Source organism: Anolis sagrei, chromosome 2 (assembly GCF_037176765.1).
Source record: "Anolis sagrei isolate rAnoSag1 chromosome 2, rAnoSag1.mat, whole genome shotgun sequence".
Taxonomy (NCBI): domain Eukaryota; kingdom Metazoa; phylum Chordata; class Lepidosauria; order Squamata; family Dactyloidae; genus Anolis; species Anolis sagrei.
The window spans coordinates 40715409-40859587 of NC_090022.1; the positions used below are offsets into that span (position 1 = coordinate 40715409).

The 144179-nt window shown below is 40.0% G+C and overlaps 2 protein-coding genes across 2 annotated transcripts; both read left to right on the plus strand.

Annotated features, from left to right (window-relative positions):
- Nucleotides 1-12670: 12670 nt before the first annotated feature.
- GXYLT2 (glucoside xylosyltransferase 2) lies at nt 12671-64242 on the plus strand. Its single transcript, XM_060766343.2, has 7 exons — nt 12671-13194; nt 45208-45400; nt 45690-45821; nt 59109-59360; nt 60902-61025; nt 61895-62067; nt 63480-64242. The coding sequence occupies exons 1-7, from the start codon at nt 12899-12901 to the stop codon at nt 63660-63662; spliced, it is 1353 nt and encodes a 450-aa protein (XP_060622326.2). The 5' UTR covers nt 12671-12898; the 3' UTR covers nt 63663-64242.
- Nucleotides 64243-87935: 23693 nt separating this feature from the next.
- PPP4R2 (protein phosphatase 4 regulatory subunit 2) lies at nt 87936-123108 on the plus strand. The gene is made up of 9 exons (XM_060766341.2): nt 87936-88267; nt 91121-91202; nt 110419-110589; nt 112303-112396; nt 113704-113741; nt 116534-116608; nt 118060-118203; nt 118786-119057; nt 120870-123108. Exons 1-9 carry the CDS (start codon nt 88234-88236, stop codon nt 121181-121183), a joined length of 1224 nt encoding a protein of 407 aa, XP_060622324.2. The 5' UTR covers nt 87936-88233; the 3' UTR covers nt 121184-123108.
- Nucleotides 123109-144179: the final 21071 nt, after the last annotated feature.

Sequence of the window (144179 nt, forward strand, 5' to 3'; positions counted from 1 at the left end):
TGAACAGACAGTCATAAGGTCCATTTATAACAAGGTTTCTAGTCAATGTTACAGGGCTGCAAAGATGAAGAGCTAAATACACAGTTGCCCTTTTTGCTGGCACTCTCAAATATAGTGCCATGTCCTGACTGACCCACATTGTTACATCAACATGAAAAAGTCATCCATTTCACATTTATGCCTTTGTAGAAAGAGACTAACAACTTAATTATGAGATTAATCATCTTTATCAGCTACTTTTAAAAATGATGTATTGTAATGTTTTCACGCTGGACTGATTCCCATGTTAAGGACTTTTTCATCCTGTTTCTGATTATGATAAGATCATTAGTGTCAATTCATAACAATGCCAACATGACATCATTATGGCTGCTTTATGTTACTGGATGTGGTCCAGAAAGCAACTAAGTTAGATTAGTTTGCCCTAAAACAATTAATGTGTTTTAAAATTTGAAGATGGGTTCTTTCTGTAGACTTTTGGACTGTCTCTAATAGCCAAATTGAGAAACATTAGGAGCTCCATGCCTCTGCTGCAGACTGAATTCCTATTAAAGGCACAGAAGCGGACCAAAGCTATTTTTTAATGGTCAACTGACCATCATAATTATAAGAAAGGTCAGCCCTTTGTATCCACAAACTCTGTATCCATGGATTCAGCTACTCCATGGGTTGAATACACACACACACACACACACACACAAAGCAAGCCTTCATTTTGCTGTTTTATACAAGAGATGGCATTTTAAATAATGGGACTTGAGCATCTGGGGATTTTGGAATTTATAGGGGTTCCTGGACCAAACTCTAGTGCCATGGTTCTTAACCTGTGGGTCCCCAGGTCTTTTGGCCTACAACTTCCAGAAATCCCAGCAACTTTACCAGCTATTAGGATTTCTGGTAGTTGAAGGCTAAAACATCTGGGGACCCACAGGTTGACAACCACTGCCCTAGTGGATACCAAGGGCCCACTGTAGTGACACCAGGACTATTTAACAACTGTACACTGGGGGAGCTGGGGGAGGTGACGGCCGACAGGGAGCTCTGGCGTGGGCTGGTCCATGAGGTCACGAAGAGTTAGAAATGACTGAACGAATGAACAACAACAACACATATGTGCAAATAAACCTATCAATATATGCAACCTATGTCCTAAGATGTAATACAGAAACCAATCTCAGCACTTTAAAAAGCGTACTGCAAGGGTGCATCCAAAGGCGGCCCTAGGTAATTTTCAACAGTAAGCAAACAGTATTTTGCCCCTCCCCCCAACCAAAAAGTGATATATATTTTCTGTTCATCATGGGAGTACTGTGTGCCATATTTGGTTCAATTCCATCATTGGTGGAGTTCGGAATGCTCTTTGATTGTAGGTGAACTATACATCCCAGTAACTACAACTCGCATATGTCAAGGTCTATTTTCCCCCAAGAGCGCCTCAAGAGTGCCCCTGGGCAAAATCAACTATACTGCAAATGCTTACTTTGCGTAATGGGTTGAGCCGCCCCTGGGTGCATCTACACTATAAAATTAATGCAGTTTGTGACTAACTGCCGTGGATCAATACTGTGGAATTTGGAGTTTGGTGAGGCATCAGCACCCTTTGGCAGAGACTAAAGACCTTATAAAACTACCATTCTCATGATTCCAGAATACTGAACCATGGCAGTTAAACTAGTGTCAAACTGCATGAAGTCTACAGTGTAGATGCACAAAGTTTAGGGCTTAATAGTTAAACCTTGGACTTAGTCAGCCCCTGTCCTACACAGTTGCAGGGCTATGATTCCACTTTAACTCCCCTGCTTGCATCCTATAGAATTTTAGGATTTGAATAATTTTAGTTTTCACTCTGGGGGAAAGGTGGAATTATAAATTAAATTAAATTTGTTCTTCGATGAGGCACTAAACTTCTCTGGGAATTCTAAATGCTTCTTCCTCAACTCCACTTAAAGTGGCAGTTAAAGTGGAACCATTGCACTCTAATTGTATAGTGTGAAAAAATCCCTGGGCTCGTCAACAGTCCTTTTCCCAGTTTTAAAAGACATATTCACCTTATCACTGAAATGAGTCCAATTATTTCATGGTATAAACATGCGTGTCTAGACACAACTTTCAAATGCTACCAATTACTGTATCTAAATCATTTTTAAATTCCAAATATATGTTATGCTCTTAATTTGCCTCTGTATGCCATTAACCTTGCAGTGTTTTGCTTGTTCTATTGTGCATTGATGTTACGGATTATTGTTGCAGTCTTGTTGAGAGTAATCTTTCAGGACACAAAATTAACGGTAAGGTGCTGTACCTTAAGGCTCAAGCAAACATACATTTGTTCAGAAATGGAGCTCGGAAACAACAAGATAGAAATTACAATTATCCTTTTTTGAGGCTGGAGGGATAATGGGAATAGAATAAAACTAATGTACATCTGGCTATCTCAAAATCCTTTACAGCACTGAGATGACTGTAGTGCTTGGAAACACATTTGCACACACAATGATATGAAGCCTTGAACTGGCTATAAATATAGAAGAGCTGTATGAGTGTGTCCCTGTTATTTCCTGATTTTTCACTCTGAAATACACAGTCCTTTCTGATGCAGTTGTAACTAAATGGTCATGCATGGCTGCAGTTGGTGCCATTAATCATCTCTCAGTACTTTTCATTCTGACTTCCTGCAATTTCCCCTCTTCTTCCAAGCAAACAGTATGTTGGCTATCCGTCAGCAACCTTTTAATATTTTCTTCCTGGATCTTCCCTGGTGAGACTCACCAAAAGGCAACAGCTCTGCAAAGGGACATCCCAAACTTTGCATATACAATTCTACACCATAAATGCTTGGCTCGTGAATGTATTGGAAAATTGTGTTCTATCTTCAAATGTATGTATGATACAGTAAAGAAGTAAATTAAGAGCCAGCATTATGTCCTTGATAACAGTATTGAATGAAGGACTCTATAGCACAAACCACAACTCAATTAAAATTGAACTATTATTAAGAGTGTTAGGAGCCCCTGGTAGCAAAATGGGTTAAACCCTTGTGCTGGCAGGACTGAAGACTGACAGGTCAAAGGTTCGAATCTGGGAAGAGCATGGATGAGCTCCCTCTGTCAGTTCTAGCTCCCCATGCGGGGACATGAGAGAAGCCTCCCACAAGGATGGTAAAATATCAAAACATCCAGGAATCCCCAGGGCAATTTCCTTGCAGACAGCCAATTCTCTCACACCAGAAGTGACTTGCAGTTTCTCAGGTCACTCCTGACATGAAAAAAATTAAGAGTGTTCACTATATTTTAATCTTTATTTTATGTATTTTATTATGTGTATTTGTAACTAAGTTTAAAGAAGAAGGACTGATTTGGAATAGCAGAGGAGGAGGCTCCTGCCCTCTGATGCTACTTTCCTGCCAACATGGCAGCACAGAAGCACTAAGTTAAGTGATGGAAACATTGCAGGATTGGAAACTATTTGTTAGGGATAATGACCCTAAAATAAAACAGAGCATCCAAAAATCAAATGTTGAGCATCAGCTCATTAGCGAGCAAAGCGTGAAGTGCTGTGTGATGTGACTGTAAAGAATTAAGAGCTTAGGCAAGCAAAGATGCAGAGTCCAATCTTAAAAATCACAAAATATTTATTTACAATAATAAACAATAACTAACTGCATTTCTTCATAGTTAAAGAACTGGGTCTGAGCTACTGTAACACCCATCACTTCTAAGGTTTCAAGAGGGGGAAAAAACATCACTCACTACATCTCTCCTGACACACAAGGACAGAGAAATCTCAAAGCACACATCACATATTCCGATGTAAGAAACAGAAGTCAGGTTTAAGAAAGGGTTGCAATAGAAAAGAATCATTTCTACATAACCAATCAAAATGAGATCAGAAAGAGAGAAGAGAGAAGAAAAATATACATTCCCAACTGTCATACAGGAGACATGGGGAAAGGGAAACCCTCAAGACTATTCTAATGCTAACAAACGTCTCGTTGAGGACTTGAAACTTGAGCAGTGTGGGATTGAATTCCAATTCTATCAACAGATTTTAGCTATCAATAGTGAGGGACTGGATAATCATGAGGAGGAAAGAGATTGGCAGCAGAATGTACATAGTGTTGTGCAATAGGGACCATCACAAAATGTCTACCTGCAACGTCGGTTTTTCTGCAATAAAGTTCTAAAGCTGTCTTGACCACATAAACCCAGTGAGGTTGGGCAAGTCATACTCTTCCAGCCTCATAGAGAGGCAATGGCAAGCTGCCTTTAACAATTCTTACCAAGAAAACCCCATGACAGCTTTGCCTTAGGGTTTTGAAGCGACAACAAAAAGAGGTGATTACAAAATGATAATGGTATGTTGCTGCATTACGATAAGAAAACTGGCATGTATAATCATAATACACCATGTAAAATATTCCATATAAATAATGTTATGTTTATGCTGGGAATGAATTTTATTTCCTTTGTTTACAAAGAAGAAAACATCTGGATTTTGTTAGGTTTCCAGCCAACACTTGCCATGCATTCTTCAATCCACATGAAAACAAAAAGATGTAACTAATTTTATGCTCATTAGATGTGTGTTTCACAAGAAGATGTTGCTTCACTTGGTTTTTATAGAATCGATTACTATTAAACACAGTCCCTTTCACTTAATAAATATTAACATTTGGATAATTTTATGTCACTTCTGAGGGAATAATAGGACCTGGTAAACTGAAATCAGAGATGAGGAACCTGGCCAGATGCTAAAATCCCTATCATCCTAATCCTTGGCCATATGGATTAGGACTAATGGAGACCAGAGCTCAGCCACACTTGGAAAGTTAGCAGTTCCTATATCTAAATTTGGAACAGATTTGCACAGCATGCACTTGGGAGGCCATGGATTTCCCCCATGTTCAGGATGGTGGTTAAATCCTTGAATGTTGCATATTATGTGGTCTTGCTTGATTCCCTTGCAGGAAATGATAGGGGGAAAGCAGGGAAAAAGAACTCCTAAACAACATAAATGTTCAGAACTTTGCAAATATTTTAAGACCAGAATTTCATATACAATACAATACAATGTGCTAGTAGCTCCAAAGAAGATATTAATGCCTGCTGTTTACAGGATGTCTGCTTAGTCAGAAGAAAATTCTCCTAAGTTTACACAGATAAACATGCATTCTATTGTATTGAAGAATTTAGTTCTGGTGCAGGAAGCTTCTCATGTCACCAGCCTGCTTCTTAATAATGTTTTATTAAGTAGTGTCCCCATTCCCCATGATGCATGTATTGCTGTATGTTGACAGAACTTTTAAATATAGAGCTTCACATGAGACACATAGAGACAAATCTGTAAAAGAATAATAAAGTTAAAAGATTTAGCTCTCATTGCAGGTCACCAACCCTTACCCCTTCCGGCCTTCTTGCCTCAGTTTCCTTTTTATTCCTGATCCCCTTCTCAAGCTGATGCCTCACCCACCTCTCTTGGTTATTACCTCTATAGACAAACATTGTAGCATCCCCTACTGATTCCTTTTGGGTCTTACATGGCAAGTGGCTTCCCAGTAGCAGTGTATCCATTCATCTCAAATAGAGGATGTGCCACCTCCCTGTGCAGGGAGGTGTGGTGCTCACATTCATCTCATGAGACAAGGTGAGTAGCAATGGCACCCAGTGACATTTATGTGAATGGGGTAGTAAATTCCTTCTAGAACTTTAGAAAAATGGCTTGGGGGACACACTTTGGACTCCCTTGCTTTAGTTCAGTGGTATATAACCTGTGGCCCTCCAGATGTTTGGAACTTCAGCTTCCAGAGATCTTGACCAAGTTGGCTAGAGCTTCTAGGAGTTGAGAGTCCCAAACACCTGGAGGGCTACAGACTGTGCACCACTGCTCTAGTCACTGCTTCTTAAACTTTGAGTCCTAGCCCTAAATGGAGTCCCCTTTGCTGAATGTTAGGGTCACAAAAATGGCAACAGTAAAAGGTTTCTGAATGCCACTCTGTTCATTAGATATGCCTTATTGAGCTTCTGGGAGTTGAAGTCCAAAACATTTGGAAGACCAAAGGTTGAGAACCACTGCTCTCGGTTTTTGTTAGTCCTCTAGAGGAGCTATCCAAGGGTGAATCTTTCAAGACTGTGGGATGGATGCAGTTTGACACAATTATAATTGCCATGGCTCGATGCTAGAGGAGTTATAGCCTGATGAGGTACCAGCTTCATTTGGTAGAGGAGGTGAAAGACCTTGTAAAATTACAACAACTATGGTTCCATAGCATTGAGCCATGACAGTGAAAGTGGTGTTAAAGTATATTAATTCTACACGGTAGATGCACCTCAAGTTATTGATTCCTATTCCCCAAATCGGTTTAGCACTTCAGGATAATTCCTGGAGCAGATTTATTGCCTTGCTGAGCTTGTAATCACCAGCCCTCTTTCTGGATTGATGGACCTCCCACTAGTGACATGTGGTGCTCACATTCATCTCATGACTCCATCCCATTCCTGCTTTTGCATTGACAAAACCTTGCTAGTTGAACAGCTACACCTTCAGTGTGCTCCTATGACAGTGGTTCTCAACCTGTGGTCCCCAGATGTTTTTGGCCTTCAACTCCCAGAAATCCTAACAGCTTGTAAACTGGCTGGGATTTCTGGGAGTTGTAAGCCAAAACACCTAGGGACCCACAGGTTGAGAACCACTGTCCTATGATATCTCCTTGGCAGGTTTGGCTAACAATTTTTTCATGCTGAACTTGGAACAGTTAGTTTTTGGATTCCAACTTGCAGAATCCTTCAGCCAGTCCAATCATTGGCAATGATACTTGCGGGATTCTGGGAATACCAAAAAAATTAACTTTTGCAAGCTGTACTTGCATGTTCTTGTACATCCAATATTCCACCAGATATTTTCTCCAGTCTAAGTTTTCAACCAAACAATGCAGTCCTGAATTTGTCCACTGAAAGATATATGTCCCACTGAGTTCAATAGATAATCCTCCCAGGTAAATGCATATACTGTATGATTGTGGCCTGAAGCGGAAGCAACAAGGGTTTTGTTGCTCTTCATTCATATCTTTCATCGATCATAAATGTGCCAATTATATTCATTTTCCAAAAGTGCTTCAAGTCCAAAATAAAAAGTTAATTGATTTTCTCCAGCACAAGCTTTCAATGCCAGTATGCAGAAGCATACTTGTGCTCCTATCCTGAGTACTTTAACTTGGCATTAAATCTCAATTATCGCAGTAGAGCTTGCTTCCATGAAAGTGTGCTTTGGCTCCCTGCCTTCCATTGAGGTAAATTACATTTAACTCAATGGGACGTTTAATACAGGGTGAAATCAATTGCTTAGCTTGTGGTCTTCACTTTAACATGTTCCATTTGGCAAATCTCATCATAAGAAGAATCATGGCTTGATTTGCTCTATTTCTTCAAAGCAGCCTCCTTGGATTCGACTGTACTGCAACTTCCATCACCTTTCAACACCCACTGTTCAACCTAAAGCTGGTGGGAGTTGCAGTTGATTGACATCTGGAGGTCCATAATTACATATCATTGCTTTAAAACATAAGAAAGAGACAACAGACTGTTCATTCCTTCATTCCTATTGTCTACTGCCCCTTTATCCCTGTACCATTGAGCAGGATACAATTTGTGAGTAACAAGAAATGAATAGGGCTGTATGCACACTGCAGAATTATAGTAGTGTGGTCCCCCATTAACTGCTATGGCTCAAAACTATGAGATTTTTAGTTTTGTGAGATATTTGCCCTTAACTGTCAAAAATTCTGTTGCTATAATATAGTGGTTCCAAACCTTTTTTTGACCAGGTAGAACTTGACCAGGGACCATTTTGACCAGGGATCACTCTCCAACATTAGTACCAAAATGGTTACAGATCAGTTTTTGGCCAACTTTAGATTCGGTTTGATTATTTGGGGTGCTGATTCAAAAAAAATTGTATTAGATAGACCACATGAGCTCTAATTTCTGATACAGAACATATGCCGTCCAGTAGTCACCATCTGCCTGCCCACAGAAAACCATGTTTAATAATCTAGAGCTGATGTGGTAGTAGTACTATTTCGTGGATAGTCAGCCTCTCCCCTCCCAACATCCCCATTGCCTCGATACTATAAGAGGGTTCTGTGAGACCAGTCACTCTTGTTGCAAGAGTGAGGTTGCAGACCATATTTTTGTTCTTGCAGACCACTGGTGATCCATGGAACCACCAGTGGGAACCACTGCTATAATAGAACAACAAATCCCAATATTCCATAGAATGGTGCTATGGCAGTTAAAGTAGTGTCAAACCACTGTGGATGGTCATTAGAAAAGTGAACGATGGCATACTAGAGATGGGAATCATGCAACCTACAAATGTTGCAACTCCCAGTATTCCTCATCATTGGCCCTGCTGACAAGGACTGCTTTGAATTGCAGTCAAACAAAATCTGGAGGGTCATATGATTCTACAGAACTGGGAAAGAATGGGAAGAGAAGCTCTGCAGTTATGGTAGCTTCCACTTAAACAGTTGTTTCCACGGAGCAGGGTGAACCTACCACATATGATGAACTAGTTATCTTTGAACTCTAGATGGGTATGATTCTTATGTAGAAGTACCAACACTGAAAGAGGTGAGATAATATAGCACAAGGATCAACAATGGTAACCACCATATACTGTTGGATTTTAGCACCCTGAAGTGCTAGCCAGCATAGGCAATGGTAATAATTTGCAGAAGCTGTCCACCAAAGAAATCTCTTAAGACTACAGTTGCCCATCTGAGAAGCTGGGATGCTTCAAGTGGCATGCATTCGATCAGAGTTAGAAGGTGTGGGTCCTCAGATAAAGTTGGACTGAAGAGCCCCTCAAGATCTGGAGAAACATATGTTTTTTATTCTCTTGAGTAAAGACAGGGCTACCAGTTAGAACAGTGCTTGAGGCCATAAACCTGTTTTAAATGTGGAGAATGATATAATTGAAATTGCTAAGAACTGGAGGAGAAGTAATGGGTAGGTGACAGCATGGAAAAGTTATATTTCCGAACTACCAAAAACAGGAGTAGTAAAACAAGATATTTTATTTATTTATTTGGTAGTTTTGTATACTGGTCTTCTCACCTCCATTCGAGGGACTCGGGCCGGTTTCCAACATCAATATTACAGACCGTCATTAAGACATCATATTTCTAAATCACACTAAAACATTAAAACATTGAAACAATTAAAATGGCAAAAATACAATCACTTTCCCACCATCAGATTGCTAATCTGCCTTTCCCATGGGTTCATCTACACTGCAAAATGAATTCAGTTTGATCCCACTTGAACTGTCACGGCTCAGTAATATGGAATCATGGGAATTTCATGCTTTCTTTACCAAAAATTCCTGGTGCCTCACCAAACTACAGTTATCAGGATTTCATAGTATTGAGCCATGGCAATTAAAGTGGTTCCAAAGTATATTAATTCTGCTGTGTAGTATAGATCAGTGTAGATCAGATTAGTAGTCAAAAGTATCTTGCTTTATCAGTCCTGTGTTTGGTAACCATTTCTGGTAACTGAGAAATATAACTTTCCCAAGTGAACACCTAGCTATTACTTCTCCAGTTCTTGCCAGCCACTTAAAATTTTATTCCTCTCCATATTTAAAACCAGCCCCCCAGGGGCTCAGTCCTTCCCAGTATGCATATACAGTTGAAACAGTTCTAAATGATAAATCTATTACATAAAGGGAAGAAATCTGCTTTCTACTCTCTTTTCTGGAAAGCTGAAGCTAAATGCATCCAAACTAGATGGAATTTTTTTTTCATGGTTCATTGCAACTCACTGTTCATGTCATCTTCTTCTCATATTTCTTCCAGGAAGGATAAACGAAGCCGCTTTAACTAAGCACCCAAGGCCTTTGGGAACCAGAAAATCATACATTCAGTTCTGAGTGATGCAATGAGTCACTGGACTGAGTTCAAACAGGCTGATTCTCTGAATCTCATTTAGCCACTAGGCCAAGCGCGAAACTGGACGGGACATAGCGCTTTGATCCAAATATGTATGAGCCCAAGTTATGATTCTGGTAAATGCCAAAATGCCTTTCTCTTGCACAGCGTCCAAATCTTCCAGATGTTTTCAAGAATCAGATTTCAGGAGCATCTTGAATTAAACAAACAAGGGTGGCAGAAATGTTATTTTGCAAATGTTAACAATGTGTTAACTGGTATTGCCTTTCTCCCCATTAAGTCAAAGGCATAACATTAAACAATGAACTACAGATATAGTCTTACCTTCTGTCCATGGATGAGACAAATTGTAGTTAATATTTTAATGTGTATAGAAGTCTTGTCTTTATAAAGCATGACTATGAGCTAAGTTATCTCTCAGCGTCAACTCTTTATTTTACAAAAACCACCAAATCAAGATAACTTACTAACCTGTTTTTTTCCACAGATCCTAACACTTTATAATCACTTCATTTTTCTGGACATTTTGGAAAGTTTGATAGTTGACATTGACCCATATTTCCAAATTTTGGTCTTCCAGATATTTTGGACTCCGTGTCCCGAATTCTTGACTGTTGGTCAAGCTGGCCAGGGTTTCTGGGAGTTGAGGTCCAAAACAGCTGAGGTCCAAAACTGTATGTGTGTGTGTGTGTGGCTGGAGTTACACTTAAAAACTTGTGTATATATGGCTGCAGTTACATTTAACGGTACACAGTACCTGTTCTGACTTACTAACATCTCTCTCTACTAGCTGTACCCGCCATGTGTTGCTGTGGCCAACCTTCCCTCCCTCTTTCTTTCCTTTCTTTCTCTCCTTCCTTTCCTCCCTTTTTTCTTTCCTTCTCTCCTTCCTTCTCTTCCTCTTCCTTCCCTTCCCCACTTTTCTTTCCTTTCCTCTTTCTCCCCTTTCTCCCTTCTCCACCCATTCTAGAACTGCAACTCCCAGCAGTCCTCCTGATCTATCTATCTATCTATCTATCTATCTATCTATCTATCTATCTATCTATCTCTATCTAATCTCTCTATCTGGAAGATTGCTGGGAGTTGCAGTCCAGGAATAGAAAATTGGAAATATGCAGGGATTGGGATGCTCTCAAAGAATTCCAAAGAGAAGAAAGATTGCAGTTTGGAAGCAGTGCATTTGGATCATCCTCTTCTCTTAAAGGGTCTGGTCTACAGGATGCTGGGAGCTGTAGTCTGGAAGAGAGTGTGGATATGCTATTGTGTGTGTGTGTTTTGTTTTTTTTGTTTTTTTGCTGGGGGGAGGGAGTTGTTTTTGTGCATGTGCTGTAGCATCTTTTTGCTTTTTTGGCTAAGTGCCTTCCACTGTGTTTTTTTGAGTGATGGTCACTTGTTGGCCTAATAGGTGTATTGTGTCCAAATTTGGTGTCAATTCGTCCAGTGATTTTTGAGTTATGTCAGTCCCACAAACAAACATTACATTTTTTATTTATATAGATACTAGCCATCCCCTGCCTCGCGTTGCTGTGGCCCAGTCTGTGTATATGTGTTTTTTGTGTGTATATATATGTGTATATGTGTGTGTATATATATTTGTGTATATGTCTGTTTGCATATATATGTGTGTGTGTGTGTGTGTGTGGTTTTGCGTATGCGTTGCAATGTATTTTTTTATTTTTTGGCTTTTTAAGTCTCTTCTCCTGTGTTTTTCAGTGTTTTTATGAGTGATGGCCACTCGTTGGCCTGATAGGTGAATTGTGTCAAAATTTGGTGCCAATTTGTCCAGTGGTTTTAAGTTATGTTAATCCTACAAACAAATATTGCATTTCTATTTATATAGATGGCTGAAATTACACTTAAAAACGGGACCTGTTCTGACTTACAAACAAATTCCACTTGAGAACAAACTTGTTTGTAACTTGGAGAATTGCCTGTACTCAGGCCCGTAGCCAGGATTTTGATTCGGGGGGAGCTGAGTTTGATGGGGGGGGGGTGTCTGAGTGAAAGCGAGTCTACCCTAGCAAACCTTTTGTATCATTACCCCAATACTCCCATGCATATGAGATATATTGAGCATGGTGATCAGATCATGATATGAATAAACATAACAGTTGAAATAATGTTCCAGTAAGGCCTTCTTGCGGACCACCCTGAGAATTTCCGGGGGGGGGGGGGAACGGGACTGAAGCCCCTCAACCCCCCCCCCCCCCGCTATATGCCTGCCTGTACTGTGTTGTGAAATGATGTGTCTACCAAAAGTGTGTCACCAACATGTTATGTTTGGAAAGCTCTGCTCCACAGTACAGAAATGACTGCAGTATCCAGTGTGGGCACACTTGGGCCCTCCAGGTGTTTTGGACTTCAACTCCCACAATTCTCATAATTCCCGCCGGCTGTTAGCAATTGTGGGAGTTGAAGTCCAGAACAGCTGGAGGGCCCAAGTTTGCCCCTGCTTGTGGGGACTACATGGCTGAAGGGGTTGGGATAATGGAAGGTGGATTTCTTGGGCAGAGAGGGCTAAAGACTTTGTAAAACTACAACTCAATGACTCCACAGCATTGAGTCCTAGCAGCTTGAAGCGGTGTCAAACTGGAGTCATCCTGTACAGTGTAGAAAGGGCGGGGAAAGAGGGCGGTCCCTGGTCTTGCAAGGAGGCTCCTATAGCTTTGCAAGGAGGGGTGGGTGGGGGTCCTTGGCCTGGGAGGCTCCTCCTCCTCCTCCTCCTCTTCTCTCCCTCCAACTCCTTCCATGCCAAGGCTGGGCTTCATTTGCCATCCCGCGGCCGGGAGGATGGGAGGAAGGAGGCGGAGGAGGAGGAGAAGGACCGCGCGGGCGTCGCCCCCTCTCCCTGCTCGCCTTCCCCTCTGATGAGCCTGCCCTCTTCTTGCCTGCCTGCCTGCCTGCCCCGCTCCCCCTCCTCCTCCTCCTCCTCCTCCTCGGCCGGCCACCATGAAACTCTACTGCAAAGCGGTGGCCCTGGCGCTGGGCTTGGCGGGGCTGCTCCTGCTCTACCTCTTCGTGGGCAACGCGGCCGGCGACGGCGACGGGGACGAGCTGCCTTTGGGAACGGGCGAGAAGGAGTCCCGGGCCCCTTCTTCGGGGGCCAAAAAGGGGGCCAGGCTGCCCCCCGCCGCCCCCTTCCTGCCTTCGACTGAAAGGGCGGCTGCTCAAGTTTCCAAGCTGGAGCCACGTCTCCGCCTCCGGAAAGCGGCCGCCGGCAGGGGAAAGAAGTTGGCGCCCCCGAGGTAAAGGGGAAAGGCACCCCCTCCTCTTCTTCCTTCTCCTCTCCTCCCCCCTTCTTCTTTTTTGCAAGACTGCAGGATTCTGTCTACACTATGGAATGAATGCAGTTCGACACTACTTGAACTGCCTTGGCTCAATGCTTTGGAAGTATTAGACTTGTGGTTTTACAAGTTTGTTTCTCTCTGCTCTTTTCTTTCTCCCTCCTCCTCCTCTTCTCGCCTCCTCTCCTCTACTTCCTTTCCTCCTCCTCCTCCTCCTCTTCTTCTTCTCTTCTTCTTCCTTTCCTTCTCCTCCTCTTCTCCTTCTCTCATCCTCTTCTTTTCCTTCTCCTTCCTCCTTCTCTTCTTCCTTTTCTTCTCTTCCTCTTCTCCTCTCCTCCTCCTCTTCTTTCATCCCTTCCTCCTCCTCTTCTCCTCTTCTTCTTCCTTTCCTTCTCCTCTTCTCTCATCCTCTTCTTTTCCTTCTCTTCTTCCATTCCTTCCTCCTTCTCTTCTTCTTCCTTTTCTTCTCCTTTCTTCTTCTCTCCTCCTCCTCCTCTTCTTCCATTCCTTCCTCCTTCTCTTCTTCTCCTTCTCATTTTCTTCTTCTTCCTTTCCTTCTCCTCTTCTTCTCTCATCCTCTTCTTTTCCTTCTCCTTCATCTTTCTCTTCTCCTCTCCTTCTTCTCCCTTTTCTCCTCCTCCTCTCCTCCTTCTCTTCCTTCCCTTCCTCCTTTTCTTCTCCTCCTTCTCTTCTTTTCCTTTCCTCCTCCTCTTCTTCTTCTTTCCCCTCCTCTTCCTCTTCTTCCTTCTTCCTCGTTTTATGCTTCTTCCCACTGTTCCTCCTCCTCTTCCTTTTCTCTTCTTCTTCCTTTTTTCAAAGCTGCATCTACACTGTGGGATGAATGCAGTTCAACAGCCCTTGAACTGCCTTGGCTCAATGCTGTGGAAGCAGGCCCCTAGCCAGGATTTTGATGTTTGGGGGGGGGGGGGGGCTGAGTTTGATTGGGGAGGGGCTGAGTTTGAGTGAAAGAGTGTCTACCCTAGCAAACCTTTTGTATCATTACCCCAATACCCCCCATGCATATGGGATATATTGAGCATGGTGATCAGATCATGATATGAATAAACATAACAATTTAAATAATGTACCAGTAAGGCCTTCTCATGGACCACCATGAGAATTTGGGGGGGGGGGGCTAAAGCCCCTCAAGCCCCCTCCCCCCCCCCCCCCCGCTACATGCCTGTCTGGAAGCATTGAAATTGTGGTTTTCAAGGATTTTTTTGTCTTCTCTGTCAAGAAAGGTGTATCCCTGCAAACTTACAGCTCCTAGGATTCCCTAGCATTGAACCATGGCAGTGAAAGTGGTGTCAAACTGCATCTATTCTGCAGTTTAGATGCACCTTTGGGATGGGGAAGGCTTTGGGATAGCAGATTTGCAAAGAAGTGGTCTCAGGGCCCTTCTACACAGCCATATAACCTAGAATATCAAGGCAGAAAATCTCACAATATCTGCTTTGAACTGGTTTATCTATGTCCATGCTGCCATATATTCCAGTTCAAGCAAAAAATGTGGGATTTTATTCAGCTGTGTGGAAGGGTCTATCTGCACTGTAGAATTAATGCGGTTTTGACAGCCCTTTAACTGACATGGTTCAAAGCTATGGAATTGTAGTTTAGTGAGGCCCCACTATTAGCACATTGACAGAGGAGGTTAAACGCTTTGTGAAACTCCCAACTTTCCTGATGCTCCAGCATTGAGCCATAGCAATTAAAGTGGTACCAAACTGCATTAATTCTACAGTATAGATGTACCCAAATGCAACATTCACTTCCTTGCTTGACTGCCTGTGTCACAAGTACAAATGGTTGTTTTCATTGGTATTGGGTTTTTTTCCTTTTGCATTCACAGGTTTTTTCACAAATTGGGGTATTCTGTCATAGAAAGAGGTACTTGGGAGTGAAACTATAACTTACTACACTGGGTGACAGCAACCCAAGTTATACCACTGGGCCCTGATGCATGATCCTGATCCTCAATTCATGAGGAAATTGGGTGTCTCATTATGTATGTGATGTCGTAGCGCCAGGGCTCAGAAGATTGAATCCTTCCCCAGGGCTTTGTGATTAACAGAAACAGTTGTATCATCTGCCATCTCTTTTGTAGTCCTCTGAGTATTCTGATTTTTTGTTGCAATGCCTGATATATCTGGAAGAAAAACTCCTCTCAATAATTGCATTATTGTGAGTCCTCCCCAATAAAAACAAAAGTATTTTGGAGCAGATTGGTTTTCACTGGACAAGAGCTATTAGTTGTACCAAAGACCTGCTCTTGCTACTGCCAATGAAAACTAGATTTTATTTTGTTTTGTTTTTAAAACTATTGAGCAACAACCTGTCTGTACTTTGGATTCTTCTTGGAGGTGTATCTATAGGTCCTGACACTTCAAAATCTACCACCCCACCAATGTATAGTTCTGAAAACACATTTGCAGGCTATCGGGATCAGTATTATAATATTGAACCACATTCCCAGAACATGAATTCAGTGCAAGTTTCCTTCATTGCAAGGAGAATGACTTTGAAGTAGGGTGAGAGTTCCCAGCCTCAGGGCTTCTTCATGGACAGTATCGAATGGACCTCACAACAAGTGAAGAACATTAATATGCATCTCCATATTGCCCAGCAAGGCTGTTTTGTTCCATGAGAACAACCCAAGTTACAATACCTACAGGCTGGCAGTAACTTACTTGAGAACTGACTAAAATCGCCCAAGTGTGCCCAAGCTTTTTGCGTTTAGAAATCCAGAAGCCTTTGTTGTTGTGTGCCTTCAGGTTGTTTCCAACTTATGGCAACCGTAAGATGTGTCTATCATGGAATTTTCATGGCAAGGTTTTTAGAAAGTGTGGTTGCTTTCCTTTAGGGCAGAGTGTATGGGTTTCTATGACTGAGCAGGGATTTGAACCTTGCTTGGTCTTTAATAGGCTAATCGTACGTTTCGGCCCCTGCACCATGCTCTTTTTCAGCAAGGTATACCATATAAAAATTGAGCCAACAATGAGTGAACAATGTCATGTGGCAGCTAAAAAGCCAATGGGATTTTGGCCTGCATAAATGGGAGTATATTTTCTAGAGGGAAGTCAAGCTACCCCTCTATTCAGCCTTGGTCAGACCACACCTGGAATACTGTGTCCAATTCTGGGCACCGCAATTGAAGGAAGATGTTGACAAGCTGGAATGTGTCCAGAGGAAAGCGACTAAAATGATCAAGGGTCTGGAAAACAAGCCCTATGAGGAGTGGCCTAAAGAGCTGTTTATGTTTAGCCTGAAGAAGAGAAGACTGAGAGGCGACGTGATGGCCATGTATAAATATGTGATAGGAAGATATAGGGAGGAGGGAGCAAGCTTGTTTTCTGCTGCCCTGGAGACTAAGACACGAAAAAATGACTTCAAACTACAAAGATTCCACCTGAACATGAGGAAGAACTTCCTTACTGTGGGAGCTGTTCAGTAATGGAACTCTCTCTCTCTCTCTGCCCCAGAGTGTGGTCTTTGGAGACTTTTAAACAAAAGCTGGATGGCCATCTGTCAGGGGTGTTTAGAATGCAATTTTCCTGCTTCTTAGCAGGGGGTTGGACTGGAGGTCTTTTCCAACCTGTGATTCTAAGTAGAGAGGAGAAGAAGAAACACAGAAGATCAAGCGTTTGGTAGAATGCTGTAGTTTAACTCAGCACGCATATAGTCACTCAGTGTATATATTTATGAGTCCAATGATTTGCAACTGTAGGATAAAATATATGTTTTATGTGTACAGCAGAATCTTTATAATACAGTACCTGCTTATTTTGTCATGACTTCAGGGCCATTTTGCCATTTTGCTCTGGGTTTGCAGAGCCCGAGTTGCAATAATGACTGTATCTGCATTTTGGCATCGGCTCTAAAAGATGTGAAATATTTTTAGGAAAAGGTGCCAAGATGCTTACTGTTTATCCTTTTGTTTGGCCAGGAATCACAGCCATATGTCCTTCACACAATTGCCTCAAGGCAATTTGTGCTGTGGGTTTGCACCTAAGTATGTGCTGTCAAGTGAGAAACAACCAGGAGAGCTCAGCACATAGAGCCTAAAAAACTGACTTGGGTGATAGCTGTAATCTGTTGCTTCAGCCTATAATATGAAAAGCAAACACCTGAGCATCTTGGCTCAAGGCTGAGTCCAGAAAAGAACCCAAACTGAAAATCTGTGTCTTCAAGGGGTGCGTAAGCTGATCTAACATAGTCTTAAGTACCTGTTCCCTGATGTGTCTTTTAGCTGATCATGGGGTTTGTCTGGATTCAGCTTCTTTGTTTACTTTCAAACAGTCCTTTTTTAGATTGTTGTGTGTTTTCCGGGCTGTACGGCCATGTTCCAGAAGCATTCTCTCCTGACATTTCACCTGCATCTATGGCTGGCAGCCTCAGAGGTTGATAACCTCTGAGGATGCCTACCATAGATACAGGTGAAATGTCAGGAGAGAATACTTCTGAAACATGGCCATACAGCCCGGAAAACACACAACAACCCAGTGATTTTGGCCATGAAAGCCTTTGACAATACACAGTCCATTATTAGCTTAGAACTGTGATGGGTTGAAGTAGAACAGTGTCAAGCATATATTGATGGTTCAAGATCCCAAAATCCTCTCCAGGATTTCATCTATATCACAGGGAGAACATTGCTAACCCCATTGGATCCCACAGGCCAATGTTTAAGGGATCAAGCAGCACCACTTTGATGGTTTGTAAAAAATGCCTCCAAAGCCCACCCCTGCAATGCTTTCAAAAGGATACTGTGGTCACACTTCCCCTGTGCAGCTTCCGGCGTACCACTAAGGCAACCAAAGCTGTCTCTGTCCTATAACCTAGACTGAAATTAAATTAAAATGGATCTAAATAATTCATTTCATCCCAAAACCTCCAGAGCAGTCTGGCCATTCTCTGGTAATCTCCTGTTGTGAAATGTTAGCACCCTATCCTTCCCAGCGTTGTCCGAGACTTGACTGTTTTGCTACATACAGATAAATAAGTAAAGTGCAGTATTCATTGTGTTGGGAAGTGTATGTTATCTTTCTGACCATATGTTTGGCTGAAATAACTTCTGGCAAGGCATTTCACAACTGTTAAAGCTTGTAACAGTTGCTTTGGGGAGCTTTGTTGTATGGCTCCTGGCCATTTCCAACTTACGATGACCCTATTATAGGAATTTCTTCGATCAGAAGCATTTTGCCTTAGCCATCTTTTGAGACTGAGGGTGCAACTACACCAGGCATGGGCAAACTTTGGCCCTCTAGGTGTTTTGGACTTCCGCTCCCACAATTCCTAACAGCCGATTGGCTGTTCGGAATTATGGGAGCTGAAGTCCAAAATATCTGGAGGGCCGAAGTTTGCACATGACTGATGAATGAATGCAGTTTGACAGCGGTTTGACTGCTATAGCTCAATTATATATATATATATATATATATATATATATATATATGTGTGTGTGTGTGTGTGTGTGTGTGTGTGTGTGTGTGTGTATATAGTCGTGTCAGGAGTGACTCCTGGTGTGAGAGAATTGGCCGTCTGCAAGGACGTTGCCCAGGGGCCGCCTGGATGATTTGATGTTTTTATCATCCTTGTGGGAGGCTTCTCTCATGTCCTCGCATGAGGAGCTGGAGCTGATAGAGGGAGTTCATCCACCTCTCCCCAGATTCGAACCTGCGACCTGTTGGTCTTCAGTAATGCCGGCACAGGGCTTTAACCCACTGCGCCACTGGGGGCTCCGCTCAATGATATGGAATCCTGGGAGTGGTAGTTTTATAAGGACTTTAATCTTTTCTGCCAAGGGCTTCTAGCACCTCATTTAACTACAACTCCCAGGAGCATTGAGACATAGCAGTTAAGTTGTGTAAAACAGCATTCATTCTACAGTAGTATAGATGTACCTGACTTGCTCAAAGTCACATTGGGGGTGAGAGTTCCCAAAATATTCTAGCCAGTACCGTATTATCAAAAGAGTAACTTTTCCAAACTCTGTAGGCAATACACATGTTTTGTAATGTCATGTATTGAGTGATGGACCTTTCATTTCCAAGACAGTTTCTTCCTGAGACCTGTCAGCAGTTCAGACCATCCTTTCCTCTGAGGAAAAAAATCTCTAGGGTGGTAATGCAGAAGTATTGTAAATGGAAATTCCCATTTCCGTGTCTTACCCTTGATTTTATGGGTTTCCATATTCACGTCTATCTCTATTTTTGCTCTTGAGCCGAGTGAGTGAGTGAATTGATAGCTCTTTAAAGATAAGCTTCGGGCAGAATTTTAAAGAGACTTTAAAAAAAGTCTCCTTGACTGACTTTTCTTTTTAAACAGCCATGGCTACGTTTATATTAATAGTAGCACAAGAACATCCTGAACTCTAAAGATGTTTAAGATTTTTCATCTGGCCTGTTTCATTGTAAAGGCTTCAAAACTTACTTTGACCATGGATTAGCAATTCAAGACAACGAATTGGATGACGATTTTAACTATGAGATGTCCCGATCTGTATTGGTGGCCCAATACTGCGTATGTTTTTTGTATGTATTCTTAATTTTAATTTTTATATGCTTAAGTGAATTTGTATTTTTTAACATTGTATATTTTAACATGTTGTAAACCGCAATGAGTCGCCGCACAGGCTGAGATATTAGCGGTATACAAGCATACCAAATAAATAAATAAATAAATAAATAATAAAATATAATTAAAATGAAATGAAGCTGTCACGTCTGGCTCACAGTTGAAAGGCTTGTAGGTGACAGGGGAGCTTCCCTGTTTCAGGGTCCTTGAAGTCTGAAATAAATGTGACATTGAAGACTCCTGTTCTGGATTGCCCCATCTCTTTCTCTCTCCCAGGGCCCTTCCACCCAGAATATCAAAGCAGAAAATCCCATTATATCTGCTTTGAACTGGGTTATCTGAGTCCACACTGCCGTATATCCCAGTTCAAAGCAGATTATGTGGGATTTTATCAAGTTGTGTGGAAGGGGCCTCTTTCTCTCTCTCTCTCTCTCTTGAAAGATGTGGCTAGACCAATGATTTGGATCAGGTCTGAACCCCTGGAATCCTCCAGTTAGCAATTCTTGTAGGTACTGCAATCCAAAAAGTAACTTTTCCCAGATCTGGTTCTAACAGGAAGGAACAAATCACACCCATTTCCCTAACGACCTCATCACATTGAGGTAAGAAAACACAGGTGACCATCCTTTGAGCTTAAAGAATAGCCCCTCTTATATTATCTGCAGTCCCGTTTCAAGTTTGCCTCCCTGTTACACTCACACGTGGAAACTTAAGAGCTGGCAATACATTCATCACATAGTCAGTATTTTTTTTAATCAGGAGAAACAACAATATCTAAAAGCCAACAGATCCCTTGCCCTGCCCAATGCCCTTACATTGCCCTGCCCAACGCCCTTACATAAAGACTGACACCAGTTTAAATCCATTTCTTTCCATGCGATAAAACTTATTTATTTATTTATTTATTTATTTATGATATTTCTATCTTGCCGTTCTCAAGCCCAAAGGCAATTTAAGGCAGCTCACAAATTGGCAGCAATTAGATGCCATAACAATCCACAATATACAACTAAAACAACATTATAAAATCCATACAAAAAGCATTAAAAACCTGTAATAACCAGTGCCTTCCTATTAATCTCATTTTCCAGTAGCATCATCCAAGCCATTCCATGTTTCAATCTTACATACTGCATTTTCTGGTGTATGAGACTACTTTTTAACCCAGGAAAATCTTCTCAAAAGTCAGGAGTCATCTTATACACTAGGTTTCGTCTTATAGGGCAGGTGCTGAAACTTCCGAGCCGGACTGGAGAATCTGCGGTCATTGCATATGGTGGGGGGAGCTCAAAAATGGTGACCATATGAAAGCAGCAAGGGCGGCGCTGTACAAGTAGAAGAAAATCCACTCACCAGGATTCATGGAAAGAAGTGACTTAATGTGGTCCCAATGACGAGGTGAGGGGGGTGCCTCACGGGGAAGGTGTAAGTGAAGGACGGAGCAAGCTGCAGGTGTCCAAGATCCCTGGGGTGTGGAAAAAAGAGAGAGAGAGGCACTATGCCCAGAAAAATACTCCTCGTTCACCCGTCTGGCCCACCCTTGTATCCTATTACTGTACCTCCTTCTCAGCCTCTCAGATCTTACTCCTGAGGACTGCAGTGAAGCGGTGCAGGTGCGCATGTGCAAGATCTCTGAGAGGCAGAGAAGGAGGCACATCAATATGAAAATTACCATATGGAAATCAAATCTGATGGATTTTTTAATTTTATCTGGTATGCGTTGGAAGAAGGGTAGTCTTATACAGCGACTATATCCCAAACTCTATATTTTAACTGGAAAAGTTGGGGGTCGTCTTATACACCCAGTCGTCTTATAAGCCGGAAAATACAGTGAATTGTTCTGCCCCAAAACCCCATATGATTCAAGAGTCAGGGCTCCAGGTTAAAAACATTTCTTTCCATGGGATAATATTGTTCTGCACCAAATCCCATATTATACAAGCGTCAGTGCTCTATGCCAAAATCAGTTCTTTCCATGGGATAGTATTGTTCTGCACCAAACCCCATATGACAGTGTTCTGCACTAAACCCCATATGATAGTGGTTCTCAGGTGTTTTAGCCTACGACTCCCAGAAATCCCAGTCAGGGTACCAGCTTTTAGGATTTCTGGGAGTTGAAGGCGAAAACATCTGGGGACCTACAGATTGAGAACCACTGCCATATGATACAAGAGACTGCTGACGGTTAGGCAATGAAACAGGATGGGAAACTTTGATGGTTTACATCCCACCTGTTTTTCAGTTGGAACTATGGGAGTAAAATACAATAAGAAGTAGAAGCTCTGAACACAATTGCTGGCCCTTGTTCAGAGTTCCCTACTTTCAAGATATTTCTGCATCATTTCAACCCTGGAACATAAGATAAGCTCCATGCCTCTCCATGTTTGAAAAGAGGCTTAAGTGTACTACAAGGGGGAAATTTCTCAATGCAATGAGGTCAGATTGCTGGAGTTCCTTCCTTTCAAAACACTTCTGCCTCTTTTCAGCCAAGGAGGGCCATGCATGATGGCAGGAAATAGTTTAATTCATGTCATGAGCTCAGTGCCTCTCTATACTTGAAAATAGGCTGAAGTGTCAATGTGATAAGGTGGAAGGTTGGTGTCCATCTGCACTGTAGAATTAATGCCGTTTGACACCAGTTTAACTGCCATGGCACAGTGCAATGGAATCATGGGAGTTGTCGTTTCACAAGATCTTTATTTCTCTGTGCCAAAGAAAACTGGTGTCTCACCAAACTACAACTCCCAGGATTCTTTAGCATTGAACCATGATAGTTAAAGAGTTGGCAAACTGCATTGATTCTTCAATGTAGGGGCACTGAAAGTCTTTGTTCCATTGTGGAAAATTTATTGGCACCTAGTCTAATGTGGTACTCAGTTTTTCTCACACAGATAAAAGGTGTGTGGTAGAAACTATCTTTTGTCAAAGAGAAACCAGCCTGAAATTTTATTTATTCTAAGTGGCGCTCCTGCTTAAGTTACTCTGGCGATTTAGAATAGATCTGTCAACACTGAAAAGCTAATTTGTGTTGTCTTTTCTTCCTCCCTGCACCACAACACTCTCTCTCTCACACACACGGGTACCCAAATTAAAACAAAATGTCATGACAGGTGTGTGTGGCTTTACTAAGTAACATGGAGCCGGGTAATTAACTGAGCAGTCAACATGCCTTTAATGTAGACATTAATTAGAGCTTTTGATATAATTGCAATTAGAAAAACATACTGCAATTTGTGCCTGTTATGATCTTTCAAAAATAGGGTGAAGCTGAAATGCTGGAAAATAATAGGCTTTTAATTCAGGCAAGTATAGATAATTGCTAGGTGGTTTCTCTGGGCTGGAAATCCACTCTCCCATCCCCTTTCCAGCTCAGCGTGACCTCATCTATCAAACCAACCCTGTGTGTCTTTGATTCATGATTTCACAGAGATGTTCTGAATGAAAGACTGCCTCATTCTCCAAGATCTTATTCTTTACCCCATTAAAGCGGCTGGTTTTTTGCTGGCATTGTATCTGATTGAGACCAGGGGATGTTTACTGTGACCAGGAAGTGGATCATGGACTGAATTCAAATGGGTGTATTAAGGCAGGATTATTTTCCATTAGCAACTGTACCTCCCGGAGTCATTTTTCTTCACAGCATATCTCTTAGATTATCATGGACGTTTGGGGCAGGACTAAATAAATGAGGAGTTATTTGTGGTAGAAGCTCCCCTGAAAAGTATAAACGAGCACACAAACCTCTCATTTTATTTACACAGGATGTAGTAATAGCAAAATACCTGCTATGTAGGTGGCATTATACATCTGTCTCTACCATGCAACATTTGGCAATGCCACTTGGTAATATGTTTATTATTTATTTATTTACTATGCTTGTATACTGCTCCTCTCAGCCCGGAGGTGACTCAAGGCAGTTTACATTTGATAATCATTGCCCCACAAGATAATATGCAGTCAAAAACAACTACATATGGTACAAACCATATAAAAACAATAAACAATTAAAATCATAAAATACAGTTCTCAGCATCTCATCATTAAAATCATTTTCCATCGCATTGTCTTGTCGTTCCATGAGTCTCAATTAATCAGTTATACTGCATCTGCAAATGCCTGCTCAAACAGCCAGGTCTTAACTCTCTTTTGAAATGTCAGGAGAGAGGGGGGCAATCTAATGTCCCTAGGGAGGGCGTTCCATAGCTGGAGGGCCACAGCTGAGAAGGCCCTGTTTCTTGTTCCTGCTAATCGGATCTGCGAAGAAGGCGGGACTGAGAACAGGGCCTCTCCAGATGATCTGAAACACCTAGATGGTTCATAGGAAGAGGTGCGTTCAGACAGGTAAACTGGGCCAGAACCGTTTAGGGCTTTAAAGGCTAAAGCCAGCACTTTGAATTGTGCCCGGTAGCAAACTGGCAGTCAGTGGAGTTGGCGCAACAGAGGAGTTGTGCCCTCCCTGAGTGCCGCTCCTGTTAACAACCTGGCTGCTGTCCGTTGGACCAATTGAAGCTTCCGAATAGTCTTCAAAGGCAGCCCCACAAAGAGAGCGTTGCAGTAGTTTATATGGGATGTTGCAGTTGTCACAGTCATGTTGTCGCCCAAAGCAAAGAGCAGGATGGCTCTCCAATCCCAATTCCATGTAGTGGAATTTGCTGATAGGACAGGATCTTCCATTGTGTTGTTTCTCAGCTTCTAGCTTTCTAGGTGTTTGGAGGTCCCTGCCAACTTGGGCAATAGTCAGGGATTCTGGGTATTGAAGTTCAAAACATTTAGAGGGCCAAAGTTGGAAATCCACTGCTTTGAGAACAGTAGAACAGGTAATGGTAAAACCTTTGCTGGTGATACATCAGTGTACCTCCATCACCAGCACAACTCACTCAGCATAGCTGTCAAAATGTGGATACATACGTAGGATAGGGGAGGAGCAGCCTTATATTACATATACTGTGTCCCTTCAGAATATGACCATGTATGCAACAGTAGCAGAAGTTTACATATGCTGGTCTTACATATGCTGGTATTACATAGACCACACCTGGAATATTGTGTCCAATTCTGGGCACCACAATTCAAGAGAGATATTGACAAGCTGGAATGTGTCCAGAGGAGGGCAACTAAAATGATCAAGGGTCTGGAGAACAAGCCCTATGAGGAGCGGCTTAAGGAGCTGGGCATGTTTAGCCTGAAGTAGAGAAGGCTGAGAGGAGATATGATAGCCATGTATAAATATGTGAGAGGAAGCCACAGGGAGGAGGAAGCAAGCTTGTTTTGTGCTTCCTTGGAGACTAGGACAGACAGAGTGCGTGAAAATGTGATTTTGGTGTGTATTAAAAATGAAACTACAATCTACATATTTAAGGTGGAGAAAAGAAAACCTGCATCAAAATCTAATGTAGAATTGAGGGGAACTAACTTTAAAATGGGACCATCCTATGCTTTCCATGTTGGAAATAGCAACCTTCTACAAGCCCCCTATACTAGTTATTTGTTATGTATATGTGTGTATTGATATGCAGTTTCCCTTAACTCTATGTTGTTTGAGGTTGTGGGATGGACGGCAGACCATGTGACCAGATCTGGGACTATTCAGACTGAGACTCCATTTTAGAAGTCAGTATGTGTGTGTGTGTGTTTAGTATTGTGTTGCTTATGCATTAGACAGAAAAGAGACTGCAACAGAATGCTTTAGAGAACTTACTGTTTAAACTTTCAACTGATAAGCAATGTACCTGTATGCTGAATACATGAAGTTTGTAAGTGAACCAACTACAGTAGAGACTTGCTTATGCAACCTTCACTCATCCAGCATTCTGTATTATCCAATACAGTCTTCCTCCTACCCGGATCTACAGCTGTTTCTCTAAGCAGTCAATGTTTTCATTACATTGCGATGTTTTGGTGCTAAATTTGTAAATGCAGTAATTACTACATAACGTTACAGTGTATTGAACTGATTTTTCTATCAATTCAGTGTAAAATATGATGTTTTGGTGCTTTATTTGTAAAATCATAACATAATTTGATGTTTAGTAGGCTTTTCCTTAATCCCTCCTTATTATCTAATATTTTCGCTTATCCAGTGTTCTGCCGGCCCGTTTATGTTGGATAAGTGAGACTCTGCTGTATGTTGTTTTAAACAAAGACTTATTTTTGTCTCGTAAGAGCATGATTGAAAACCAAATATATTTTATGGGAGAGTAGATGTTTTTGGGCAACTGAAATAACACTTCTGAAGATCTGCTATATATTTTGTGCATTGGCGTAATCTAACAGTTCAAAGAGATAACCAGGTATATCAGTCGAACAACTGAGAAACCTAAATTGCCTTGCATGAATACAAGTGGATATTTACCATGAAATAGAAATTCACTCAATCGAGTTTTAAACTTCCCTGGAAGATCATATTGTACAAAAAGTTATGATTTTCCAAATGGTAGTGAATGCCAAATAATCTCCAAAAAGTCATGCTTCCAAAAGGCTTTGGAGATTCTGGTTTTTCCAAAAGGTTATGATCTCAAAGGTCACCCTTTCCCCAAAGCTTTATAGGTCTCTTCCTTCTATAGATGTTGTCCTGTATATAATTTATTTCCTTCACTTTTTTGTGTTATGTTAAAAAAAATCCATAGTTATGAGCAATGCAAGAATGCAAACTGTGTGCAGGGATGCCTATGCGCTTTTGTTTCTGGTATCTTATTTTTGGTGTAGTAATATAATGAAAATTTCTGTGGCACCAACATATCTGGTGGGTTGTATGTTGTGAGATGGGATGGGATAGGATGAAATGGTGTCTCCATTTTGGCATTTGTGTGGTGGCTCCTCTATGTCCAGCTAAGAAAAAGCTTCTATGCAACTTCATTATATCTTCTTTTCATTTTCCCCAAAACTGCCGTATGAGAAGCTGGATGTCCATCTGTCAGGAGTGCTTTGATTGTGTATTCCTGCATGGCAGAATGGGGTTGGACTGGATGGCCCTTGGGATATCTTCCAACTCTATGATTCTATCATCATCTCTGTAACATCACAGCACTCAGGTGTGTTGTCAGGGTCCACCTTTGGGTATTTTTGGAGCAGTGTTGTTTCTCCTCTTGTTCTCATTGCTCTCCCCAACTTGAGATATCAATATATCCAGTCTGGCCTATAAACATCATGTGCCTGGCACACTGCAGTGCTGCAACGAGTCTCCCACTGATATGATTCCAAATAATCTGATGTCCTAAAGTTTTGTCGTATCTGGTTTCTATTTATTTGCAGCAGCTTCAAGTACATCTTCAAGTTGACAGGCATTGTTCATCAGCGGAGAAAGCTTCAGAATAAAGATGCAGAAGTAGAGAGTTTATCTTCTTATGCTTTCACGGTCCTCCCCCTCCCCTTCTTTTTGAAAGTCCATATGGAATAGCAGTTTGGACTGCCCAAAGTTCCACTGATTAAACTATGAATAATGCCAGTGAGAAAGAACATATCCTTACATTTTATCAGATAATGTTTTAACACTGAGAGATTGAGATATTGGTTTTTAATGGAAGTCATACTTTTTGCAGAATTGAATGCTAAACTTCTATGTTATCTTAGCAATTCAGACAAGCATTAGAAACTCGCATACTGAAAGATGCAAGTTTTGGGGAGGAAGAGTAGAGGGTGATAACAAATTGGCACAGTGACTGGTTATTGGCAGATATAGTGAACCCTTGGTATGTATTAGCCCCCACCCCCCGGACACCAAATCTGCAGATGCTCAAGTCCCATTATATGCAATGGTGTAGCAGAATGGCATCCCTGATATAAAATGGCAAACAACTCAAACAAGTGCTAGAGAGAGTCTGAAGACCTGGGAAATGGCATGACATTATAGCAGGGTGTGCCCAAATATTAGCTTAATTAATGCTCGGCATGAAGCAAAATCAACCTTTGTTTTTAGGATTTTTATTCTGACTATTTTGGAAACATGGTTGCTTAAATCTGTGGCTATAGACCTTATGGATACAGAGGACAGACTGTATTTCCTTAGCACTGATATCTTATTTCTCTCTCTGCAACCAGTATAATTATCCTATAATGAGGTTCATATGAAATACGAGAACGGAAATTTTCAAATTCTTTTGTTTTGAGCTGTTCAGAGAGTGTTCAATCAGTCTGTCTTTTTTTCCTACGGGCACACATATTTGAATATGCATGTATAGCATCTTACCATTTATTTTTTATTTACAGTATTTATACCTTTTATACAGTACAGTATTTTTACAGTATTTATACCCATTATAGAGCGGCTTACAGAACAGGCATATGGCAAACATTCAATGCCAATTATAGAACTAACAAGGACAGACAACACAGAGATAAAGGCAGTTTTCCCATATTATTTCCGGGGATAGGGCATTGTTCCAAATTGGGACACACATACATACACCCAGTAAATTTGAGGGGTCAAAGGCAGAATACATTTTGCATTAAGGGGATTAACAGCTTCAGCCCTTAGTATCTTTAGCAATAGCTGGAAAACCATTTTTGAAGCTCTGGAAAGTTGCTGGTACTCGTTGTCAGGACAGTATTAGATGGAAAAATGGTCTGATTTGGTAAAAGATTACTTCCTAGATTCCTCTGAGTATGTCAGTCTGGAAAGCACACATGAAAAATAGACTGTGGGACTCCGCAATTTTTAGAAAAGGTACATGAAATAAGATTAGAAAATATAGAACTGTGATATACTTTGGTGAAAGAAATTTGTCATGATCAAGGTTCCTAAGGATTTTGTGTTGAAATCTTGACTAATCTCTAATGACCGTGGCATTCTGGTAGACCAAAAGAATAATATTTCCATCTGCTGCTAGCTTGTAATTTGCATTTTTCTGCAAATATCTGGTTATTGGCAGGATTAAAGCAATAATATAGGTGAGAAAGAAGCTGAGACAACCTGACTGACCTCGAGTAATTGCAGTGGAGTAATATTACTAGAGAAATAATACTCTGTCTCTGTTATCACTGCATCCATGCTGTATCATTGAGAATATTTCTTTTTCTTTAGATTTGAAGATCTTACAAGGCCTGAGTAGTCTGTGAGTAACTATTTGATGGGTCACTCTGATATGCAATTGTGTAGCGCAGCCAAAATTCTTCAGGTCAAATCTGGTATTTTCTGAATAGCAGGGAGTGTGATTTCATTTTTTGCCCATTTTTGGCTTACTCTGTATGTCTTTTGTGTTTTTTGCTTACATGGGAACCACCCTGAGTCCCCTAGGGGAGTTAGAGGGGTATATAAATAAAGATTATTATTATTATTATTATTATTATTATTATTATTATTACTTAGTTCACCAGTTTTACCCCGCATTACAAACTTGAAGTCTCTGGATATCGTGTGGAATGATTTATTTCTGAGCCAATGCTTGGTGTAGAATCAGTGAACAAGACCTATAATCATTGTGAAGATCTCTTAGTGCTACAAAAGCCCTAATCCTGATAGAGATAAAAGTAGTAGAAATGAATTCAGTGATTAGAAGAACTTCTATTAGAAGATCTAGATCCAGGGAAGTCGTGCTACCCCTCTATTCTGCCTTGGTTAGACCACACCTGGAATACTGTGACCAATTCTGGTGCCACAATTGAAGAGAGATATTGACAAGCTGGAAGCTGTTCAGAGGAGGGCGACTAAAATGATCAAGGGCCTGGAGAACAAGCCCTCTGAGGAGTGGTTTAAAGACCTGGCCATGTTTAGCTTGCAGAAGAGAAGGCTGAGAGGAGACATGATGGCCATGTATAAATATGTGAGGGGAAGTCATAGGGAGGACGGAGGAGGCTTGTTTATGCTGCCCTAGATACTAGGACATGGAACAGTGGCTTCAAACTACAGGAAAGGAGATTCCACCTGAACATATGGAAGAACTTCCTAACTGTGAGAGCTGTTTAGCAGTGGATCTCTCTGCCCCGGCATGTGGTGGAGGCTCCTTCTTTGGAGGCTTTTAAACAGAGGCTGGATGGCTATCTGTCGGGGGTGCATCTTGGCAGGGGTTGGACTGGATGGCCCACAAGGTCTCTTCCAATTCTATGATTTTATGAAAGAAATAGATCAAAACAGCTACCTGAATTTTTGCATTCTACATCATGATGTGAGGATTTACAACTACATCACCGTTGTGTTTGCAAGGACCTTAAGAAAACCACATCTGCTTATAATTGCACTCCACACTTCATTGCATAACAATTACCAGAAGGTCTCCAAAACTTTGTTTCAGTTGTTGCATGCTTAGGGTGTGGACACAGTTCTTTCAGCTGTTTACTTGGTGGTATAGTTTCTTGCCCATTCTTGGTTAACTGTTGCTTGCTAGGTCAAGATTTTCAATGTTTTCTTCGGTGAGTCAGTGGTTTTTTAAAGAAGTAGAGCAGATGGCTGATAGATTCATGGTCTCCTATATTGGAGTTTTCCTTATGGAATTCTTTCCAAAGGGAACTGTATTTGGGAAACTCTTTGCATGTGTTTGTAAATAGAATGAAGAACTTGCACATATTTCCTGGGCAGGCTGCAAGCGTGTGATTAACTCCACTGGAAAAAATGGTTCGTACTTAGATCAAAGATGAGTAAGATTATGCTGTGTGTACTCATAAGACCGTGGCTCATTGTTGCATTTAGATTTAACAAGGTGTGTATTGTAAAGCCTGAATTATGCCACATTTAATTCTCAGAGTACATAACTGACATACATGGCTGACAGCAGGGTGTAAAATTTCTAGGGCTGTCTCTTGACAGATAAGCACTGTTTTGTCTAGATCTGGAATTGCTCAAGAGTGATGGGATTTAAGCTGTGTAAGGATCAAGTGAAGTTTATCTAGTCTTCCAGGCAAGCCAAAGCATTGCATCATGCTTGGTCTTTGGCCACAAAGTGTACGCTAGCTTACATTAAGACGCTAAAAGATGTGGGCTCATTTGGGACTTGAAACCACTGGTGCGTCCCGTGCTGTTGCACATTTGGTGGCATGCATTGAATGATATTCTTAGCAAGTACTCTTTTAGGGCTTTTGTGCCATGTTGTTTGAAGTGCTCAGTACAGTGTGTTGCTTCGGCAAGCTGCCAATTTGTGCTTAGGAGATAGCGTGTAATAAAGAGATTCCTCAGGGTCCCACTGCTGTACTTAATTCTTGCCCACAGCCATTCAGAGCTCCCTCACCCCCAAATGTGTATGGCTCTTCTCTGTTCCAGCCCATCCCTCTCTCCTGGATAGATTCTGTTCATGGATTTCAAGCCAAAAGAGTTGAAAATATCAACAACTGTGTGTTCTAGTTTATGTAATCATGCTGCATTTGTGCTTCAAGGCTATTGTTTTGGAAAGCAATTTCAACCAGCATTCCAAAGGAGAGCAGCAGTTTCATCCTATGTTTATTCACTGAGGCTGATGCCACCTGCACTTAGCTTCCCTTCCTAGGCACACACTAAAGCAGTGGTTCTCAACCTGTGGGTCCCCAGCTGTTTTGGCCTACAACTCCCAGAAATCTCAGCCAATTTACCAGCTGTTAGGATTTCTGGGAGCTGAAAGCCAAAGCATCTGGAGACCCACAGATTGAGAACCACTGCACTAAGGTGATAGTAAATTTGGGCATTTTTTTATCACAGATGATAGTCAGAATCAGAGCTTAGAAAAGCTACTTTTGCAGACTAGAACGCCCCCCCCACCCCCCCCCCCCCAGATCTGATCATGCTGTCTAGGGTATTTTGGGAGTTATAGTACAGATATTCCTCAGTTAGCCAAGTAGACATGTTCCTTCTTTAACAGAAAAATTTGTATGAGAGGCAGAAATAACATGGGAAGAAGAAGGATAAGATCCTGCTATTACAAAACAAAAACAAAAAAAACAAGAGCTGCTCAATATATTTCAACAAATTTTTAATTCTAAACTTAACAATACAGTATCCACATTTGATGTAAAACAACTGGGTTATGTAAGCCTTGCACAGATAAAGAAAAATAATTTGAACCTTCTAAAAACTTCTTGAAGACTTCTAAAATGTATCCCGAGATTACTTTCTTTCACCACTCTCTACTTTTTTATGATTTCCATTTTGATCGCCAAACATACAAATCTATGTATTTTTCATCTGTTTGGAGTACTGATTTTGTACCAATTATGTCCACATTTTTAGTTTTTCTCTATATTCTGCTCACTTTTTTATTATTTTTTCCTTACAGCTTTGCTTTTGGTTAGGTGTAAATCTCATCTCAGTATAGTTATAGTTATAAATCTGTAGTGTTTTGTGGATTTTAGAATCTGGGATTTAGGAGAATGAAATACCCTTTGGGCCAGTCATGTTTTCTCTCTACCTCTTTTAGCTTGACCTACCTTTTGGAGTGTTGTGAAGGTAAAGTAGGAAAGAAGAAAGTCATGTACACTGCTTCTAATTTGGTGGAGGAAAGGCAGGATAGAAAAGTAACCTGTCAATAAATAGGCAATATGTACACAGCAACAACAACGACAACATGCGTACCTACATCATAAAATCCTCTGAGTAATACATTTTTCTCATTCTAATTTTCATTCTCTAGCAGTACATGGGCATTGAGAGAAATATTATTATTATTATTTGGGAATTAACTGTTTCATGTATTGTCTGTAATATGTTGAGTTAATCAGGCAGCAAATCTATAATATCAATTTGTTTCCTCATCTGTATGTATCGAATATGCCATCATGAAGGTGTGAGACAGGTAATGGAAAAAACGAAATGCTAAATATAGAATTTCTCATTAATTCTGCAGAAATCCAATTAAAAAAGCTTTAAAAACCCAGATGTTAGTACCTCTAGGTATCTATTGACCTGACTTCAGTTTGCAAAAGGCCATATGGAAGAAAACTCAGTTTCTCTGCAACCCCAACAAAGGCCCAAAATAGTGCAAATATTACTTCATTGACATCTCATAAAGACTCATCTATAAATCATCTTAAATTAGTCTGATTTACATGTCAAGAGTAGTTTATAAAAATTAAGAATAACTTGAAAATTACAAGGAAACACCAGCAACATAAAAAACCCAGAACCATGGTAAAAATCCCTTGAGATACTACAAGTCTACAAAAATAAAAGAAAACCCTAATGTGGCACTGAAAAAACATTAAAGTATGTGTCAAGCAATGTTCCATCATGAGGTCTGCAAAGAAGGGTTTCTTTTTTTTAAATCATGTCAGAAGTGAATTGAGAATATACTGCAAGTCACTTCTGGTGTGAGAGAATTAGCCGTCTGTAAGGACATTGCCCAGGGGATGCCCCGATGGATATGTTACCATCTTGTGGGAGGCTTCTCTCATGTCCCTGCATGGGAAGATGGGGTGGACAGAGGAAGCTCTCCCTGTCTTGTGGATTCGAACCACTGACCTTCAAGTCTTCAGGTCAGCGGTTCAGCCGGCAGAAGGGTTTAACCCATTGCACCGTCACGGCAAGGAAGATGCCACAACAGAAAAGGCCATATTCCCACTTTCTGCCCACCTGACAGAGCTATGTGTTGCAGACAATATGTAGATACTCTCCAAAGCCATTTCAGGGATAATTGCCTGCACCCTTTGCTGCTACGGGGGTTTGCAGCAATATTTTTTTCATTACGTAATAGGTACACCTACTTTTTTGGAACATTCATTGTTGAAAAAGTGTTGAAAAAAATGCAAAGCTTTGGGATGCTCAAAGCTTTTAATTGGTTTCTTGAATGATCATTCGGATGTTACCCCAGAAAACCTATGTGCAACAAGTCAGGAACAAGGAGAACATTTCCATCAAGATGTTAAGGACATGGAAGATATACCAAGGCTGATGGAACATATTGAAGAGGCTTATAGCTGGGGCTTCATTGTGAAAATTGGGAAGCAGGGCACAAAATAAAAGGAACAGATGCAGTTTCACTGGCAAAAGAAAAAAGGGACTACTAAGCCCTTTTAATAAGTTTCAGATGTACATAACCAAGTTTTATAGCTTCTGGAAATAAATACTATATATTCAGAACCGGCCACAAAATGGGTTTCATGTGGTAATTTTTAACTACTAATGCCATTCAGTCACATATTACAACATAAAAATGTCGAAGCAAGTTATGTAAAAAAAAAGTTATGATAGTGCAAATCTGAGATCATTTTTTGGATTTGGAAAGCTAAATCCTATAAAACCAGCATATATATATATATATATATATATAGAGAGAGAGAGAGAGAGAGAGAGAGAGAGAGAGAGAGTTTATGACCTTCAGTTTTGTAAACCTTAATTGGAAAACACCCCAATGTCCCAATGGCTATGGTTCAAATTGGAGGGAGGTCTTGAGTGGAGTGCTTTGAGTTCTATGTTACTCATCAACGTTTTTATCACTGACCTAGACGGCAAGGATAAAGGAGATCCTTATGAAGTTTGCAGAAGTCACAAAACTGAAAGGGGAAGCTAACTCATTGTAAGATAGAAACAGAATCGGAAAGGACCTGCATTAATTTATCCAAGCTAAATTGAAGGAAATTCAATAGAGACAAATGTGCAGTTCTACACTGTGTCCACAAAACCAAATGCCATAGGCATAGAATGAAGGATACTTGCCTGAGAAGTACTACGTGTGAAAAGGAACTTGTGTTTTTAGTTTATCATAAATTGAACCAAAGTCAGCAGTGTGATGCTGCAGCAAATAATGTGAATGCTGTTTTAGCCTATGTTAATAGAAGCACTTCGTCACACTAGAGAAAAAATCCACTTTAAATCCGGCTTCTGCCTCCTGCAGAATTATGGGGTTTGTATTTTAGTGAGGCTGTTAAAGGCTCCTCCCTAAACTACAAATCCCAGAATTCTGCAAAAGGCAGAAAACAGATTTTAAGTTGATTTTTTTCTCTAGTGTGAGGAGGCTAGAAAGTAATAGTTCTAATATATTCTGCATTGGTAAGGCTTCATCTCGAGTACTTAACTGACGTCTAGGTGACCCATTTTAAGAAGAATGTAAACAAGTTAGAGTGGATCCCCCGGTGGCACAGCGGGTTAAACCGCTGAGCTGCTGAACTCGCTGATCAATAGGTCGGTGAGTCAAAATCGGGGAGCAGGGTTAGCTTCCACTGTTAGCTCAAGCTTCTGCTAATCTAGTAGTTTGAAAACATTCAAACGTGAGTAGATCAATAGGTTCCGCTTCGGCAGGAAGGTAACGGCACTCCATGCAGTCATGCCGGCCACATGACCTTGGAGGTGTCTACAGATAACGCTGGCTCTTCATCTTAGAAATGGAGTTGACCCCCCCCCCCCCCCCAGAGTCGGACATGGCTAGACATAATGTCAAGGGGAAAGCTTTACCTTTTAAACAAGTTAGAAGTTAGAAGAAAAAAGTAACAAGGACGAAAAAATGGTATGGTGAAAAAATGTGAGGAAAAGCTGAAGGAGCTGGGCTTGTGTAGCGTGATGAAAAGAAGACTGAGAAGCCCACATACTTGCATTCTTTAAATACCTCTCGGGCTGCCATAATGGGGAGGGCCAGGTTTGTTCTCAGAGGATTCCTTGCCTATGATGACAAGAAATTCATGAGGTTGCCATACATTTACAGGCAACTTGAAGGAATACACTTGCATACACTAGAGGAGTGTTTTAAGTTTTACTGTTTGTTGCATGTTTTGTGCCCAACTACAGGCTATATTAATTGAACTTTGAAAAAAAGTTTACTTAACACTCTCATTTTAATTTTGGAAAAAAGTAGCTATGGGGCTGTTGCTGAAGGATTTTCTCTTTGTGTGTGAATTGATGTTCTGGCTTAAGACATCAGTTGGCTATAAATATGGTTGGTGTGTGTTGATTTCACTGTCTCAGCAAATAATTCCTGGTAGTTTCTTTACAGTTACTGCTGTTCTACTGTTTGCTGTTGTTATGTGCCTTTAAATCATTTGCAATTTATGACAAGCCTACGGCGACTCTGTCGTGGAGTTTGCTTGGCAAGATTTCTTCAGAGGAGTTTGTTTTTGTTTTCTTCTGAGGCTGAGAGAGTGCTACTTGCCCAAGGGCACACACTGCGTTTCTGTGTGGGAGTTTGACCCCTGATCTTATAGTCATCGTTTGACACTCAAAGCATTATAACATGCTTAATACATAGATGGAAAAGCAATAGTTAAGATACAGACCAAAGACTGCTGGTGTGTCTGTCTGTGTTGCTGACTGTACAGATACTGTCTGATAATCACTGTTTTTGCAATGTGCTGTTGTGATTTTCCTGAGCCTACGATGCTCAACTTACAAAAATAATTGGGGTGGAGGAATGCTCATTATGCACTTGTGTCTGAAATCCTCTGAGTTCTAGGGAATCCCCCTCCAGCCCACTCAACCTTGACAGGAGCAACGTTGGGTGCCAAGAAAGACAGCTTTGTTGGTGCTGACAATGGCAGCTTTGTGGAATAATTCAGAGCTGGGTAAAACAGCGTTGTCTTTTCTTCTGCTTCCCTTTTATCCTTCCCGAGCATCATCGCTCTACCCTCATCCACCCTTCCTCTGTCCCATACTGGTTGTTTTTCTCTTCGTGCTATTCCATCCTTCTCTATATGTCAGCCACCCGCCAGCACTCACTGTTGTAATGCTGTCCTTCCTCTTTTTAAAAACCCCAAGTCCCTTCACACTACACAATTATTGTGTTATTATTCCACTTTTACTGCTGTGGAATCCTGGGATTTGCAATTTAGGAGGCGCACTAGTCCCTCACCAAGCTACACATCCCAGGATTACATTGCCTTGCCATATCTGTCAAAGTGGAATCAGCATGCAATAATTTTCTGGTGTGAAAGGGCCTTGGGTCTTTTGCATACCTTTTCCACTCTGTTTGACCTGCACATGCATTCTCACAGTATGAACCAACTTCAGTCCCAGTCCTTTAGCAAATCATCTCAGCATCCAACCACTATCATCCTTCGGTGCTGAAGTCATCTCTTGTGCCAGCTCAGTAACACCAGAAATTCTCTGCACAAGTTTAAAAAGCAGTTCTCAGGTCACAAGTTCTCAGTATGTACATAACATGCAAAGGCTACCAGGGCAGAGTGGGGAAGCCACTTCAGGATGCAGATATGGGGTGTTATGAAAGGGCAGCTCATTCTTAGCTATTTAACACATTCCTATTTTCTTCAAGGGTTGGGGAGGAACATTTATGACATTTTCTTCCTAGTGTGCTGGAATAACTTAGTTGGTTTTAGATGCTATATACTTTGACTTGGGTAGGAAAAGGGTGCCACTTACTGCTCTTCCTCAGGCAAAATATTATCTTGAATTTCCACTCCGATTCAAGTCAGATAGAGCTGGCCAGCAGCTTGTAGGGACCTAAGGCAGATGGGATATTGGGGGTGCTGCCACTGCTACTTTTTAAAAAGGATCTAGTGCAATTTGGAGCTTCAGTTCACCAGGGCTGGTCTTTTAACTTCTCCTAGAGTTACAGGTAGAGGAAAGTTTATTTATTTATTTGCTACATTTATATACCGCTTTTCTCCCCCTAAGGGAACCCAAAGTGGTTTCCAACATTATTGTTAGGGATTCCTCATCTTCAGAAGAGGAAGGGGAGCAGGAAAGTGTTCAGGAATCAGAAGGAGAATTGGAATCAGACAATGAGGTCTTGCAAGTGCCCACATTTTTAGAAAGGCGAAAGGAAACGGAGCACAGATGGTGTTCAGCTAGAATAGCTGCTAGGAATGGTAACAAACCTGGTTCGCTGGTAACAAACGACTCTGATGCTGATGCCTTTGCTCCAATTGTACCTCCTTCGAGTCTGTTTCTAAGGATTTAGTGATCATTGTCCATCGTCTGATGTAAGACCGCTGTTTCTTTTGGACTTTTTCAGAGACCTGAGTTTTGTGTCTGCATTAAGACTTCTTTGCTTTCTTTTGTATTTTTCAACTGCATTTTCTATTCTCTTGTGTTTGCTGAAGTAAAGCATTTTCTTTTACTTTCAACGTGGTATTAAGGCTGTTCTTGAAGGGCAAATCAGGACAAATATAAAGGCAAAATACATGTAAAAACAAAAAGGTAATAGCAAGACAATAACATATAACTATAAATTAACCTAACCAAATTAAAAAGTAAACATAAAAGAAAATTAGACATAAAGCATACAAAATTAAACATCGATAATATGATAACATTTATATTAAAATCCACCAATGAACAACACAATTTAAAAACAGTTATTAAAATCACATCATCTAAAATCAAGTCCGTAGTCATTCCATTGGGCTGTTCATTAGTCCTTATTATCTTATTGCACCATGAGCTTTGCTATCTGAAACCTTGATCACATAACCACGTCTTTACTTTCTTCCTGAATTGAACTTCCCATCCTTTACTTAATACACTGATATTCCAACAGTTAAGTATTTGTCATTGTTGCTACAATGGAGAAGTGGTTATGTGTTTAATAAAATGTAATGCCAACCTTACCATCTGGTGGTTATACTTTACTACATTACACTTTACTAAACACATAAGCATTAATCTTTCGACTGTGCCACTGAAAATTACAGAAAAATACTGCCTCGTTCTCCTCATCTCTGAGGTATATAGAGGCTCACCCACTCCTTCTCTAAGCTCTCCCTCATAGCTCACACAAATCCAGTACAAGTACACACCTACACTTATGTTTGGAGCAGCCAGCCTGACAATCCCTTGGTAGCCTAAGTCACTGCTTTTTAACTGTGAGTCCCGACCTCAAATGGCTCAGTGTTGGGGTCCTGAAGAATTTTTTAAATTATTATTTTTATTAGAGTGGTTGGGGTACATCTTAGATATGCATGGAGTTTTATTAATCATAAAATTTGATAGGAAGTGATAAAACTGCAAAGGTAGTGAAGAAAGAAAGAGGGAAAGAAAAAAGAGAGAGAGAAAAGAAAAAAGAGAGAAGGGGGGGGGGGGGAGAGAAAAAGTGCAAAGATTGGGATGCGAGTGGGGTTAGTAAATTCACCACTTATCATTTCCCTGAAGAATTTGAACAATAGAAGTTTTCAGAATATCACATAATAATAATAATAATAATAATAATAATAATAACAATCATCGTCATCATCGTCATCATCATCAAGGGAAGTCAATAGTAGTAAACTGCTTAAAGTGAAAAAGACAAAGAGTGAATACCGTAAAAACACAATCCAGAGCAGAAGAGAAAACTGGCAAAAGAAGGCTCTCCATGGACAGTTCCTGGGAAAAATTGAGAGCCAAATTGACAAAGAAAAAACATGGCTGTGGCTCACAAATGGAACTTTGAAAAAGGAGACGGAGGGCCTGATTCTGGCAGCCCAAGAACAAGCCATTAGAACAAATGCCATCAAAGCCAGAAGTGAAAAGTTGACGACAGATCCCAAATGTAGACTCTGCAAGGAAGCAGATGAAACAATAGATCACATCCTCAGCTGCTGCAAGAAGATCGCGCAGACAGACTACAAGCAGAAGCATAATACCATTGCTCAGATGATTCATTGGAACCTTTGCCACAAATATCATCTGCCTGTGACAAAGAACTGGTGGGATCACAAGCCGGAAAAAGTTACAGAAAAAGAACACGTCAAACTCCTCTGGGACTTCCGAATTCAAACAGACAGAGTTTTGGAGCTCAATACTCTTGACCTCATGATCATGTTAAAAAACAAAGTATGGATTGTCGATGTTGCAATCCCAGGTGACAGCAGGATTGAAGAGAAACAACTGGAAAAGCTGACACAATATGAGGATTTAAAGATTGAAGTGGTGATCGGCACACTGGGTGCAGTGCCTAAAGACCTTGGCCTGCACTTAAACACAATTGGCACTGACAAAATTACCATCTGCCAGCTGCAGAAGGCCACCTTATTGGGATCTGCAAGCATTATTTGCTGATACATCACACAGTCCAACGTGTGATCCAATACAATAGCCAGCAAATTGATCTTGTCTGTTGTGGATTCATCTTGTTGTGTTTCTAATAATAATAATAATAATAATAATAATAATAATAATGCTTTATTTGTATCCCACCCACTCTCCTAAAAAGGACTCGGGCGGCTTACAACAAAAATACAATCTACTAGGGCTGGGCGGTTTTGTTTCGTTAATTCGTAATTCGTTAATAATTCGTTAATTTTTTCAATTACAAAACGATAACGAACCATTCTGGAGCAATTATTTAAAAAAACGAATTTTCAAAAACGTTTTGTAAATGCTTCGTATTTCGATATTGTATTCGTTTCGTTATTGTTTTGAGGTCGTTTCGTTATTATTTCCGCATGTCTGGGCCAGTTTTATGGTTTAATTAGTGAAAAAAAATTATAATATCACACCAACAGTCAACAACAGAGGGAGAGGGAAGCTTCAGAAGGTTTTGGAGGTTTTTTAGCGTATTTCGCGGTCGCGTCCGCCATTAACGAATCGATTTGTTATTGTTTCGGAAATCGATTCGTTAATGTTTTACCATTTACGAAATTTTGTAAATATCGAACTTTTTAAAAGGAAAATTTTGTAATTATTTTAAATATCGAAACAAAAAAAAACCCCAAATACAAATCGATTTTAGAAACAATTTTTTCCGTTGTTACCCAGGCCTACAATCTACATAGTAATAATCGGCAACCAAAGCAACACGGTCATTTACACTAATCTGTTGTGCATTGTTTACAGTTGACACTGCAGAAGATGCTTCAGCTATACTTCATAAAGAGAAAAATCAGCCTTTTTAACAAGGCTTGCAAATGCAGATTTATTATCTGTAAATGCTTGGTTTTTATGCCCATTTATATCCTTATATACTTGAGGTCACATACAAATTTCTCAGACCGAAAAGGGTCATGACTGGAAAAGTTTCAAGAAGCCCTGGCCTAGGTAAGGACAGTCTTCTTGCTTCTCAGACTGTATATCTTCAGTGTAGAATTGCACTCTCAATTCTCTTTTGTGTGAGCACATTCATTTATATATAAATATATTCATAGATATGCATGTATGTTTTCACATAGAATACATATATGTGCATGAGTATGATTTAGAGGCCCCCTGGTGGCGCAGCAGGTTAAACTACTGAGCTGCTGAACTTGCTGACCAAAAGGTTGATGGTTTGAATCCTGGGAGTGGAGTGAGCTCCTGCTGTTAGGCCAGCTTTTGCCAATCTAATAGTTCAAAAACATGCAAATGTGAGTAAATCAATAGATACTACCTTGGCGGGAAGGCAATGGTGCTCTGTGCAGTCATGCCGCCCACAAGACCTGGGAGGTGTCCATGGACAATGCTGGCTCTTCGGCTTAAAAATGGAGATGTGCACCACCCTCCAGAGTTGGACATGACTAGACTTAATGTCAGCGGAAAACCTTTACCTTATGTTTTAGAACCATGATTCAAAACCTCACATAAAAAAGATTTTCCTTATTTAAACAGATATAACTGTGGTAGAAAACATTTGGCCTTGATATGATAAACAGTTGCCATTCTAATCTTCTTTATGTGGATAGCATGGACAAAGAGAATTATTGAAACATTCATCTTGATTTAGGAGTACAATTAAGGGTAGGCACAGAAGAAGCGTACAAAAAAGCAGAGCTGTAAGCAAAGCGAAAAAGCATTACCCAATCCATGCAACCAACCAATTGTGCATTTTAATAATTCAGTGATTTTGCACTTAATTGGCTGGAAAGTAAATAATATTTGCATAAGTGTAGTATACCATTATTTATCTACTGCAGAAACTGGGGTTTAATTAAGACAAAAGTCCATGGACATTTAAGCAATTAATGAAATATATTGCCTTGCTGAAACCAGTCAGGTAGTGAAAGTTAGCATCCCTTAAGGCACAAGTAGATTTATGCTGTAATATAAAATAGCAGCTATTAAAGACTATATTTTAGTTTCAGGAGGTAGAGGGGCCATTTTTTTTTTTTTGCCAAGGAAGCAAAGATTTCTGAGCCAAAATAATTTATTCAGATTAATGGGTTTCATTTGCATAAACAATCTCTATGTGCATCTACTCTAAGAATTTCTGAAAAATGCCGAGTTTGTTAGTGTATTATATAACATGTCTGGTAAGACTGAAATATTAGCCCTAAAGTATCTTCCGAGGTGGGACACGAAACTAGGATGAGCTCTGAATCTGAGCAGGAAGGCAATGTAGGGAATGCTGTGGATGTAGCACATTTTGATTTCCACAATGCCTTCAACAAAGTCCCCTATGATCTTCTTGCAAACAAACTGGTCAAACATGGGCTATGCAGTGCTACTGTTAGGTGGATCTGTAATTGGTTAAGCAACCAAACCCAAAGGGTGCTCACGAATGGTTCCACTTCATTCTGGAAAAAAGTGACTAGTGGAGTGCCACAGGGTTCAGTCCTGGGCTAAGTACAGTTTAACATCTTTATTAACAACTTAGATAAAGGTTTAGAAGACATGCTTATCAAGTTTGCAGATGACAACAAATTAGGAGGGATAGCTAATACTCCAGAGAACAGGATTAGGATTCAAAATGACCATAACAAATTAGAGACCTGGGCCAAAACTAACAAAATGAATTTTAATAAGGACAAATGTACAATACTCCACTTAGGCAGAAAAAATGAAATGCAAAAATACAGATTGGGTGATGCCTGGCTCTACAACAGTCCATGAGAAAAAGATCTTGGAGTCTTTGTGGATAACAAGTTGAACATGAGCCAACAGTCTGATGCAGCAGCTAAAAAAGCCAGTGGGATTTTGGGCTACTTCAAAAGGAATGTAGTGTCTAGATCAAAGGAAGTCATGGTGTCATTGTATTCTGCTTTGGTTAGACCTCACCTGGAATACTGTGTCCAATTCTGGGCACCAAAGTTCAAAATAGATATTAACAATCTGGAAGATATCCAAAGGAGGGCAACTAAAATGATCAAAGGTCTGTAGACCAGGCCCTATGAGGAGCATTGTAAAGAACCCTTACCCTTTAGCTGCCAGAATGCAGGGCCTAGAGAAACCTGGAAGCTTAAAACAGATGGGATGTGGGCATGGTGAAGCCTCGGCGGCCATTTTAGTGTGGTTCAGAGCAGGGGGCGTGGCCTAGTCAAGAAGCCAGCAGGGAATGGCCGGGATTGGTGGAGAAAAAGGGGGCGGAGTTTAGGAGACTCTGAGAGGGAAAAAAGGAGCGTTTTAAGTTATAGAGAGTTGGAGTTCGGGGTTTGAAGAGAAAGGGAGTTGAGAAGTGTAGTGGTGTTAGAGTTAGGAAAAAGGCCTAAGTCTGGCCAGGAGTTTGCTAGCAGGGTAGCTAAAGCAAACTGACAGCTATTAGGAGAATAGCTGGGTAGTAGCAGGATAGAATCAGGCTAGATTTATCTGGGCTACTGAAGAATCTCTGGCAGAGACACAGTCCTGTTGGGATTCTTGTTTTGTTTTGGAGGGAGAGAAGAAACTCTTTTGTAACAAAGATAGAACCATTCTTGTAACCATCATGCTTTTAAGACACAACTTTCTGTAACAGACAAGATACTGAAACATTTGTACCCATTCTAAATAATAAACTTGGTTGATTATTGTTCATCAAAACCTGACTCAAGTGTGCCTCAAAGTTTGAAGATCACAAAAGCATACTTTCAAAGTAAATAAGCCTTTTAAAATTTGGGTAACCCTTGACAATTGTTGGTTGCTCTTAGTATTAATGGCAGCATTGATTAGTGATCTGAATAGATTTTTATTATAATTTGGTGGCAGCAAGTGAGATCTGATTTAAACAGGATCCTTTATAAGCATCTTAAAGAACTGGGCATGTTTAGCCTGCAGAAGAGAAGGTTGAGAGAGCCATGTATAAAAAGGCATTTTCTGCTGCCCTGGAAACTAGGACTTGGAGCAATGAGTTCAAATTACAGGAGAAGAGAGTCTATCTGAACATGAGGAAGAACTTCCTGACTGCAAGAGCTGTTCAGCAGAGGAACTTTCTGCCTCAGAGTGTGGTGGAGGCTCCTTCTTTGGAAGCTTTTAAACAGAGGCTGGATGGCCATCTGTTTGGGGTACTTCAGTTGTGCTTTTCCTGCATGGCAGGGAGTTGCACTATATGGCCCATGTGGTGTTTTCCAACTGTGTTATTCTATGATTCTAAGTTTTGTGTGACTTGCACAGAATGGACACACAAATTGTTTGGTGCTACTTCCTCAAAGATGTCCTCAAAGTCTGGCACTTTGGCAATAGCATCCGATGGGGTGGCCCAGGGCACATGAAAATGCAGTTTCGACATTTGTAGCATAGAATAGCACAAATGGTTGAGTTCAGCAGAACAATACAAGCAACGGGAAAGATATCTGCTATTGTCAAAATTGAAACCATCTGAATTCTTGTTTTTAACCAACAGAAATGCTTCTAGAGTTGAGCTGGTCCTTCACACAGCACCAAGAACATCTTTTCTCGAACCCTTTCCATATCCTTGGCTTCTCCAAACCCTTTCCAGATCTATCAATTACACTATTCCTGGCCGGTCCGAACTCTGGCAAGCCTATTTTTTACAGCTAAGCTTCTGGTTTTATTGTTGTTTATTCATTCAGTCGCTTCCAACTTTTCATGACCTCATGGACCAGCCCACGCCAGACCTCCCTGTCAGCTGTCGCCACCCCCAGCTCCTTCAAGGTCAAGCCAGTCACTTCAAGGATACCATCCATCCATCTTGCCTTTGGTTGGCCCCTCTTCCTTTTTCCTTCCATTTTCCTCCAACATCATTGTCTTCTCCAAGCTTTCCTGTCTTCTCATTATGTGGCCAAAGTACTTCATTTTTGCCTCTAATATCCTTCCCTCCAGTTAGCAACTGGGCATTATTTCCTGGAGTATGGACTGGTTTTATCTCCTTGTGAGATCTCTCTCTCTCTCTCTCTCTCTCTCTCTCTCTCTCTAACAATACTCCATAAGTGATGATTAGCTGGCTCAACCCAGGTTTTCCCAGCTTATTGTTTTACAGTTGGCAATGTGTGGTGCATAAGAGCTGATCATTACTTTAAATGTAATATAGGGGGTTTTAGAAAATAAGCATGAATGGAAGATAATGGTATATTAGAAACTCTGCCCCCAGAACAGAGGGACCTCCGGTGTTTTATCATTTGCAGAGCTAACTACCATAATCAGGAAGGCTGCTGACCAGATGTCCGATTCAGTTGTAACGTTGGCTTGCAATGTTTCCTGTAACATTTAAAGCCACCCGGACTTTAGCTGACGGCCATAAATATGTTTCCAGATTTTCCACCTTAATTGTTGTTTGAACAGCTGAACTATGTAATCCATTCTGCATAAGGAAATGATTGTGATGATAGAAGATAATTATGTTAGTACCTTAAAAGTTTGGTCGGCTGATTAAAAAGGTCTCTAGCAAATTCTTGCAGTCAGCTCCTAGTAACACATGTCTTCCTTCAAACAAAATGAAACAACCTTGTATTTGTTTGATGCCAGAATTCCAAAAAACGATAACTGTCACACTCAAGTATACACATATCTATAATTTTTAGGAGACCAAAGGACCAGAAGCCTCCTACGCCCCTGATCTCATCTCCACAGTGGATGCATTTGGCGGTTGTAGCATGTGGCGACCGGCTGGAAGAAACTCTCATCATGCTGAAGTCAGCAGTTCTGTTCAGCAACAGGAAGATCAAATTTCACATCTTTGCAGAGAACTCCCTGAAGCCTGAATTTGAAAGGAAAGTGAGTCTCCTTTAGCAATTTATTTTGGGGGGTGGGATGGGGGGTCTGCTAAGAACAGGAAGTCCAACTGCGCGTAGATCTTTGATTGTAAAGCTTTAGATTCACTTGGAAAGGCTTGGAGTGCCATATGTTAATGAGTTGATAAACACTTTCTAGAAGCAGGTCCTGGCTAAAGCTCAACTTTAGAAAGGGATTTGCCTTGATTTGTTTGTCTTTGCAACAATAGCCTTGCTACAAAAGTTTCCTTTTTGGAGAACTAATCTCTTATTTTCTTCCTTGTGCTTTACAGTTGCAAGAATGGCCTCCCTCATTCACAAAGAAGTTTGAATATCATGTCTATCCAATCTCCTTTTCTGTTGGAAATGCTCAGGAATGGAAAAAATTATTCAAGCCATGTGCTGCCCAGCGTCTCTTTCTTCCGGTAAGGTGATTGGATCCCCCTAAATATAAGTAGTCTGATCAGATTGAAATGGGTTTAGAAAATTAGTCATGTTAAATGCCTAAATACGGTAATACTAAAGATGGCCATTGCTGATGTAATCTTCCTGACTTTATACGACTTGGCTAGTTTCTGTTTCTTGGCTTTCTGTAACGTTTGGCTTCGATGAGGTCCAAGACCCTGTGCTATTATATTAGATACATGTGTTTTGGGAGGCTTCCTCTTTGAGAATTGGCTCCTTTCCCTCTTTAATTTGGACAAGACAGTTTGCTAGCCTTGTGTGTGTTTCAAGACCAAAAGAAAGAGAGAGGGGATAAGGAGGTGTTCTGTCGCCACTGGGTCCGAACAAAATGTCTTTATTCTATAGAACGCACACTTTAAACCCAGTGGGAAGCCGGGGTGCCCGAAGAGAGATTGTTAGAGACTTCCAAAAGTAATGGGCTTTAGAGTCTTTAAAAGTACAACAAAGTCTTTATTAAGGAACAAATCTTCAAACAAAACTTCACGGCTTTACTATTCAAGTCTTTAAGAGACTGGCACTAACTTGGTTTGACTGTACTAACTCATAAGGAAGAACTCTTTATAATCCCTCCCAGGCCGTCCATCACCTAGGCCTCGCTGGTCTGGGTAATACTGCCGATCCCCAAATGCGTCTGGAAACCGAGTAACCTACCAGACGAAGCTAGAAGATGTTTAGCTGGAATTCTGTGGTTCTGCAGTGATGTCCTGTGGAAACTTCAGGGCTGTTTTCCCCTCTGGTGCTGTGAGGCTGAGAGGCTGTGAGCTCTCAGCCAGAGCCTTTGGGACCTTTTCCTTCTGTTTCCCTGGAACTGGATGGTCAGTGGATGACCCCTGGATGGTCGCTGGATGGACCCCGGATGGCTGTTTCTATTTCCCCGGAAGGTTTTGAGGAATGAAGCCTTTCCTACGGGACTAGCCGATCTGCGTCCTATAGACTGGCTTCCTTGTGTGACTGACTGAAAAATGGCCCCTTCCCTCCAAACTCAAGAAGGGGCGGGACCAGGGAACCTAACTATAATTGGCAGGTGGCTTACCCTATGATTGCAGCCTATAACAGGAAGCCACCCTGCCGCAAAATCCCAACCCTGGGATTGCAAACAAACATTAAACACAGCAAATAAATCTGTAGCTCCTGGAACAGCTGTTCCAGAACACTCCTGGCCTAGATTTCTCAATGATGAGAAATCTACACTATAACAATGACAAATCAGATTTGGCAATAAACAATTACCCATTCAGTAACAACACCATATCACAAATTGGTCTGTGTAACACAGAAACATTGCCATTTTGGCACACTCTTAGTTTCACCTTCCTTACCAATCCATCCGGACTTGGCAAGGTCTCTGTAACTTTGGCCAAAGGCCACATGAAACGAGGTACGGAGTCTTTGAGCAAAACAATGTTCCCAACTTGGAGGTTGGGCTTGGAGTCTTTCCACTTCCTGCGACTCTGGAGTTGAGCCAAGTACTCTGCCTTCCAGCGTCTCCAAAACTGGTTGGCAAGAGTTTGAGTTTGCTTCCAGAGTACTTTGTAAGACCCTTCGGGGACAGGGTACATAATTTCCTGCCATTCAGAAGTCTTTTGAGTCAAAATGGACGCAGGAGTGAGAAGCTGTGGAGTATCAGAGTCTGTGGTGATGGGCACCAATAGGCGACTATTTACAATTGCTGTCACTTCCGCCATCAAAGTAACCAAAACATCATGGGTCAAATTCTTATACTTTAAAAACATAGCATTCAAAATCTTTCCATACAAACCAATCATACGTTCCCACACACCCTCCATGTGAGACGCATGAGGTACATTAAACGACTATGAAACCTTTTCTGTACTCAAATACCTATTGACACTGAGTCCTATCTGGGGACACTTTTAACTTAGGAATGGTGGCATCAGATGGAGCAGACTCGGCCCCGGCCATAACAAAACCTAAAGTGCAAGAACTAGAGCCCTTTTGTCTGGCATAAGCCACAGCTGCAATAGCTTTTTCCGAGGTGTCGCAAAAGACACGGAGTTCGGTGTGCAAGCTCTGTGAAGGGCTCCTGGCCGTGAATTGGCATGGGGTACTCAGCTGGTGTAAATCTTGAGCCTGACCGATTTGCTGTTTGGTCTTGGGATCGCGCTGTATCTTGCATCTCAAAGACTGCAGTCTCTTTTCTGCTACCTGTCTGTTGGGAGGCAGGGTAGGCCGGTCTGCTTTGAAGGGCAAAGGGGCGATCCAATTCCCTTCCTTGCTGAGAGTGACCTCGGAGTTCATGACGTTCAGGAAAGCTTGCTCATCTCGGGAGAGCGCTGTGTTCTCATCATCCCGGGACACGTCGAAGATGGAAGAGAACTCAAATGAAACTCCTTGGCAGCAAACCGAAATGTGGCTGAGGCAACTCTGCATGAGGGTGACTCTGCCACAATTGAGGGTGTTGGGCTGATCTGGACACAGAGAAGACGGAGGATGCATTCTGTCGACACATACAGGTCCCTGTATGGTCCATCCTAATGGAGTCTTCTGTGCCAAAGGTGCACCAGGAGGACCTCTCTTCTCAGCTTGGATGCTCATCAAGCTGGGGCAGTTGGATCCAATGAGCAGGACTATGTCAATGCCCGGCTCAAAGGGTGGAATGAGGTCCTGTAGTCCTTTCAGGTGAGGATGCGCTTGCATCATCTCTCTGGTAGCAATCTGGTCCTTATTGCGTGGGATGGACGCACACTCAATAAGGTCAAGCAACTGAAAACGAATGTCTTTGCCACATGGCGAAATGATAAATCCAGATGCAACGCAGCCCTGTCTTTGTTGTTTGCCTGTACAAGTAGAAATACAATAGTCAATAGTCTTTGTCTGCCCCTTAAAGATTTTGAAGAAGTCAGGGGTGACCAGGGAACCGTCGCTTTGGTTGTCAAGGGCCACGTACATTTTCTTCTTCATCCAAGGCTTGCTGGCAGGAAAAACCTCTGCCAAACAAATGGGGTGGCAAATCCTAGTCCTTTTTGGGCTGCCGCACAGCTGTGTGCAGGCCACAGAGGTTGCCTCAGTGCTCGATGAAGGTCCAGCTGAATCTCCTGGGGAAGCTTTGGGGGAGCGTGGACTTGTGGCTCCACTCTTGACCTTGGAGGGCACAAAATCCTTGTCATGCATGGCTGAGCAATGCTTTTCGGATTGGCACACCTCGCACTTCACCTTTTCTTCGCATGACTTTGACTGGTGGGGAGTTGAAGTGAAGTTCTTCTGAAATTTAGAAGGTCCATTCCAGGGGACACCTGCGGCCTCAGGAATGGGCGAAACCCTGATTTCTGGGCTGGGCTTTGGTGCCTGAGTTGGCGGCTGTGGGCTCCTGGCCCTGAATTGCTCGACCAGCCTTGGCGTGATGTCGCTGTCCGCATGCACCAGGTTGCCGTCTTGGAAACCAACGTGGGCTGGCAGAAGAGGTGTGGTTGGAGGCGTTGGCAAACGGTTGACATTTTCTTGAGACAGTTCTCCTTGCAGTGCCTTTGCCAAGATGTTGGCACGGACCTTCTTCTGTGCTGCCTCCTGCTGGATGCGCGACAACTTTAGCTTCGCCTCTAACTCGGCTTGTAACTTCTTTTGCTTCGCCTCTAATTCTAGTTGAGCCCGCTCGAAGTTCAGGCCCAAATCTGCCGCTGCTGCCTCAGCTTCCACCTCAAGAATTTTTTCTTGCAGTTTGAGACGCCTTGTTTCCATCTTGTAAAGGGCCACCATAGATGAGGAGCTGCTTCTGGAGACAGACGATCCTGACGCGGAGCCATGTCTGCTGCTATGCCTCCTGCTGGTGTGGCTGTGCTTGCTTTGGCTAGAAGCACCTCCCTGACTGCTCTGCACACTTAAAGCCTTTGGGGAACCTGAGATGCCAGCCATGACAGCAAATTGCCCACACAGTATAGAAATGCAATCACAATAACAAATAATATCAGTATATCAATATGAAAATGCAATATGCAGCAAATAACAGTAAATAGAGCAATGCAATATATCAATGCAATTATGCACACACAAATGGCTTATCACTTTGAAGCAATGCAATAATGACAAGTAAAGCAAGCAATTCAATCAATACAGTTGCAAACACACTCAAAACCTTATCACTTTACTGGCAGAATAGACACAGCATACACAGTTATTCAAATGAACATCAAACCCTTGCTGAAAGGCTGTAAAAAGCCAAAGGCGATTGCAAAAAACCCTTTCCAGAAATCTGAAAGGCAAAGCAGAATCAAAAGAGCGGGAAAGCTTGCTTCTGCTGGAAACTGTAGCAGGGCCTAGCAGACCTTGCTATGTAGATACTTTAGAAAGGACTGGAAGAATGTTGCAATTCCATGCAGACCTGCTGTGCAAAAGCTGGAGGAGAAATGTAGCAACTTGCAAACTGAGTAGATCTTCAAAATGGTGGGAAGAGAGCTGAAGCAAAGAAGGAGGCTGCCAGCCCCTCCCCTCTGGTCTTCCAAAATGGCCGAAAATGAAGAAGCACGAACAGATGGGCTCCTCTTCAAGATGGCCGAAACTCCTCAGACACACACAGATGGATGGATCCAGGTAATGAAGACTTAAAATGGCTCTGTGCAGGCTCCCTGTTCTATACTGTACTGTAGCATTTTAAAGTCCTTTTTCTTTTAATCCCGGGTGACAAAGGTCACCAGCATCATTCCTCAATGTTCTGTCGCCACTGGGTCCGAACAAAATGTCTTTATTCTATAGAACGCACACTTTAAACCCAGTGGGAAGCCGGGGTGCCCGAAGAGAGATTGTTAGAGACTTCCAAAAGTAATGGGCTTTAGAGTCTTTAAAAAGTCTTTATTAAGGAACAAATCTTCAAACAAAACTTCACGGCTTTACTATTCAAGTCTTTAAGAGACTGGCACTAACTTGGTTTGACTGTACTAACTCATAAGGAAGAACTCTTTATAATCCCTCCCAGGCCGTCCATCACCTAGGCCTCGCTGGTCTGGGTAATACTGCCGATCCCCAAATGCGTCTGGAAACCGAGTAACCTACCAGACGAAGCTAGAAGATGTTTAGCTGGAATTCTGTGGTTCTGCAGTGATGTCCTGTGGAAACTTCAGGGCTGTTTTCCCCTCTGGTGCTGTGAGGCTGAGAGGCTGTGAGCTCTCAGCCAGAGCCTTTGGGACCTTTTCCTTCTGTTTCCCTGGAACTGGATGGTCAGTGGATGACCCCTGGATGGTCGCTGGATGGACCCCGGATGGCTGTTTCTATTTCCCCGGAAGGTTTTGAGGAATGAAGCCTTTCCTACGGGACTAGCCGATCTGCGTCCTATAGACTGGCTTCCTTGTGTGACTGACTGAAAAATGGCCCCTTCCCTCCAAACTCAAGAAGGGGCGGGACCAGGGAACCTAACTATAATTGGCAGGTGGCTTACCCTATGATTGCAGCCTATAACAGGAAGCCACCCTGCCGCAAAATCCCAACCCTGGGATTGCAAACAAACATTAAACACAGCAAATAAATCTGTAGCTCCTGGAACAGCTGTTCCAGAACAGGAGGAGTCGCAATCTTTTAGATATTTGGGGGTTTTTTTGCCCAGATATTTTACCATCCTGTGGGAGGCTTCTCTCATATCCCCGCATGAGAAGCTGGAGCTGATAGACGGCAGCTCACCCTGCTCCCTGGATTTGAACCACTGACCTTTCAGCACAAGGGTTTAACCCATTGCACCACTAGGGGCTCTGTGTTATACAGCAGCCTTAGCTTCCTGAAAGGAGGTAAACATATGTTCTTCTGCTTCCAGCATCCTTTACCATGGACTAGCCAGTCCAGGGATATGCAGGCTTGGAACACAGCAACTTTTGGGGGCTGCATGATTCTCACATTCTTTTAGCTAAACATGATAATATAATATTCTTTAAATGATTTAGCACATACAGAATAACAGCTTCTGGCACCATGTTGTTTTATTTTGGAATTCCTTGGATAACTTTTTCAAAAGATTATTTAACACATTTCTTTAACCTTCTTTTTAGTTAGGAGTACCTTGGTGTCATCTTAGATCGAACACTAACATGAACACAAATCACAAAGTAGCTGCACACAGTAACATCCTGCAGAAACTTACTGGCAGCACATGGAGTGCATACCCAAAATTAATAAGAATATCAGCCCTGACCTTGTCTTACTCAACTGCTGAGTATATCTGCCCTGTTTGGCATAAGTTTGCCCACGCAAAGCAGGTGAATATAACATTGAACAAAACATGAATAATAATCACAGGATGTCTTAAACCTACAACCTGTTGATAAACTCGACAAGTTAGCTGGCCTTGCCCCCCGATGTGCTATGGGAAGTTGCTGCTAACTGTGAGAGAAAGAAGGTTGAACACTGTGAAAGCCATTCACTGCATGGCTATCAGCATCCTCCCAGTAAACTCAAATCAAGGAAAAGCTTTATGAGAGCTACCACTCCTCTTGGCCTCCCCCCAGCAACAACAAGAGTATCCCTCTGGGCAGCTAAACCAGGAAATCTCAATTGGATGCCCCCCCCCCCCCCCGAGGGTCTTCCTCTAGGGGCAAACCAAGAATGGGCATCTTGGAAGTCCCTGAACAGACTCAGAAGTGGAGTGGGCAGATCAAAAGACAATCTGACAAAATGGCACTACCTAAAAGAATCCCACACCTTGTGTGAGTGTGGAGCAGAACAGACAACTGTATGCTTGTCCACTATGCCCTGCCTCATGTACAGAGGAAGAATTGTTGGAGGCTACAGACAATGCGAATGCTGTTGCCCGTTTTTAGTCAAAAGATATTTAGCCACTTGTGCTCCTTCTATTTTTATAAGTTTTATAGTAATTTATGCAATGCTTTTGATATGAAATAAATAAAAGTTAGGAGGTTTCCCAGTGAGCGTTATATACATTCAGTAAAACAAGACAGCACCTTCCTGCAAGTTTACAGTCTCAAACATGACACTGAAAGAAAATATGATAAGAATGAATTTGTTTTTATTTGTTAATTAAAATACATTTATATCACACCCTGAATCAGTGAATTTTAGGGTATTGTACAACGAAACAAGATTAGAATGAGGAGAATTTTAAAAGGCTGAAAACATAGTGAAGCATTTAACACTTAAAATGTGGCAATTCAAAACTACTTACAACAATTTAAAACAATTGAATGCATAACACATGTGCAAATTGGAAAAAATCAATTAGGGATTAAAGTAAAACCAGAATCATTCTTTACGTTAAATGGTAGCTCTTATACTGGCCAACAGGAATGGAAAGAGTTCCAGAAAAGGAGTCCAATGGAGATGTATTTTCAACAAACTTGAAAGAGTGGGCCTGCATCCCATGCACATCTGTTCCATCTTAGATAAATTCGCCCAGAGAAACAACACATAGATGAGAGGGAATCTTCTCATTTATGTCATTTACCAGAGCCTTGAGTTACATTAGATGTCTGAGTGTTTCCAGCTTTATGGATTGAAGATTGGATTATCTTTCCTCTTTGATGCTGTGAAGCAAGGGAAGTTAAGCCTGTTGAACATCACACCTCTGGTAAAAGAGCCCACCTTTTGATCAAATCTTGGAAACCCATATTACAGGACTATATGTGTTCCAACAGAGCTACAGGCTTCTTAAATCCCCCTTGGTCAAATTTGGTTAGCTGGATATAGAAATTAACTAATAATACTGAAAACTTTCTCCTTAAATACAAATGCCTAAAGTGAAGTGCAATACTTATCCAACAATACTCAGCTAGATTCAGAGTTTGGTTCATGCTGTATGATGATAGAAAAAGCTGGTACTGAAAGTAGTAGTTTGTGCCTTCATGTCTCCTGTCGATTTATGGAGATACCATAAAATTCATAGGGTTTGCTGGGGCTATCAATACTGAAGTGGTGATTTGTCATTGGCATTGAATGTGTCACAGTAAATAACAGTACTTATCTCATTGGTAATACCCTAGATTCCAGTGCAGCCTGTGTGTGCATGCACATATTGGAAAAACTGAAAATAACTGCAAAGACCGTCCAAGTGGTGATCAGCACACTGGGTGCAGTGCCTAAAGACCTTGATCTGCACTTAAAAACAATTGCTGCAGACAAAAATACCATCTGTCAGCACCAAAAGGCCACCCTACTCGGATCTGCACACATTATTCACCGATACATCACACAGTCCTAGACACTTGGAGATGTCCGACGTGTGATTGAATACAAAAGCTAGCATAGTGATATTGTTTTCTATATAATACTCTTGTTGTATATCTAATAAAAATGATGATAATGATGACAATTTTTTTTATAATAATTACAAAATCTTAAAAATATATAATTGCACTGTAAAAAATCCAAAAATATGTAGCAAAAGTGTCACCATTTTCCTAAGAAGTGTAACACATTTTTTCTTAATTGGAGGTTTTCTAACATATGTAAAACACATCTGGATGGAATGGCAACCTATGCCACCACTAGTGCCATATGGCTAATCCTAAAAGCTGCAGGTAATAAATAGAAATGCCACTCTATGCCCCTGGAAAATAGGCTGTATTTGAAGTATTTATACAGTACAGAGTATCTGTCTATAAGAAGTGTGGTCTTGTTTATGTTAAACCCAATCTGTGTTTTCATCATTTTGGAGAGTAAGATTGTGACCACATAATGTCCCGTGCTTGGATATATTCTATTAAATTTGAGATTCAGATGTTGAGACCTTGAGGCTAGTCAAAGGACAAATCAATTTAGACGGTCAGGCAGGAATATGTTCTCTTGAATATGTCCCATGAGGGCATTTTTAATGTGGTAAATGTAACCATATATCTTAATACATGCTAGTTTTGTAGCCCGTTTCAAAGTGTACGTGGTTTTCTGATTATATTTGTATCCCTTCCTTCTTACAAGGCCCCTAGGTGGGATACAGTTGCAGGGATGCAGAAAAAGTAAGAAATATGCTCAAAAGCCATTTAGTGACATTTATGGTGTTTCAACCTGGGTTTCTCATCCAAAACTCCAACTTGCTATCCTAGCTGTGTAATATGAAAATAATCTGGGAAAGAAGACAGACATGCATGATAATAATAAAGTTGAAAAGGAAATAGGTGTTCTACTACTTTTGAAGAAATATTGAGATTTATTATACTGACTTTTAAAAAATAATGTGAAATTGTGAGTGGATATGTATGAAGCCGATGGCCACAAGAGGGCATAAGCTGAATAAAAATAGCACGACTCTCCCTTTTGCTATACAGACATTGAAATAAGTAGGAAATTCATAGACTCAGAATTGGAAGAGACCACGGTGGCATCCAATTCAACGCCTTAATTGACGATAGAGCTTATTGCAGTTTTGTCCCAACATCTCAAAAGTTGACAGGACTGAAGGAGAGCTACCATTCAGACATAGGAGTTCTTCCTGAACAGGCAGGTCTCAGGTTTAGGAGAAGAGATGGAAAGGACTTGTGCCTGAGATCTTGAAGGCCCAATTACAATTGGAGAAAAGAGCACAAAGGCCTGAATTGGTCTAACTGCATCATCATTTATTTATTTACTTACTTACAGTATTTCTGTCCCGCCTTTCTCAGCCCAAAGGCGACTCAAGGCAGCGTACAATTTGGCAGTAATTTGATGCCACAATATACACAAATACCAATTAAAAACATTTAACATAACATAGTAAAACTCCATATAAAAGCATTAAAACTATAATCATCTATGTCTTCCAGTTAAACTCATTTTCCATTAGCATCGTTTAAGTCGTTCCATGTTTGCTCTTTCATAGTTCCGTGTTTATCTATTATGCTGCATTTCCAAAAGCTTGTTCGAAGAGCCAGGTTTTTACTTTTTTCTGAAAAGTCAGGAGGGAGGGGGCTGATCTAATATCCCTAGGAAGGGAGTTCCACAGCCGAGGGGCCACCACTGAGAAGGCCCTGTCCCCACCAACCACACCTGCTAATAAAAACATTTTTGTCATATGCTAATAAAAACATTGTTGCTAATTCTTAGTATTGTTTCTCCATGTCTTGCTGTTGTTGTGTGCCTTCAAGATTTTTCCAGCTTATGGTGATTATATTAAGAACATATCACAGGAGCTTATGGGCAAGATTTCTTCAGTGGAGGGATGCTTTGCTCTGAAGATAAGAGAGTATCATTTGTCCAAGGTCACCCAGTAGATTTCTGTTACCAAGTTGGAATTCAAACTCTGGTCTACAGAGGTATAGCCAATGTTCAAACCACTGTTTCATGCTGGATCCTTTGCTACACCCCATTAATCATTCCCATGTATATAAATTTACTTGTATTCGGATTTTAAATTAAAAGTACCTATGTCAAAACTTTGTGGAGAATGGAATGAGAGTGGTTTGTGTTTATGTGTGGTTTGTGTTTATGTGTGCATATTTGGGGTGAAAGTTTCAAACCTTGATTGCTGCTAATGGATGTTTAAGAGTGACTGATTATCTAAGTCAGATGTTTTGGAGCCACTGGCTCTTGCATAATGCTGCCTATATTATCATTCTGAATAAGACAGACAGTACTAGATGTGTTTAGACAACTTGATTGCATTAGCAAACACACAGGGAGGAAGACATCTGCACATTCCTTAGATCACTCACTCATTGCATAAATAGCAAGATATATTTTCTTTGTCCTGAGGTCTATTGTCAACAGAACTCAGCAAGCGTGCATTGCTGCTTGTTAGCTCTGATAGATAAAATCTGTGCTTAACATGCCTTTTGAGATGCAAACTGGAGCTGAGATACTTCGAAGAGACTAGGGTCCATCCAGAGAGTACCTTTATCCCAGGAGCTCCCGCAGCAATCAGGAGGGTGGCCAGATGCCATTCTCTGTAAACCCATAGATAATTGCAACAAAAAAGTGCAAGATTTGCAGATGCAGGAATATCCCGGTTCTGAGCGGGAAATCCGCATCTTGGGCTGCCTGTATATCCCTGCACTTGCCCGTCTATCCCTGCACTCAGAAAGCATAGCATTTTTTATCTTAGTTTCTTCCCGGGTTCCAAATGTCTGCTCCTGATTGGTCAGTTCTGCCAGATGTCCTGCGGTGACCATCTTGGGAGCTGCAAAATCCCAGGTCAAAGCAGGAAGTATGGACTATGGAGTCAGACATCACAGAACCAACAGGTCTGTGTGCAGACCTGCTTGCAGATCCTGGGTTTTTTTGTTCCTAATGAAAGTACACTGTTAGGTGCCGCCTTGAGAATGGCAATGAGGCTGAAACTTTTAGTTAATGTTCTCCTTCAGAACTTCAGTTGACATTGTGGATTCTAGCCAACCAGCAAGAATCTTACTTAGTTATTAGGCCTGGGTAACAACGGAAAAATGTGTTTCTAAAATCAATTCGTTTTTTGGGGGTTTTTGCGTTTCGATATTTAAAAGAATTCCGAAATTTTCCTTTTAAAAAGTTTGATATTTACAAAATTTCGTTAATATTAACGAATCAATTCGTTAAAATGGCGGACGCGGTTGCGCAACGTGAAAATAATAGTTTTAAATAATAGTTTTAACCTCGGAGAAGGAAAGAGGGGGGAAAGAGAGAGAGAGGAGGGGTGAGATCTCTATTCTGGTTTGACAATGCTTCTCAATAATAATAATAATAATAATAATAATAATAATAATAACAAACCACTTTCTGCCTTCGTGCTTGTAAGGCACAGTCAAAGCACTACTGAAAGATGGCCATCCATTCTTAATAATAATAATAATAATAATAATAATAAATATAATAAATATAATAGTTTTAACCTGGAGAAGGAAAGAGGGGGGAAAGAGAGAGAGAGGAGGGGTGAGATCTCTATTCTGGTTTGATAATGCTTCTCAATAATAATAATAATAATAATAATAATAATAACAAACCACTTTCTGCCTTCGTGCTTGTAAGGCACAGTCAAAGCACTACTGAAAGATGGCCATCCATTCTTAATAATAATAATAATAATAATAATAATAATAATAATAATAATAAATATAATAGTTTTAACCTGGAGAAGGAAAGAGGGGGGAAAGAGAGAGAGAGGAGGGGTGAGATCTCTATTCTGGTTTGACAATGCTTCTCAATAATAATAATAATAATAATAATAATAAACCACTTTCTGCCTTCGTGCATGTAAGGCACAGTCAAAGCACTACTGAAAGATGGCCATCCATTCTTAATAATAATAATAATAATAATAATAATAATAATAATAATAAATATAATAGTTTTAACCTGGAGAAGGAAAGAGGTTAGGCAGGCAACAGGCAGGTCTCTGAGTGCTGCACTGCTGTGTCTCTTTGCCCAATGCACGCAGGCCAGAGTGAGGAACGAGGTGAGGTGACGACAGGAGGAGAGGAGAATTTGATCCACTTAAGCAGAGGCCAGGGACCCGGAAGTGGGGTAAATGCCGACCGCTTGCAACCAGGGAGAGGGGAGGGAAACAACTATAAAACTTGCACCAGACATACGGAAATAATAACGAAACAATTACAAAACAATTACGAAATAGCTTTAAAAATTCGTTTCGTTTTTTAGTTGCTCCTGAATGGTTTGTTATCGCTTCGTTATCAAGAAAAATAACGAATTATTAACGAATTACGAAATTAACGAACGAAACCGCCCAGCCCTATTAGTTATAATTAATTCTTAGGACTAGATTACCAGTAGTTGAGGAAAGACCACAGTTATAAGAAGGCCCTCTCAATATTTGAAAGTGTCTGTTACATTGTCTCTTTCCACATGATGACCTTATGTGAACAATTGATGACATAATCACTGTAAGATGAGGCACTTGCTTAATTATATGAGTTGAGCCCATATTACTTTGTTGTTGTTGTTATTGTTATTATTATTATTATTGATCTTGTTCTTCAAATTTTTACTTCTAAAACTCATTTATAGTTTCTTTTTATTTTATTAATTTTCCATTTGTTGCTTTTCTTTTGGGGGCACAATTTCAACAGCACGATATGATTACATTAAAGAAAAATAATGAACATTTCTGCGGGCATACCGCTTTTTGGTTCTTTCTTTCTCATTACCTCCCCTTGACAACTTTTTGGATGCTACAGTGTTGTTAGTTTCCTTTTTTCTTATTGAGTATGAGGTATGTACATTATACATCTTCTGATATAGAATATACTGGGCTACAGGTTATATGAAAGAATATGCCTGGGTGTTGTCTTGCTCTAATTTTTCAACTTTGGTTTTCCTGTCTCTCTTTGTGCATGTTACTATGAATACATTCTGTGTTTCCCACCCCACATCCACACTTTTCTATTCCATCTCCAAAGATGATTTTAAAAGATGTGGACTCCCTTCTGTATGTGGATACAGATGTCCTCTTCTTACGACCCATTGATGACATCTGGAGATTTCTGACAGCATTCAATTCTACACAGCTGGCTGCAATGGCACCAGAACATGAAATACCAAAGATTGGCTGGTACAGTCGCTTTGCTCGCCACCCATATTATGGAACAACTGGAGTAAATTCCGGTGTCATGCTGATGAATTTAACCCGTATAAGAAATGCCCAGTTTAAGGTAAGACGTGATTTTTTGGAAGAAATAAAAACTTCAGGATCATTTTTTGCTCCTTTCTTTTTGCATGCCCATATAGAACTTGGTCAGTCCAAATGCTTTGGTTTATTTTTATATAGCTGACCATGTATGGCTAGAACTCCCAGCCCAACCTTTGTGCTTTTGTCACTCCCCATTGCTGTGTTACTTTCAGTGTCTGTCCTTTAGTTTGGTGTTTGGGCTTTTAAGTGATCCCTTTTGTGGTGAAATGTGTTGATCAGTAGGTTCATTGTAATAAAGCATGATCGGTTGTCCTTTATCACTTATTAAAATAATAGTTTTAGAGTGATACATAAAATCAAACTGTTTTTGTTGTTGTTATCATGATTTATTTATATAGCTTTATCAAGAGTACAAGCAAAAATGTATTATATTACAATTAGGTTAAATTCCCTGAACTTTTTTCCTCATTAAGAGTTCCCCAAACCTTTTAAGATCTTATCAATTCCCATTTTCCTAATCTGTCTCTCACCAGCCTAACTCATTCTCAGAGAATCCTTTAGCTTGTGGCCTTTGCCCCTCATAGGCCTCCCTTCACAACTTGAGCTGTGTGATAGTCTGGTTCTACCCAGGCTTACCCAGCCTCTAACTTCATACCATGAGACATTCCAAAAGTTTTGTCAAAGGCTTTCATGGCTGGAATCACTGGGTTGCTGTGAGTTTCCGGGCTGTATGGGTATGTTCCAGAAGAGGTCTATCCTGGTGTTTCACCAACATGTATGGCTGGCATCTTCAGAGGTTGTGAGGTCTGCTGGAAACTAGGCAAGTAAGGTTTACATATCTGTGGAATGTCCATGGTGGGAGAAAGAGCTCTTGTCTGTTTGAGGCAAGTTTGAATGTTGCAATTGGCCACCTTGATTAGCACTGAATGGCCCTTGCATTGAATGGCCAGCCAGCATTGAATTGCCAGTGGCTATTGAAGGTGGCCAATTGCACCACTCACACTTGCCTCAAACAGACAAAAGTTCTTTCTCCCACCACGGAGATTCCACAGATATATAATCTTTACTTGCCTAGTTTCCAGCAGACCTTACCACCTCTGAAGGTGCCTGCCATACATGTTGGTGAAACGTCAGGAGAGACTGGCCATACAGCCCGAAAAACTCACAGCAACATAATTCAGAAAGTGCTCTTCTAATAAATGTATATTTTTTACTGAGATGAATAAATTTTCTAATAGGACTTAGAACATTATAGATAAGTTGACAATGAATGACCGTGCTTTGGGGTGAAAGATTTGTCATTTTAGGTTTCAAGTGCTGCTACAAGTGAGAATATGGTTTGTGTAACTTTGTGGTCATGATGGATTTTTGCAGACCTGAGAAAGAAGAGGAACTACTCCTCAGACAGTATTTCTGCTAATTCTTGTCCCACCCCCCAAAATGCTTCAAATGTAAACATTGTACTAAGATATATATGGCAGTGGTTCCTATTGCTACATTTTTTCCTGTTGTGATTTAAACTATTTATAATAAATTAAGTACATTTTAAAAATTTCATTTCAGAACAGTATGATACCAACAGGCCTGACATGGGAGGAAATGTTATACCCTTTATACCAAAAGTACAAAAACTACATTACTTGGGGAGACCAGGACTTGCTCAATATTATTTTTTCCTTTAACCCAGGTACATGCTGCATTAACTGTATTTGTATATATTACAGACTTTTGTGCATATATAGATTCAAAATGTCATTTGAATGTGTGAAAGTCGTCTGTAGATTTTTCTTTCTCTTTTGAATCTACTGTTTGAATTGCTAGCACTGAAGATGAGAACAGATTCAACATTTTAAGTGTTTGCCCCCTCAAATTGTTCTCCATGGCCATAGCTGTGTGGGGAGCACTTAGTTGCTATGTTACGGGAAGCCACAGACAGAAAAGTGGGAAACAGCCTCTCTTTCTGTGTGGCTAGAGCAGGCATGGATAAACTTTGGGCAAACTTTGTCCCTCTAGGTGTTTTGGACTTCAACTCCCACAATTCTCACAGCTATTAGGAATTATGGGACTTGAAGTCCAAAACACCTGGAGGGCCCAAGTTTGCCTATGCCTGGGCTAGAGCCAAGAACCAAACAGTCTGACCCACCAAGTCAGCTTAGACATAGTTTGTTTATCTAAGCCATGCTTTTAGGGGAATGGCATTTTTTAATATTAAAGTTTCTGTGCTATGAAATTTTTATGCTCCTGGATGTAGCTGTGCCAGAAGAAAGCAAGGGTGAAAATGTATTGGCCTTTAGGTGTGTTCATGGAGCATTAGATTATGGTCCAGTATTGAATCTAAACAATTTGTCTGCATTCTTGTAAGTCTCCTATTCCTCCTGTCTCTAAATTAGCTAAATTGCATAAGCAGAAAAATGATAATAATTAATGTATGTCTGTCTCAGCTGTAGTTTTTGCATGGCAGTATTCAGATATAGATGTTCAGATGTAGATTTGTTGCTATATGTTAAGACTCCCTCCCCCTCCATTTTCCATCTGTTCTCCAAATGCGTTTTCCAGAATGTCTCTACCTGTTTCCTTGCCAATGGAACTATCGGCCAGACCACTGTATGTATGGTAGTAACTGTAAAGGAGCAGAGGAGGAAGGCATTTCCATTCTCCATGGGAACAGGGGTGTCTACCATGATGATAAACAGCCTACTTTCAAAGCACTCTTTGAAGTCATACGTGATGTAAGTTTTTGTTTATTTCTTTTCAAGCTGTTGTGCTCTACTGCTAAAGTGATACAGTGGCAAGGAAGGCCTTAGAATACATTGAAGAAATGTCACTTTACCTCTAAAGCTGTAGAGCAGGAAGGCAGCCCACTGGGGAGTGTTGAAAGAAAATCACTCAAGTCCAATTAAAGACAGTGATACAGTGGGGAAACTTGTGTCCTAAATACCCTAAATTTATTTATTTACAGTATTTATTTTCCACCCTTCTCACCCCACAGGGGACTCCGGGCAGATTACAATGCACACATACATGGAAAACATTTAATGCCATTTAGACATACAACATATATAGACAGACACAGAGCCAATTTAACATTCCAGCTTTCTGGCTTCATGAGGGTATGCTTGATTCTGGCTACAGGGGGGAGCTGCTGCTTCACTGTCCACTTGTGACTCTGAGTCCTTGATGGAATACTTCCACATCCCTACGTGCACGTTGCTGGAAGGTTTTATGGTGTTGTAAATTAGTTAAATTAGCCTCCCCGCATAAAGTGGTACCTAGACTTCCTACTTGATAGATGCAACTGTCTTTCAGGATGCACAGTTCGACAGCAATGGTCAGGAGCTCACTCTGACCCAGCCTGGCTTCGAACTTATGACCTCTTGGTCAGTAGTGATTTAATGCAGCTGGCTAATAACTAGCTGCGCCACAGCCCGGTCCATGGACAAAGCAGGCATGGAAAAACTTCAGCCTACCAGCTATTAGGAATTGTGAGAGTTGAAGTCCAAAACACCTGGAGGGCTGAAGTTTGCCTATGTTTGCCATAAAGGCACCAAGTCCCATCTGGTCTTGGAAGCTAAGCAGAGCCAGTTTTGTTTAGTACTCGAATGGGATACTGCCCAGGTGTACCTGGCGCTGTAGTCACCAGAAGAAGGATCAGGTAAACCCATTCCTGAGTATTCCTTGCCTAAGAAAACCCTATGAAATTCTTGGGATTGGCATAAATTGGTAGGCAACTTGAAGACACATACACAGGTTGTGCAAAAGCAACAACAGTGTTTCCGCAAATAGCTAAATAAAGATAAGAGTAAGAGTTAGGTAAGAGTATAGAGGTGGTCCTGGTAAGCCATCTCAAACTAATCCCCTGTGTGGCCAAGTTATAGCATGAACGATAGCTGCATTCACAGGGCAAAAATCTGAAATGTGAAAGACAGCATTACAATCTCAGTAGCTTAGTGTATAAGCTGTGCACTTCTCGGAAGAATGAGCGACTAATGTGAAGATGCAGCTAGACTGGAAAGAGGAAATCATGCTGGAAATAAATATGTCTGAGGGAAAGACCATAATTCAGTGAAAGAGGGTGTTTTTTTTTTAAAAAAGGAATGCAATGAAAAATGTAACACATCTTTTCTGTCTTTTTCATTTTTAGTTTTCCTTTGAAGACAATCTCTTCCAATCAATGTACTACCCACTCCAGACTAAATTCCTTGATACTGTGCACACTTTATGTGGGCGAATTCCACAGGTGTTTTTGAAACAAATTGAGAGGACTATGAAGAAAGTGTATGAAAGTCGAGTGATTGTCAACATTGGGGCCAACTTCAGGTTGTAATTGTGGATTTTGATGTGATTTTCATAGTTTTATGCAACCTGCTTGAAGCATCTGAATTAACTGGATTATGATTTTTAAAGATACAATCTTATACATCTACTTCTGAGTAGACAGGTATAGGGTTGCATTGAGGCAGACAGTTGTCACTTAAAACTGTCAAGGTGTTCTTAAGGTTTAGTTTTAATGAGGTTGGCGATAATGAACATTGACATATCTGGAAAAAGTCTCAGAATTTCAACAGAAAACTTGGAAAATATGGACAAAGATAATATGACTTTTTTAAAAGATTGACAATTCCAAAGCCCTGATAATGGGCAACTCCAATGGAAGTAAATGACCTTTCAGCATGAAGAAAATATGATCACCATTTAATACAGTGGTGGGACCAATTCCCTCCATAAACGTTCCTACAGACCAGTGGTTATCAAGCTGTGGTCTGTGAATCACCAGTGGTCCACAAGAACAAAAAAAATGGTCCGCGGCACTGTTACTACACCTTTGCAACGAGAGCAGCTGGTCTTGTGAAACCCTCTTATAGTGCCGAGGCTTATTAAATAAGGTTTTCTTTGGGCAAGCAGAAGGCGACTACTGGATGGGATATGTTCTGTATCAAAAACTAGAGCTGATGTGGTCTATCCAATGCAATTTTCTGAATCAGCACCCCAAATAACCAAACCGAATCTAAAGTTGACCAAAAACTGATTCGTAACCCTTTTGGTAATAATGTTGGAGAATGGTCCCTGGTTAAAGTGATCCCTGGTCAAAGAAAGGTTGGGAAGCACTGCTGCAGACCATTCACTCCCCACAGGAAGCCTTCCAACAGGAAGTATGGAGCCCTTGTGCATTTTCATGTGTTTTCATGCATTGAGAGACCCTTTCTGCATGGTTTGAGAGCAAAAATTGCCTAAAAGTATTGTTGAGTTCTAAAAAAAGCAAATTGGAGGCTGGGGCAGGGGATTTGTGGGAATGGTGTGGTTTTCCGGATACAAAAGTTGGTCCATACCACTCAATTTGCTCATTCCTGATTTAGTGTATTAACAGGGCTAGTCTATAGTGTATTAACAGGGCTATTCTATACATATTTACTCATACATGAGCCTCATTTACAGTGGGAATGAGATGTGTATAGGGCTGTTGCTTGCCTTATTAAGTCTCAACTGCCCAGGAAAATGAACAGCCTGAAGAAGGATGATATAAATATTGGCTGAACACTGAATTTTTCTGTTCAGTTATGTAAGCCTTTAAAGTCATTACCTAGTATGTAAAAGTAATTACACACACTATACTTACAGGGACCACTTAAAATTTTATGGCAGAGGACAGGAATGAATGCATTCTAACTGACTACACTTTTTTTTCTTAGACATTATAGCATTTTGGATTTGGTCACTTCTCACATGAGACTTTGTCCTCCACTGGAACTACCACATTTAATCAAACAATTGGCCACGTGGTTCACAACCATATGGATAACCCACGGGGGGGGGGGGGGGGGGGACGACGCTTTGCAGTAACAGTCATGCCAGAATAGTAATTGATTATTAATTAAAGTATGAGTGTGACACATATAAAATGAAGGAAACATTATTGTTACAGCATGCTTGCCTTATAATGCCAATTTAGACAAGAGGATTTTGACCCTTTTGGTGGCAAAAAAGGTGACAGTGACTACAGCATGAATGCATTAGAAGCAAAATCTACCAAAAATGGTACCAAAAGTTAAAAATAGAGATGTAAGCAGTCCAAGCCCTTCAAGGTCCCCATGGAGCCAATGTGCCTCCTCCCAGCACATGCAAATATAGTAACTTGGACTTCTGATGTTGGCAACATCTTTCTTCCTTGTAGCATAATACAAGGATGAAAGTAAAAATTTTCAAGAGCTTGGACAGATCTGAGGATGTTAAGCTAGCGGTATTTAGGGGTTCATGTATGCAACTGTGTTTAAAATAATGCTAGCGTTAAGGCTTGCTTGTTTAAATACAGAGAGCTGGGTATGTTTATCTTGGAGCAGGTTAAGAGGAGATACTTTAGCCATGTTTAAATGTTTGAAAGACTGTCAAGAGAGACAGCTTGAAGAGAGAACAAGCTTGTTTTCTGCTGCTCTAGAGATTAAAACATTGTGCAATGGATTCAAACTACAGAAAAACAGATTTCACCTAAACATTAGGAAGAACTTCCTGACAGTAAGAGCTATTCAACAGTGGGATATGCTGCCTTGGAGTATGGTGAAGTGTCCTTCTCTGAAGGTTTTAAAACACAGGCTGAGTGGCCATTTGTTGAAAGTGTTTTGATTGTTTATTCCTGCATGGTAGAATGGGGTTGACCTTTGTGGCCCCTTCTAATTCTATGATTCCATATTATCATTGCCAAATAAAATTTTTAGTTCCAGCTCCAAAGGCACTCAAATAACACCAAGGGTAAAAGAACAAGCAGCAGTGGTGTGCAATGCACGGCAATAACTAACTACCAGTGATTCATCTACATAGTGTCATCTCATGTAATTTAATATCTCATGGGCAGGTGGGGGTGGGGGGTGGGATAAGGAAGATTTATCTCTGCAAGTGTTTACAAAGCAAATGACAAGAGTGCCGTTGGTGCCATTTCCTTTCCAAGGATGGGTAGGATTATGTGTAAAGGGCCAAGTAGGCTCTTCTTCCTTATGAAGACCTATTAGTCAGTTGTTATGGTGACATGAGACTCTGCGGTTATGATGCAACATGGAGTTAAGTGTCCTTAAATCCATTAATCTCAACAGGTTTAAAGTGTGCTTACATCTGTGAATGATTGCACCCTTTGTCATCTCTGTTGACAGGTTAACACAGCTGTTCTTCTGAAATTTGCCCTATATAGGTATTAGGGAGCGGGGAAAGGCTTCAGATTGCAATCTTTTATGGAAATACAGAGATCTGTGTTTGGAAATTTTTGAAAAGATTAAATCAGTTATCTTATTGCAGTGAAAAAAATCAAGAATATTATGATAACTTTAAAAATGAACACATTTAATATGATGTAGGCCTTTATGGCTACATAGGCCACTGCTTCAAATGCATTAAAATTATTCAGATTTTCAGATAAACACAATGAGCTCAGAGGGCAATCAAATGAAAAAAAAATACTACTTTCATAATGACACTATTAACCCTGCCAATTAACAAAATAGTTGTTGCATATAACACAACTGCTTTGTGGTGATTGCCACGGTCAGTACTTTTTGCATGTAATTGCTCTCTGACCTTACAGTTTGACTTGGAAATATAGCTGAAATTCTGGACAACATTTAATGTGTCCGATGGCAATGGGTTGTTTTTTGCAAAGCCCTAGGAGCCCGCATTGTGCCTGTGGAATCCAAGGGACTGCAACATCTGCTGGAACTTGTTTTGAAATGATAAAAATGCCAACAAGACAGGTCTTTTTTGCCTTTAATATCTTTATAACTGGAAGAAATGGATGCTGCATCTCATTACCATACACTCCTTGCAGGAAATGCTGCATCCTCAAGAAAATTACATTCCTGCATTAGTCTGGTAGCTCTACTTTCAATATTTATTTTGGAGGAAAATACTGCTTGAAATGTCATACAGAAATACAAAGGACCCTACAGAGTTCTTAGCTGCCAGGGTTCTCCAAAGGTAGAATATCACTTCAATGATAATCTAGGTGGCAACTGCATATGTTTTATCCAATGGTGGAAACCACAATTGAGCCAGAAGGAGGTATGTGGTGCATTGGCTAAGAGAGATAGAATAGGTGAAACAAAGCCTGTAAGTACGCACAGTGTTGACAATAATACCAAAACAAAACCCCACACTAACCAAATGTGTAAGTATCATAATATGAATAAGGTTGATTGACATATAGTCCTGGAAGAGCATTAAATTTGTGGCAGGCAATGATCCCTGAGCTTATTTTTTTTAAAAATTCAATTGTGGTTTAGTGACCTCCTTGTTTAGTCTGGTTCTATGCAGGATTTAAGCTATTCTTCAAAATGCATAAAAATGTAATGGAAGTATGCTGGTTTCTTTGGGCAATTTATGGTGTGTTGTTAGGTTCCACAACTGTGGAGTCCCCCCCCCCCCCCCCAAAAAAAACTTGTTGATACTAAGACTTGACAAGATGTTTGAAAAACTACCTTCAAACATTGGGTATGGGCACAATGAGAAACACCATCTGAAAACAACCCATTTTAGTCACCTTCCTTTCCTTTACAAATACGATCTGTAATCCATTCTGTGTATTCCAACTTCTTGTTCAAAACCATGCAGTGGTTCTCAATGTGTGGGGTCCCCAGATGTTTTGGCCTTCAACTCCCAGAAATCCTAACAGCTGGTAAACTGGCTGGGCTTTCTGTGAATTGTAGGCCAAAACACATGGGGATCCACAGGTTGAGAACCACTGCACTACAGGAACAAAACAGGGTTGGTTACTACATAAGAAAAGAACCAAGAGACTTGACTTTGTTGAAGTATTTTTATATTGTTTCATTTGTTTACAGATGTTCGTGTTTTTCATTTTTATAAGAAACCTTTTAATTTGATATATGAAGGAGTTAAACATAAAAACCTTTTTGCATAGTATCAATGGAATCATGCAAGAAAAATATTTTTGTTATGCGTTGTTATTGTGCATGTGCTTGACTGCAACTGTGGGAATGTTTTGAAACAATTGTATGCTTTTAAAATGTTTACTCATTTAATCATAATAATTTATACTTAACTTCCAGCACTATATCACATTTCAGTTTTAATTGCTACTTGCTATTGTATTAATATTTCATACCTATTGCTGATTTCTTTAAAACAGCTATCACTTTTTCTAAATAACTGAATATATATTTATATATGTCTTTCTGTCATTTTCCTCAGCCATATACATTACGATATTCTGGCCTAGCACAAATTTATAGGAAGGACATTTTCTATCTATTGTGACTAAGAAGGAAGAGAAATACAAACCAATATAAAACAAAGTCACAAGATGGAAGCACGTGGGTTAAATACTGTATATGTTTCTAGCTAAAGTTTATTTTATAGCAATCCTGTGGTAAAGCCACAGTGTTGATCACCTACTTGCCAATTAGCCATCTGTACTATAAGAAGCTCATGATGCATTAAATGTAATCAGTGAGTTATACATCAGTGCTGCTTAAGCATCCAATACAGAGGACTGCCAATAAAGCAGGGACTGGCACCCTATTTGTGCCCATTGACCACAACCATTCCATCTTTCCTACAGACCTGAGGTGTACCATCACCAGTCCACAAATGAACACTTTGTGTAGCACTGTTGTATAGCATTCCAATGCTCATATTCAGGGCGATACGTCATGCGTGTCTGTATTAATTGCAGACTTCTCTAACTGAAAGGATCTTTGTGACATCTTAAAGCAGCAGTGTCCATTACAGACAGTATTGGGCTGTATTGATTGCTGTTATAAATCCACAAATAATTGCACATCTTTGGTTACAGAAAAAATGAAACTGAACCATATGACCACCTGTATTACAGATAACACAAACTGGCCATTACTTTTTTTAGTCATGCTAAAAGGAAATCCTTTCGGAATCAGTGCCCCATTTCCCCAAAAATAAGACATACCCATAAAATAAGTCGTCGCAGGATTTCTAAGCATTTGTGCAATTCAAGCCATAACTCCCCCCCCCCCCCCAAGAAACAGTGATAGATCTGGCTATGCAGTGTACAAGGTCGCCTCCCCCTGTCAGGTCCCAATTGTTCGGTGTGTGCTGCAAGCTGAGGCATAGAGGGAGACACAGAAGGTGAAATTAAAAGTCTTCTCAGTGAAGTGAGGAGAAGGACGCTCTGCTTTAGGTATTGTGTATCCTCAGAGGGAAGAAGTAAAGTTGTGGCTGCCTTTTTACACAGCACTGTAGGTCTCTTTCCCCCAGCACTAACCAGCAACATTCTGTGGGCCTCTATCACCCCCCACAAACACCAGTAAAGCTGCTGCTCTCCAGCACTGACCAGCAACAGCCTGTGGGTCTCTTTCACCCCACACAAACACCAGAGGATAGGGGAAAAGCTTCACCAAGCAGTCTGCTACTGAGCCCAGAGAGATCATACCATAAATGCAGATTGTTGTACCATACTTAATTAAAAATAATACATCCCCTGGAAATAAGCCACAGTGTGTCTTCTTGAGGAAAAATAAATATAAGACAGTGTCTTATTTTCAGAGAAACACTGTACTAACTGCATTATAGCTGTATTTATAAACGCACATTTATTTACAATCAACCTCCACATTCATAGGTTTCTCTTTTGCAGATTTGATCATTCAGAAGTTTGTAGTTGCTGCTTAACTCTTTCAACTTCCTCACCTCACTCCTCCACCTGCCAAAAGTGCCAGCCCTTCATTCCACTTCCTACCTTCCCATCAAAAAAACTATATTTCTGTTGCCAGTCTTTAAAACCCTTTCCCCATTGACTCAATGCCTCCCACCTCTTCTGCTGCTGCCAGATTTTAAACCCCTTTCTCAAAGTGTTAGGCTTGACAAGAAAAACTAACCTCTTCCTTTCAGCAGGAAATGGGTTTGAAATCAGACACCAGACAGAGAGGAAAGAGGTGGATGCTTGGGAAAAGCATTTAAAATCTGTTTGAGACTTTATGGTGGAAAAGGGGGTGACATGCCAGATCTGTTGGTGAGAAAGGAGTCTGCAGCATGCATGTGTTTTTTTGGGGGAGTCTTTTCATTCCCCCCCCCCCCACTTTTGCCGAGGGTCTTGGGTCCCTAACCTCAGTGCATGGCACATTTCTGTTGAAGGATGATATGGCAGCATTTTTATTTTATTTCAACCTTAGACGTGCCTATCTGTCCATACTATCAGGCTTCAGGTATGTTTGATTTTAACACTTGTCTGATCTTTGCCTCAAAGGGTTTGAGGTTTGATGTTGTTTTGATGATTCAAGCTCAAGGGATCTTACAAGAACAAATCAAGTTTTTCAACATCAAGCATGTCAAGAGGTACCTTGATCCGGATCGGGTTTTATCAATAGTTAAGTTGTTTCTGTATGTGAAGCTAGAATCTTTATAACTTCTTGAGATTTGAAATTCAAAACTGCTAGCTGATGTAGACTTGCCAAGCAAAAACTAAAAACTCCTAACTTCCCCTGGAAAATATCTAGAGAATCATACTGCACACTCAGATCCTCAACACTTTGAATAAAACATCTCCCATAGGCACATAGGATTTCTGAATAATACGTTTAGGTATGCTGTTATACTATTTCATTTGTTCAACACAAACACTTGAAAATGGTTCCTGAAATATTTCCTTAAAGGTATTTGGTGAGAGAAATGAAAAATTTAAGGTGCTTTTTTATCCCAAGTAGTGATGAGACCATCAAAGTCCATGTTCTATGTAGCTCTATGATTACGTGTAACAAAGTAAGACAGACTTCAACATAAGTTGAAATGCGAGTGGAAATTACCAAATGTCTAGTATGTGTATGTGTGTGTGCAAAAGTGTTAGCATGTTGGTAAGGAACTGCAATCAATGTCATGTCAGTTCAGCATCTTGCATATTTTTTTATTTGACAAATGCACCTAATGTTTATATATACCTCCTAAGGAGGTAATTATAGTGCATTTCGAAGTCATTTAAAATGTTAAGCTTACCATGTAAATAAACAAACATTTGAGCAAAATGAATGCTTGAGTAACCTCTTTTTTCCTTGAACGAATACAATAGCTCATGCTGCATGATTTTAGTAGATACTGGCTAAGATGACACATGAAAGTGTTAGCTATAAAGCAATCAGTTCACTAAATATGCAATAAAAGTGTGCTATGGTTAGATTGGGAGCCCTCGGTTAAACCGCTGAGCTGCTAAATTTGCTGAGCGAAAGGTCAGCGCTTCAAATCCAGGGAGCAGGGTGAGCTCCCGCCCCAGCTTTGCCAACCTAGCAGTTCGGAATGTGAGTAGATCAATAGGTACCACATCGGCACATGCCAGCCACATGACCTTGGAGATGTCTATGGACAATGCTGACTCTTTGACTTAGAAATGGAGATGAACACCACCCCCAGAGTCGGACACAACTAAACTTAATATCAAAGGGAAACATTTACCTTTACCTTTTACTGTTAGACTAGTTGAGAAAGTAAATGTTTCACAAAAAAGGACAAAGATGTACAAGTTAAACATGACCATTTGCAGACAGAAAGGATTGCATGCCAAGCCATGAAGTGCATGCTTCTTTTTAAGTGTTTGAAAGCATAGCTCATTTTCATTTTGAGGACCTAGTTATAAAGAATTTAATACTATTTTAATTTTATTTATTTATTTATTTATCTCAGTCACTTTTACCCCGCCCTTCTCATCCCCGAGGGGGGACTCAGGGCGGCTTACAAAGGAAGGCACAATTCGATGCCTATATCAAATATACATACATACAGCACTTAAACAGTTAACAAATTAAAATCATCAGTACATAACAATACACTAACACAATAGTAAACTAATCCTATGCTCAGCGCTCAGAGTTCCGTAAATCCATTCTGTTTCGTCAATTCCTGCTCATCATCAAGGTCTTTCTTTAGCTGCCAGAATGTCCAAATGCCCGGTCCCACATCCAGGTCTTCAATTTTTTTCTAAAAGAAAAAAGGGAATTCGCCGGGGAGTGAGTTCCACAGGTGAGGGGCCACCACCGAGAAGGCCCTGCTCTTCGTCCCTGCCAGCCTCACTTGTGATAGAGGCAGGGTCGAGAGCAGGGCCTCCTCAGAAGATCTTAGACTCCGAGGTGGGACATAGAGGGGGATCTGTTCGGACAGATACATTGGGCCGGAACCGTATAGGGTTTTGTAGGTCAAGATCAGCACTTCGAATTGTGCTCGGAATTGGATCAGCAGCCAGTGGAGTTGATACACAATTTTTACCTTGTGACATTTTTAATTGCATTACTTGTTAAGTTGTCAGTCACTTTGGGTCAAAATTCTTTGAAAAAGCATGGCATAAAATAACAGCAACAACAACAGACAGACCATCAAGTGCTTTATTAGAAAAAATGGCTGATTTCCAATGGTGTTCTGTGGTTCTATAAAAAGTGAATTGATAGCATCACTGTTCAGTATCCCGATACCTTGCATGCAACCTTTTCTCCATTCAGAACTAGCACCTTCTCTAACAGCAAGAAGGATTTATGTGTCATTCAAATTAATTAGCAGACACTATGAGCCTCCAATGGTGCAATGGGTTAACCCTTTGTGTCAGCAGGACTGCTGACCGAAAGGTCAGTGGCTCAAATCCGGGGAGCAGGGTGAGTTCCCATCTGTCAACTCCAGCTCCCCATGTGGGGACATGAGAGGAGCCTCCCACAGGATGGTAAAACATCCAGGCATCCCCTGGGCAATGTCCTTGCAGACAGCCAATTATCTCACACCAGAAGCGACTTGCAGTTTCTCAAGTCGCTCATGACACAGAAAAAAAACAACAGCCACTCTCTTTCATCTTATTCCTGCTACTATTTGGTTGTGAATGTGCTGTTACTGGTTATCCTTGTCTTTGTTCTCAGCTCTTCAGAGATCTAGGACAGAAGAGAGTTGCCTTTGAACAAGTCCAGACTTGTGAGACTAGCAACACATACTTGGCCCTCTTCCATTCATTGTACAAGCCAATGTGCCAAATGTTAATCAATACTAATGAAATCATTTAAAACATCAACTGGAGATTAAGTTATCCGTGTCTATAATTGTCAAGGCCGGGTTTTTCTCACACATTAACGAAAATGGGAAATTAATTGTAGCTGGATATCTGCATGATATGCTTTATCCAAATTAATCACTAAGACAGATTGCTCTGTTCTAAGGAGAAAGAAAATACCTTGGGCAAATGCACATGCCTCTCGGACTGAAACAGACTATATTGGAGGAAAGGGAAAAAAGACCTGAACTGGGCAAATCCACGGAGTTAGAGCTGCATAACTACTTTGAGTTTAAAATGTCAGCTTTTGGGGACATATAATGTACATGCTTTCCCTTTCTGGATACTTCGATCTCTAAACTTATGTGGCTTTAAGAGGGGATGTAGCCAATACTAACGTTATTGATGTAATGTTGGAACCTTGACTTGGAAAGGGTACTTTTCTGGGAATTGTAGTTCAAGAGCTAACTTCTCCAAAGTTCTGGTCAAAATATTAAAAAATGGCTTTTGAGTTGAAAGTTGTAATCACACCCAGCTCCAAAATAAATGCTACTTAAATCCACTCTTTCCTTCTTCTGAAGGAAGAAAATCTTGGAGATATAAATCAAGGCAAGGAAGCAGGTACACAGATCCATACTATCACACTATACATTTAAAGTATGATGGCTGTATCCTTTGGGATTACATTGTGGCTGTAAGTTTTGTAGTTTGGTGAGGCACTAGAACTTTCTGTCTAAGAATTCTAAAAGCCCTTCTCTAAACTGCACATCCCAGGATTACAAAGGGTGAAACCATGGCAGTTAAAGTAGAACCACGGTGCTAATAACTGTGTAAATGGCTCCCCCCAAAAATGGTAGCATTGCATCAGGCATCACATGAAGATTGTTTCCCAGTGATCCTCTATGTAACAATAGTTATCCTACATAAAGAAAACTAGCGAAAGCTAGATGGAGTCCTCCTCAATTGGGGGGGGGGGGGGGAGGTATCGAGGAGCCCAACCTGCACCGCAAAGTGAAACAGGCCACACATTGGCTTTCTATGTCTTCTGTGTCAATGAGGCAGGACACCAAAGAAACTCTTATGTACTGGGCCTTTGTTATCCATTGGGGTTTCCTCCTGGACCTCTTAAGAATACCTAAGTTTGGATTCAATCTATCTATCTATCTATCTATCTATCTATCTATCTATCATCTCAAGCTGTGGATGATTGAATCGGCAGATGCAGAATCTATGGATATGGAGAGTCGACGGCATCTCCTGACTCTACCCATCCCTAAGGATGCACATCTCAGTCTGAACAACTGACAAAGATCTACCAGCAGATTTTTCTATCCATGTGCTTATTACATACATGACTGAAAGAACCTGACTTCAGCCAAATCAACGATCCAGTTTAGTGTAATCTTCAGCAAAGTCATCTCCCTCCTTCAAGCCAATCTTTCTCTCCCCCCAACCAGGTACTCACTCAACCTGCACTAGAATTGCCTGGATTTTTGTTCTTCAAGTCAACTTGGTGGAAATGACCTTATCCTAGGGTTTTCTTGGCACAGTTTATTGAGAGGACATTTGCTATTACTTTCCTTTAAGACTGTGTGAGAGATTGACTCATCCAAGGTCGTTGGGTGGGTTTCCATGGGTCAGTGAAGATTTGAACCCCCATTTCCAGGTGTCCTGGTCCAATTCTTATTCCACTCTACCCCACTGGCTCTAGCCTTTTCTCTCTTCCCATCTATCATGTGTTTTCCCTTTTTCCCCCATCAATGTATGACTTCTGTTCACTTTTTCCATAACTCTTACCTCTCCTTACCAGCCATCAGGAGTTTCTCTTTCCCTCATAACTGCATAGGCAAAAAAGCAAACCAGCACAACAGTATTTTATTGCTTGTTATGAAAATTATGTGGTGGGTTATGGAAGACCCACCCAGGATACACATGCCTGTCACTGATTTCCTCCCTATAAGCATTTCAAAGTTTTTCTAGTGGTTTTCTTGTTTGGTAAGATTATTTCCACAAAATCTAAAGGAGTCACACCTCAATACGTTCTGGAATTCCCTAAGCCTTTATGCCAGTATAGTCATGGCAGGAAAAGTGGAATCAGTATAGTCATGGCAGGAAAAGTGGAATCAGTATAGTCATGGCAGGAAAAGCTGTAACTGTAAAGTGTGAAAGGGCCACGCATTGAGACATCTACAGTCACTCAGCTCTGCTTATGTTCGGTGTTACTATCAGCAGAGTGTTTAGCCTTATGGTACTTTTCCATGGTACAACATATTCAATATGAATTAAAGCAAATATGAATCAGGAACATTTCTAGACCATTCAGTTACAATTGTAGCTCAGCATTTACTCTTAAAAGGCTACACTTCTCACAATAATGTAGGTTCAGATTAAACAATTCACTTACGTGCCACAACAATGCCTATCTTCGTGACTGCATCCCATTTTATGAACCTGCTCGAACAGTAAGATGTGCTGGGGAGGCCCTCCTCTCAGTCCTGCCACCATTGCTAGTGCAGTTGATGGGGACGAGGACCTTCTCGGTGGTGGCCCCCCGGCTCTAGAATGCCCTCCCCAGGGAAATTAGGCAGGCCTCGACACTGTCCTCCTGTAGAGATCTGAAGACTTGGATGTTTAAACAAGCCTGAGAATGTCTAACCCCAATGGTCCTCAATCAATGACATAGTACTGCACTTTCATCCCATGCCCTGTTCCTTAGCTACAATTCACACTATCCAATTCCCTTGTCTTGTTTACAGTTTGGCCATGTCTTATGGTAGTTGTCACCCTTGTGCAGGCATCAAGCTCCCCATGCGGGGACATGAGAGAAGCCTCTCACAAGAATGGTAAAACATCAAACATCAAGGCACCCCCTGAGCAATGTCCTTGCAGACGGCCAATTCTCTCACACCAGAAGCGATTTGCAGTTTCTCAAGTCACTCCTGACATGAAAAAACATCAAAAAAATCCACAGGCCATTGTGCATTGTTCTGAATTTCAGATTGCTGTTTTTATATGCTCTAGTTTTTTACTTTATATTGTAATGTGTGTTTATTTTATGTTTTGTCTCAACACTTTGTGCCATAAGTAACTGCCCCAAATCCCTTTGGTGAGATGGAGGCGAGGGACAAAAATAAAGTTGTTGTTGTTGTTATTATAGCCATATCCATCTTCAAAATTGGAACAATTGTATTGACCTGATTCTGAGGTAAGTACTATTAAGTTCAATGGATTAGGAGGAGGGTGCCTCCTGCCTTTCCCTCTCTACAAGGTAAACCTTAAAGACCCAAATTGAAGAATGGTTCCTAAAGTGTTGACCTTTGAGAAGGCTCTTTGTCAGCTAAAGAACAGGACAAAATTTCTTAACATGTATGTTTGGCATTAAATTTTGCCATTACAGTAGAGTCTTGCTTATCCAACATAAATGGGCTGGCAGAATGTTGGGTAAGTGAAAATGTTGGATAATAAGGAGGGATTAAAGGAAAAGCCTATTAAATATCAAATTACATTATGATTTTACAAATTAAGCACCAAAACATCGCAATGTATTGAAAGAGCTGTGGATTCGAGTGGGAGGCTGACTGCGTTTGATAATACAGAACGCTGGATGAGCGAAGGTTGGATAAGAGAAACTCTGCTGTATTATGTTGGACACTGCTTTGTCCCCCCAGGGGTGAGGAAAGCGGTATATTGTTGTAGTGATGACTCTGAATTAGGAAACATTTGATATGGTCAACTGATCTTTTATATTTACTTTCTAAGCATTGCTCATGGAAAGTTACTGAAGCTAGGACTCTAAAACAAAGTAAAGATTGTAACTGTTTCACCACACAAGTGTGGGTGGGGTTTGTTTTGGTCTCAAACTTGAAACTCTGTGTTGAGTAAATTGTAAAAACACAGATTTCCTTTCCTTTTACACAACACAAAATGTGTTCTGTGCATCACTTTGTTTTATCTTTGCTGCTGGTTTTACTTTTGGTTTTATTCTATGGTGGTTGAGGCATTCAAAATTTCCCAGCACAGCAAAGGGAAATGCACTTCTGTCCTCCAAACATTTGATCCAAAATCTCAAATTACTTCCAATGGAGAGCATCTAATAAAAAGGCACAGTGAACTTTCTCTGTATAATAGACTTTTAAGGTTAAAAAAAGAGAAGATGATGGAAGTAATGGTGAGAAAAAATGGAAAATGAAAGACCACTCTGTCTGCCCTTTCCACCTCAACCTTCCTAATGGCGCGACCCCTTAATACAGTTCCTCATGTTGTGGTGATCCCCAACCATTATATTATTTTGGTTCTACTTCAAAACTGTAATCTTACTACTGTTAAGAATTGTAATGCAAATATTTAATATGCAGGATTTATTTTCATTCATTGGACCAAATTTGGCACAAATACCCAATATGCCCAAATTTGAATACTGGTGGGGTTGGCGGGAGGAAATTTATTTTGTCATTTGGGAGTTGTAGTTGCTGGGATTTATAGTTAACCTACAATAAAAGAGCATTCTGAACTCCAGCAATGATGGAATTGAACCAAACTTGGCATGCTGAACTCCCATGACCAACAGAAAATACTGGAAGGGTTTGGTGGGCATTGACCTTGAATTTTGGAGTTGTAGTTCATCTACATCCAGAGAGCACTGTGGACTCAAACAATGATGGATCTGGACCAAACTTGGCACGGATACTCAATATGCCCAAATGTGAACACTGGTGGAGTTTGGGAAAAATTGATCTTGATATTTGGGAGTTGTAGTTGCTAGGATTTATAGTTAATCTACAATCAAAGAGCATTCTGGACCCGACCAATGATAAAATTGGGCCAAACTTCCTACACAGAACCCCCATGACCAACAAAAAATACTGTGTTTTCTGATGGTCTTTGGCTACCTCTCTGACACCCCCTTCGAGACCCTCAGGTTGAGAAATGCTGCTCTAGGGCATGTTTTCAAATTTTGGTCCTCCAAATGTTTTCGACTTCAAATCCCAGCAGCCATTGTGGTCGACAGTCTGGAATTTTGGTAGCAGAAGTCCAGAACAATTGAAGAACCAAAGTTTGGGAACCACTGCTCTCGGTGATATATCTGCATTATATAGTTATATCAGTCTGATAATTACTTCAGCTATTATGGCTCCGATACAAGAGATCTGGGAATTTGTAAGTTGATGAGATACTCTGATAGAGATCTCTAGTTCACATCTCAAATCTCTGATTTTTCTAAATCTGGCTAGAGAGGGACTGAGTACACAACCAGTTTAAATCAATATAGACAGGCATTTAGGGTACCCAAAGTTTAGTCCTGGGTTGTTGTTTTTTGTCAGAAAATTCTAGTTATGTCACTGAACTACAAATGTCAGGATTCCTTAGGATCAAGTCATGAAAAAGTGGCACAATACTAATATAAAGGTATACTGAAGACAAACATTATACTGAACACATACTTTTCCTGTGAGGAAGGATTTCCGCATAATAAAATACTTGATTTCAGCCTCAGTCAAGTTCAGAAGAAGATCTGACCTCCTCAAAGTAGCCAAGGAGATTCAGTCTCGACAGGAATTGTAACACTACTAGTTATGAATCCTGTTCATGTACAGAAAATTATGGCATATAGTCCATAAAACCTAGAGAAAAGTGAACCTACTTACATGAAATCAAGAATGTTGTTTTTCTTGAAGAGCAACTTTTAATTGCCTTTGCTCAAAGCATGTTGGGCAATTTCTACATACTACGCCTATCTCTTCCTTTGGTCTTTCAAATACTCTTATTGCAGTAGTCTCCCTCACCTCAATACTGGATTTTCAATACGCTAATATCTCTTCTCTGCTAAATTCTCACCAAAACTAGACCTACTAGGCTGGATCAAGCAGATCCTTGACTGGTTAATGTTATGTCACACTTCTTTTGTCCCCTGGACAGCAATTGTTTCCTGTCCTTATTGGACATTACCAAGGCATAATATAATATGCACAGCCACCAGGAAAAATGTTAAAAGATGGATGAGCCTTGTCAGTTATTCCATGGAATGACAAATTGGCTCTGCTGTTCTGAAAATTGGAAAGGAGGAGGAAACGGCTCTCTCTGCCTCTTTTTCCCCCCAGCAGCCTGCTGTGACTAGAATGCTATGATAATAGCCCATAGCAGCAAAGAAAGGCTTTTGTCTGGAGGTGTGTGTTAAATCTAATTGTATTCAGAAAATTCAGAAAATTTTAAAGATACATTAATACTTTAAAGGCCATTGATTTGTTAGTGTTTTTACATTTCCTCCTACTGTGTAAGAGAGAAAGGAATGGCAGATAGGGGAAAAGCACCCCAAAATAGAAGAATGAAAAAAGAGCTGGTGTTTGACACTGGGTGCATCTGCACTGTAGAAGGAATGCAGTTTGACACCACTTTACTGCAATAGCTCAATCCTATCGAATCCTGGGATTTTTATAGTTGTGTGAGGCACTTTGGTGAGCATGCTTTGGTAGGAAAGTCTCAAGACTTTGTAAAACTACAATTCCCTGGATTCAAATAGCATAGAGCCCCCAGTGTGACTTGTAAAAGCAGATAAAATATTTAGTATATATTTTTACAATTTATTTTACCAGCATGGAATCCAGGATGAATATATCAAAGTAATCAGACAGTTATAGTTTGATGCCACCCCTGCAAAAATAGTATCCAATCTTTATGCCAAAAGATTGGTGGTTCGAATCCGAGGAGCAGGGTGAGCTCCCTTTGGTCAGCACCAGCTTCTCATGTGGGGACATGAGAGAAGCCTCCCACAGCACAGTAAAACATCTCGGCATCCCCTGGGCAACGTCTTTGGAGATGGCTGATCTCACACTAGAAATGACTTGCAGTTTCTCAAGTCATTCCTGACATGAAAAAACAGCATTGAGCAATGGCAGTTAATGTAGTGTTGAACTGCATTTGTTCTACAGTGTAAACATAAAGTAAAGGTTTCCCCTGACATTAAGTCTAGCTGAGTCCAACTCTGGGTGTTGGTGCTCATCTCCATTTTTAAGCCGAAGAGCCGGTGTGGTCCATAGGCACCTCCAAGGTGATGTGAGCAGCATGACTGCATGGAGTGTTGCACCTTCCCGCAGAAGCGGTACCTATTGATCTCACATTTACATGTTTTTGAATTTCTAGGTTGGCAGAAGCTGGACCTAACAACTGGAGCTCACCCCACTCCCCAATACATGTGTCCAATTCCAGTACTCAAACAACTTTCCAAGTAAAGCTTTCCAAATATGTCATGTTGGTGACACACTTTTTAGAAACGTATCATTTCACAACACAGTAATTCAGTTTTACTAGCAAAACAGAGGTTAAACCAAGTCCTTTTAGATTAGGGCTACATACATAAATTATATTAACAAAACGAATGAGGACACATTTATCCAATTACTGGTTCGCATCCTGATCCAGATTTCTTGAGATGGGTATAAATCCTGTTATTTATTTGAAATTTAAAAATACTCCTCAAGATCCAAAGAACAATAAACTCCCCAGGTCACAAGTGGTTTATTTTATTTTATGTGGCTGGAGGAACAGTAGCTTAGGGTGCACCTACACTATCAAATAAATGCAGTTTGACACCACTTTAACTGCCATGGCTCAATGTTATGGAATCCTGGAAACTATAGTTTTAGAAGGTCTTTCTCCTCTGCCTCACCAAACTACAAATCCCAGCATCCCATAGCATTGAATCAAGGCAGTTAAACTGGTGTCAGAGTGCTTTAATTTTGATAGTATAAATCAGGCATGGGCAAACTTTGACCCTCCAGGCATTTTGGACTTCAACTCTCACATTTCCTAACAGTTAATAAACTAGTTGGGATTTCTGGGGGTTGAAGTCTAAAACACGTGGAGGGTCGAAGTGTGCCCATGCCTGGTGTAGATGAACCTTCTGGCTCTTATCTTGCAACTGACTATCAGTTCTTCCAGTGAGAAGTCAGATTTGTGATTATATTGATCAGTACATTTGGATCTTCAAGTAGTTTTCCAGCTTTCCACTTTCTCTACAGTGAACCAAATTCGTGCATTTTGAGTATTATTAAAGTGCATCCTCAGTGAAGTATTAGTGACACCTTTTCTTTCTAATAAGATGTAACCAATACAAACAAAGAACATAGTATACTATAGAGATTGTCCTGTCGAAGGCTTTCATGGCTGGAATCACTGGGCTGCTGTGAGTTTTCCGGGATGTATGGCCATGTTCTGGAAGCATTCTCTCCTGAAGTTTTACCCACATCTATGGCAGGCATCCTCAGAGGTTGTGAGGTCCCAACCTTTGAGGATGTCTGCCATAGATGTAGGCTAAACGTCAAGAGAGAATGCTTCTGGAACATGGCCATACAGCCTGGAAAACTCACAGCAACCCACTATAGAGATTGTACTATAATTTTGCCCCACAACTGATGCATGGGTTTGCAATCCCTGTCTTTTCCAACTCTATGAATTAATGTATTGTCGAAGGCTTTCATGGCCGGAATCACTCAGTTCTTGTGGGTTTTTTCGGGCTATATGGCCATGTTCTAGAGGCATTTCTCCTGACGTTTCGCCTGCATCTATGGCAAGCATCCTCAGAGGTGAGGTGACCTCACTTCTGAGGATGCTTGCCATAGAGGCAGGCGAAGCGTCAGGAGAAATGCCTCTAGAACATGGCCATATAGCCCAAAAAAACCCACAAGAACTCTATGAATTAAGTTTGTAGTCTACTTTTCTCCCTTTATTCTTAAGATAAATGTTTTCCCCGGCGAATAAAACATCCCAGTGAAAATTATACCCAAAATCAAAAGAAAAGAGGTAGGTTTCAAGATGGTGCTTGAAAGTGGTAATTTATTATGTGGAGATTGCACAGCGTGCTTGGAGCAAAGACAGTCAAGAGCTACTGTTCAAGGAGACTTTTAAGCTTTGAAAAATGTAGCTCCCAGTTCTGTGAATGCTGAATATTCAAACAACTTCAAAGTGAAATATTTGAGCTCTAACCAGACGGTCAGCCACACAGAAGGAGAAAGATTGGGGAAATCACAGTATTACAACTAGATTTTTTTTTAAGCTGACATCATTGAAAGGAAAACACATAGAAGAACTGTATTTGTAATATTGTTGTTAAGCCATGAAAAACCGACTCTTCTAAGCTGAAGCAACTTTTCATACTCAAATAGAGGTCTCTGTCTCTAAAGGCTGTTCTAAATCAAGGGTGAAAAGCTGAATAAGAAAAGGGCAGTCAAAGTTGTCTACTAATCTAATAAATGTATTCCAACAAACTATATCTTCTGTCTGTGCTTAAGGAGATTTTTCATTTATTTTATTTACATTATTATTATTCTGCTTTTCTCTGGACAATAAATGTAAAACTATGCAAATTAAAAAACAAAACGCTTAAGAAGTAGAAACTTGCCATGCTAGGCATGTGGTCACTAGGAATATTGGCTGCTTGTTGTCCATTTCAATGGCCAAGAGAACGTTATCATTCATGTATCGAGCGAGAGCTGTATTATAAGAAAATATTAATTTGATCTAAAAAGTGCATTAATTATACTATGTAACAAAATGTGAAAAAATATGTTCCTGGTTTGAAAGTGTTATTTCCTGTTTAATTGTGTGGTACTTCCTTTGAAAGTAGTTGTTATACTCCAGAAACTTTGTTTCTGTGGCTGCCACAAACTATGTTGAATTGGTTGAGACTCAAGTTTCATGATAGAACCAATTAGGAAATGACATTTATGACCCAGGAACAAAAAACCTGTTACATAGTGTTATGGTTTAAACTTGCGACTCAGTGAGTCCTTAAATATGCATGTACAGAAGTTGATTATAAATTGTATGATTTTAACTGTATTTGTGTTTAGATTGGCTGCAGTAATGCTGGAGCGGCCTAAGTCAGAGGAGTGCGTTGCCATGGAGACGATGCTGTAGAGAGAGAAGTGGGAGGAGCTTAGAGGGGAGAGTTTGAAAAACGACAGTTAATGTTCAGTTAGAGTTTAGGTTCAGAGGAGTGAACAGTCATGAGTTAGAGTTTTAGGTTCCGAGGAGTGAGGAGTTAGGGTTTTGGAGTCGGAGTTAGCAGTTGAGAGAGAGAGAGTGGGAAGTAGAGAAGCAGTGTTTGTGAATAGTCAGAGGTTTTTTCAGTTTAGGAAAGCTGAAGGGGAAACCTAATTAGTTTCATTAGTTAGAGAGGACTAAGGGAAGCTTGTTTAGATCACTAGTTAGAAATGAACTAGAGATCTGGGGTTTGATCACGGAAGGATCAAACAGGAAGGCTATTCACCTCAGGAAACATTGTTTAAGAAAGTGCTTCACCACAGTAAAAGTCAATTACAAGTTGTAACATCCAGAAGTGTGAACTGTATTGCAACCAAGTTACATGTAAAGTTCTCAAAGTATTTCCAAGTTTATCAACAGCCTGCAACCATACGCTTTGTTCAAAATAAACTTGTTCTCTTTTGTTTGAAGACTGCCTCATCTCCATTAATTCTGCGTCCAGTGTGCCATATCTCCCAGTAATACCTCACATCACACATTGGTGGCACCATTAAGAGTAATAAATAATAAATCGTCCCTCCTCTCTCCTAATTCGTTACAATGCAAAATAATAATACAGTCAACTCTCAGTTAATCAGAACTCAAGCAATCAGAAATCTCAAGCAACCAGCAAAACATCCCCCAAATAAATAATACTGGATTCAATGTTTTGTTGAAGGCTTTCATGGCCGGAATCACTTGGTTGTTGTAGGTTTTTATGGCCATGTTCTAGAGGCATTCTCTCCTGACGTTTCACCTGCATCTATGGCAAGCATCCTCAAATGCCAAGCCTTCAAATGCTAATCAAGGTGGTCAGTTGAAACATTCACACCTAGCTCCAATAGATAAGAGTTCTTTGTCCCACCCTGGTCATTCCAGATATATAAACCCACTTTCCTAGTTCCAACAAACCTCACTACCTGTGAGGATGCTTGCCATAGATGCAGGCAAAACGTCAGGAGAGAACACCTCTAGAACATGGCCATATAGCCCGAAAAAAACTACAACCACCCAATACTGGATTCGTAAAGCTTTTTGTTTATAATATGGTCAAACAGTGTTACACTGTCTTTATTTGCTTTTAATTGTTGTATTTCATAAGGATATCAAGTCAATACTGAGTTTATGGATAGCAGGCATGGGCAAACTTTGATCCTCCAGGTGTTTTGGACTTCAACTCCCACAATTTCTAACAGCGGGTCCAAAACACCTGGAGGGCTCAAGTTTGCCCATGCCTGGGGTATAGTATTAGTTATGTCTATTTTTAATAGTAATAGTAGCTCTCAAGCAGCAATAAACTACCTTTATCCGGCATTTACCAGTCCCCATAGGTAACAGTTAAATGAGAGTCTCTTATTGTATTCAGATTGAATATTAACCATCGCCCCTGCAAGTCACCTCTGGTGTGAGAGAATTGGCCGTCTGTAGAGACGTTGCCCAGGGAACGCCTGGATGTGTTACCATCCTGTGGGAAGCTTCTCTCATGTCCCCTCATGGGAAGCTGGAGCTGACAGACGGGAGCTCACCCCGTCTTGTGGATTCAAATCACTGAACTGCTGACCAGTTCCAGCTGAACTGGTCAGCAGTTCAGCTGGAACAAGGGTTTAACCCATTGTGCCATCGCGGCTTCTGAAGTTGCTTCTGACACAATTAAAAAAAGAAACGATTTGCCCAAGACATTTGGTATTGACAAGTGGATTTTTATATTAAACAAAGATGATTTAATTATAAAGATATTTAATCTGCTGTCAAGCTCTAGTTTCTGTAGCTGTCATTCAAAAGATAATGCACTGTGTAAACGTGGGAAAACTTGATTCTTACAAAAGAGAGGTGATAGTGATTAAATATGTGTATATATTTTTTAAACATTTATTACGGTCAATGACCAGCATCAAAAAGGTACAAGTGACAGGGTGTGCAAATGTCAGAGTACGCACACATGTACAAGCACATGTACATAAATATACAGACATCAGGTTACACACACATCCAGGTATTAAGAAACAATGTTAATATGTATATATTATATCACTGCATAACTGACCGTGGGCTTCACGTGTTCAGCCTAAAAAAAAACCCAACCCTTTACTTAAAACATATCAGGCTAAAAGTCCGCATTATCACAGGGTGTCTGCGCCCTACACCACTGGAGAAATTACACTGCTTAGCCGGTATTGCACCACCTGACATCCGCCGGGAAGTAGCAGCCAATAGTGAAAGGACTAAGGCAGTGACATCTCCAGCTCATCCCCTGTTTGGGTATCAGCCAGCACGTCAACGACTTAAATCTAGAAATAGTTTTCTAAGATCTACAAAGACACTCGCTGGAACACCTCAGCAAGCGAGAGTCCAAAAGTGGCAGGCTCAAACCCAGAACCTCAACCAATGGCTGACACCAAAAGAGAGACTCCCCCTGGAAAGAAATAAACGAATAAATCCTTCTGGAAAGAAATAAACGAAGCTTGTGAACTGATCCTTAAGAGAAAAATACAGAGAAAAGCAGAGTACTACCTTTTGGGAATCTTCGAAGAAGATTGGGACCTGGATGTAAACAGTTATTTGTTGCTGACCTACTTAACAACGGCAGCAAGAATTGTGTTCGCCAGACACTGGAAGTCCAAGGAAATCCCTTCTAAAGAAGAGTGGTTGGAGAAAGTACGAGACATATGAGAGATGGATGTATTGACCTACACACTAAAAGATTCATATGGGCGACCACTGAAGAGAACGAATTGGAAACCCTTCGAGGAATTCTCAGAAATGAGCTAGCCCGGAAAAGGTAAGGAAAAGAGAAGAACCAGAAATAAGAAGGAATAAAAAATTTAGCAATACAAGGGAGGAACTACGTAAAGAGCCACCTAGAAAGGAACTCAAAATTTTAAGACATGGAGCAAGAAGACTGGGAAGTCGGAACATCCTTCCAAATGTTATATTCCCCCCCCCCCCCCGTTGTATTCCCTCCCCCAACTTACCCGGCACACCTTAACCCAACCCCGCATGCTCCCCCAACTTAGAATGATCCCACCACCAGGGCCACCTTCCCCCCCTCCCTTATCCCTCCCATTTTTCCCGGCCCATCGTACCTTGTTGTCTTTTCTAAGAGATTTTTATGCTCACTCTTCCCCCAAACTTTGGTATATTTTGGAATATTTCTAATAAAAATCATTTATAAAAGAAAAAAGAAAAAAAAGAGAGGGACTCCCCCCCTGGGCACACAGAGGACTGGGAGGCTCGGAAGGCGCTGAACAGACTGCGCTCTGGCACCACGAGATGCAGAGCCAACCTTCAGAAATGGGGCTACAAAGTGGAATCCTCGACATGCGAGTGTGGAAAGGAGCAAACCACTGACCACCTGCTGCAATGCAACCTGAGCCCTGCTACATGCACAATGGAGGACGTTCTTGCAGCAACACCAGAAGCACTCCCAGTGGCCAGATACTGGTCAAAGGACATTTAATCAACCATCAAACACACACATTCTGTATTTTGTCTGTTTGTTTTGTTAGAAATGTAATATAATTTGACTGGTTGTCCTGACATGACAAATAAATAAATAAAGGCTAAAAGTGATATTAGATTTCTTTTCTGATAAAATAAAATACTTTATTAGTGGTACTAGCCGTTCCCTGCCATGAGTTGCTGTGTATGTTTTGTGTGTGTATATATTTGTGTATATATGTGGTTTTGTGCATGCATTGTAATTTTTTTTTTGCTTTTTAAGTCTCTTCTGCTGTGTTTTTCAGTGTTTTTTATGAGTGATGGTCACCCGTTGGCCTGATAGGTGTCCTGTGTCCAAATTTGGTGTCAATTCGCCCAGTGGTTTCTGAGTTATGTTAATCCCACAAATGAACATTACCGGCTGTTAGGAATGGTGGGAGTTTAAGTCCAAAACACCTGGAGGGCCCAAGTTTGCCCATGTCTGATCAACAATGTAGAATTAATGCAGTTTGATACCACTTTATCTGCCATGGCATCTTAGGAGTCATAATTGAGTGAGGCATCAGGAGTCTTTGGCAGAGAAGGACTCCCAGGATTGCACAGCATTAGGCCATGACAGTTAAAAGTGGTGCCAAACTGCATTAAACGTACAGTGTAGATGCACTCATGCTTACTTGCCACAATTATATCAAAGTTGCTGTCAAAATATCTAACTTTTTGCTCAAATGTATGTTGAAAGGCGTCGACAGTCTCACCTCATGGGCTCCCTCAAAACATACACCTTCTCTCTTCTCTCTCCTCAGACTGAATGAAGAAAGGAAGAAACCTGGCTTTCAGTCGAAGCGTGACGTCACCGGGAGTGGGCGGGACTTAAAAAAGAGAAGGCATCTCCTCTCGAATCCAGTTTCCACCGAAGCGTGACGTCACCCGAAGTGGGCGGAGCAGAGAGAAAAAGTCAGTTTGAAAAAAAAAAAAAAGAAGGAAGACTTCTCTCGGCCAATCCCAACTCGAGCTATTCCTTCAGGCTTTCAATCATTCTCGGGCTGTGACGTCACCACCTTCTCCTCGCGCGCCTCTGCGTGCCGGCGGGAAGAGGCGAAGCTTGTTTTTTTTCGCGGTGTGGTGTGCGTGCGTGCTTGCGTGCGTGCGCGCGCAGCAAGCGGCGGCGGCGGCGCGCACGGCGGCGGCTTGGGCGCCATGTTGGAAGGTTGCTGAGCCCGGCCGCCGGGGGTTTTGCCTCTCTCTCTGTGTCTCTCTCTTTTTGAGTGTGTGTTTCCTCTCTCTTTCCTTTCTCTTGGGAGTCTTTCGCCTCTCGGTCGTTCCCCTCTCTCTTTCTCGCTCTCGGAGTGGCTGAGGCTGAAGAAATATCTCCCCTGTGCTGCTTCTGGAGGCCTGTTCCTTGTGTGAGGGCCCGAGGGGCAGGAGGAGGAGGAGGAGGAGGAAGAGGTAGCTGCGGACCATGGATGTTGAGAGGCTGCAGGAGGCACTGAAAGGTGTGTGAGAGGGTTGTGGGGGTTGGTTGGCTCTGGGGAGAGGGTTCCAGGTTACCTTGAGGTCATACGGAAAGGGAAGAGGACACTGCCCTCAGGAATGGGGGACACGAGGCCTGGGCTTCGCTTTGGTGTACTTGGGAGATCCCATCAATCCCTATTATTATTATAGATTGAGCATCCCTTATCTGACTAGCTGAGGGTGCATCTACGCCAGTCATGGGCCAAGTTGGGCCTTCCAGGTGTTTTGGACTTCAACTCCCACAATTCCTAACAGCCTCAGGCTGTTAGGAATTGTGGGAGTTGAAGTCCAAACACCGGAAGGGCCCAACTTAGCCCATACTTGACCTACACAATAGAAGGAATGCAGCCTGACACCATTTTAACTGCCATGGTTCAAGGCTGTGGAATCCTGGGAGTTGTAGTTTGGCAAGGCCTTTAGCCTTCTCTTTCAAAGACTGCTGCTGCCTCACTAGACTACAACTCCTACCATGCCAATCTGTGGAATCCTGGGAGTTGTAGTTTGGCAAGGCCTTCTCTGTCAAAGACTGCTGGTGCCTCACTACACTACAACTCCTTCCATGCCAATCTGTGCTTTAGTTCCACATCGTAGATGGCTCAAGGATGTGGAGTCATGGGAGGTATAGTTTTGTAAGGTGGTTAAGCCTTCCCTGCTGAAAAATGTTTCTGCTGCCTCACAAAAGTACACATCTCAAGATACAGTTTGAAACCACAAAGCTTAACAAGCAGTTTGACTCCACTTGAAATTGCCATGGCTCATTACTATGGAATCATGGGAGGCCGAAGATCTTGTGAAACGACACCTTCCATAGTGGGTTGTTGTAGGTTTTCTGGGCTATATGGCCATGTTCTAGAGGCATTTTTTCTTGATGTTTCGCCTGCATCTATGGCAAGCACCCTCTGAGGATGCTTGCATAGAATCATAGAATCAAAGAGTTGGAAGAGACCTCATGGGCTATCCAGTCCAACCCCCTGCCAAAAAGCAGGAATATTGCATTCAAATCACCCCTGCAGGCGAAACGTCAGGAGAAAATGCCTCTAGAACATGGCCATATAGCACGGAAAAACCTACAACAACCCAGTGATTCCGGCCATGAAAGCCTTCGACAATACACCTTCCATAGTGTTGAGCCATGGCAATTTCAAGTGGAGTCGAACTGTATGTTGAGATTTGTGGTTTAGTGAGGCACCAAAAACACTCTTCAGCAGGGAAGGCCTTACAAAACTACACCTCCATGATTCCATAGGATTGAGACATAACAATTTCAAGTGGAGTCGAACTGTATCTTGAGATTTGTGGTTTAGTGAGGCACCAAAAACACTCTTCGGCAGGGAAGGCTTAAAGGCCTTACAAAACTACACCTCCCATGATTCCATAGTATCGAGCCATGGCAATTTCAAGTGGAGTCGAACTGTATCTTGAGATTTGTGGTTTAGTGAGGCACCAAAAACACTCTTCGGCAGGGAAGGCTTAAAGGCCTTACAAAACTACACCTCCATTATTCCATAGGATTGAGCTGTGGCAATTTCACAAGATCTTCTGCCTTCTTTGTCAGAGAGTGTTACCAAGATACAATTCCCACTATTCCATAGCATTGCACTATTGCAGTTGAAATGGTGTCAGTGTATGCACTCTGAGATCCTGAAACTTTTGCCAGCCCACGAATCTCAAGATACAGTTTGACCCCACTTGAAAATGCCGTGGATCAATGTTATGGAATCATGGAAGGTGTCGTTTCACAAGATCTTCAGCATTCTCTGCCAAAGAGTGTTGGTGCCTCACCAAACTACAACTCCCATGATTCCATAGCTTTGCACCATGGCAGTTGAAATGGTGTCAGACTGCACTGATTCCACAGTGTATGCTCTCTGAGATCCTGACACCTTTGCTTTCTGAGGGTACAATACACACAAATGTTGTTTTCTTCACAAAAATTGGGTATAACATTGCATTCAGGCTATGTCTAAAAGCTGTATATGAAACAGCGATGAATTGTGCCTTGGCTGCATCTCCAAGACATCTCATTCTGTGCATGTATGCAAATGTATTTCAAAATGGGGGTGGGGGGGGGGGGGTCCAGAATATAAAACATTCTTGGTCCCAAGGGTTTTGGATAAGGAATACTCCCAGTCAGTATTGTTAATGTAGCGTTTTATCTCCAACATTGGGATTTATAGTGGCTCACAATTTAAAAGAACAACACAGCTAAAACGTACAAAAAGTAAATATTACAATAGAATGGCATCCTTTTTTGTTAAAGGGAAGACACCTTTCTTGTTTACTGCTTGGGAGAAATGGAAGCCATTCCTTCCCTCCCCCTGCTTTCAAGCCATTTTTGGAGAAGGTAGTCATACAGCTCCCAAGTGGTTTCCCCTTCCAGCCGATTTTCATACCCCTTCCTTAAAAAAGTTTTTTTGGGCCTTTTATTCAACATTATCTCTTTTATCTGTTACATGACTATACACTCTTCTAATCTTCATTTCCTTAACTTTCTAGCATTTCTGGCAACCTTTACCTCACGTGTATCCTCCCCTTCCCACCCACTCCAAGAAATCACTGGATTACATTGGCTGTATTTGCTTTCCTACCCATAGTCTAGCTAGTATTAGAAACTAGCTTTGAAAGAGAAGTTGAATAACAGCCGTTCAGATACTAAAATATATTTGATGTTCCTTCAGAGGCCTGTTAAGGAGCATGCCTGAGTGTGTTTACATATCCATGTTAGTGTGTGCTTTCCATTTAGAATGCAAGATATTTCGAAGGTGAATATGGTGTCTAACAAAGGAGTGTGTACTTTTAATAGTTATTTTCTTCTTTTTCTGTCCTCTTTGTAGATTTTGAAAAAAGGGGGAAGAAGGAAGTGTGCCCAATACTGGATCAATTTCTTTGTCATGTTGCCAAGACTGGAGAGACAATGTGAGTGAGTTTAATTGATTTCTAGTTTCTTTCTATGCTCTTGGATGAGTCAGAAAGAAAGTTAGCAACTGAATGCCTTTTATGTGTTGATCCTTGAAAGGTACCTACATTCCAAATGAATAGCTACACAGTATAAGTGTTTCTCAAGTTTTGCTAATTAGGTAACTTTCTTTTAGACTTAAAAAGCTGTTCATCAAAGATTGAGCAGTATCGTTCTGAGTGCCTTTGATTCTTTCTAGTGTTTCTTGTTAACTTCAATACATTCTTTTGAATGCAATAAACCTAATGCTGTCTCTATTTTACACAGTGTTCCTGCTTTAATAGGCAAAACATGGACAGACTGTGTGTTTTGCAATCTGTTTTCAGAGTTGTGAATTAACATGGATTCCTATTAACGAGTATAAAAAGTGGAATGGTATTAGACTTATTACACAAAGATGGACACATTTTTCTTTTCTTAACTTACAAATTAGCACATTACATTTTCAGAGAAATGTAGTTCTGCAAAATTTATTTAGTAGCATTGAATAAATATGTCCAAATTTTAAAGTATATCAATTATGGGATTGATATCAATTAGTTATGGGGACTGCTCATAACACAGCCTTTCTGTGTGTACATACTTCTTGACGCAAAAATAAACCCCATATAGAGATGTGCTTAAGTACCAAATTCTCTTGGGGTGTAGAATGAGTACAGTCTGACACCACTTGAACTACAATGCCTCGATGCTATGGAATCCTGGGAGTATTAGTTTGGTGAGGAACCAGCACTCTTTCGCAGAGAGTGTTAAATGTCTTGTAGATCTACAACTCCCATGATTCCATAGCATTGATCCATGCCAATTCAAAGGGTGTCAAACTGCACTCATTTTACAGTGTAGGTGCACCGTAGGTCTTTTTCAACCTCATTTTAGATACAGGGAATTAATGAGAAGAGTAACTCTCTCAAAGCATATTCATTTGGGGGGTTGATTTTGCTTCTTCATATCACTTTGCCTAGTTATAACATAATCAGGAAGTACATCATAATTCATCACGTATGGACAATGGCATCTGAAATGTATAAAAACAAGAGACCAAGAATAGACTCGGATGACTAACCGGGCCCAGGGTTCTTATTTTGGGTTAGAAGCCTCTTACTTCATCTGGGATTTCAGGTAGTGCTCATTTAAATGGGTGTTGCTGGACTGAGATGCCAATGCCAACCAAATGTTTCCTTTTTCTAAATATGATAACATACCTCTTTCCTATTCATTTACATTTGTCTACGCAACCAGTAAGTGATTATATTCTTTCTTTTTTAAAAAATAATCTTCATTGAAATTTTCTATAACATGATTAAAATTAAAATAAAAAAGTAAAGAAAACGAGAGAAAATAATAATAAAAAGAAAAAGTGATTATTTTCTTGGTGGTCCCATTCTCTCCCGATGAGAGCACACACATTGCTATATCATAACCTGCACCTTGGTCCTGTCTTCTGACCCTGCTCACTCCATAAATTTGTAGTAGTGAGTGTGATTTTGGTTTGCCACCACTTCAATAAAAATAATAGTAAAGAAAAGTAGACTATTATAAATTACCATATTTGGCAGAGTGTATCCAACTGTTTTAGTATGCCAAGCACTGACAAATTGGCAGGAAGGCAGTAATGTTCACAGATACTGAGAAGTCAAGCGTTTGTCACAAATTACTATCTATAATTCAGCACAGGACATAATAGAGGCACTTAGAATAGTTCGGTTGTGCTAAAGACGTCACGGAAGAAGTGAAATTTTTCGGAGCGGATTTAAAGACAGTAAGAGGCATGGCATCACAGGTGGAAAGCAAGGTAAAGTGTTGAATTCTTGGAGAGAGAACTATTTTCAGAGAACGGAATATGGTGTAGCTGAAGGAAGGGATGTATTGGATGTAAGAACAAAGAGATTGGGTGGTGAGCTTTTGCTTGATTTGATAGCAAAAGAGATGTCCAAGTAGAAATGTAAGGGGAGTATTGTGGCCACTGACAAAAAGGGTGCAGGGATAAAGGTGAGACAATGGAGTATGAGTGAGAACAGTATTGGAGACATGGGAAGCTGCTTTATACTGAGTTGATCTATTGGTTCATCTCAGTGTTGTTTGCCATAGTGACTGGTAGTGACTTTCCAGAGTTTGAGAAGGAAGGCTTACCATGTTCTGCATAAAGGTGGCAGAGTTTAATCTGGGACAACTGATATGAAGCTTAAGTATATTAACACAGTGTTTATTTGTTCATTACATTTTTTCTCAGCTTTCCTCTAGTGGCCTCAAGTTACAGCAGTCAGGACAAGGAAATACATAAATACACGTGCTTGTATATCTAGATTGTATTTTTCTGATGTTGCTCTGACTTCCTTATTGCCTTACCACTTAGCAGAAAACCCTGTAGTGTGTAAATATTGTGTGTGTGTGTGTGTGTGTGTGTTTTGTTTGCTCCCAAGCTGGCATAGTGGGGGAGAGTAATGTTAACTTGTGCTTTGGGGAAAATACTTATTTCAGTGAACTCCACCTTACAAAGTACAACTGTTTTTTTTATCATTGGACACTAGAATTAAAAGAAAAAAGAAGCCCTGAAATCTTGTTTATTCTTAGAAACAAAAGGTCAGTTCAGTAAGAACAGAGTTTTCTTCCAGTTTTCCTTAATACCAATATATGATCAACATAATTACATTTTAGATCCTAGTAACAGTTTATTTCTTGCATAAGTCTAAATTTGTTTAATAGATATATTTAAAGATCTAGAATGGTAGAGTTTGGAAAGTTTTGAGCCTAGGTCTATAAAGCAAAAATCATGATGCCACAGCTGTTCTAAAAACGTGTATGTGTGTATTCTGTGGATTGACTTTTATGTTCTTTATCATAACAGTCTACTCCTTTAAGTGCTATAAATCTTAGGACTTCATCACACTAGAGCAGTGGTTCTAAACCTGTGGGTCCCCAGGTGTTTGGGACCCACAGGTTGAGAACCACTGCACTAGAACATTTATCCACTTTAAATCCGTTTGCAGAATTTTGGGGTTTGTAGTTAAGGGTGTGGCCTTTGAACTTCACACCCCAGTCAACTACAAACCTCAGAATTCTGCAGGAGGAAGCAACTGGATTTAAAGTGGATAGGTGCTCTAGTGTGATGAAGTACTTGTTGTTGCTTTAATACCAGGATTGATCCTCAGTATTTTTGGCTTTTGAAAATGCATGTTTAATATTTAACGGTTTGGAATTTTAAAATTCTACTACCATGTAATATTTAATAACAGTTTAATAACTGTGAACACATTGATTTAAAGTAGGAATTATTAAAGTGGTCCCCGTAGGCTGCATTTGGACTCCCAAGGTTATTTCTACAAATTTCAAGGTGCCTTTAGATCACCTGTTTTTCTGCCCCTCCCTTCCAAAAAGAGTGTGCCACTTGTCTTGGAGACCTCCAGAAGTGTTGTGTCACCTTTTACACATGCTGCACCCCTTCACATTGTTAACATTAAAAAAACCCAATTTTTTTCAAAATCAGAAGGGGATTTTTGGCAACCTGGTGGGGGCAGAGTCATTTTTGGCAGCTCATGTGGTTGCCAAAGAGTTGCAAGGGCCGGAAATTAGACCCAGGCCCTCTACAGTTTCCCTCACCAGTTTAATATTAGTCACAAGAATAAGAATAATTATTGAAGCATTTTAAAATAATTGTAGGCTTTGTGTGAGTTGGGCGTCTCCAACCATGGAAGTTAGATGCCAGTCTTTAATTTCTTAAAAGCACCTAGGGGTTTCCTGGAAAGGGGAATCCATGAAATAAAAACCTTTTGGTTTTGTGACGATCTATTACAGCGTGTAAGTTTCAATGGAGCATAAATTCAGTTTGTTAGAGTCCACTGAGCTCTTTAGTCATACCAGATCTGTGTCCTATATTTAGTTCCTGGTTCTAAGCTACCCTGAGTCCACCTCCGGGAGTGAGAAGAACGGGTTATAAATGTCTGAAATAATAATAATAATAATAATAATAATAATAATAGCCTGCCCTTAGAAAGATACATTTCTCCACTTGCTAAATAGTTTTAAAACTCATTTAAAAATACTGTGAGATCTTTTAGTTGATACAGGTATAATTAACAATGCCTCTGACAAAGAAGCTCTGTTTACAAAGCCTTTTTATGCTCACCTAGCACCTTTTCATCCATGTCCTCATTGTAGATACATCGGTAGGTTTGTGGACAAGTGAAGAAACAGACTTTCGGTATCAGGTTACAACAGGGCGCCTGTCGTAAACAATGCAAAGAATCCGATTTTGCTCTAGCCAATGCTGTTATAACTTGTTGTGTCTGCCTACAACAGACAAGTTAAATGGTAGATACCACAGCATGCATGAGCAGCAACACATGTTTTTCAAAGTATAGGTCTGTAAGTTTGAACACTAGGATATATATGTTCTTGGTATAAGGCAGAAATTGGAAACTTGTGGCTTTCAGGTGTTGAGCTGTAACTCCCATCTGATTACCTTGAATAGGCCTGGAAGAAACTGTGGGTGAACACAATCTGAAGGGCCATGGATTTCCTAACCCTCCCTTAAAAGTATTTCTTTATAAAGAGCAAATGTATTTATCCATGTTAGATAACTGAATTCTATAAATCTTCCTTAGTTAAAGTAGCATAATAATGCAGTTTAGGAAGAACACATTGACCTTCAGCAGTGGAACTCACTGCCTCGGAGTGTGGTGGAAGCTTCTTCTTTGGAGGCTTATAAACAGAGGCTAGATGGCCATCTGTCAGGAATACTTTGTGCTTTTCTCTTTTTTCTCCCTTTGCATTTGTTAACCCAGTTAAGAGGCTGACTCATTCACTTTTATTTGTCTGTACTTGTTTAACCCATGCATGAATCTATAAGTTGTATAACAATCTTTAGTCTGCTCTGTGGTTTGTGCTCCTTCATCATCCATTGCTATTCTTGCACTTCTCGTTATTAGAGTTCACAATATGCACCTACCAGCGACAGGTTAATATATTCCCAGTATTATAGAGTGTAAATAATGTGAAAATAGTGTGTTCTGCCTTTCTTCCTTGTTCATATTCTTCAATGCCAGTGATGATGAATTTAGTGCTTTTCTAAAAATGTGTTTCTTATTGGCAACTTTTAGCAGAAAAACTGTTCTTCTATGTGTAGAACACCGAGGGGCAAAGGATGTGGGCACATGCAAACTACACCATGGGCTTTTAGGAAGATTGGGCAATCTGAATATGCTTCCATATCCCCATTATGTTCTTGCCCCATACCCTTTCAAGTGAGCTGTGAGACCATATAATTTGAGGAGAAAAGGGAGATTTCAAAGAATTGCACGAAGTACATGTGCATCTCTCATAGCTATGTACAATGAGTAAGGAGTGGAGGAATGGATCAGTTTTGAGCTAGTAAGATTTTAGTTTGTTTACTGTATAGATTGATTTGTTTGTTTGTGTTAGTAAACTGAATTAAAGCTTTCATCAACTGAAGAGATTCCAAGGAAAGCTATTCTAAATGACTATAATAGGAATGAATATAAAACACGCACAATTTAAAAGTATTAGAAAAATTAATAGTAGAAATGGTGGTATCCATAACAGATAGTTTCCCCGTAGTCTTACTGTCCATCAGAGGGAAATTTTCTTTGCAGAAGTTTGTTTGCTCTTGTAAAAATTGGCACCTGGATGTCTATTCCATGACCTCTATCTCTCTGGTTTAAGATTTGTGTTCCAGAAATAGCAGGTGTCCCTTGGCTTTTTCAGTAAAACACTTAGTAAGAGTTACTTTTTAATACTGCAATTTACCACTCAATCCATCACATAGAAAGCCGTTTTCTATGGTAAGGCTCAGTGTTATGCATTTTGAGGGATTTGGATGCACCTTCAATTTGGAATTGCTTAACGAAAGCAATACAATGAACTTAAGACTCGCCTTAGTTTAGATCAGTGTTATTGCTGACTTGGACTATTTTATACTGATCATGAGAAACCTAGCGGATATTGATGAAATGTATGATGTGTTTCAAATGGTTTTCACAGTTGCATTTGTTTTCATTTAATGCTGTGTATACCATCAGATATACTGTACATATTTTACTTGGGAGAGCTGAATTTAGTCACTAGCCTTGCAGGTTTCCATTTCTAATCAAATCCGTAACGTCTTCCTTAATGTGATAAACCCTTAATAATGCCATTAATCATTATTTTGTCCGCAAGCTAGCTTTTTGAAAAAAAGTTTCCTCTCTTCTTGCATAGGCTCCTCCCTCCTCACAATAGTGCCACCACTTTAGATGTTAGATGCAGAGAACTCTGGGATTCAATTACAGTAGAAACAATGCAGTATTGTTTGAGAAAAGAGCAGTTTACCATGTTCATTAATAGTATCACTTGAGGCATAACTGATGATGAAAGTGACCATTTTGAAACACCATAGGATTGAATGTTTGAAGAAAACATGTAATCAGCTCTGTCATCAAGGGGAGGCAGTATTTTAGTACAAGAAGTTGATACTGATGGAATTATAGATTATAAAAAAGTAAGAATGAAAGTTTTTTTTTAAGTTTGAAGAAGCCAGCTCAAGAAAGAAAAGGTCTAGTTTGAGTCACTGTTGCAGTAGTTACATTTTGTAATAAAATGAATGCCAAATTCACAGACTGTCTGAATAGGGCTATCCTCAGTACCAGCAAGAATGAACTGCATCTCTCTATTCTAAATAAATCACTTTAAAATGTCTTTAAATTCCTTATGAAAATCAAGCTTTATATAGTCTCTGAAATGGTAGAAATACATTAAAAACAACATACTGTGCAGATTATACTGGGAATAGAATTGTTTATTGTGGTGTCCTTTTTTCTTTTGTTTTTATGGATTTTCTTTTCTGTACCTGCACAGTTACTAAAATAGATGTAAGTGGAAAGGCCTTCTTTGTATAGGGTCCTGTACCCATTGTGTCTCCTACTGTTGTGTATATATGCAATTTATTGGAGTGATTGAACTGATATTAATTATGGAGCTGCTCTGGTAGTATTAGCATCTTTTTATAGTTTTTCCCTCTGTTTAAACATTAAGCAGTCACTTGTTACCGTTTCTGCTCAATGCCTGATATTGTTCTTCGGACCTCCAGTCTCCAGTACAAAGCCTAGATGGGATATTCTGCTCCCGAGTAACGTCTCACAGTGTTCAGCAGCATGTATCTAGCTCTCATGGTGCCATAACACGTAAGCCATTCTTCAGGGGTAGAATTTCCTATTTAGGCATAAGTGCTTAGTTAGGGAAATAAATTACTCAATGCCACACTTTTGAAATGCCACACAAATTACAGGAAGTGAGATTCCACCTGAACATTAGGAATAACTTCCTGACCATGCGAGCAACAGTGGAACTCTCTGCCTTAGTCTGTAGTGCGTGTTCCTTCTTTGGAGGCTTTTAAACAGAGGCTGGATGGCCACTTGTCAGGGTGCTTTGATCATGCTTTTCCTACATCTAGTTGGACTAGATAGCCTATGTGATCTTTTCTTACTCTATTATTCTTTGATTCTATGAAGCTAACCCTCACTGAGTTACTGATATTGGCTGAGGGTCTGGGTTTCAGCTCCTTACCCTTTGGTGTACAGAACATAATTAAGAATGCAAGAGCCCCTGCTTGAACCCAGTGCCTACTTTCAAGCACCTAGTTCTGCTGTGGTCATCCAGACATGCTAAGATGACAAAAGGCAAGACATGAAGACAATAATCCTCTTGTGTTATTGTTTCCAGGCATGGGCTGCTAAAAGGGATGTTGTCCACAATCTTGCATATGGCTTAACAGATATCTTTCAGTAGCCTTATCCATGATTTATGTCCTATTTTAAAATTAAGTTGATGATTATCACCATGTCCTGTAGAAACAAATTCCATGATTTCAATATGTACTGTTTGAATAAGAATGAGGAAGGAAGCAAAATTAGAAAACCTTTCTGGCAGGACAAAGTTTTTCTTGCTTGAGCATGGGCACCACATATCTTTGTGTATTTTAAAAACTATTTTTATTAACGCACTTTTTGAAAAGACGTCTAGAACAACATCAAGTGAATACCTATGTATGTTACAGCTTAACACATTGCACAAAAAGGAGGGATAACGTAAGTTTCTCTCCCTTGTTCAGAGGCTATATTTAATATATTTTTAACTTTTAACTTATTTTTGTTGTACATCTGTTTGTTATATTCCTCTCCTATTTATTGAAAGCCAGTGCTGCAATATGTCTGCATTTAATTTTTTCAAAAGGAATAAATGTTCGCCAGACTTCTAAAAATATAGCTATGAGCAGTGTATCTTTCCCTCCTAACTCACAATTGGTATGGTCTGAAACAAAAATGACATCTTAGCTAAAACATTCCTTTTTATAATAGAAATTCTACCTAAAAGTTACAATTTCAGTTTTGACAATTTTTGCAGATTTTCCTTAATTTCATTCAAAGTAATTGTATAATTGTTGTGAAATAACTTCGAATTCTTACTTGTCACATTTGTACCCAAATATTTGACCTTTAGCCTCTTTTTAAAGTCAGATTTCTCCTCGATATTTTAATCATATTTTAGTCAAACTAAGTCTTATCTTTGTTAATTTTAAAGCCAGCCAACTCTCCATAATTTGTCAATCTGTTATTCCAAAACTGGATGCATCACAAAGGATTTTCCAAAAATAACACCAAATTATCAGCAAACTTATTTAGTTTATAGCTCTGGGCTTTTATATTAGCTCCTTTGATTGACTTTTCCTTCCTTGTTCCCTATTCAGATCTGCCAGCACTTAGAAAAACAACATTGGCGAACCTTATCTTCTTTGTATCTGTATTTTACATAATTTGGATAGTTTTCTGTCTCTCAAAAATTATGCAGTGTGATTTATCATATACCAGTTTTAATCCAGCCAAGAAAATTATCCCCAAAGTCCATTTTTTTCATCACAGCAGGCGGAGAATGGCTACATTATCAATAACCTCAACATCCAAAAATGTTAAGACAATTTGTTTCTTTGTTACTGATAAGCATTTTTATTTGATGTTATCATCTGTTTTGTATATACTTTACTTTGCTTTTTTGTAATCATTTGGGCTTGGCCTCATGTTAGCTGCCCTGAGTCCCTTCGGGGGGATAGAGGTGAGGTATAAACAAAGTTTTATTATTATTATTTGAAACACAACAAGATGAGTCCACAGCAAACAAGATCACTCTGCTGGCCGTTGTATTGGATCATATGTTGGACATTCCCAAGTGTCTAGGACTGTGTGATGTATTGGCAAATAATACGTTCAGATCCCAGTAGGGTGGCCTTTTGCAGCCGGCAGATGGTAGTCTTGTCAGTGCTGATTGTGTTTAAGTGCAGGCCAAGGTCTTTAGGCACTGCACCCAGTGTGCCAATCACCACTGGGACCACCTTTACTGGTTTGTGCCAGAGTCTTTTCAGTTCGATCTTTAAATCCTCATATCATGCCAGCTTTTTCCAGTTGTTTCTCTTCAATCCTGCTGTCGCCTGGGATTGCAACATTGACGATCTACATGTTTTTTAACACAATCATGAGGTCAGGAGTATTATGCTCCAAAACTCTGTCAGTCTGAATTCAGAAGTCCCAGAGTAGTTTGATGTATTCATTTTCTGCATTATTATTATTATTATTATTATTATTATTATTATTATTATTATTTTGCTTATCAAAATATCCAACACACATCTAATGTTTTCTCAAAGAACCCTATTTGGTAAAAATTCTGCTTGATCTCCATTAATTAAATCTTTCTATATTTAAAAAAAGTATTTCAGTTAATATTGTGGAAAACATTGCATACACACATCTTTGTCTGTGACGTATTTCCTTTTGTCTGTCTAGATTATTTTACCATTCAACCCCATGAATGACTCTGGGTTACAGTATCAGAAGAAAAATAATTTTAAAAAAAATCCTTATTCTCCTTTTGTCATACTATAACCTTATCATGTCCCCTCACACCATCTTTTAAGGCCACAAATATTGGAACTTTCCTCCCTAGTGTAATTGCTTTCACTCGTTGATTTGGAATTGTATATTATTTATTATTATCATCATTATTATTTACTTTATACTCCGCCTTTCTTTCTGTGAGAACAAGGCAGCTAACAATCCCACACTTAGATCAAAATTTAAACAGCACAATACATTTTCTAAAACCAATTAAATAATACAGTGTGGATTAAGGTAAAAAAAAAAGAGTACAATATAATGAGTATAATTAAAATTGCCCTTAAAACTCACTTTGCCCAGAAACTAATTGGCAGCCATTGGAGAGACTTTAGTATGGGTGCAATACAGTATGTTCACTTCTGGATGCTTCTGTAACCAATCTGGGTGCTATATTTTGAACCAACTGGAGTTTCCAAAATTGGTACAAAGGTAGCCTAATGAAAAGTGTATTGCAGAAGTCCAACTTTGAGGTTACCGGCGTGTGCAGTGCCATCTTTAGGTCCAAGTAGGGGGTGCAGCTGGCATATCAGTCAAAGCTTGTTGTAAGAACTCTTGACTGTCGCATCTGCCTGAGCTGGTATTTGGAGAAACAGATCCAGGAGTTATCCCAAACTGCAAACACAGTCTTTCAGGGAGAGTAACCCTATTCAGAGCTGGTTGACACACCTCATTCCCCAGATTAGGACCCTTGATGGCAAACACTAAGGCGACTATAGCAGTCTCAACTCCATATCCTGCTCTGAAGCTTGTTTGAAATGGGTCAAGGAAATGTGTGCTATCCAAGACTGCCTGGAGTTGGAGGGCAATTTTCTTCTTAGTCAACTTGCCCAAAAAGGTTAAATAATAGTTTGTAATTATTAAGGTTAGATAATAGCTTGTAATTATTAAGGACCAGGGGATCTAGGGAGGGCTAACTACTGTTTCTTTTAAACAAGATGAAAAATTCCCCTCCCTGAGAGATGCATTAATAATTTGTTGTATTTGAAATTGAATTGCATCCCCTCCCTGGATAACCTGCCAAGAGAGGCACGGATCCAGAAAGCAGGTTGTCCTCCTTACTTGCTTCAGCAACTTGTCCACATCAACAGTACTCATCAATTGAATCTGACCCAGTGTAAACCCACTCACAGAGTTGCTGGACACCTCATTGTTGACTTCTGCTCTAGTGACAGCATCTAGTTGGTTCTTATGCAAGAGGTTCTATCTGTAAAATGGTTATTAAAGGCATCACAGTGAGCCTCTGAAGGTTTGAGCAATGGGTTTGGAGGAGAGGACACCTGGATTAAGCTTCTCATCACTCTAAACAGCTCAGCTTGTTGTGGGTCCACAGACACAATGTGTGCAGAGAAGAAAGCTTTCTTCATCACACATATTGCTGCTTTGTAGATGCAGAAGTGCACTCTATACCTATGATCACCTAGATATAGAGGCCAGGAGAATGATCACTTCACTTGGCCTCAGAGGATGCCAGTGGCAAACTATCTCTGAACAAACCTTGCCATGAATATACTGTATTGGTCATATTTAGAGCTGCCATAATCCAAAAACAACAACAGAATTAACAAGACTATGACTTACCAGGGAGGAAGAAAATTGCATGTAATTCAGTAATTCTTTCGTCAGCCCACATCTCCAATCTGAAATCTTTACTCCATTGGAATATACTATTTCTCACAGTAACAATGTGGCCAACACACATTTTGTTGCCTCACATGTTAGTCCTGTTACTGGATATATTTGATATATTGATTTAAAAAATGGCACCACCTCTAGTTTTTGAAATACAGAACATATGCCATCTACCAGTTGCTATTTACTCACCCATAGAAAGTCATGATAACCATATCTGAGAAACTAAAACTGATGCAGTCTATCCAATTCAAATTTCTGAATCAGCACCCCAAATAATCATCATCATCACCATACTTTATTTCTCTCCCACCAACATCTCCTGAAGGGACTTGGGGTGGCTCATAAAGGCACTCTGCAGTGCAACACACTTAAAATACACAAATACATAAGCAATAAGATAATGAAAATATAAGTTTACACAACCATTTTACAAGAAACATATAAACCCTTATTAATAAAATTTGACATTCCATAAAATGCAGCAGTGCTTGTGGATATAAAATAGCCTGTATTCACGTAGCAATCCAAAGTATCAGAGTGAAGCAAATCAACTAAGTCCTCAAGTTTAACCCTAACATTCTAATCATGGTCGAAGACATGTTTAAAGAGCCATGCTTTCAGATTTGATTGAAAAATTTGAAGAGTGGGGGTGAAGCTAATCTCTCTAGGGAGGGCAATCCAGAGCCGGGGGGGGGGGGGGCACCACCAAGAAAATGCTCTCCATCAACTGTGCTTGAGACGGAGGTGGGACCGAGAGAAGGGCCTCCCCCGCAGATCTCAGAATCCGTGCCGGTTCATAGAAGGAGATGTGGTCTTGAAGATAGGTTGAGGCCAAAGTGTATAGAGTTTTTAGGTGATAACAGCACTTTTAATTATGCCCGGAAAACTATTGGCAGCCAGTGGAGGTGATTTAATCCCAGTTAGTAATCTGGCTGCCAGTCTTTGCACTAACTGCAGTTTCTGAGTCATCTTCAAAGGCAGCTCCATGTAGAGTGCATTGCAGTTGTCAATTCTAGATATAACTAAGGTGTGGACCACCATGGCCAAGTCAGGCTTTTCAAGGTATGCTCGCAGATGGTGCACCAGTTTTAACTGTGCGAAGGCCCTCCCAGCCACTGCCGACACCTCAGCTTTAAGCATCAGTGATTAATCCAAGAGAACCCCCAGCCTGTGGACCATTGTCCTCAGGGGGAGTATAACCCAGTTGAGCACAGATTGCCATCCTATACTCTGATCAGCTCGCAACTGACCAGGAGGACCTCGGTCTTGTCTGGATTAAGCCTCAGCTTGTTGGCCCTCATCCAGTCCATCACGACTGTCAGGCAAGACCCCAAGAATAGGGCCCTAAAATGTTTGTTGTTGGGATGTGTTATTCGTACATTTTTTTAAAAATTTAGAACTGAGCCCTGCTTAATTAAATAGAATTTCCCCCTGGAAAAGTGTGTTTAAATCTTCAACCTGAAAGTAATTTCCTGGAAAATCACAATTGAAATATTGATTTTAACCATGTGTAAATCCTAGTAGTTATACATGAAACATATTAATGTAAACTAATTTCCCTCATAATTGTGATGACTATTTGAGCCATTTCTTACTGATATTGTTCTGAAAATTTAAAGTTAAACACCATCCTCCAAGCAGCTTAGAAATAGAGGTCATGCCCACATGCTCCCCCACTGGTTTTCCCTCCACTTAGTTCCTAAAGAATGGGTAAATAACAGGAAGATTTCGAGAAACTGCATGTGACTAGAGACTTCGTGTGTTGTATACGATTGCTTAGAATAAAGTCATGCATTATGCAAGGTGCATCCAAATTTCAGAATAATTCTGAAAGCAAATGTGTTAGACAAAAGAATTTTTGCTAATTTTTCTTTCATGAAAGTATAGCCCTCAGATGCTGAATAAGCTACTGTGCTGTATTCTGTACATTCCTTTGAGAGACTTGTTGCAGCACTGTTGTGGTGAAGCCATGGTAACTAAGAAGAATGAAAACGTCAGTCGGCAAAATCAAGTTATGGGTGAAAGTTGCCAGTAAAGAAAACAGTTTTGCAATCAAACTGATAAAACTGCAAAGCTCAGTTGGAGCTCATGCAGGCACCAGCAGTGGTTAAGAATTTGACCTCTTATTATAATTTATCTATTTAAAATTGTCATCTAATCAAAATCATAGCACTAATGGTTTAAAGAGATTTGCCTCTTTTGATAATATCTTGCTTGTATTTGATAAGCATGTCTGAAAACTCTTGGTGGCATTTTGTATTTGTTTTGCTAGCTCACTCCTTCTGCAAAAGATTAAAAAATTGATAGGATCCAGGTGTTGTGACCGCATTAACAATACTATAAATTTTAATTCATATGTAAATGAAAATATTTAGTTCATATTGTTAGTGCCTTCTTACAGTACCATTTGAATCAGGTTCCAGCATTTCTGATAGTCCCTTTGTTTGGTGAAAATAGTTATTAAATAAGGAATACAAGTTCAGTAATGGATTATTAAAGGAAGTTAGATAAATTCCTAGAGGAGGTGAACAAGTTAAACAACCTGATAGTGGTAGATTGCCTTATGTATCAGATGCAGTCTTGAGTATCAGTGAACACTTTTATGTTGTGTTTGTGTTGTTACAATTTATGTAGTGTCATCTGTGTATGGAGAGCCAAATTGATTTAGTGGTTTGAGTGTTTGATACGACCCTGGAGACCAGGGTTTGATTCCCTGCTCAGTCATGGAAACCCACTAGGTGACCATGAGCAAGTCACACTCCCGTAGCCTCAGGGTAAGGCAGCATAATGCTCCTCTGAATAAATCTTGCCAAGAAAACTCTACAGCGATTTACCATAAGTTGGAAACGACTTGAAGGGACATAACAAGAACATTGTGCTTTTCAGGAGTGGTTTGCAGTTCTTAATTTGACAATTAACTGCCCTTGGACTTACAATTTAAAAACATACACGGAAAAGAGCATAGCAGTTGAGAGGGAATTACATTTCAGCATATATTGGCTACTCTTCTCTCCCTCTGTGGCCACAGGAGTGGCACTTGAGATGGAGGGAAGTCTTAATCAGCTATTGTGTCAAGGCATGTGTCAAGACCTATTCTATGGAACAGAAACAGGAGAGTGCTGTTGTATGAGTGAGCTTCCTGTGATGTTACAACATCGTCACAAATTCTGTATAGGTGTAATGTTTTATCAGATTTAAAAATACCCATAAGAATGAATATTTAGGTTTCATTCATTGTTTTTCTTCATTCTAAGAAGTGATTTAGGAACTGTATGAAACCACCTTAAAAACATATCCAATTATTAAAACTCAATCTGTACCTCAGTTGAGACTTCTGAATACAAACTTAGTACATGTCGCATTTGGCTTCAAGTATTTCCCCTTTTATTGATGTTTTTTGGAAATGCAAACGGCATATGACATAATCATGTTTTAGTCAAAAGGGTTAATATAAACTTACTGTACATTCACAAAATATTTACGGTTGACATATTTTAGGATCCATTTCTCAGTGTATATAGGGATCTTAAGATAATTGAACAATGGATGGTGAATATTGTCCTTTTGCTTTGGGGTAATTTAGCTACACGATTCAGGCTTCCTGCCAATTAGTTAAATGGAAAGTCACAGCTAATGTCGACCCTCCATATCCACAGATTCAACCAACCATAGCTTGAAAATATTCAAAGAAGCAAATATTGATTTTTGCCACTCTCCAAATATGCATGTAGGTATATTGCCCCACTATTTCACAGATCTGCATGCTCTCTCAGGCACCAGGGGTACCATTGTATTATTATGCCACTATATAATGAGATTTCCTGGGGGTCCTGGAACCAAATACCAAGGGCCCACTCTAAATAAGCATTCATAAATGTAAATGATGTTCCTATGATGATGATGATGATGATGATGATGATGATGAAAACATTTAGTTCTACAAAACATATAGGGGGGAAAAAGAAGCCACTCTTGGGCATGACCATGTCATACACTTGAAAGAGGCATTGTCTTCATTAGATCCCAAACATTTAGATGAGCTAACAACCTTTTCCCTTAAATATCATATTCTGTACACTAAAAAAAATATATTATTTTTGTTGAACCAATCAGAATTTTAAATCTAATGAGACACAAGATTTAGAATACAAGGTAATTTTCTATTTACTAACTTGCATAAAACATTTTTATTATTTATTGCATTCAGTTCTGAGTTCATTAACATATTTGCAGCCTTTCAGGAAGTATTTTTCAACTGTAGTTTTTGATTTTGATTTCTCTAAAGATGCAGTTAGTACAGTTGTTCTTAAATTGTTGAGAACAACACTTGGGTGGGACTTGATATTTGTTCAAGAGGAAGAAAGATGGAAGAGCAGGCTCCCCCGCCTTCTCCTTTGTTGCCTACTTCTTTTCCTTCTCCATCTCCTTCTCTCATTCTTTGAAAGCAATCAAGCTTCATGGTGCCAGCAGCAGCAACCAGGAAAGCTTGGTTAACTGTTGTTTGCACTAGGGATTCTAGGGTGGGGGGTAGGAGACAGAAGCCATTTTTCAGAAGGGCATTAGTGTTTTGGGTTTGGTGACTTTAGTGACCATACTGGCCACTTGGCACACAGCACAGCCACCTCATTTTGTGGCAGATTGGCAGTAGTGTTCTCTTGTGGTGGCCAAACCTTGTAAGGAGGGGAAGAGAGAAAAGGGGTGAAAAGAAGGCGGTTATTTTGTACACTTCTATCCCGCCCTTCTCCCCACAAGGGGGACTCAGGGCAGCCTTGTCGTTTCTGAGGCAGTAGGGCTTGCCTTACTGTGTCCCACTTTGATCTATGGGGACTGACAACAGCCTCCCATCTTATTAGATCACCTTGTTCCTGGCACTCCTCCTTCAGTACATCTCCACCAACTCTATGTGAGTGAAAGCAAAAAGGGTGAGGACCTATAGAGCATATGGGATTAGGAGGCAGTGTCACTGGAGCCACCAGGCGGAACTTTCCCAACAATGGCTCCCCTTACTCTGAAGCCTCCCCCACCATCCCTTCCACTGGGGTGAGTATAGGTAAGTTGATCAGACCAAAGCACAGGAGGGGTTTCTACCCTGAGGCAGCCCTGGGCCCAACAACAGAATGCCTTGCCTTCTGGTCTTTAAGGGTAGAGGGACACCCACAGCCAGGCTGAGTTTTGTAGGATTCAGGGCTCACTTGCCTCTTACCTAATTTTGTGCTAGTGACAAGGAGAGCAATTAAGGTACAAGCCAAGCACTGGAAAAGATGGAAGAAGGACACGTCATGAAAAGGAGGGTACAGATGAGCAGTTGGGGAGGATAGCAGGACAGTGTCCCCTCCATCTGCAAGTCTGTCCATGGGGAAAAGTTTGGAGGATAAGGAGAGGCCTCTTTACCAGCCCCCCTTGGCTTCGTGCTCCAAATCTGTAGTGGAGGAAGCCACCTGTTTTAGGAATGTGCTGAGAAGCAGCCCTGCAGCCCAATGGGATGCTTGGCAGTCCTGTTGCCAGCCAAGAGTGGTATGGAAACCACAGAGACGCTTGCCCCGGTTCATTCAAATAGTCACCCTATTTCTCCCGTATCCTGCTTTTTGCACCTTCTTCAGCAGCTATTTGGTTATTTCTGTCCATTCATTGTTCAGGAATAAAAGACGCCAGGTCCCACTGGGATGGAGCACACAAGGTGTTCTGGAAGTTTTGAACTGCAACTCCCATGTTCTCCCACCCATGGGTATGCTGACTGCTGGGAGATGCAGTGCATCAGCAGCCTGATTCTAACCAGTTCATACTTCTGCCTCGAAAGACTTAAACTGTGGACTTGAAATCTACTCAGGAGTGTCTGATCACCAGAGAAAATCTTGTCCGTTCAAAAGTAATCATCTTCCATGCATGGCCTGCTGTAAATCCATGAGAATGCCAGAAAGCAGCGCCCCTCCACAGTTGCACAGAATTTCCCATCACATCCTTTCCATTATTCCTCTCAATGCCCTTAGCTTTGGTTTTGCAATGGTCTTTCAGTCCTTGGGCATAAGAGAGCTGTGCAGGAGGGAAACTGACTTTGTGTAAGTGGATCTGTTGTTTTCATACATCAACAATAACTGACCACCATGAATATCTGAAAACCTGTTTAACCACACATTTGTTGTTGTTTATTTGTTCAGTCACTTCCGAATCTTCACCATACACAGCCATTTGAAAATTTAGGGCAATTTTTGCTTCTTTCTGAATTACATCCCATTGTATCCCACAACTGTACAAATATGCTTTATATCTGAGGGTTTTAACCTACAAAAACCATTCAGTCTTAAAATTGCTACCATACTCCCCCCCCCCCTTTATACTGCAAGAGACTAAAATGACCACCTCTTTGAAAACTGCCACTCCTGCAAATCTGAATTAGACACAGCAAATGGTGCAAGGAGAACTTTTGATCTCTCTTACTTCCCACACCAACTAGAGGTACAGTATGAAGAACTCTTTGTGTGTACACTAACCTGTTTGGAATAAGTACCTAATACAAGGATGTGATGCTTATGGGGCAAGAGCTATGTTGAGAGGTAAGTGGAGACCCTCTGGAACTGTGTTGAACCCCATGGCTGTGACCTGGTGATTACTACTCTAGAAGCTAGGCTTGATTAAACAGGAACAAAGAGCTTTGTATTGTTGGACACTGGCAGTCTTGTTTTTTAAAAAAATCTGTGTATACTTTTAAGTCTTGATTGGATACAGCAATAGATAGGAATGTGTGATGCTTTTGTACTTTCTTTGATAAGAAGGGTACTTTGTGATGGCACAATCACTTGAGCGGGCGTTATTACTTGTGATACTTGAAAATTGGCAGAAATTTAATTTGGACTGCGTTGGCCACAAGAGAGTAGCTTTTCTGTCACTTGTTTCTACAACTTCTGAATCAAGGAAGAATTGATTAGTTGTCTTCTGTGGCACTGATATTTGAAAACAGCGAGAAGTAACGAGGAAACAAAAGTAAGCAACAAAATAGTGCAGGAGTTGCCACAACTCGATCTCCAGCTGCTGAACCTACAATTTTTTTTTGAAAAAAATGTATGTATTTGTCAAACTAATTCAGATTATACTCAGTGCTGTAAAACATCAATCCTACCTTCTGCCTTTTCTTTCACGGACAGGCTAGTTGTGTTCTTCGACATGGCAATCATCTTTAATTAGAGTCCACTAGATCTATTCTGCCACCACTTTGGCAGCAATGGGAAATGTTTTCCTAGTCCTTCTTGGGATATAATGACTTATCTCAACTGCAAAAAAAAATGGGTGGTAGGCTAGAAGTTTGTTTGCCACTTTCTCCAGGACTGGTACTTCTGTACCCCTCCTCAGCAATTTTATTTGATCCTAGTTTTCATCAGCCAGAAATTACCCTGGTTTGTTAATGATTTAGGTTTGGTATTTTGACTCTGAGACATAATAAAATACACAATACAAAAGTTTGGATCTCTGTTTTTTCTTGCTTTCCTGCAGATTATTTTGAAGCTGACTATGCTGTGCTTGCTTTATTGCTTTAATATAAATGTGGCAAGCATGTGGTTTTTCATACATTGTTAAGCAAGCTCTGTGTTTCTTTTTTCTTTTTTCTTTTTAGGATTCCGTGGTCACAGTTCAAAGGCTATTTCATTTTCAAATTGGAGAAAGTGATGGATGACTTCAGAACTTCTGCTCCTGAGCCAAGAGGCCCTCCTAACCCCAATGTGGAGTATATTCCCTTTGAGGAGATGAAAGAACGTATTCTGAAAATAGTCACTGGCTTTAATGGGTATGCAATCTTACATCAAGTCCTACTTGTTGTTTGGAATGCATGATTTATTATTCTTAAGTTCATATTGTAGTAATTTTCTGCCATATGTGCAACAAAGTGAATCAGGACTATTAATAAATGTGTATTGGTAAAATTCAAATGCTGTAGGAAACTTTCGGAATTATCCTTGTACACAAATTACTTGTTTACCTCCTCTTAGCTCAGTTTGGAAAGAGTTGATGAGTTGTCACCCTTCAGAGATTGTGCTTTTTAATTTGCATGACAGCTTTTTAATTGCTTACTGGATGAATAAATTCCAAGTGACTATGATGTAAGAACAGAAGAGTTGAGATACTTATTTTACTGGAAGTTGTATTTTAAGTTGGAGGGCAATTTGTTTCTTCATTTCCAATGCAGTTAAAAATATGAATATGTCTGAAACAAATATATTCTTAGTTTTAGCGGTTTGATGGAAGTTGTAAAGACTTTTATAGTCCTTACAACATTGTGAGATAGTTCGGACATAATGCAGCCAGCCCTCCACATCTGTGAGTTTAACTTTTGTGATTTTGATTATTTATTGATTTTATTTTGTGTCAAAGGCACCACATAAATAAAAATGTTGTAAAGCAATGCTTTTGGGTTGACAAGATTGGCCTTTTACAAGAAATGTTGCCCAGGAGACAACCAACTGTATTTACTCAGGGTTCGAGGAGGCTTTTTCCTTGTTCAGTCTGGCTTCTCATTCACCCTTCACTTTTAGAAATGATACTTTACTACTGATTTTTTTTTTTTTTTTTGGCCATAATGGGACTTTGATTATAGAAACATAGATTAGCTTCATAGCAGAATTAAATTAAAAGTGAAAACATAACTTTTCAGCTTCCTGGCTGAACAAATCTAGAAACCCAAACTTCTTGGAGTATTGTTTTAAATGAAGTTTTACTTAATAAATTCTCCCATTTCACATTTTGATCAGTTATATGACAGATGCAGTATAGAACCTCGGTGTAAAATAGTTCTGTCCAAAGTGTTTTAAGTTACATTGGGCCTTCAAAATTATATTAAGATTGTCTCCATCACTACAAACATTTTAGCTATGGAATCAAGATGGTAGAATAGGTTTTAGAGTTCATACTAGACCTTCCTTCCAACCAAATTGCCCACCATATTTCCAATCAGCAAATTATGTGGTTCTTCAAATGTTGTGCTGCAGATCCCAGCAACCACAGCATAAGTCATTGGTGTGGATTAAACTCAAATAGCTCTATTCACTATTCACTTCAGTTCAAGTTTATTTTGATAGATAGATAGATAGATACACAGACAGACAGATGTTGACATGAAAATAATTTTTTATCGGACCATACCATGTTTTAATCTATGTTTTGTTAGATTTAGAAACTTTAGGTGTCCCCAAAAGCCTATTGAGTGGTGCAGGTGCTCAGTAGTTTGCTTCTCTGACCAACTACATGATAACTATTTTCTTTTGAAACTTTCTGAATTTCCTCCAACATCTTGGGGCATTTTGCAGTAAACTCATTTTGGTGTTACAGTTGTCTGTGATGCTATAGCACCATCTACTGTTTATTTAGTCTGTTACCTTTTGAGAGGTACTAAAGAGATGTGTCTAGTGACTTTGTAGTTACCGTACTCCTGCAAACTCACAAAACATTGCGTGAGACAGTTACATGCAAACTCTCATAATTCATTCATTGCATTTCCCTCCAGTATTCCCTTTACTATTCAGCGACTTTGTGAACTGCTGACTGATCCAAGGAGGAACTACACAGGAACAGACAAATTTCTTAGAGGAGTTGAAAAGGTAATGTCCATCTCCTGGTTAAATTTTTGCTTTACTTAAAATTCTTTGAGTCAGTTGTTAACTTAGGATGACCCCATTAATGTCCTAAGTTTTTCTTAGTCAAGGACTACTCAGAGGTGGTTTTGCTAGTTCCTATCTCTGAAATGTAACCAACAGTTCCTATTCTTCATTGGTGACTCTCCATCCAAGTCTTAACCAGAGCAAACTGTTAAACTTCCATGAATCAGCAGGATCTAAAGTGTTTAAGATAACTAGTCCTCAATTAACAATGTGCTTTCACAGGTTACATATATTGATAATTAAAATCTCAAATATTTGTTACATTCTATAAGTTGGTATTACACCATGGAACAAATAACAGCTTTTAATAAACAAAACAAGTAAATTGTGGTTTCATGTTATTACTAGCAAATTTTTCATTCTCTTGATTGTGAAATGAGGGGGAGCTGCTTCTACTTCTTCCTGCAACTGTATTGACAAAATCTACAATTTAAATTGTTTAAAAATGAATAGATAAATGTTCTGAAGTAAATAAACATTTTAGAGCCATTGTAAAATAGTCATTGCAGCCATATATATATTGAGCAGAGATTTAGACAATTCAAAATTTATTTTTATTCTTTCATGTTCTTCTATTTAACCATTCCCATGTGGCACAGAGGAAGTGAATACATGTCCTGACATGACCGTGTTTGATAGCAGTGGCTTTTCAGCAACAGTTTGTGAAAATGTAATAGGGGAGAAAACCCAAATTTGCATGTGAAATGACAGCTGTTCATATGTTCTGTCAGGTGGGATGGTATTACTTCCACAATGCTGTGTATGTACATTGGGTTTAATTTTTTTTCATGGGACAACACAAAAAAGGCAAGTGTTGTGGATTGAACAGAGGAAATAGTGTAATTTCAGATTCACTTTATGTAGTACATAGACATTATGTTGTATAGAGTGAGGTCCCCTTTCTTTTCTCCAGCTGTTTCCATCAGGGAAGCTTATGGGTCTTGAAGGCTGTATGTAACATGCACTAATAACCGATAGTACAAGACTGTGTCAGAAGATGATTTTGTTAACTGATTTCAAGTAACTAACCACCATTTAGCTGCAGGAACTTGAAAGTTTCTGCATTCTGGGGTTTAGACACTTTCCCAGTGCTACCAAAGTATTTTTATAAGGAATTTGTTACCAAAAGATGCTGGTTAGGACCCTATCCATGGCCAAGAGGACAGTTCGAGGAAACTGATGCTTGTGTTGCAGAAGACACATTTTAATCTATATATTATTTTGTTCTCTTTTCATGTGTTTTAAAGAACGTTATGGTTGTCAGTTGCGTGTATCCATCTTCAGAGTAAGTACAACTTTTGCTTTTCTTAATTGTCCAACCAAAGCTCAGGGGAATTTTCTTTATAATGTTAGTAATGTCCTATGTTCAAAACTGATAAACAATCATGTTCTCACTAGAACTGCTTACTGTGTAAGAAAATGGCCCTGCTGGCATATAATATGGGATCTACCATAACAGTAATTGGATATTGATTTATAACAAACATGGCTGCATGCTTGATTAGTTTAAAATTAATATTTTAGGTAGTTACTTTTGACAGGATGCCGCCTCAGATCAGTTTTGAAACAGTTTGATGGGAAGATTAAGATCAGATCGAAACCACATGAGCAAACAAACTGCAACTTGTGATACTAAGTAATAAAAAACAGCTAGCTAGTAACCTGTAAGAGGCTTCTAGCTGGATTTTGGCAGAATAATTTTCCCATTTCTCAGGGTTTTAATAGACAGGGACAATAACTTTCCAGCACATTTAGCTGCTAAAAAAGAGTTAACATCAAATTGCATGGAAATCAGAGATAGGTGGAGTTACATGTGTACCTTTTGACCTGCCTATTACACCCAAATCTCACCTGAACATTTTCTTCTTGTATTCTGTTGAAACCCAACCAACATGTGGCTAGCCAATGAGAACTTGACTGGATAGCTATGAAACACCCTGTCACCTTTCACAGTAAAGGAGTGATCATGAAAGTGGAAGAGTGCTTTGTTTTTCAGCAAACTTTACAGAGGTGCTGCTGCTCTTTATTTAGTTCATAAAACTAATTGACAATTGCAGAGTTGGGTTAAAATGCTGACGTGAAACCGGAAGAACCTAATAAGAACTAGGATGTTTTGGTTACATCAAACTTAAAAGTAGAATCCTTTTACACTACATAGTTAATTTAAGTGTAATGGCAACACAGTATGAAATCCTGGACTCTGTAGTTCAGTAAGGCACTAGAGCTCTCTGGCTGAGAATTCTATATGCCACTCTCTACATTAGAAATGCCAAGATTCCACAAGATGTTGCTATGGCAATTAAAGTGGAATCATAGCATTTCTAATGTAGAGCGGCATTCAGCCAGAGAGCTGTAGTGCTTTACTGAACTACAGAGTCCAGGATGTCATAGTGTGTTGCCATGACACTTAAATTGAAATTTAGCACTATGCATGTGGGTAATATAAAAGGTCCTCTAGCATGACATTTGAGAGTCTTGGAAATCTAGAACGACTATAAAACAGTACACATTTTATAAGATTATATGTGATAGCAAAGGAAAACTGGAACAGTATTTGCGGAGCCAAGAAGAACTGAATGTTCTTAAAAAGATCAGGAAACCTAAAAAAGGAAATACCTTGAATTGCAAATGAAAAAAGTGTTTAAAGCTTCACTTCACTTCACTTTATTTCTTAATTAGTCGCTCTCCACCAAGGTGCTCCAAGCGACTTACAATTTAAAATAGCATTTATACAATATAAAAACATTCAACATAAAAACATACAACAGTGACTAAGCTGTGATTCTCTGTTGGATAGTATCACATTGCATAATTTTGTGCACATGGAGATTGGTTTCATTTTATACATGCGTTGTTATGACAGTTTTGCCCTGTGATAGATGAGGAGAGGTTAATCTCTTGATAATCTGATGATCTTATTGTATGCAATTCCCCCAAAGAAGTGGTGCAGCATAATTAAAATAAACCCACTGATGTTTGAAGTCTCTGACTTAAATACACATATAATACTTTCCTTATATTTAGAAGAACAACTGTGAGTAAACCCCCCAAAATATGTTAGTGAATGAAAGATAGCAGGGTGCAAATTTTATTTAATGTAGTTCATTAATTCTAAGACACCATTGATTGTAAGATACACATCAATTTCAGTACCAACAACAGAAAAAAACATCAACTTTGTTTAAGTATATAAAAAAGCACCAGTGATTCTAAGATGCATCATTTTTAGAGATGTTTATATAGGGAAAAAGTGCATCTTAAAATTGAAGAAATACAGTAGTTCCCCCTTCTCCATGCAGCCCATTGCTACCCTGAAAATTTGATCCAGAGGAAGTGGAGCAAATTAAAAGTGGTGTTCTTGAAAGATTAATTAGTCAATTAATTCACCAGATTAGTGAGTTTGTTGAGTATGGCACTGTAGAGGTTTGGGCTTCATTACCTCACATATAAAATATGCAAAGTCCATTATTGTCCACTTTTATTTGTTTGTGTGTATTTCATTAAAGCCCTGTACATAATGACAAAGAAAAAACTGTGTGGCTACTTAAAACTCTTTTTTTTGTTGAAGTACAACATTTGCAGCAATGTGGAAGAAACTGCTTAGTCAATATAGTGTCTCATTTTGCACATGAACATCATGCCAGGAGGAGCTGCTTACATATTTGAATGGAGAAGACCCTACCCTTGTTTCCTATTTGCAAGACCTAATTGATCCCATAACACTGGAAAATTGGGAGAAGCAGAAGCAAAACATGATAGTTGGTTTTAAAATAGTATGTTGTGTTGCACAATAGAAGTGCAGTTTTGTTTCTGGATTGTTGTATATTTCCATGTTTAAACATATGGTGGGTTTTGTTCATAAGGGCAGAGAGTAGATGATGGTCTTACAAAAATCATTACTCTAATAGAGAAAGAATACTTGTATTTTCCTGCATGGCAAGAGGTTGGACTGGGTGGCCTTTGTGATCTTTTCCAACTCTATGATTCTACTTAGTAGGATTCTTCAAGTCTGGACATTTTAAAATAAAAGTTAAAAATAATATGGCAGAAATCTTACAATAATTTTATTTCTTGTAGGAAAAATAATTCCAACAGTTTAAACAGAATGAATGGTGTAATGTTTCCTGGAAACTCACCAGGTTATTCTGAGAGGTAAGAGAAGAGTATGCTTAAACACAGTATGGTTGCTGTGGAAAATGTAAGATGATGGCTATAACATTTGTGTTCCTAAATCTTTTTAACATTTGGCATTTAAATTCAATTTCAAAAACTTTGGATAAGTTCATTTTTTGTTGTGAAAAGATAACCTCTGTGGAGAGTGAGGCGTATGTGTTATTTTTGGCGTTCGTGAAGAAATAGTTTACCTGTGTTTTCAGGTACATCAAGACTAGAATATGCACATAGCGAAATTTATCCTATGTATATATATGCTTTTTTTTAGGCATTTAAAAGGGTCCCTCCCTCTGGAGTACCCCCCCCCCTTTTTTTTCCTTCTTCTGAAAAGTTACTGAAGCTCTCTGCCCAGGTGTGCTGGCAGAATCTGAAAAACATCTGGCTATATTGCTGTTGCCAGATGCAGAATGATGACATCATTGCTGAAATCCATCACAGTCCTCCAGGGATCTTAGTGCTGCTTTAATCATTTCATGTCTGCCTGTGAGGAGGCAAGTTGGAGCATAGATTGACTGTGCCTGATGGCTTTTCTGGCTTTTGCAGTAGGTTGGGGGTGGGGGCATATGGCTCAGCTTAGTGTAAGTCTGCAGGTGGGTATTTGGTCATCTTTCAGGGGTGCTTTTATTGTACCTTTCCTACATGGCAGGAGGTTGGACAGGATGACCTGTGTGGTCTCTTCCAACTCTATGATTAATATATGTACTCATGTATAAGTTGAGGACAAGCTTCTGAGCCAAATTATGAATTTAGATATGACCAGTGGATAAATTGAGGATTGTGAAGAAGGGAAATTGCAAGAACTGCCTTGAGGAACCAACTGTCCCTGGTCACCACTGCTGTTTCCCCACCCAGGCATTCACAAAGGCCGGAAGTGGTGCCACAGAAAAGAGAGTAGAGGGTCTTGGTGCTTTTTTAAGGTTCTTCCAAGACAGAGCAAACTCTCGCCTTTCGGAGAAGGGAATGGTTCATTTCAAAAGAAGAATACAGTAATCACATTGGCCCAGGTTTCTGGGATTGATTTTTTGTCTAAAATTTTGTCTAAAAGTGTACAGGGTACATTAAAGGGATTTTGGGTTTTAGCCAATGTATTATTATTTTTCCATTTTGTTAGGTTACAAATAATATAAAACAATCTCTTTTGAAGAATAATGTGTTGAGCAATAATTGAATTCTTACTAGCTTTGGACTGAGGTCCTAAATTCTTCTGTCATGACAGTGTCACTTAAATACATTGGAAGTTGCTTTTGACTAGCTCTGCTTAGGATATTACTGTCAGATTCTCTTTACTTTAGGAAATCATCTTAGTCAGCTCCATCAAGTAGGAATGGAGTAATAATCCTTATTTCAATATCCCATCAAATAAAAGATCCATTGAAAATCTGACACTCAAAATTGGATTAATCAAATGTAATATTCTCTTGTCTTTGCAGATCCAATATTAATGGCCCTGGAACTCCACGGCCCATAAATCGACCAAAAGTTTCTTTATCGCCTCCTATGACAACCAACGGTTTACCAGACAGTCCAGAAAATAAAGAGTCAGGACTCTCTCAAGCAGAGGAAAAAATTAGCAGGTTTGTATGAGACGTGTATAACAATTGGTTTGTTTGTTTGTTAGTTTCACAACAGCTTTTTTATTTTTTGGTAATGTATACTCCACCTGTAGCTAGAGAGAGCTACTTTAACAAGCCTTTACTCTGGAAAACAGAGTATACTCTGATAGATGCACAGATTTCATTGGTCATCTTTCTATTTTGGTAGATTGACCTGTTCCAGAAAAAAAATATTACTGACGGATACTGGGTTGTTGTTTATACATTGTCTGTCCCAATGTGATCTAATTGTCTAAAATACAAAATAAATGTGTAGTACTAAGAAGAACTAATAACCTTGGCTACTGAGGATCCTGTGTAATGTAAATAGTGACAGAGCTGTCCTGTTACTGGTGGAGCCTGATCCATCTATCTGTGAATAAAGCCAAAATTCAAATCAGTTCTACATCACATTTTCCCTTCCATTTGCTACAAGATTTATTGCTCTCAAATTTAATAAACACAATATAGAAGAAATGTCTATTGCTCAGCACTGTGACAGTGTGCTTGTGGTCTCTTCATGTGAATATGAATTTTCATACCAGTGCCATTTTTCTATTCCAGCGAATCTCCAGCATCTGAGCCTGAAAGAGTCCAAAGCAGCCCGGTAAAAAACAAACACTCTGAAGAAGATCCAACAGAAAATGAAGGACACGAGGTGAAAAGACTCAAATTTGACAAAGAGGAGGAAGCTGAAGAAACGCCCGATCAGAGTAGTAGTTCCAGTGAAACTTGTACAGCAATGGTAGAAGAGACTGACACAACCTCCACATCTCAGGACAAAGAAAAAGAAAATATTTGTGAGAGGCAGCATTGTAAAGAGGAAGAGGAGGAAGGTATATGGCTGATTGACTGTCAGTTATTTGAGTCCCTGGTTTGCTTCTCTGATTATGTGCTGTGAATACAGATTAGCTGTAAATGTCCTTCCATGGCCATTGAAATCAGCTAATCCTCTACTTTCTATTTCCCTTGCTTTTTGTCTTTAGGCCAGTGAGAATATAAGCTCTCACTAAGGCTGCTGTACTTGAAGATAAATCTTCTCTGTTGATTCCTGTATTTAATGACATAAGCCACACACTACTTTGTTATGTACTTTCCATTGAACTAATAAGCAGGAAGGAACCATAAGAAAAGAACTTAAATGTTGGTGTTGTTAATAAATATTTGCATGCATAATAATAATATATAATATGATACAAACTAATGGTCCTGTACTGGTCTAAATGACTGAAGGCAGTGAAAGTCGGGGAATAACTTTTTTTTTCGTATCAGGAGTGACTTGAGAAAACTGCAAGTCGCTTCTGGTGTGAGAGAATTGGCCGTCTGCAAGGACGTTGCCCAGGGGATGCCCGGATGTTTTGATGTTTTATCATGCTTGTGGGAGGCTTCTCTTGTGTCCCCACATGAGGAGCTGGAGCTGATAGAGGGAGCTCATCCGCGCTCTCCCCGGATTCAAACCTGCGACCTGTCGGTCTTCAGTTCTGCTGGCACAGGTGTTTAACTCACTGCGCCACCGGGGACTCCGGGGAATAACTAATTTCATATTAATTACTCCATATGAAGGTATATTTTGTTGTTTCACACAGTCTGCACCGAATCTAATGATCTAAGTTGCACCCACAACCAAAGCTAGCTCAATTCAAGTCAGAATTTGAAGGTTGGTTTTTGTTTGGTAGACTAATGTTGTGAATACATGTCTCTATATAGGAGTATAAGCTTGAATTAAACTGTGCAGTCTGTCATGCCTTTCCCTCCTTCAGTCTGTTGAGGGGATATAGACTGCACCTTGTCTTTGCTGATCCTTAAAATGGCATCAGGCCTGGTCTTATTGTTAGGTAGACAGAAGAGGACTAATCCAGATTAGGACTTCTTGAACTTCTTTGTTTTGTGACCCCTTTTTGCCCAATAAATTTTATGTGATCTTGAAGTATATAAGTATATAAAATAGGTATATAAATCAAAACTTTTTTGAATGTCGGATGATTAAATCCGTGGACACGGAGGACCAATTATACCCAGCAATAACAATTAGGGCATGCCAAACTTCCAAAGTACATAACAATCAAAGCCCTTAAGTAAAATACAGTGGCCCTCAGTATCTGCTGGGGTTTGGTTCCAGGACCCACCGTGGATACCAAAACCCATGGATGCTCAGATCCCATGATATACAAGGGTGTAGAAAAATGTCCCTCGCAGAAAATGGCGATTTAAGGTGCCCTTGAGTCATTTCTTGTCCTTGTGGCTGCCAATAAAAGGGGATAGGGGAAGCTGCAGCCCAGTGACATCTGGAAAGTTACAGGTTGCACACATGAGAAAAAGCCTAAAGATTTACATCATTGAGGGGCAGAGCAAGACTGCAGTTTGAATTTTCTTGCTTGTCCTTGCATCTCCAGCCTGACATGTGTCTATTTAATACTAAATGTCTCCTGTGTAGCAGAGAAAATCAAAAGGACTATATGTAAGCAGGTAATATGTATGGGCAGGAAAACACTAACTTGTGTCTACTGACTAAGTGCAGAACTGCCAGGCATCTAATTTGCTGTGGGAAAAGCGGTAATATAAGGAACTATATAGCTATCGATATAGGTCTTGGGAGAGCTCTATCTTATTTTAAGTATCTGTATTTAACTCTAAATCCAATCTTGCAGAATCCCTCATGACACCGAGAGAAACTGTTCCAGAGAGAAAAGAACAAGAGAAAGACAGTGAATCCTTAACTGTGAAAGAAAATCTTTCCGAGGAGAATAATCAGATGGAGGAATCTGACCAGACTCAAGCAGAGAAGGATTTGCCTTCTGAAGAAAGTGAAAACAGTGGGTCTGTCAGCAGCAGAGCCAGCTGCAGCGACACAGAAGAATTGGGCTCTTACGTCAGCGAAACCCCAGAAACGGCATCGGAGACCCCCATGGAAAACTGCGACGAAGCCACAGAAGCTCCAGAAGAACCTATGGAACAAGACTAATAATTTAAATATACTTAGAGGCAGTATTTTCCATAAGGCTCTGGTTTTACACTGTATAAATAATAATTTTATGTAATAAAAGTGGACCTTTAGTTTTACAAGAAAAGCAGGCTGTAAATTGAACTTCTCAGTACGTGAAATCCTGAAGGAGTTGTCCTTGTTACTGTGAAATACCGACACCTTCAGGTCCTGCTTGCCGCTGAAATTTCACTATGGTCAAATCAGTGGTCTGTGTATAGTCTTTTTTATTTAGAATTAAAAGTTTTTAAACTGGAAGGTAATTATAATTTTGACAAACCTTTTGGAGATTACCACGCTTAATTATTTCCTGCCTTCATTTTCCCTGCTGCTATTTGTAGCTTTTTTCTGGTTTTGGTTACAGTTTCAACATTTAATGTCTGAATTACAAGGTTTCTTTTTGGTTTCCGGGTTTTCAATAGACTGCATTGTGAGCTTTGAAAAGGCACACTATTGACATACGATACTTGAAAACATGCAAATCGAAAGAAAGCTTATGCTTGCACTCTGAGACTTAAAGCTTTATTATTATTTTTCCTAATGGAAACAGCTGTATTCATTTACACAAGGCAACATTTTCTCCTCTGAATAAACCAAATAAAATTTGGCCCGCATCACATCCTGAAGATCCAAACCCTGTTGAAAGTACCAGATTAAATACATTCCAAAAAATCTGTTCTAACGACACGCTTTTGTACATTTCTGAGGTGTCTGAATGAAAGGTTTTTCATGTTATTCCTGAGATAATGTTTTTATGGTGAGAACAGACTTCAAAACAATAATTTCAGCATTTTTAAAAGAAAGATATGTTCGCATATCTGACAGAAACATTTCTCCGAACAGATTCAATGTTTGGCTTTGGATCATAGTTTCAGAGTCAGCAGATGAGATTGGCATGAGACGCTGCTGCATTACACACCATAGTTATGTACTTGGGTTGCAGGCTAGCAGTTGTTAGTGTGCATAGGAACTACCAGTCTTTGTACATCCTTTTGAAAAATGAACTAACTACTTTTTGAACGCGCTCCTTTTGACAGCCAGTGTTAATTCTTTTCCAAAACCAGCTCAAAGCACAACTGCTGCTTTCAGTTCTTCACATTCATATTTTTTCAGATATGGACATGTAAAGATGTCACGATCCCAATCACCTGGTCACATTTCCTGGCTGCCAAATTTATACCTGTTTCTTCAGACTGTACCTTTTTGATATTTAGAATTTTTAAATTTCTGTAAAGTAGATTTTTTTGTAGATTGTAAAGAGTGCTCACTGCCATTGTGAAACGGTATATAATTGTATAATTCGTGTGTAAACTGGATGCTTGGGCTTTCAATACAGTATTCATATAAAGCAATAAATATTAATGTTATCAAATGTTTGAGTACATGTTAATCAAAACACAACAGAAATCCCTCTTTTTAGAGGTGAGGCTGCATACCTTGAAGTAAGAAAATATCCACCAAAATGCATGTCAACGATTCTTGTACTGCATGGTGTTTCACTTTGGAGAAAGGTGGCTTTTGAATTCAGTTTGTATTCCAGAATAATTTGACTGGGTTTGTACCTCTGTGAGGTGACATCAAACCATGCTATCTTTCAGGTTCAAAGCAGGCAAATAGGTGCTTAGGAGAGATCCTGTTATTCTACATACAAAGGAAAAAAAATCAGTTGTTCTCAGATATAGGAGAGTTGGGTGTGTACAGTAAGCATTTGGGGGCAGCACTAAAACCAAAACAAATTAGAAAAAAAATTCAAGACAATAACACTTGTTCCCTTTCCCCTCCTTTCCCCCCTCTTCTTTTCCTTCAGGGATATTTGCCAATGAGAACAAATTTTTAAGTTCCAAGCTTTCTGACATTTTCTTTAGAATGTTTGTGGAATTATTGTTAATAAACCTATTCTTTAAGCAGTTGTGATCTTTTGACATGTTTATTTTGACAAAATCAAGTAAAACCTGATTTCCTTCTTCTCTTGAACAATGCCTTTTTAAATTGTCAATTTATTTACCTAAAGGCACCAGGAAGCTGAAAAATGATCTTGCTGTGCTTAACTCTACAGAAGCCCTGCTGGATCCTGTGGGACTTAGTTCACGGTCAGTTAGCTAAAGGTAGCAGCCTAAGTCTAGTACAACAGTATGAGTTAAATGGTGGCTTTTGTGGTCACTAATTTCAGTGAAGTTTTTTTTTTTTGGTGTCAGGAGCGATTCGAGAAACTGCAAGCCCCTGGAGCGTAATGGGTTAAACTCTTGTGCTGGAAGGGCTGAAGACTGACAGATTGGAGGTTCAAATTTGGGGAGAGCATGGACGAGCTCTCTCTGTCAGCTCCAGCTCCCCATGTGGGAACATGAGAGAAACCTCCTACAAGGATGGTAAAACATCAAAGCATCCAGGTGTCCTCTGGGCAACTTCCTTGTGGACGGCCAATTCTCGCACACCAGAAGTGAAAATTTCAGTGAATAATACAGTGCCTGTTTTTATTGGGGGCATCACTATAGGAAACTGGTTTTGTAGGCACAATTCAGTAGCTGGCACTATCAGCCAATTTTTGTTATCACTTGTTCTCCAGTTGAAAGTTATGAGCAGAAAATGATGAGGATTGTATGGCTTTGGGATGGTTGCTGCAGGCATCGCTGTCCTACTGCATAAGGAAGACATTACCCTGGCACAAAGAGAGTTTTGAATACTGACTACTTGCAGAATGGTGCCTTTATGTAAGCAAACAATTCTATTCAAATCAACAGGTCTTGCTTCGAGGTAAATGTTTATCTGGAACCTAAATTGTTTCCTAATTGCTATATTTATGGCTTGGATATGGCTGTGTTCAGTGCTACTTAAAAAGAAATCTAATCACAGTGCATAGTCTTGAGGCACTGCCAGGTTGTAAGGCAATTGCCTTGCATCAACACATGAAAGAAATTACTTGTTTCATCCAGAGATGACCATATAATCTACTATGTATATACTATGCATATGTATGAGAAGACAGGTAGTAACTTACACCCAAACACTTCAAATTTTACAGTCAAAATTAGGCCTGTCAACATTTATGAGCCGAGTTTAGTCCTAAGGAATAAACATTGGCTACCATCTTGTAAATGAATGCTGAAGATATATCCACACTACAACTTGATTTCTTTTATGGTTAACAGCTTATATTCCTTTTACCCCATCGCTTTTTCTCATGCTTTAGATACACAATTTGTTTTATTATGTTTTGATTTAATCTAGAATATGATTCAGTTAATTTCTATTTGCCATTGGGGTCCTAAGAAGAGGAATAATTTAAAATTACGTTTCAAAATAGAGGTTTAAAATAGTCATATGAAAATTCTATGTTTCCTGAACGAGCTTTTTAACATGCCTTTCATTCTTCATGGTTTCTGTATTTTCACGGGCATTTTCATTTGAGTAGAATATCTTGAATTCTGAAAGTTTGGAAGGAGAGTGGCTGACCTTCAGGAGAGGTGTCTGCTGTACAGGGAAGCCTTAGATTCAAACAAATATCCTGCTTGCAGGTGAGTAAATATTTTCCTTATTTAATCAGAAAAGAAAGCTTGAATCCTGTAGTGAATTGAAACAACTGTGTGAAGTATGTGTTTTGTAATGTTTATTTGGCTGGTGAAACCCTTTTTGACCAGTAAAAACAAGTAAAAGGAGTCGGTGTGGTGTACTGAGTTTTGAAGTATTTTGGGAGACCAGGGTTTGAATTCCTGCTCAATCATGGATTTCCTTGACACTCAGAGGAAGGGAATTGCAAAGACCTGACCCTGCCAAAAAAGGGATTGAGTTACCATAAAATGAAGCCATTTAAAGGCACATAACCACAAATTAAGATGGAATGAAGTCCTGAGAGACTTGCCAGTAATACTAAAGATTGCTTTCTAGCCATCTTTGGAGACAAATGAAACTTGTGCTACATAATGTACTCCATCTCCTCAAAAATACTCAGGGCGGATTACATATGGCACAAAGTGCCTAAAATAGAACAAAATAAATATACAATACAATAAAGTAAAAAAAAATATAGAGCATATAAAAATTACAATTTAAAACTTAGAACAATGTCCAATAGCCTATTGTGATAACTACTGTAAGATGTGGCCAGTCTGTAAACAAGACAAGGGAATGGGAATGGGATAGTGCAAATTGTAGCTAAGGAACAAGGACGTGATGAAGTACAGTGCTGTGCGGATACATAATATGCACATCAATGTATTTATGGAACACTACGTTACATCTAATGCCTAGTACTGTTTTGTGCCACAACATTTAATTGTTGCATCTCCATGATCACACTTATTTAAATTGAAATGAGATCTGTATTAACATTGAATTGTTTACATATCTTCTATAAGAAGGCCACTTCACGATTCTTTTTTTTTTCAGTTTCAGTATATTGTTCCTGTAGAGATGTGTTTATTATAAATTGTTATTTATAATGTGTTTAAACTGTATTTATAATGTTTATTATAAAGTGTTATCTATAATGTGTTTGAATCTGTATTTATGGTTTACATTAGTTGCTATGGCCTAACTGTAAGAGATAGGTTGCCATGGTAACAAGGCCTCAGAGAAGGTGGGCTGAGTTTAAGGAATAAAAGGTTTGAAAGCGACAGTTAATATTCAGTCCGGTGGATGAGACCCGGGGAAGAGGTTCAGAGTCAGTTAAGGCTCTGGGTTGTGAAGCTGTGAGAATTCAGTTAGTTCTTAGGATTTGTGAATATTTCTTCAGCAAGAGAGCTGAAGGTGTTACCTTGTTAGATTGCTTAGGTTAAAAGAATCTAACAGAAGGGGTTTTAAGGATCGCCATTAAGGAAAGACTGGTGATCAGTGGTTTGATCCGAGTATAGGACAAACAGTGTGGAATATTCACAATAGGGAACTCTGAAGTAATAAAAGCACTTCACTAAAGAAGGAGTTTATAGAATTGTAACATCAGAAGCTTGAATGTATCTCAAACCAGCCATTTTGTAACATCAAGCCTTGTGCCAAGTTCAAATTCTCAAAACTGCAACAATTACGTTCTGTTAACAATAAAACTTGTTCTCTTTGTATTTCAAACCTGTCTCCTCCATTGCTTTTATGCTTGGTGAATTCCACACTACCAACGTCACCTCACAACACAACTAAGGATAAACAGAGACATAAACCAGCGTCTCTAAACATATTGGTGGCAGCTTAATTGATATCTAAAAGAAGGTTCCTTACAAATATGGTTGGCATCAAAGAAAATTAGTACTTCCTCACATTCAGTAGAAATAGTACTTCTTTACATAATTTGGTGCCAGCAGCTGGGAGGCTTCGTTACATTATTGGTGGCATCTAGTGGGATTAGCGTTTCAGAGATTTAAACGCTTCTTCACATATTTTTGGTGGCAGACGACGGGATTCGTGTAACAACTAATCGAGTGCCTTAAGTTTAATTTAGGAATAAGTTGTGAGGTAAAAGTTGTTGAAAACATGGCTACCAGGCGGCAGAGAAAGCTGGCTGAGGAAAGAGAGGGAGATCAAGAAGAAAGTTCGGGCTCTGAGGCAGAAATGGAGCCAGTGCCTATGTCAGAAATGGCTTTAAAATACAAATTAGAGATGAAACGATTGGAGATGGAGAGAGAGGCTAAACAAAGAGAATTTGAAGAAAAACAAAGAGAGAGAATTGGAGATGGAAAGAGAGGCGAAACAAAGAGAATTGGAAGAAAAACAAAGGGAAAGAGAATTTGAAGAGAGACAAAGAGAGAGAGAATTGGAACGGGAGTTAGAATTGAAGAGAATGGAGTTTGAGCTAGAAAAGCAAAGATTAGCTTTATCTCAAACATCCAGTGATGTCCAGGAAGGGAGATCTGGAGGGGATACCCCAGATTTAATGAAGAAATTCCCAAAATTTACAAAAGGAGATGACCCAGAGAAATTCCTTGTATCTTTTGAGAGATGTTGTCGGGATTTTGGGTTGGCTAAAGACAAATGGATGATATACCTAAGGCCTCAGATAAGTGAGAAGCTTTTACAGATATATGGACAGATGCCTGAGGAGTCTTGTAGAGACTATGATCTGTTTAAGAAACAGGTTCAACAGGAATATAGATTGACTCCTGAATATTATAGATTTAAGTTCAGGACGTTGAAGAAAGATAAAACACAAAGTTTTGCTCAGGTGGCCTCTAGATTGTCTCAACTGTTCGATAGTTGGATAAAGACGTCTGAGGTAGAAGATTATCAACAGCTGAGGGAACTTTTGAAGCTGGAACAATTTTTCCAATTAGTTCCTTATGAAATTCGTTGGGTGATTCAAGATCGCAAACCATCCACGATTGTAGAGGCAGCGGGTATGGCAGATCAAATAACAACCTTGAAAGAAGGATTTAAAAGGGAAGATCTGCCAGGGGACAAAAGAACAGACAGGCAGCCATTTTATCCACAACAAACGCGCCCACAGCATGAAAAGGGCTCTGACATAGAAAACACCATCTATAGGAGGCAGAGTGTAATAAGGCCAACTGCTCCTGAGGTAAAACGACGGTGCTATCAATGTGGAAAATTGGATCATATAAAATATCAATGTCCTCTGTTAAGGAATGAGAAAACAACCCTCTTTATAAATAAAATGAAAGAAACACCAAAGGCAGAACCGGATACTGTTGCAAAGGAGAGTTCAGGCTCAGAGCCTCAAGAGAAACAATGTTTGTTCATCCTGTCAGGCAGCCCATCTAAGGATTACTTAGAAACCATTTATATTGATAACAAAGACAGGAAAGGACTTAGAGATACAGGTTCCGAAATATGCATAGTGCACCCCGAAATAATACCTCAGAGATTTCAGCAGCCAACCTCTGAAGTAAGATTAAAAGGCTTAGGTCCTGCGATTCCGACAGCAGTCGTGACTTTGCCAATAGAATATGAAGGATGGAAGGGTGTGTGGGATTTTGCAGTCAGTCCTGACATACCATACCAATGTTTAATTGGAAATGATTTGGCTGAGGAGATTAAATACTGTAAGATGGCGTGTGGGGAGAAAAAATGTAACAACAAAAGCCCTGAACAGAAAGCCCTGTGTTTTGCCATCCAACAAGATGGGGATGAGAGCCCAGAAGCCAGTGCTACAGTTGCTGAGCTTGTTAAGAAGACGGGAGGAGTTGAGGAGATTCGGCAGGAACAGAGAGCCGATGAATCTCTGAAACCTCTATTTGCTTTAGCTCAAAACCCCACAATATTGGCAGAAGAACAACCCTATAGATTTATTGCTGAAGACGGTGTTCCAAATATAAAGTCAGAAGTGTACAGCCAGAAGAGACCATGCAAACGAGGAACAAGCCCTGAAGCAGAGCCGATTCCAGTGGCTGATTATTTGAGAGCCAGTGAAGAGAGTATAGAAACAATAGGTCTGGAAAGACAAGTGATAAACTCTGAGGAGAAAGAGGAATCCTTGACCTTAAAAGATGTATTTCCTTCAGCTCCACATAAAGAAATTACCTCAGCCGAACTTTTTGACAAAGACAATAAAATAAAAGTAAAAGAGAAAGCTAAAGGAAAACAAACTCTGGATGTGACAGTAGGAGCTGATGCGAGTTCAGAATATCCAGGGGTCTTCTGTGAAACAAAGATCCATACATCTGAAGAGAAAGTGAACAGAAAAAGAAGATTTGGCCATGTGTCGGAAGAGAGATCTCCTTTATCCTTGAACGGAGAGGAAGGAGAGAGTGGAGGCCGAGCTGATGGACTGACAGGAGAGCTGATGTACGCAGACTATATTGGTGGTGATAAAAAGAAAAAGCTGCAATTTCTAGCTTTAGAAGTTTGTCCAGATAGCAGTGATGAGCTTGCCATGAAGAAGGACAATATTCGTGTTCGTTCTCCTAATGACAGTGAATTCTCTTCAGTGCCAAGAAAAGATGCTAGAGGAATTCCAGATTATTCACTACAACCTGATGCTTCATGGAAGCAAGCCATTGTTCAAGCCCTGAAATTCGATGGAAACAGAACTGTTCCTGATAATTGGAAGGTCAGATTAAAAGAAGAAATCCCAGCAACAAAAAAAAAAAAAGAGGAGAAAAGACTTGCAGACATCGTGTGAGGAAGAAAACCATATCTCCAGGTAATCGAAAAGACATCAAGAGACAAAAGAAGAAACCTAAAAAGAAGAAACGAAGAAGTGAAAAAAAAGAAGCTAAAAGATCATCATAAAGAGACATTGCTGTGGACAGTTGGTCCAGTACAACCGAGGTTGTGTTTAAACCATGGGACATTGGACACTAAGACATCTATGTCAATGATCAAATGTGGGAGTTTAACTATTGTGTGGGCTATTAACAAATTGGGACCATATGTATGGAGGAAAGTTGTGGTATGGTATATAGATAAATGTCTTACAAATTGACCAGACTAGGTAGAAGGTCAATTATATATGTTAATGAGATAGAAACACATTTGGACAAGGATATTTGATGTTGATATGGAGAATTGAATAGATAGAAGATGATCACAGATAGATCTAAATTATATAAAGGTAATGTAAGTATAATATAGTATAGTGTAATATTTTAAAAAAATTGGTATACTGTTTTATTATAGACTTATAAAATATATGATGTTATTACAGTGGTGAACTGTATATGTTTCATACCATAGATATAAGATATAATCCCATTATAATAAAGTGTGGTAGGTATATATGTTTTACAATAGGCAATAGATATTTACGAATATATGTATAAGTATAAAAATGTGAGACTTTGATACCACATCCATAGATGATACTAGAATTTCGTAGGTTAAAGGTTTGTATATATGTGTAATTGAAATGTACTTAACCATAATATGTTTCCCTTTCAGAATGGATGTATATGTATTTATTGTTAAATAATATGTGTGATTATTTTTGCTATTCTAGGATTAAGAAATGTGCAAAAATATTTTTCTGGGGGGGAAGGTGTAGAGATGTGTTTATTATAAATTGTTATTTATAATGTGTTTAAACTGTATTTATAATGTTTATTATAAAGTGTTATCTATAATGTGTTTGAATCTGTATTTATGGTTTACATTAGTTGCTATGGCCTAACTGTAAGAGATAGGTTGCCATGGTAACAAGGCCTCAGAGAAGGTGGGCGGAGTTTAAGGAATAAAAGGTTTGAAAGCGACAGTTAATATTCAGTCCGGTGGATGAGACCCAGGGAAGAGGTTCAGAGTCAGTTAAGGCTCTGGGTTGTGAAGCTGTGAGAATTCAGTTAGTTCTTAGGATTTGTGAATATTTCTTCAGCAAGAGAGCTGAAGGTGTTACCTTGTTAGATTGCTTAGGTTAAAAGAATCTAACAGAAGGGGTTTTAAGGATCGCCATTAAGGAAAGACTGGTGATCAGTGGTTTGATCCGAGTATAGGACAAACAGTGTGGAATATTCACAATAGGGAACTCTGAAGTAATAAAAGCACTTCACTAAAGAAGGAGTTTATAGAATTGTAACATCAGAAGCTTGAATGTATCTCAAACCAGCCATTTTGTAACATCAAGCCTTGTGCCAAGTTCAAATTCTCAAAACTGCAACAATTACGTTCTGTTAACAATAAAACTTGTTCTCTTTGTATTTCAAACCTGTCTCCTCCATTGCTTTTACTTGGTGAATTCCACACTACCAACGTCACCTCACAACACAACTAAGGATAAACAGAGACATAAACCAGCGTCTCTAAACATATTGGTGGCAGCTTAATTGATATCTAAAAGAAGGTTCCTTACAAATATGGTTGGCATCAAAGAAAATTAGTACTTCCTCACATTCAGTAGAAATAGTACTTCTTTACATAATTTGGTGCCAGCAGCTGGGAGGCTTCGTTACATTATTGGTGGCATCTAGAGGGATTAGTGTTTCAGAGATTTAAACGCTTCTTCACAGTTCCATTTACAGACATTTTGGAATGTCTGTAATGTCACTCTTGAGTTGTTTCATATTCAAGAATACATCAGTATTTCTCCAGATTAGTTAACAATATGATGCCATGTCTTTTATCCTTCACTATCCCACCCTCTTCCACTTCTACAAGTAGAACCTCAACAAAAATGTTACAAAAGGTCTCCAGTCCTTCAGAACCGTAGTTGATTATTTTGTTCAAGACGGGAGGACTGGGGCTCCTTTGGTTCATATGAATAAGGAAATCTTCCCTCTGCTGAAGTTTGTTTGCTGATGCCAGGAGTTTTTATTCAGCCAGACAAGAACATCTTGCTTTCGAAACTTACAAAGCCTAGAAGCCAAAGCACATTGTGTTGGAGAAATGGGGGGAGATAGCAAGCCCTTTCCCTTACTTTGTGGGTATGCTCAGGAGATGTGAGTGCTCAGAGCAGCGAACCATTGTTTACTTAACATCTCCCCTGTTTTAAGCTTTTCCTATCCCCTTGTATGACAAACCAGCTTATACACTGCTTAGCTTTACCCACATGACAATCCTCATACAGAAAATGTTAATATCAGATCAAATTTATCAAACAAATGTTTGGCTGTACGTCTCTAGTTCATGTTTTAAATTCTCTGAGTCTACATTATTACTACTCACGTTTGCTGACATGGCTACAACCTCTCTCCCCACTGTGAAACAATTGAAAAGTGATCTATCAAATTTCAACACACATAAGTAGTGATATGCAGATTCAAATATGAATTAGTGGAGTGCCACCACTCTTGCAAATGGACTAACACGTGGCAGGCTTAAGTTCTGTTTTGTTTTGTTTGGCATCAACAACAAAGTGCCTTGTGGCGTGTTAAAGATGATCAGATTTGTAAGCCTCTGTGGACTATAGTCCACTTTATGTGTCTGATTAATAAGTTAGAATCCACAAATATTTATTCCTCCCTCCTTTCATTGTTTTATGGTATCACAGGGCATTTCATGCTGCAAGTTCAGTATAATTCACATCCTCATGATTGTTGGATTGTACATGGTTTCCATATTGACACTAGGATATGGAATATACAAGAAGTACCCTAGCCATTTTAGTAAAGAAAAATAAGCATGGGATATGAAAATGTCAGCAAACATACATAAAAGAACCAGCTTGAGTTTCAGAGTTTAAGTTTCCCTGAAACTACAGATTAGAAAGACCAAAACAAGAAATTAAAATTCCGTAGGCATTGTTGTTGTTCATCCGTTCAGTCGCTTCCAACTCTTTGTGACCTCAATAGGAATTATTTACTAGAATTTTTAAAAATGCCATTGTTGGTTAAAAATCTGGATTGCAGGCTGTTACTCAACATACACTTTCTTGCTTCAAAGCAGTACATTCTCAATTTCAAATAGGTAGGCCCTGCCCCCATGTGGAAGTGAGGCTCTTTACAACCAGAGAAATACCTTCTCTTGCCATTTTTGGTACTGCATATGTTTTTAGTCAGCAAGAAGTTTTGAAATCTTGACAGTTCAGTCAAAACAATATAATTCAAGAGACTTGAAAGTAACCACAACAGAGAAGCTACGGAGATGCTTCAAGTTTTCAGTATAAATAATGCTTGACTACTACAGAAGCCAAAGTATTTTGAAGGGATAGGATAAAAAAGCTGGATAAAGAAAAGCTATGCAAAATAAAATGGAGGTCTTCAGATAAGCAACATTTGTGAGAAGCTCTTTTTCTATCTAAACAGCAAAGAGAAAGAGGAAATGTTCTTATTCCTATCTCAAAATATAAGAACTGAGGCGTTTCGTATATGCCAGATCCTTATCTCCCCTCTATTGTATATTCCAGATCCTTATCTCCCCTCTATTGGTACTCATGATGCAGAGAAACTCCATTTTCCTGTCATGTACAAATAGGGAGTTTACAGCCATCCCCATGTTCCTGAATTTTTAAATCATTACATGGGAATCTTGCCATCTCCCAATTTTCCATAATCCCTGCACCATTGGCCAGGGGACTGGACTCCAGAGACAATTGCAAATCCCCAAGTTCCTGAACTCTAATGCAGTAGAAGCAACCTTCACAGAGAATTAACAACTGCTGAAAAACTTCATATAACATGATGCTGTATATAGATTATGACAATGCCAGCTTGTACAAAATAAATTTGTCCCTTTAGCTTCCATTGCACTATATTTCAATAACTTCCTCCACCATTCATATGGTTATCTACTCACCCTGGCTTTCGACAAGATCTTCCCTCTTGCCTTTGCCTGCCTGTGATCATTGTTAAAACAGAACTTTTGATTTGATCACCATACCCATAAGGTTTGCATTTCTTTTGCTATTCACATAACCTGATCATTTACAGTTATTAAAGTCTTTTCCTAGGCCACATGTGTGAACTCACTACCTGGTGAGATTAGGCAAGCCCCCTCCTTAGCAGACTTCAAGAAAAATCTGAAAACCTAACTTTTTTGATGTGCCTTTGAAGAGTGACCACACCAATTATGTTGCCCCATCTATTGTGTTCCCCCTATGACGCACTTTCCCCCATACTAAACTGAAATCCTGTCCCCAGTGTTTCATTTTCTTGGCCCCCTCATTTGCATATCTCCTACTCCTACATCACCCAGGGTTTTATCATTTTATCTTGTCCATTTGGCCTGCCCATCCTATCTGTATTTTACATTGTGTGAATTTGCTTTACTATTTCATTTTGTTATTTTATTTTATTTTTGATGTATTTGTTTTGTATTTGTAATTTACTGTGTTGGATTGTATTTTTAGAAGGGCTTGGCCTCATGTTAGCCACCCTGAGTCCCCATTGGGGAGATGGTGACGGGGTATAAATAAATAAATAAATAAATATTATTATTACAGGTCAAATCTAACCACCATGTCATTTTATGCAGCCTTCCAGGTGCTGGACTGTTTATTTGTTTATTTATTTAGTGCATTTGTATCCCGTTCTTCTCAACCTCTGAAGGGGGACTCAGGATGGCTTACAATTGGCAGTCATTAGATGCTTACAAAGTGACAGAGCACAACAGTTAACAGAAATAGGTCAACAGCAATTAAAAATACATTAAAAAAGTAATATTGGCCCTTAAAATATTAACACAACCAAGTCTGAGTCCGCAACTCCTGCGTTCCTTCTTGACATGATCAGAGCTGATGCAGTAATACCTGGAAGGCTGCAGTTTGTTCTGTTGAGTCAGAATAGTGTAGTTCGAATTTAGATACAAGGATTTTGGATATGATGTCTGACTCGAAAATGTCCTTCAACTTTTCCCCAACCTTGGAGTCACAAGTGCTGGTGAGTTGCAATTCCCATTATCTCCAGTCTGCATGACAGATAATCAAAAGTAATGAAAGTTGTTGTTCAATAACATATTGGGACCCAAATTAGATAAAAGCTAAAGAGCACTGACCACTATGTAAAAAATGTTGGTCCTTTATATCTACAAATTTCCAGTCCATGGATTCACTGGCCCTTTGAAGGCAACCATAAGGCTGATGTGGCCTTCGATGAAAATGAGCTTAACACACCTATCCTAGACATTTCACTCCATGCATCTGATAAAGCAGATTTAAGTCTACAAACGTATATGTTGCCAATTTATTTCAGTCTCAAAGGTGCTACAAGATTGTTTTGCATATTGATCCAGACTAATACATATTTGAATTATTATTTTGTTTTCATGCTTGCTGGATTGGGTGTCCAGAAAGGAAAGAGAAATGTAATATGTATGTGAATAGGCTTACCTTTTCTGGAAGATGATGAATAACATAATACAGGTACTAGTCTAATAATTGAGACAGGCTGTTGGAAGCAGTTTCACTGACTTCCCATTTATCACTGAGCACAGTTTGAGCTGTTAGTGCACACCTTTAAAGTTCCACGTGTCTTGGAAGTGCCACGTGTCTTTTTAAAGTGCCACGTGTCTTTTTTTTTTTTTTTTTGGCCACATGGGGCTTTAAATTGGCCCCTGCACCTACCATAGTCACCCACCTCAGTTTTATCTGGCTTTTATGGAATCCTGAAAATTTATAATTTTATACATGCAAGGTGTATACCCTATCATTGAGCTTTCGCAATGATGGGAAAAGTTAATTTATTAAAGTGTTACTTCATTGAAGCATTATGGTGGCCACAGAATATTAAGAATATTAAGAGCAATCGTTCTAAACGTCTTCAAGCTGTTCCTCTGCTGAAAGAGATGGCCAGAAAAGAAGCAAATTACATCAGCAAATAAAAGTAGTGGAGTGCAACTGAGACCCAGAAACACAGCACATCTGAGCAGTGGTGGCAATGTATAGTGTGACATCTGGCGAAGCTGATGCAACAAAGGCAACAACAGATTGACATGAAACATTCCATAAATCAAGAATGTCTTTCTCGTTTTTACAAATAACCTGTCTAGTGTTTGAGCTTTAGCGCATTCCCCTGGGTGATGTTTGAATGGCTCAGAAGTGGCTAATTATTAGCTCCTTTAACTGGAGGAGAAGTTTGATCTCCATAATTGTCTGATGGTTTCAGCCTGGCATTCGGTGTCACTGAGTAATTCTCCAGAGAAGTCTGTTTGGCTGTCAAGCAAAAGGCACATTGACTTTTGCTGATTCAAAGCATGGTTCTGCAGTGCACCAAAAAGACTTGCGCCTGACTCATGTAAAAAGATCAAGGGTGTCAAACTCATTTTCATTGAAGGCCACATCATCCTAATGGTTGCCTTCAAAGGACCATTGAATCCATGGATGGAGAATCTGTGAATACAGAGGACCAACTATATTTTTTACATAGTAGTCAGTGATCTTTAGTTATTATCTAAAATGGGTCCCCAGATTTTATTATCACTTTTGACTGTGCACTGAGTGGACTGGGGATAATCGGAATTGCATCCTAAATGTACTTGTGGTTCTGAGGTTGGGGAAAGCGTAAAGGACATTTTAAAGACAGACATATCCAGAAGCCTTGTATCTCAGTGCAAACATCTCTATCCTGACTGAGCAGAAGAAACTGCAGCCTTCCAGATGTTACTGTATCACAATTCACATCAGCTGTCGAATTCGACACAAAAAATAAATGGATGATTTGGGCACTTAAAAAACAGAGCAGCAATAACCACAACAATAATAGTATTAGCAATACAATACAACTACTGCTTAACTAGGATGAAACAAGGCATATCAGTGGTAATGCTGCTGTTTTGGAAATGTCTGATTAGCTGCTATACAAAACTGTGGGCATTTCTAGACAACCACTGCTTGACCCAGCTTATAAACCAGCCTTTTTATGATATCCACCCATCTGCAGTACCCAGTCTAGAATCTCACAGCAGGCTTAGTGCTTATTTCAGCAGGTTTAGTGCCATAAGCTTGGCAATCTTATTTGATGTAGTTGTAAGTTCCACATGTACCTATAGAGTTACACCCCGAACTATAAAATATGCTGCACAATCCCCTATACTCTGGAACTAGTTATCAGCAGTTTTACCTACATGAATCCAACTAAATATGTCCCATCTAGAGACTTCTAAATCTTCGAGATGATTCTAAATTCTTGTTAGATATTACCATAGAGTCACCCTACAGGACCTAGAGATTGCCTAGAGATTATATATTTTGTCAGATATAGATAGGATACTTCTCAAAGAATTACCTATGCCCCCCTTCACTATTATCTAAACTTCCCTGTTTTCACAGTGAGTTCAAAAATGTATCTTTGTAGATAACTAACTGTAATATACATCTTCCAAAGGGTTCCATGGTCAAAAAAGTTTGAGAATCATTGATGCCGATGGACTGGCAAGAAGACAGTTATTGTTGAAGCAAATTCAAGCCAACACTCATTTTGAGTGTGTAAAAAAGATTTTTCAGGAAACACAGAAGAAAGGTTTTCTTTTCCCAATGAGATGAAAACCTAATTTTTGGTCTTACAACAATTTGAATGTGGCAAAAAGTCAAAAGTGCTTATTATTCATAACAAAGAATAGTAGTGCCGGTATTATGTTGCCTGGGTGCTTTTCTTCACCAGGTGAAAAAGAAACTGGTCAGGATTAAGGCAAGATTGTTGTTGGTGCTGCTGCTGCTTTGCACTTTAAGGTCATTTTCAATGTATGGTGACTTTAAGGTGAACCTATCACAGGATTTTCTTGGCAAGTTTTGCTCAGAAGAAGTTTGCCTTAGGGGCATATACAAGATGGCTTTAAACTAAAATGTGTTTCTGTAAAGTACCTAACACAAGTCTGGCTGTTCACTTGCCAACAAGACAATAGTAATAAACATATAGCCCACTGGAGTGACTGTACAGACCTCAATCCAATTGAGAATCTGAAGCAAGACCTGAAAGTGACTGCTCACAAACGATTCTCATCCAACTTGACAGAGATATTGAACTTTGTCTGCAAAACTTCACAGAAATTGCAGAATCCAGAGGCACAATTTTGTGTGTGTGTGTGTGTGTTAGGAGCAACTTGAGAGACTCCAAGTCATTCTGGTGTGAGAGAATTGGCTGTCTGCAAGGACATTGCCCAGGAGATGCCCAGATGTTTTGATGTTTTACCATCCTTGTGGGCGGTTTCTCTCATGTTCCTGCATGGGGAGCTGGAGCTGACAGAGGGAGCTCAACCCACTCTCCCCAGATTTGAACAGCTGATCTGTCGGTCAGCAGTTCTGCCAGCACAAGGGTTTAACCCATTGCACCACCAGGGGCTCTGGCACAAAAGTGGGAGAGATGTATTCAAAAAGGGTTGAAGCTGTCTTGGTTATACCTAGTATTGTCTCTGATATGTGTGTGAATGCTTAACCCCCAACAAGTTCCTTTTTCATTTTCTTAACTTTATGACATGATACAAAATTGCACCTTCCTGTTGTACATCACATCTTATGTACATCACAGTGGTAACAATTCTGGAATGTAACACAACAAAATGTAGAAAAGTTAACAAATATATTGAATACTTCTGCCAGGAGGCACTTTGGTGACTGAAAACCAGTTTTGCTATGCAGTATTGTGAATGACCAGTAGAGAGAGCACTATGTTTGTAAATTGGCAGAAGATACGCTTTTATTATTCAAAGAAAAATATCTGGAATTGGTGGAATATAGGGAATCGAGGGAAAGAGAGGCTTTCCTTTTTCCTTTGATACCTAAAACACAAGGAGATGTGTATTTTTATATAAGCTTTTCCCACCTGCTCAGACTTTTATAGATAATTGCTTTTCAGAGAGGTGGAGGCAGACTCACAATGCTCCTTATGCCTTAAGGTTCCAGTTGATTTATTATTATTGGCAGCATTAGTACTATTAGTATAATTAGTCTTCATAGTAGTATTCATAAAGTTTGGCTTCCAAGACCAACCTGCTATGATTGTGCATTGTGGTATTTTTTTTTAAAAAAGGACTTCACACTACATCTAGTTTCATAAGTAGTTGCTGCAAGAAAAAGGTATATATTTTGACCCAATTTCTACTGGTACCCTAAGACTTCAGAATGCTTTGTAACTATGCTCAAAGTATATGGAAGCCTGGGATATTGAACTGACCCACTGAGGCTGGATCTACACTGTCAAATAATTCTAAGTAGATAATCCAGATTGTCCACTTTGAACTGGATGATATGAGTCTACACTGTCATATAATTCAGTTCAAAGAAGATGATCTAGGACTATGCAGGTCCTAAAGCCCGTGATAGATAATGGGTTTACTTGAGGCTTCTAAATGATGCCTCAGGTAGACCCAGATTAATGTAGTGTAAACTGCATTTCCCCAGTTTACTTCATCAGGAGAACCCTCTGGAGAGGCCTGTACTGCTGGCAGGCTCCTTGGGTAAGTTTTGGGAGAAAATGGGGAGTGGGGGCTGGGGGTGGTGGATGCAACCCCAGGCCAACATTTGGTTGACCCAGGATGGCATCTAGCCACCCCCTGTGGGAAAGCCCAGGGTTGTGGGGGGGGGGGGGGGAGGTGTAGGGACTGAAACCTGGGAGGAAGCGGGGCTTTTTAACTCACTTCCTCCTGGTTTTAATTAAGGTGTAGAAGGGCCCCTAGATTTTATATGGCAGTGTAGATGGAGCCTCCATCATCAAAAAGTGCATAGGTGACAAAACACAAATTTAATTGAGTGTTGCTCTTCCATTCATCAGTATGACAATAAATAATAATAATAATAATAATAATAATAATAATAATAATAATACTTTATTTGAGGGGACAGGGCAGATTCCAGCACATAATGACACAAAGGCAAACATTCAATGCCTAGAAACAATGAAACACAGATACACGGATAAAAGTAAAGGCTTCCCCCTTTTCATCTCTGGTTCTGAGGGTAGTGTTTATCTCCATTTCTAAGCCAAAGAGCCTGTGTTGTTCGTAGACATTTCCTAGATCATGTGGCCAGCATGACTGTATGGAGAACCATTTACCTTCCCGCCTAGGTGGTACCTATTCATCTACTCATATTTGCATGTTTTTGAACTGTTGGGTTGGCGGAAGCTGGGGTTCACCCGCTCCTGTGGATTCGAACTGCCAATCTTCTGGTCAGCAAGTTAAACAGCTCCAAGATTGAACTCATTGTGCCAACGCAGGCCCTATGACTGGATTGTATTAGGTGTTAAGGGAAATGTTATCATATTCTTTAAGATTAATCCAGAAATGCATGCCTGAATAAATAAAGTGGCAAATATAGTCTGTGTTTATCTTGTAGTAACCAATCACAAGATAGATGCAAGGTGTGTATATGAGGAAATTTTTTTTGTGATGACAGATGTCTTTGTGAAGCACAACCACAAAAGGAGTACTATAAATGTATCACTTAATTTTGTCATTTATTTTTTTCTTTTAACTTATCTTTTTTCACTACTGCTCCAAAATAGTTTAATTAACTGAGCCAGAAATTGCTTACAAACTGCATTGAGTCGCCTGTTTGGGCTGAAAAATGCGGTATAGAAATAAAGCAAATAAATAATAAATAAAATAATAAAGATGTAAAATGAAATGTATCAAAGCATGCTGACATGTACACAGCATGAGTAAGTACCCACAGAGGTGAATGAAGTCCCTTGCTGCTGACTAGTTTGCAATGACCATTCCTTTCTTCTCTCTCGTTGTTTTACCCCTCTCTCTAGCTCTCTTTGAAGTAGCAAACAAGATTAAATAAAAGCATGGTTAAATTTAGGACATCATAACACTGGAGCATCTATCTAGTACCTGCCTCCCTCCTTCAGGATTCTGGGGTTTGTAGTTTAGTGGGACCAAGGATCTCTCTGGCTGAGCAGTTTAAAGACGTCTCCCTAAACTACAAACTCCAGAATTCTGCCAGAGGCAGTAAATGAATTTAAAGTGGATAGATGCTCTTAGTTTGCCTGTTACTAAGCTTAACCATGCTCACCTTCTAACTGGGCAAACCAGGGTGTTAACTCATTGGTTGAAGAGTGTAGGATCCTATGCCTGCATTTTGCTCTATGGATTCTGTCAGGAGTACTTTGGTTGTGCTTTTCCTTCATAGCAGGGGGTTGAACGAAATGGCCCATGTGGTCTCTTCCAACACTATTCTATGTTCTATGATTCTATGGTTCCATAACGATTCATATAATCATCAAAACATAAGAATTGGAAAATACCACCAGGGTCATCCAATTCACCCTCTGCCCTACCAGAGCACACAATGAAAGCCCTCCTGACAGATGGCAGTCCTGCTTCTCTTTGAACACCTCCAAAGAAGGAGAGGATAACATACTCCCAGGCAGCACTTTCCACTATCAAACAGCTCTTACCATTTCCCCCCTCTAAATTTAGATGGAATCTTTTTTCCTGTAGTTTGACTCCATTGCTCCAATACTATTCTCTGGAGCAGCAGAAAGCAAAGCATGCTTGCTTCCTACTCAATATGACATCCTTTGAAATATTTAAACATGGCCATCATGTTCCCTCTCAGCCTTCTTTTCTCAGGCTAAATTCATTGTTGAGACCAGGTAATGATGTTTTCCATCTTCTATTGGTCCACCTGTTCCCATTGCTCTGTCTCTGAAGGTTCCTTCTGTGCCTTTGATGGAGACTGTTGTATGTCTTTTAGCTTTCATAAGAAGGGACTTCCCTATCAAATTCCACCAAATGGGAGATTGATAGATGGTGAGATTGACAGGCTGGAGTGCTTTGATGTGAGAAGTCAGACAACCAGTAAATGCCTGGCAGACACCCTGAGCATGGTAGAGCAGAGTTGGCTCAGATTTACCCAAATTGATTAGTCTTTTTTACCATCTACTGCAGAGACCTTCTTGAGGCTACTCTCAGGATTTGAAACTCCTTGTCTCAGGAGTCTAGCATGGGCCTCCTTGTTTTTCTGAAGGCAAGTGATTTATTTTATTCCATAAGATGTGGGAATCTTCTACAAGAACATTAATCATATTCAACCCTGTGGGTTGTTATCTTTTGCCTTTTTAATAATTTTAAGTAATCCTTGGTGAATCGTATTTAAACTATAACTTTTTATATGTTTTTATTTATGTCTTGAGAGCCAACATGGAGTAGCGTTTTAATGCTGGAATACAACTCTGTGAGAATAGAGTTCATATCCCTGCAAAGCCATAGAAACCCACTAGGTGATTGTAGGCAAGTCTCAGAGGAAAATAGTGGCAACCGTCTCTGTCAAATCTTGCCAAGAAAATTACTTTTGCATGGCTAAGGGCACCAGATTCTCCATAAAAATGAAAAAACCATGAATTCTAAAGTGCAATTTTTTATCTGAGAGAATACCTTTCTCTCTAGAAATCTCTACTAGATCCCCCCCCCCCCCCCCACCGCTTCCTGGGCACAATTTCTAGATTCTCCAGTGTGACATCTGCTGGATGTTGACCGCAGAATTTTGCCAGAGGGATTAGACATTCCTTGGCAAGGTAAAGGTTTTCCCCTGACATTAAGTCCTGTCCTGCCCAACTCTGGGGGTTAGTGCTCATCTCCATTTCTAAGCCAAAGAGCCGGGATTGTTCATAGACACCTCCAAGGTCATGTGGCCAGCATGACTGCATGGAGCGCTGTTACCTTCCTGCTGGAGTGGTACCTATTGATCTACTCACATTTGCATGTTTTCGAACTGCTAGGTTGGCAGAAGCTGGGTCTAACATTAGGGGCTCACTCCTCTCCCTGGATTCAAACTGCCGAACTTTCGGTCATCAAGTTCAGCATCTTAGTGGTTTAACCCAGTGAGCCACTGGGGACATTCCTAGTGAGGCCATATTAATCATATCTGGGAATGATCAAACCCTCCAATGTTAAAGCTGTCAATGTGGAGGGCCAATCAAACTGTGTTTTTAAAATCTATTTGTTTTTAAATTTTTCAAACCATTTTGAGAAATTATTGGTACATAACTGAATAATAGAGTTGTGGATGAGTCCATTTCTTTTCATTACATCTGTTCTTTCGTTACTTTCATTACCTTTGTGAACATGTAATGGGAAGCCCCCTCCTGGTACAAAAATCAGTTCAACAAGAAAGCAAGCAGGAGCCATTCATCGCCTCCCCCTCTGCTTTCGTGAGCATGTAGTGCTCCATGCCTCCTAGCCTTGGAAAGAGAGAGTGCATGTGTGGCGTGCAGGTCCAGTGTGGGCATCTGCCTGCAGCTGAGCACCTCCTCTAGAGTGAGAAAGCCAGAACTTTCCTCCTTGCCTTGGAAAGAGAGAGTGCATGTTTGGCTGCTGGTCCACACGCATTCCTGCCTGCAGCCAAGCACCTCCTCTAGAGTAAGAAAGTCAGAACTTGCCTCCTTGCCTTGGAAAGAGAGAGTACACGTGTGGCATGCAGGCCCAGAAAGCAAGGATGCCTGCCTGCAGCCAAGTGCCTCTCCTCTAGAGTAGAAACAGGTAAGAAGCCGCTTTAAAGCACATGCCTGCCTGCAGCTAAGTGTCTCTCCTCTAGAGTAAAACAGCTTAAACGGCTAAAATGACGGGAAGGGGAGCCTGGGAAGCCCCCTTCCCCAATAATGGGCCGATAGAAAATGGAGCTTTCGGCACCCCAGAGCGAAAACAGATATCTGCCCTCCCAATTACAGGACGCTCCCAAAAAATGGATCGGAGCCCCCACCAAAAGCCAGGACACGAAATGGGTCAAGGTTTACCCTGAATGCACAAGCCTACTGAATAAATAGCAGCAACAGTTCTGTGTCTCCGAAGTCTTTAGTATACAACTTCTCTGTCTTTCAACTTTTGGAAATACCTGCTTCACTTGTTATGCCAGAGAACTATCTTTAGAAGGGAACAGGAAAATGCAACCCCTCCTCCTGAATAATGTAAGAGGTGTATTCAATCACTGACTCATGCCTATGCAGAGCAGCTAATGAGATAAACCTTAAGGGCCCTTCTCCAGCACTTTGGAGAATTTTAAGCATAAACACAACTAATATGCATACATTAGCCTCTCTGAATAATTAATAGGCAGAGTATAACTATATGAGTAAGGTAAGAAGATCCTTAATTGTTCAGTGTTGAGATGCATACTTATTGCTTAATGAATAAATAACTCTCTTGCTTCATAGGTCTTGCTGGTGGTTAATGTGTCGTGAAAAGTATTGTAAACAAATATCAATTAATAACCATTTAACATGTGGTGTTTCCATCTGATCATTAGTCCCATGTCTTTTTCATGGCCATTCGGGGACTAACACAGGGCCAGCCCTTGACTGAGACTATGAAGTATCTGTTAGAGGTGTGGGTTAAGAACCACTTTCAAAGGAGTAACATCCAAAGTGCAAGGAAGACTAAAACCATGGTGCAAAAATAGCATTTGAGCTTGTTTTACATCTTGTATTTTCAGTAGATTATAAACAGGGCATGGGTGAATGGCCGCACCAAGGAACAGATGATGAAAGTGTATATGCAAATGGATTATAGGGACAATTTGTGACAACATTCCCAAGTAGCAGGAGCAATGATATATTTGAGGCAATAAGTTTCTATCAGACCTTTAGGGATACCAAGCAGAAATGGGCAAATGTATTTTTCTATTCAAGTAGTCCTTCTCTTGGAATAATCTTTAATGGGAGAGCAGAGGAGGCAATGAACAAGGAGATGGTCGTTTTGTTGTTGTGTGCCTTCAAGTTGTTACCAATTTATAGAACCG

Excerpts from the sequence above, each read along its gene's own strand:
- GXYLT2 (XM_060766343.2), top strand. The coding sequence starts at position 12,899 with ATGAAACTCTACTGCAAAGCGGTGGCCCTGGCGCTGGGCTTGGCGGGG. Across the intron at positions 59,361-60,901 it reads TAAGAAATGCCCAGTTTAAG|AACAGTATGATACCAACAGG; the intron begins GTAAGACGTGAT and ends ATTTCATTTCAG. Across the intron at positions 62,068-63,479 it reads TCTTTGAAGTCATACGTGAT|TTTTCCTTTGAAGACAATCT; the intron begins GTAAGTTTTTGT and ends TTTCATTTTTAG.
- PPP4R2 (XM_060766341.2), top strand. The coding sequence starts at position 88,234 with ATGGATGTTGAGAGGCTGCAGGAGGCACTGAAAG. Across the intron at positions 110,590-112,302 it reads ATAGTCACTGGCTTTAATGG|TATTCCCTTTACTATTCAGC; the intron begins GTATGCAATCTT and ends ATTTCCCTCCAG. Across the intron at positions 116,609-118,059 it reads TCACCAGGTTATTCTGAGAG|ATCCAATATTAATGGCCCTG; the intron begins GTAAGAGAAGAG and ends TTGTCTTTGCAG.